Source organism: Podarcis gaigeae (genome assembly GCF_964106915.1).
Source record: "Podarcis gaigeae genome assembly, chromosome: 10".
NCBI lineage: Eukaryota > Metazoa > Chordata > Lepidosauria > Squamata > Lacertidae > Podarcis > Podarcis gaigeae.
Window position 1 is genome coordinate 42,430,422 of NC_139686.1, and position 142,812 is coordinate 42,573,233.

The following is a 142,812-nucleotide window of genomic DNA, read 5'->3' on the forward strand; positions in this document are numbered from 1 at the left end:
TGTTGGAGCTCCAAATGCCCACATGCAATGCTTTGGGAATTGTAGAACTTACAGGAGAAACACTGAATTGGTTGTTTACTTTTTAAGATTGTGGGCTGAATTTAGAACCATTCTTGTGTGAACTGGCCCTAAAGCACTCTGGCTATATAGATCTCACTCATTTGAATAGGACTTCCTCCAAACAAAATATGAAGTGGATTCTGCCCATAGAAGAATACGCAAGTAAAATATTGTTTAAATCCTACATTAGATTCTTCCTTTGAAGAAGCACTTTCCCATATTCAGGCCCTTCTACAGGATGGGGAAGCTGTTTGGCCAGCACTCCTGCCAGACAGAAAGAGAAACGTGACTTATTTAGAAGAACATTTGGCCTAGTTCTAAAGAGGACTCAGACTTAAGACGCCAATGGAGTGAGACTATATCTCCCTCCTCCCACCCCAAAGAAGTTACTGCTGGCTTATCGAAGGCTGTGACCAAGGCCTCACATTTATCACAATTAACTGGAAATGGAATTAAAACAGTACACTAATTAAAAAACAGTACACTAATTAACGCAATGCACTCTTCCATAGACAAGTTTTTCTTATATTTACTTACAAGTAGAATCCCATTAAGCAAAGATCTGTGGTAACTTCAATTTAAAGTACCGGTATATGGTTTTAAAATGTAGCTAGTTTTATTGTTTCCTGTTCATTCCTGCAGATGAATAGCCTGTTAATTACCCTTTGAATAACCACTTTGAATTGCCCAGTAGGAGTTTCTGGTACACTTCTGTGCATGTGTAGGAATCCTCTACAGTCATACCTTGGAAGTTAAACGGAATCCGTTCCGGAAGTCCGTTCAATTTCCAAAACGTTTGCAAACCAAATGGTGGCTTCTGATTGGCTGCAGGAAGCTCCTGCAGCCAATCAGAAACCATGGAAGCCCCATTGGGCGCTTGGGTTCCAAAAAAAGTTTGTAAACCGAACAATCACTTCTAGGTTTGCGGTGTTTGGGAACCAAAATGTACTCCAGCCAAGGTTGATGAAGTGAGGATTAGTTACCAAGTTCCTCTTTTCATTTATGTTGAAAACAATGTGAGTTGATCCACAGGGTAATCAACAGGTAGCCTATACTTAATATCCCAGCTAGAAACAAAACGTAGCAATAAAGTGGGCTGAATTTGTAAAGAAGTGTTTAATTTAAAGGCACAAGTCTTCAGAAAAACCCTTGTAGTGTTTTGTGTGCCAAAACAGACATACTGCTGTTACAATTACATGAAGAAAAAAACCTGCAAAGAACTTCGGAGGATAACATGAAAAGAACTGGACTGCTCCAGAAAAAGTGAGCAGTAAAAGAATGGCAATTCCAGAGACAGGTTTCTACGGATCAGTAAAACCCATAATATTGCACACTGACACACACACACAATATTTGTATTCATTTTTCTGCTTTTAAAAATATCCCCAAGTCATTAAAATGAAACAATAAACTTTTTAATAATTTTATTAAATTGAAAATATATAAAACAATGTAATTAACCAAATCTATTTTAAAAACATAAACATCCATGTACATATGAGTCTTAGATATTAAGGATGTTTTGTGTTATATGCATCTCATACAGTTTCTGTTTGCAGCATTAAATCTGGATAACATTTCTGTAAACAGTAAACAGTAAGAAATGCTAGAAGTGTTAGTGATGGCCTTAAAACTGCAAGTACAATACAGGAGTCATCACATATAAGCTTGTGTTCCCATGGAGGATACCATCGTGAATAGCCTATTTAAAACAAACAAACATATTTTTACTAGGCAAGAATGTCATTTTAAATGTAAACTTGAGCTATATAATTAAATTGTAATACATACGCTTGATGTATATTTTGTCACGACTTGAATTTCCTGCACAAGGAAAAAAGTAGCATTATAACTAGTGGAGAAACCTGTTTCACAATATTAATATATTATCAATGGGTTTTACTTGTTTTCAGTCAGAGCGCAGCAGGTAGCTCATAGCATTTCTACAGAATTTCAGCATCCAGAATGTGCAATCATCAGTGTATGACACAATCATTTACCGTATTTTTCGCCCTATAGGACGCACTTTTTCCCCTCCAAAAATGAAGGCGAAATGTGTGTGCGTCCTATGGGGCGAATGCAGGCTTTCGCTGAAACCTGGAGAGCGAGAGGGGTCGGTGTGCACCAACCCCTCTCGCTCTCCAGGCTTCAGGAAGCTATCCCCCCAGCCCGGCAAGCTCCGGGAGCCATGGCGAGGTTGTGCGCAACCTCGCCATCACTCTTGGACCTGTTCTGGGGGCTGGGGAAGCTTGGGCTTCCTCCGCCCCGCAAGCTCTGGGAGCAATGGCGAGGTTGTGCAACCTCACCATCGCTTGCGGGGCTGGGGGCGGGGGAAGCCCGAGCTTCCCCGACCCCAGCCCCCAGAACAAGTCCGGGGGCTGGGGTCGGGGAAGCTCGGGCTTCCCCCGCCCCCAGCCCCGCAAGCGATGGTGAGGTTGCACAAGCGACGGTGAGGTCCTGCTCGCTGTCATGGCTTCTTTGCTCTTTGGGGCTCGGGGGGGGGATATTTTTTTTCTTTACCCCCCCCCCCAAATAAGTGCGCCCTATGGGCCGGTGCGTCCTATAGGGCGAAAAATACGGTATTTGGTAAAAATAAACTCATCTCCAAACTCTTGAACTTTAATTAGGCATGAATTAACAAAGAAGTCAGGATACAGCCTGAAAGCATCTCCATAGATTATGAGTTGTGTAAGCAAATCTGTGGTAGTGCAATGCCTGTGATTGCATTGTCTGACACCATTGTCACACTATTGTAGACAAGGATGTAAAATTGTTGGAACCTTGAAGCTGGATTTTGTACAATTGTGTAGCACAATTCTATCATTATGATATGATTTCACAGTGTTGTGAAATTGCAGCCATTTACTACAGTGTTGTGAAATTGCAGCCATTTACTACAATATATTTAAAAGATCGGGTTTCCTTCCAGGTCTTGCAGATTGTTTGCTTTGACAACCAAACCTGCCTTGCTCTAAGTTCCATGACTTGAACTTAACAGAAATACAGTGGTGCCTCACAAGACGAAATTAATTCGTTCCGCAAGTCTTTTCGTCTTGTGAGTTTTTCGTCTTGCGAAGCACAGTTTCCCATAGGAATGCATTGAAAATCAATCAATGCGTTCCTATGGAAACCGCCTTCAGACCAGGTCCGGGGAGTCTGTCCCCCGACCTCTTCTGAAGGCCGGCGGGGGGCGAAAGTCTTTGCTTCCCCCCCCCTGCCTTCCCGGGACAGCGGAGACTTCTCCACTGTCTCGGGGCGATCTTAAAATGCTGGCAGGCGGCAGCGAAGGATTCGCTGCCGTCCCCCAGCATTTTAAAAGCCCCCGGGACAGCAGAGACTTCTCCGCTGTCCCGGGGCGATTTTAAAATGCTGGCGGGCGGCAGCGAAGCCTTCGCTGCCACCCGCCAGCATTTTAAAAACCCCGGGACAGCGGAGGACTTCTCCGCTGTCCCGGGGCGATTTAAAAGCCCCCGGGAAGGCAGGCAGGGGGGACAAAGACTTTTGCCCCCCGCCGGCCTTCAGAAGAGGTCCAGGACCTCTTCTGAAGGCTGGCGGGGGGCAAAAGTCTTTGCTCCCCCCCGCCTGCCTTCAAAAGCCATCCGGGATAGCGGGAAGCGCTTCCCTGCTATCCCGGACTGCTTTTAAAATGCTGGTGGTGGGGAGCAAAGCCGTTCGGCCCCCGCCAGCCTTCCTGGACCTCTTCTGAAGGCCAGAGAGGGGGGGAAAGGCTTTGCTCCCCACCGCTAGCATTTAAAAGAGGTCCCTGGAGATTTCTTCTTGCGAAGCAAGCCCATAGGGAAATTCATTTTGCGAAGCGCCTCCAAAACGGAAAACCCTTTCGTCTAGCGGGTTTTTCGTCTTGCGAGGCGTTCGTCTTGCGGGGCACCACTGTATATATGTGTGTGCATACACACACATAGACACATGCATATACATACATATATACACACAAGAGAAGCTCGTATTGCTTTAAAGTTAATAGAAATATATACATATGTGCGTGAGAAAGCCTTTCATGAATGTTCATTTTACTCAGATCTGTACTTACTACAGAGATGGTCTTGACAAGTGTCTCCTTCTGGGCATGCACTACAGGGCTGTCCTGTTTTGTAAGGTCTTGAAGGGTAGGTGTCACTAAGGAGCATAATTTCCAGAATGTAATAAGGTACTCAATTCACAAGCTAAACTGAAGACTAAAGGACAAGCTATTCTGAATATACCGTATTTTTTGCTCTATAAGACTTTTTCCCTCCTAAAAAGTAAGGGGAAATGTGTGCGTGTCTTATGGAGCGAATGCAGGCTGCGCAGCTATCCCAGAAGCCAGAACAGCAAGAGGGATTGCTGCTTTCACTGCGCAGCAATCCCTCTTGCTGTTCTGGCTTCTGAGATTCAGAATATTTTTTTTCTTGTTTTCCTCCTCCAAAAACTAGGTGCGTCTTGTGGTCTGGTGCGTCTTATAGAGCGAAAAATACGGTTAATTTTTTAGTTGTAACAAATGTGTTGAGGTATCAACTAAAAAAATTTAGGTTATACAATGGATTTTCCTGAGTTAGAATAGTTGAACAGTCCTATGCTGTGGATTAGATATAGACTGTGATATATACAAAATTAATAAATCTGTGAAGGGAATATTTAGGACTGCCAAATGTGACCTTTAAAGTTACAGCAAAGAGGCCAACCACTGCACTGCAACCTTGATCAGTTCAGTAATGACTACATGAACTTCAACCCCTATGAGTAATTGCTTATGTGAGGGGTCTGCAATGTGAACTTCTGAGCCTCTTCTTTCTTTCTTTCTTTCTTTCTTTCTTTCTTTCTTTCTTTCTTTCTTTTTTTTTTTGCAGTGCGATTCTTTTAAGAAGCCATCACAGATTTAAAATTAAATTTGAATTAAGTGCAAGACAAATAATATGCACATTTAATTCTATGTACTTCAGAAACACTTATTTGCTTAATATCTAAAGTAAAGGTAAAGGTACCCCTGCCCGTACGGGCCAGTCTTGACAGACTCTGGGGTTGTGCATCCATCTCACTTAAGAGGCCAGGGGCCAGCGCTGTCCGGAGACACTTCCGGGTCACGTGGCCAGCGTGACAAAGCTGCATCTGGCGAGCCAGCACAGCACACGGAACGCCGTTTACCTTCCCGCTGGTAAGCGGTCCCTATTTATCTACTTGCACCCGGGGGTGCTTTCGAACTGCTAGGTTGGCAGGCGCTGGGACCGAGCAGCGGGAGCGCACCCCGCCGCGGGGATTCGAACTGCCGACCTTTCGATCGGCAAGCCCTAGGCGCTGAGGCTTTTACCCACAGCGCCACCTGCGTCGCTTAATATCTACCAGCACTCATTTATGAAAAAAAATTGGACACTTACAGCCAAATCCTATACATGTCTATTAAGAAGTGAGCCCTATTAGGTCCAATAAAACTTATACTCAGCTATCTATTCATACGACTCCCTCCTTAAATATTTACAGTACTTAAGCTAAATAAAATACCAAAGCCTTAGAAAATTTACACAGCCACTTTGTGCACGGTCAATGAAAAAATCACCTAAAATCCTACACTTCTTAGGTCACTGGCTGGGTTTATCTTATTCTCTTAAACATTTGTTAACTTACGTCGGACCATAATTGCAAACGAAATATTCAGTATTTCTATGTCGATCAAGTCTACGACAGAAAACAACAGCACAGCCAACCTTATAAGTAGAAGCCCGAACAACCTGGGGGGGGGGGGAGCAGATTTTATTTTACAAAGAAAGGTACAATTTGTGTTAATTGTTACCAAGTCCAGGTATTTAGGCTTTAGAGATTTAGTACAAACCCTCCAGTTTTCAGAACAAAGAACTGTGAATGGTTTTCATCTTTGGGGTCAGGATGTGGCAGAAGTGCCTTCGCTGGTGGAAAGGAACTTCTCTTAGGCTACAGCAACATCCTGCAGTGGATCAGCCTTCACCAGCTGAACCTTATCAGCCTATCTGTGTCCCTTAAAAGTTACGGGATCTGCCTACACAGGTGTATGTATTATTGATGATCTTCAATCTAGGGATTGTTACCTGCCACAGAGGCTGCTACATGGTATTTCCACTCACTTAATTATTTGGTGGAATTAGCAAAGACAGCCAATTCTCAATTTGGGTTAATATAGAGTATTTATTTATTTATTTATTTATTTATTTATTACTTACTTACTTACTTACTTACTTACTTACTTACTTACACACACACACTGCCAAAATTGCAGTCAATAAGTAATACTGTGTTGTGGCTTGAACAAAAATTACAGGATAAAAAGATCATGGGCCTAGCCAAGGGGGGTGGGGGTGGATAGCTGCTCCCCCCTTCAAGTAAAACAATAGAAATACTTAACTAACAGACCAATCATGTCAGTTCTGCCCCCCTCCCCCCAAAAAAAACCCAAAAATCCTGGCTACACCCATGAAAAATATTGTTAGTTATCACAAGATTATACACGGGGCATCTAAATCCACATTCCCTTGACCAACAGATTATACTTCTATTATACAGACTAGGGTTGTCATACATTCAGAATTTCCTGGACATTGCCGGGAATCAGCCATCGGAAACAGTGTCTGGGTGGAAATAGCTTTAATGTTTGGGAAAATCCGGACATATGGCAACACACGTTGGAAGTGTAGATTTTGGCGAATTTCCTTAAAAATAGCTCAGAAACTACTTCCTCTTCTAGATCTTACAAAAAAAGCTCAACAGCTTTGGGCAAAATTACAAACAAAACAAAAAGCTGGGTCTGGACCACACAAAGACAGAAGGATATCAAGATTTACAGGAGGGCTCTCCATATGCCACATCCCCCCTCCTCCCCTATCCCTAGGCCACACTACTAAACCCTGCTCCACTTCCTTTTCTAGTGCTGAACTTTGATGATGTCTCTTGCTTGTCATGACCGAGGAGTGCACAAATCTCAGGCGTTTGTGTGGCTGGAATGTGGTTTATTGTATGAAGGTAAAATTCATAGCCTTTGCTCTGCCCATTTTTGCCTCTGGTCCCACCCAGCACCGGTGTGTGGTATGTAGCATCCAGAATGTGGGCCTTGGGCTGAAAAAGATTCTTCACCCCACCTCAAGAGGCAATAACCACGACAAATAAAACAACAAAACACAGATAAGATGAAAGGGTACAGTGAAGAGGATACAAGGCAGAAAATAGCTACAACTGGCGGCGGAAGAAGATTGGAAGAAATTTAAGGAAAGGACTATCTTAAGAAACATTGTAAAATTATTGAATGTTAGAACGATGTTGATTGAGAAATTAAGGGGTTTTTAGCTGTAATGATTATGTAATTAAGAAAAGAAAGATCAAAAATTAAACAGAAATTAGGGGAAGGATTTGCTGAATTGATTTAATTAGAGATTGGAATACAGAAAGGGGAGGTATGAGGAGGTCGGGAAAGTAAGTTTTACGAATATAAGGGATTGAAATTATACTTGTTGTTGTATGTGTTTTGTATGTATGTCTTTTTGCTTTTTCTGTTTTTTGTTATTTCTATTTCATATAATTTTTTGAAAACTTTAATAAATATCTTTTTTTTAAAAAAAAGAAAATAGCTACAACTGGACATTTCTGTTTTCAGGGAGAAGTTTGGGTGCCAAGGATTGTGGAGCAGCCTCCATAGGGAAGACTGAATGAAATGGTATTTTAAAAACTAGGTTTCCTTAAGAGAGAGGGTTCCTGAGAGACAAAGGATTAAGACTGAAGATGAAGCAAGACAGAATAGATATGGCATGCCAATAGGCACAGGTACTGAGTTACAGCATAGAGAACAGGTTTCTGCCTGACTGGGAGGTCTCAGGAGTGCCTTGAGCCAATCAAAACAAGGTGCTCAGGTGACCAGAGGTAACTGATTTGTACTAAATGTTAATGATAAGATGATTTAAAAAATGGTGGACCATTTTATTCAGAAGGAGGCTGATTAATGACCGAATGAAAGTATATGCCTCTCAGAAGTGGCAAACAGTCCAGGTGCATAATTATGCATTCCTCTCCATCCCATGTGTATTGCTTGAAAGCAGCAAGCTTAACCAAGCTTTGCTTCTTCTGTCCTGTTTGCAAGAATGTACATTACCATTCACCTTTAGAGTGGATCCAACTTGTACAGAGTGCTGGCCAAACCAAAGCTTGAATATTTGTGCAGCATGGATTCAGAAAAGATAATAGAAATGGCACGTCTCATATGCAGCAGAAGGAAGTTCCAATGGATAGGTGACACCACACTAAAGGCCCAATTCCTACATCATATGGAGTGGATCTCCTCATGAGGCGGCATATACATAAAGTCCTCTCCTGCAGAGTGCAGTGATTGGTTGGGTATATAAGGGATGAGAGAGCATTTTAGGATAGGCCGAAATATTGGGAAATAATAGAGAAAGAGGGCAATAATTGGAAATTGCAGAGTTTGGAAAAAATGAAAGACAAAGTGCGAGACTGGTTACACTACGCTCAGATTCAAGAAATTTTTAAAAAGGATAAAAAGTTAGGATTCCAGGTGGAGAAATCGAAGTTGGAAACAGAATTGTTAGAACCTAAGACTAAAGTACTCTCAAGAATGTATAACTTGCTGTTGAAATGGAATACACAAGATGAAATGGTTAAGTTGGCCATGATAAAGTGGGCACAGGATATTGGGCATAATATTATGTTTGAGGATTGGGAAAGGTTGTGGACCACGGGGATGAACTTCACGGCATGTAATGCTCTGAAGGAAAATGTAATGAAAATGATATATAGGTGGTACATGACCCCAGTTAAACTTGCCAAAATATGCCATGTGCCGGACAATAAATGTTGGAAATGTAAGGAAAATGAAGGAACATTCTTTCACCTCTGGTGGACTTGTCCCAGGGTGAAGGTCTTCTGGGAAATGATATATAATGAGCTGAAAAAGGTATTTAAGTATACCTTCCTTAAGAAACCAGAGGCCTTCCTCTTGGGCATTGTCGGCCAGATGGTGCCAAAGAAGGATCGAACATTCTTTTTGTACGCAACAGCAGCAGCAAGGATACTTATCGCTAAGAAGTGGAAAACTCAAGATCTACCCACGCTGGAAGAATGGCAGATGCAGCTGATGGACTATATGCAACTGGCTGAGATGACTGGCAGAATTCGAGACCTGGGAGAAGAGAGGGTTGAAGAAGATTGGAGGAAATTTAAGACTTATTTACAAAAATATTGTGATTTGGTGGAAAGTTAAGTAGGATGTTTGATCATAAATAATTGGCCACCACAAAATCGGATCGGAATGGGATGTAAAGTGAGATTAAGAGAAATAAATTTGCAGAGGACTATATTTAAATAAGCGGTTATAAAATTTGCAAACTAGATGATAAATTGCATGGAAAAAATCTATGATGATGAAAATGGCAGCGGGAGATGTGAGGAAGTCCAAAGAAGTTATGAAACTCTGTTGAGATAAAAGTAAGGTTGTTTATTATCTTTGTACTTTATTCTGTAAAAACCCCTAATAAAAATTTTATTAAAAAAAAAAGAGAGAGCATTTTAGGATATACAGGGCTAACCTTCAATCATCATTCATGCCTTGTAGGTGCAAAGCCTGAGTGATTAAAGCAAACTAATCCTTCCAATACACAAATCAGGTATGGATCCAAGCCACCACATTGCTGCACCAAAGGCAGGTACTGGCACAGCAAATTGACTCCACGTGTAGCTATCCTATATCTCCTGTAAGCAAGGGTCCTTTGCTGCCGCTTGATGTTGTTTTATTATTTGTTTTAATATTGTATGCTGCTTTGTGTATTCCAACAGAAAAGTGGTACAAAAGCATCATTCATTCATTCATAAATAACTTCCTTGGGTGCCCATGGGGCTTGGAAAGGGGAAGATCCCAAGTTTTTACAGATATTTCAAGGAGCTTCCAGCATCCTGAGCTATACATCTTGCAATTTATATACTTTGATTAAAGCTATAATTCTTGCAATTTATATAATCTCATTAAAATTATATAATCTCATTAAAACTGAAGTTGACAAAAATATAGTCAGAAATTTTAGAAATGATCTCTACATTAATTTCTACCATTCTATGACTTGGAAGCAGACTAGAGCCAGGACAAGGTGATTTCCACCAGTCTTTCTCCCAGCAACAATCACCAGGTCGCAATTTCCTCAAAGCCTCTTTGGAGGGGTTGGGAGACCCTACTGAGTAGGGTGGACTATGACATGGGGAACTGAAAGGGGCTCTAGTAGACAAGGTGCTGAAAACCAGGCAGAGAAATATTCTGTGAATGAGAATTTCTCTCTTGGAAGGTGCCTGATTTTTAGTAATCTCCTCTTCCCCTGTGCCACAGTCCACTCCATTCAGTAGGATTTCTCGACCCACTTCGGTAGAGGTTTTTCAGGTGGCTTAGGTGCAAAGGGGATGGGAAAGTCCCGTTCTACCTCTTCTCTTCAGGTAGTGCTTCTTTGGATGATGATGTTGATGATTTAAATTTGTGTACTGCCCTTCATCTGAAGCTAACAGGGTGGTTCACAAGATAAAAATACAAAATGAGAACACAAAATACACCATAAAACCAAAACCAGAACAAACCCCAACTCCCACAAACACATTTAAAAGGCCATAGAATATTAATCAGCCGAAGGCCTGGTTACAGAGAAACATCTTTGCCTGGCGGCTAAAGATATGCAAGGAAGGTGCCAGCCGAGCTTCCCTGGAAAGAGCATTCCATAAATGGGGAGCAGAAAAGGCCTGTTCATATGTTGCCACCCTCCAGACCTCTTGCGGAGGAGGCACATGAAGAAGAGCTTCAGATGATGATCACAGGGTCCTGGTTGATTCATATGGGGAGAGGTGATCCCTGAGGTATTGGGATCCTGACATCATGACATTAGTTATAAATTCAATATCCAATGTCATTTATAACCAAATGGATATTTATAACTAAATGTGATAGCCTTCAGATTACTTTTTAAAGTATTATATAGCACCATTATAACAATCACTTTATGTACTTGCTGTCTTAAGTGATCAATGTTTCTTGATGTTTTAAGACTATCTTAACTGAGAATGGAAGTTACCTGTTTATAATGTCTGCATACTTGTGAACACGAATTGTCCTGGTAATCATAGAAATCTTTATCCGAGTACCATGAATAGATGGCATTAGAAGAATTAAATGGCACTCTGCGGGCAGGTCCAAACCATATATTTTCTCCTACAGGATGAAGTTTAGGATCGGGATGGCCAGCTCCTTTTTCCTTCATAAAATGGTTATGTTGAAAAATACATTTCTGTCCCCATGCTCTAGCAGTTCTAGCTAAAGCTAGATCCCATGTCTGCAGGATACAAGAAATATATAATGCATTTTTTAAATCACATTTTCATTAGCTAACTCCCATGAGTGACTATAAATTTTTTATTATTATTATTATTATTATTATTATTATTATTATTATGCCCCACCCATCTGGCTAGGTTTCCACATCCACATTTCAACAGAACTGCAAACATTATGCAAATATTTATTTGGATCAAGCACTTAAAGCAGAACAATCTTATACTGTACATAATATCCTCAGAAGTAAGTCCTGTTGAGTTCAATGGGGCATATGCCAAGACAAGTAGGTATAGATTGCAGTCTAAGTTGGTTTCATCCTGAAACTTGGCATTATCTAGTCAACAGTATCATAGCAACCCAGGCACTTATGCATATTAATTTAGGACAGGGCTAATTAGGTCCTCCAGGCCTCCCCATTTGACCAGCCAAAACCAGCCAAGCCATGCTCATTTATGGCATTTGGGTTCAGGCAGGGAAAGTTGAACCTGAACCCAAAAACCATTTGTGCTTACCACTGATCAGCAGGACCTACAAAGCTCTTTACAAGGCACTCTGAAGCTCTGATGATCAGATGATTATCATTGCTTGAAGAGAGCCCTAACAGCTAAAGCCCCAATGGGATTTGCTAACTAGAGCTGCACTACATGAGAGTTAAATTTTCAGGAGCTTAACTTTTAAAGGTGAAAGTATAGTATTAAGGTTTTTTCTTTCAAAAATGTACACCCCACTTATCCCACATTGTCTAACACTAGAGGCTTAAAACAATCATCAATAAAAATAACACAATGAAAAATAAAACAAAGCACAGAAAAATTATTAAAAAGAACAGTAGGAGGTCTCAGCCAGCCTTCCTGGAAAAACTCTGTTCTTCAGCACAATCTACTCAGAAGTACAGTAATACCTCTGGTTGCAAACTGTCCTCCTTGCAAACTCTTTAGGTTACGAGCTCTGCTAACCCAGAAGTAGCTGCTCCCAGAAGCAAACTTTGCCCTGGGATGCAAGTGGAAATCGCACGCCAGAGGCGCACGCACAACAAAAGGTCCCATTCGTGAAAGCATGCCTCAGGATAAGAACGGTTTCTGGTTACGAATGGATCTCCAGAATGAATTAAGTTCATAACAGGAGGTACCACTGTATATCCTACAATGGAAGGCATGCTCTTCCATTACATCCCAAGACAAATGGATGCCAACCAACTCCCAGGTAAGTGGGTTTAGAACTGCAGCCTCAACAAGCTAGCAAAATGTAAAAAGTGATGAGACCAGACAGGTTTCTCTAAGGGGGACAGTTGAAAGGCCTGAAACAACTGGCAACTGCTTCTTGTATTAACTATACAGTGTTATTAGAATATTATGTAACATTATGCAAGAATTAATATTTGAATCTGCTTATTTTCTTATTCCTTCTCCATTCCCCCCCCCCCCGGCGCTTTTTGAATCACAACTATTAGATTTAATGCTCTGTTCTAAACTGTAAACCACCTCGAGTACATTGCTCCAAAGGCAGCATGTAGTAAAGGAAGCAGTCTAGACCAGGCTTCCTCAAACTCGGCCCTCCAGATGGTTTGAGACTACAATTTCCATCATCCCTGACCACTGGTCCTGCTAGCTAGGGATCGTGGGAGTTGTAGGCTAAAAACATCTGGAGGGCCGAGTTTGAGGAAGCTGGTCTAGACCCTAGAGATTATTCCACTGACAGGAGTTCTGAAAGTGGCTTGCTTCAAAGTAATAGATGTTTATAAATAGATATCACCTGTTTCGAAATGCCTAAAAGATACAGAATTTCAAAAGCCCTAAACTGTCTAGAACCAGGATACCTGCCTAGTCCCTAGAACAGTAGTGGCAGCTGAGAACTACCGTATTTTTCGCCCTATAAGACGCACTTTTTCCCCTCCAAAAATGAAGGGGAAATGTGTGTGCGTCTTATGGGGCGAATGCAGGCTTTCGCTGAAGCCTGGAGAGCGAGAGGCGTCGGTGCGCACCGGCGTCTCTCGCTCTCCAGGCTCCAGGAAGCTATCCGCAAGCCTTGCACGATCGGAGGGAGTTCCCCCGGGCGCGCAAGGCTTGCAGGCGGCAGCCTGCAGCGCGGAGCACGGGGCGCCCTCCGGAGGACGCCCAGTGCTTCGCGTAGGTGTCCGCTAGCCTTGCGCACCCGGGGATCTCCCCCAGGAGCCGAAGGCTTGCGGGCGGCAGCGCGGAGCACGGGGCACCCTTCGGAGGCCGCCCCGTGCTCCGCGCAGGTGTCCGCTAGCCTTGCGCACCCGTGGATCTCCCCCGGGAGCCGAAGGCTCGCGGGCGGCAGCGCGGAGCACGGGGCACCCTTCGGAGGCTGCCCCGTGCTCCGCGCTGGTGTCGGCAAGCCTTGCGCACCCGGGGGATCCCCCCCGTGAGCGCAAGGCTTGCGGGCGGAAGCCGGCAGCGCGGAGCACGGGGCGCCCTTCGGAGGACACCCCGTGCTCCGCGCTGGTGTCGGCAAGCCTTGCGCACCCGGGGGATCTCCCCCCGGGAGTGCAAGGCTTGCGGGCGGCAGCGCGGAGCATGGGGCACCCTTCGGAGGCCGCCCTGTGCTCCGCGCTGGTGTTGGCCAGCCTTGCGCACCCGGGGGATCTCCCCCCAAGAGCACAAGGCTTGCGGGCGGCAGCCGGCAGCACGGGGCGCCCTTTGGAGGCCGCCCCGTGCTCCACGCTGGTGTTGGCAGCCTTGCGCACCCGGGGGATCTCCCCCCGAGAGCGCAAGGCTTGCGGGCGGCAGCTGGCAGTGCGGAGCACGGGGCGCCCTTCGGAGGCCACCCCGTGCTCCGCGCAGGTGTCCGCTAGCCTTGCGCACCCGGGGATCTCCCCCGGGAGCCGAAGGCTTGCGGGCGGCAGCGCGGAGCACGGGGCACCCTTCGGAGGCCACCCCGTGCTCCGCGCTGGTGTCGGCAAGCCTTGCGCACCCGGGGGATCCCCCCCCCCGTGAGCACAAGGCTTGCGGGCGGCAGCCGGCAGCACGGATCACGAGGCGCCCTTTGGAGGCCGCCCCGTGCTCCGCGCTGGTGTTGGCCAGCCTTGCGCACCCGGGGGCAGCGCGGAGCATGGGGCGCCCTTCGGAGGCCACCCCGTGCTCCGCGCTGGTGTTGGCCAGCCTTGCGCACCCGGGGGATTTCCCCCCGAGAGCGCAGGCTTGCGGGCGGCAGCTGGCAGCGCGGAGCACGGGGCGCCCTTCGGAGGACGCCCCGTGCTCCGCGCTGGTGTTGGCAAGCCTTGCGCACCCGGGGGGCGCGTGGGGCGCCCTGAAACAGAGGGCTCCCCATGCTGCGGACTGTAGCCTGCCGCCCAACGCGTGGGGCGCCCTGAAGCAGAGCGCCCCTCGTGCCAGGCAGACATGGGCCAGCCCCACAAGCTCGGGGGACAGCGGGGAGGCGCAGCACCGCCATCCCACTGTTCCCCGACCTGGTTTTGGGGGGAAAAATAAAAGAAATTTTTTCCCCTTTATTTCCCCCCCAAAAAAGTAGGTGCGTCCTATGGGACGGAGCGTCCTATGGGACGAAAAATACAGTACTTGGCTATTTTCAAGATCTTGTTACTAACATTTAAGTTAAATCCTGAACAGCTTTGGGCAAATTTCCCTCAAAGATCATTTGCCCCTATACAGTGGTATCTTGGGTTCCAGCCGCTTCAGGTTTCAGACTCCGCTAACCCAGAAACCTCGGGTTAAAAACTTTGCTTCAGGATGAGAACAGAAATCGTGCAGCGGCAGTGCGGTGGCAGCGGGAGCCCCATTAGCTAAAGTGGTCTTCAGGTTAAGAACAGTTTCAGGTTAAGAATGGACCTCCGGAATGAATTAAGTTCTTAACCCGAGGTACCACTGTACTGTATATGACTTGTAAGTTCACTCAGATGATCTGGAGAAATATTATTCTTGGCAACGCATCCAACAGGGTGGTGACCCAAGAGCAGACATTTTCCATCATTGCCCTTACACTCTCTGGAATGTCTTTCCTTCCGCCATCATATACGGAGTGTAATCTTGCATCCTGTTACTACTGAATTACTGTTTTTATGATATTGTTTTTATGTCGTATTTCTGTATACAGTTGGTTCCTAGCTTGCAGGGGTTTGGAGTAGCTGACCCTTTGGGTCCATTCCAACTCTACAATTCTATAATTCTAACACCCAAAAGATGTTGTACAAAGGTGCAGATTCACATAGGTATGGAGGCATGTTTTTCCTGAATGCAGCGGAGGCAGACTTTCACCCAGTGTAACTTGGGTGTGATTTGTTCCTGTTTGCCAATATAGCTATCCCACAGAAGGTGCCATTCTTGGCTCAGCTTCGCTATTAAAAGTGTGTCAAACATCAGCCTGGGCTTAACTGGTTGGCATTCATCTGTCTCAGGAGACAATGGAGAAGTGAGCTTTTGGGGGTGAGGTCAAACTCTTGCAAGATTGCAGTGTCTGATGTGGCTGTAGCGACTGATGCGGGAGAGACATGTTTTGTTGCAGGTGGGGCAGATGAAGGCGTCTAGTTGTGCTGCTGCAGATGGAGATGCACCACAGAGTTTCTTCTCTCTCCACTCCTCCCAGCGGTCATTTCTCCCCCTTACTATGGATATATGACTTAGGCTGCCTGTCTCCAGGCACTGCGGTCCTCTGCAAGGGATTCCCTCATGGCAAAGTCGATGCTTCCGGCCTTCATGTCACCTTTGCAGCCATCTTTGTACCTCAGAGATGGTCTGCCAAGTGGCCTGGTGCCAGAAGCCAGCTCCCCGCAGAGCACGTCTATGGGGACCCTGCTATCTTCCATTTTGTGGACACGCCTAGGCCAGAGCATTTGTCTAATAGGTTTCAGCGCTGGGATGTTTTCCGTGCCAGGACTAAGCCCTGGAAAACGCAAATGCATACAAACAACAGAAGGCTGCGGCCCTCGAGTTACCTCACAGCTCGCTCTCACGAAGTTCGGGGGCCTAAGCACGCCAGTACCTTCCTACTGTAGTGAAAACATACCCGCAGCGAAATCCCGAAATCCGCAACAGCCTGCGAATTAGGCACAGCAGCCGCTTCAGAAGGGTTCAATGAAGCCCCGCAAAAGCAGACTTGGTTACCCCCCCCCCCGCCCCGCCTTTGACTTTCGCATTTTAAAAAGCGGTGGGCAACGCGGAACAGCGCTTGCCTCGCCTTCCCTTCCTCCGCACCTGAGGAAAGGGCGGCGGAGCGAGCGGCCAGCTCCCCTTCGAGCGCCTTCCCCCGCCCGCCCCCCGGCCGCATTCCGGGCACACACACCATGTAAAGCATGTCGGCGGCCTGGGGCTGCACTTCGGAGCGAAGCCTATTGTGGATGTCGACGTACTGACCGATAAAGGTCTTGTTGGTAATTCCGGGGTAAGTCTGCGGCCGAAACCTCTTCCTCCCGCGCGCGCCTTCGAGGGCGACGAGCCCAAGCAGCACCCACGGCCACAGCCTCGGCATGGCGGCAGCTGCGCCCTCGCACGTCGGAAGCGCCAGTCCGGCGTGCGTGCGGGAGGGTGCGCATGCGCGGCTGCTCTCCTTCAACGGTCGGCGCGCGAGGTCTGCTGCACGCTTCATCCGAAGTCGACCCCATTGCGTTCTGCGGGGCTTATTTCTAACCAGGCGTGTACAGTACAGGATTTTAGCCTTACTCTGTTCTCTGATCTTTTGCTGTTCCTCAGCTTCAAGGGTTTATCTCTCGCGAGCTTTGGCTCAAATCAAGCCCTAGCCTGCCCCGCTCTGCACGCGTGTTGGTCTGATGCTGTGCGCGTGTCTGCAGCTCCGTTCAATTCGAAGGGAATTTCTCCTAGACTTGCCTCCAATTCATCGCTGCTGTGCATTGCCATTCTAACCGAGTTTACACTTGCGGAGTAAGATGGTGGTCGTTCCAAGTGTCCTGTGGCTCGCAGTCTGTTGCTCCTAGCGTCTGAACAGTGGTGCAGGATCTAAACCGTGCATGGCTGTCAACGTTTCCGTTTTTTTAAGGGAAATAACCATTTTCCGAATAGGATTCCTCGCAAGAAAAGGGAAACGTTGACAGCTATGAAACCACGGTGTTCCTTTTGTCCGGTACGGTGCCTTTGAGACCTCACGGAGGCACTGAAAGCAACGGGCAGAGCACTCAAGAAACTGAAGTCGATAGCAGAAGCAGTGGTGGTGGTCCTGTTGCTTCCCATCGGCTCCACTGGGCCATTTCAAACGCCATTGGGAAGGGGAGAGAAGGAGATGAGTTCAGCAATAGCAATGAAGCCCACCAAGAGAGAACAACACAGGAATGCTACTGGCACCAGACCAGCCAGAAACTAATTTGAGGAGGGAATTGGTTACACTGAAGGAGGTAATGGCCTCCTCCTGGGGTTGGGGCATTGGAAGATAGTAGTTCTTTCTGCAATTAGGCATCAGAGCACAGATGGGAACTGTAAGATACATGCTAGTTAATAAAATCTCTTGTCCAGATAGGCTTGGCTTTTTTATTGTGGAAGTTCCCCCGATGTACCAGGCAGATAGGGACAGAGGGACAGTGGCAGGCAGGTGGGGGGAGGCATTCTTATTAACAATGACACCACTCTGCTGTCTTTTCTTTTTCTTTTCAGCACAAATCCATTCCTTTGAATATTCACTGTGTTCACTTTGCTTACAGTGCAATCCCAGCCCCCAGATACACCATTTGAGATAGCCCCAGAGTATCTTCTTACACTGACTGTGGGAAAGCCTAGTTGGTGTAAACTAAGCCAGTGTAAGTAACATTGGTGTACATGGCAAAAAAGGGCCATAGCCAAGGTGGGGAGTGGTTATGCCAAGTCAGGGAGAGGGCCGAACAAAGTTGCACTGCTTCCGAACTCCCTGAGTTCACTGGTCTCGTCTACACAGCTTGATATAAAATACACCACCAGGTTTAACTAAATTCACTACAGGAGTAAATAGAAGGGTAGAAGATGAAAGTTCACCTTGCCTCCCTGGCCACATACATTCTGGTCAGAAGCAGTTCGGATACAGCTGAACATACACAGGAGATACACTAGCAAATCTACCTAGTAAGGATTGCTCTGTAAAGCTGCAGTTTATACACAATTAAAGGTAAAGGTAAAGGTACCCCTGCCCGTACGGGCCAGTCTTGACAGACTCTGGGGTTGTGCGCCCATCTCACTTAAGAGGCCAGGGGCCAGCGCTGTCCGGAGACACTTCCGGGTCACGTGGCCAGCGTGACACCGCTGCTATGGCGAGCAAGAGCCACACACGGAAACGCCGTTTACCTTCCCGCTGGTAAGCGGTCCCTATTTATCTGCTTGCACCCGGAGGTGCTTTCGAACTGCTAGGTTGGCAGGCGCTGGGACCGAGCAGCGGGAGCGCACCCCGCCACAGGGATTCGAACCGCCGACCTTTCGATCGGCAAGTCCTAGGCGCTGAGGCTTTAACCCACAGCGCCACCTGCGTCCCCTTATACACAATTACTTGAGAGTAAATCTTGATTGTTAGCACAACTCACATCTGAGTAAACACATGGACACGGAGGCTATTTTCTGACTGTAGTTGTAAGATGGGTTCATAGAAAGGATATAGTCATATGCACAGTTTCCTGATACATGAGCAGGTTGTAGTATCTCTGAAGCCTTAATTTTCCCCAGACATAGGACGTAAGGCTGGTACTCATGTAAAAACTGTGGACGATTCTATGCCATATAGATGGCTAATCTTAGGCTAATCACACACACTAAACCTCATAAAGAGAGAAATGAAGGGCTCTTTCAAACTGTTGCTATTTTTGAGTGGGATCTAATCACATACCAGAAAATTCAAGTTCGGTGATTAAAGTTGATTTGATGGTCTTCCCAGCAAATCAACTTTAATCACCTAACCTTTGTGATAAATAAAGGAATGACACGGGACAGTGCAGTGGAAAGTGCTCACAGGATAAGAACGTAAAAAGTTGGGAAAAACTTTATATGGAACATGTTAAGCCAGGTGGACCACTTTGTGACATTGTATCACATCAATATTCATTCATTCATTGCATCTTGTTAATCATGCAAAATAAATAATACAATAAATAAATAAACTTCTTTTAATATGCTTAGCCTTTATTTTCACTTAATGTTGAACATGGCATACTAGATATGGCCATGGATAGCATTCAGCTAAGCTTTACTCAGAATAAATCCATTAAAATTAATGAAACTAACTTAATCATGTTCATTAACTTAAATGAGTCTACTCTGAGTAAAACACAGTTGAACACCACTCCATATATTCTACTTACACTAATGTATTCTAGTTTTAAAAGTATTTACAACTCATTAATATGCAACAAGTAACTTTTTACAAGTTCAGAAAAATTGAAGTATCGTAGAAACAAACCAAATCTACTTTTAAAATATAAAATGCAGGAAAATATTATTATAAATATTATTGTTAGTTATATTCAAGTTATATACGCCTATCAAAAATTATGCTTTATAACCTAAACCTGGATAACGGAGTTTTAAGTAATAAACAGCTGCAAAAGCTAGAAACATTAATAATGGTCTTAAAATTGCAACTGCAATGCAGGATTCATCACATATAATCCGGGATTCAAAGGGTGGATACCATCGTGAGTAGCCTATTTTAAAAAAGATAAAAGCATTCTTATGAAATGTGAGTTTTGTTCTTGAAGTAAATTTAAACTATAATACAGATATATAATACATACGTATGCTGTTTTCTTTCTCACGTTCAGGATTTCCTGGAAGAGAGAATAGTTATAACAAATGAAGAAAGACTTTAAAATAGGATAACTGTAATGTACTTGTTCTGCAAATGCCTTTGAAGACTATTCAGAAACTGAAGCTACTTCAGAATTCAGCAGCCTGATTATTGGTAGGCCTAAGACAAACCAGTCATATAACACTGGTTCTGACAGGGCCACATTGGCTACCTTACGTTTTGAAGCTCAATTTATACTGTTGGCTTTGACCTGTAACTGCTTAGGACCCCAAATGGCAGAAGGAGTCTGGGCCCTGTCCTGGAGAAGCACTACCACTGCCAAGGACCCATGCAATTGGTAAAGGACAACTGGCCCCACACAAGGAGAGACTAGCTTTGCCCTGATCACCTTTCCTCAGCACTACTTAACTGGACTGACCTGCTGCCTACCTCCCATGGAAAGGACTCACATGCCTTTGCACATGACTTTTGTCTTCTGGGTTTCTGCTGCTGTTATTCTGTCTCTCACAGCTACAATAAACCTACCATTAAAATTATGGACTCATCATTTCTTCGTCAGAGGGCAAACTTAGCAGGGAATCAAATACTTTCCCCCCTCACTGTATGTGATGGTTGATATCATCATCTTTTCCATGACTGTTTGCATCATTTAATTCTATACTTACTGCAGAGTTTCTTTTGACAAGTGTCTCCTTTTGGGCACTGGCTACATGGAGCTCCAGCTTTATAAGGACGAACTCCCGCGTAGTTGCCCCTAAAGAACAAAATATTACATAACGTTATGTATTCAGTACACAAAGTGCACAAAACTAAAAATAGAAATGCAAGCTACTGGATATGTAATAAAAGGTTTTAGATGTAATGAATCAGTTGTCTAGGTCTGGGGGCTAAATGCAGACCTCCAGGCCTATCTGGTACTTGGAACTCCCCCAATGTTGCACTCTCTTCTCACCAGCCCTGCACTGCACTCTCAAATGTTTTTGCCTGTCTGTAATGTGTTCATGACGTGGGTGGCGCTGTGGGTAAAACCTCAGCGCCTAGGACTTGCCGATCGCATGGTCGGCGGTTCGAATCCCCGCAGCAGGGTGCGCTCCCATCGCTCGGTCCCAGCGCCTGCCAACCTAGCAGTTCAAAAGCACCCCCGGGTGCAAGTAGATAAATAGGGACCGCTTACCAGCGGGAAGGTAAACGGCGTTTCTGTGTGCTGCGCTGGCTTGCCAGATGCAGCTTGTCACGCTGGCCATGTGACCCGGAAGTGTCTGCGGACAGCGCTGGCTCCCGGCCTCTAGAGTGAGATGAGCGCACAACCCTAGAGTCTGTCAAGACTGGCCCGTACGGGCAGGGGTACCTTTACCTTTACCTTTAATGTGTTCGTGAACTATGATCATGCTTCTTATTTCTCTGGATGGTGAAGGGTGTGTGTGTACAGAGCACAGAAATCTGACTTTTGTTATGGATGGAAGCCTGTGTGGCACAAAGGTCACATCCATTCTTCTTCCTATTTCCTAGTTGCCCCTGAAAAACAGTTTCAGGATGTAATAATGTATTCAGTACATAAATTAAACTGAAGATCAAAATGTTTTGTGCTTTCTATTGGTTCCAGCAAGTTGCAAATCATTCCAGGTGCTATTATCCAGGCAATGCTAGTCTGTGTATCATCATGATAATCCATGGAACTGACCTTGTACAGTGGTACCTCGGGTTACAGACGCTTCAGGTTACAGATGCTTCAGGTTACAGACTCCGCTAACCCAGAAATAGTACCTTGGGTTAAGAACTTTGCTTCAGGATGAGAACAGAAATCGCGTGGTGTCGGCACGGCATCAGCGGGAGGCCCCATTAACTAAAGTGGTACCTCAGTTAAGAACAGTTTCAGGTTAAGAGCGGACCTCCAGAACAAATAAAGTTCTTAACCCGAGGTACCACTGTACTGGTATTTTATGTCCTGCAGCTATCTGACCCCTGTAATTATTTGTTTTCAAATTAATATTATTTATACAGTGGTACATCTGGATACGAACTTAATTCGTTCCGGAGGTCCGTTCTTATCCTGAAACTGTTCTTAACATGAGGCTCCATTAGTGAAAGTGTGTCTCCTGCGTGCGCACGTGTGCCTCTGGTACACGATTTCCACACGCATCCCGGGGCAAAGTTCGCATCCGGGAGCAACTACTTCCAGATTAGCACAGCTCATAACCCGATGCGTGTGCAACCAGAAGTGTTCGTATCCGGAGGTACCACTGTATTTCTGTTAACTGGAGAACATTTACTTTCTATGTTACTAACAAACAATATTTTGTATATAGAAGCCTTTGTTTAGGGAATCACAGAGCCATAGCTAGGTGATCTTGCGCCCCTGGCAGATTGCGCCCCCTAGCCACAGACAAATTAGCTCTTCTTTCCGCCTCTCCTCCAACCCCCCCCCCCCCATTCTATTCACCCTCTATTTAAAACCTTTTCTTATGAGGCAATAATCAATATTTTAATTTATAGACATATTTTAGACAATTTGCGCCCCCCTCACCTGTGCCCCTGGTGAGAGCCCACTTCACTATCCCCTAGCTACGGCCTTGGCTCTTCAGTCAGTTAACAAAATTATGCTGATAATTTTTGAAACTGTTCTGCAACTAAGAACTGATAGCTCCTAGGTCAGGTAGAGGTTTTTTAAATATTTGTTGTTGTTTAGTGGTTTAGTCGTGTCAATATACTGGTGCTTTATTACAACATTCTGTTTGCCCCACCTTTAGTTTTTAGCTTTTATGTGTGTAAAATGATACTCTTACTACATCTAATTTTACTTTTTTGTACAATAAGTCTGTTTGAAGAAATTTAATTTTAAACCGAAGTCCTACATGCTCCACTGTTTTGACCACTCCTCAGGTGTTTAGAATTTTGTTTTTTCTCCATAATAATTGAGGTGTTTTTACAAGAGGGTCCCCAATACTTTAAAAAGTGGGGTAATGGCAGCTCTTTGTATTCATATTCTAATACTGAGATCTTGAGAAGATGTCTGTAATTCTAATATACAAGACATCACCATTAAGATATATATACAAGACATCTCCAGCCCTGTCCCCGCCTGCTCTCCACCCCCTGGTGCTGGAGCATGAAGTTCCGCCACTGCTTCCCAGACGGATGAAGCGGCAGCACGTTGTATGAGATTCTATGTAAGAATAAAGTGCTGCATCAGGACTAAACTATTCTAACTAACAGGACTAAACTGTTGTAGCTTCATATAGTTAATGAGGGCTAACTAGCTGAGGCAACTCTGGAAGGAAAGACAAATTCAGTGTTACAAAGTAAAAAGTGTGTGTGTACACACACACACACACACAGGCGGTGACAATTTTGTGCGCAACCAATTGATGCACGATCACCAATGCGTGGGTCCTTTTAGATCAGGAAAAGGGCAAAGCAGGCTTATACATGCTCCACCAAAGTGCATGGGGGCCAGGAACAGAACCCCTGTGCAAAATGGTCACTGCCTCTCTCTCTCTCCCGCCCCCATGTATAAGATGCCAGGTATTTGGGGGGACTCCAAATTTAGAAAACACCCCTCAGCACTACCCATGTATAAGACAACCCCCAATTTTAAACCTAATTTTTGGGTAAAAATACCAAGTCTTAGAAAAATACGGTAAATTGAGTATAATGCCACCTATCATGCAGCCTACCGTAATTTGCAATATTGTTTATTGTATACAACTGTACATTATTTAAGTTCAAGATACAGGTGGGACAGAACTAAAGCTATTTCTGATAATTTTCTTGTTTTCATAACTGTTTTGAGAACTTTTTACCGTTCTTCACAGAATATAATGTTTAAAATTGTAAAGGCTGAAAAGCATAGCTGTTAAGTTTTCTGGTTGCTTTTCAATTAAAAAATAATCGAAATGTAAATTAGCTTACAAAATCCAAAATTAATACATTCAGTTTCAAACAGGCATACAGTTTGGTGTTTTATCATTACTAAGTGTAACACAAGTTTAGATCGCTTTAAAATTTGTTAACTTACGGTGGACCATAAGTACAAACGAAATATGAAAAATTCTTGGTTTTGGCTCCTTTGCTATTAGTTGACGCAGGACAGTGAACAATAGCACAGCCAATCTTATAAGTATTAGCCCAAACAACCTGAAAAAAACATGTCTGATTATACAATATAAAGTCCAAGCTTCGTTCAACAGTATCATTTCTTACATTCATTTTTTTCTCCAGATTTTGCTCTCCCTCCCTCCACTTTTATTGGCATTTAGCTAAAGGCACATTTATACCTTAGATTAATATTCAAGTATCCTATTCTGTACTCCTAAAGTTTTCAGAAAGGCATCTCCCAGCGCTACCTGGAGATGCTGGGGACTGAACCTGAGACCTTCTGCATGCAAAGCAAGTGCTCTACAACTGAACCATGTAAATGGAGTAGTATTTCTGCTAATCCTGCCTGATGAATGATCTGTCTTAGATGTCTTATTTCAAGCTTCACTGATTATTTTTCCTGTCAGGAAAATGTATAAATTAATGGTGATTCAGTTTTTGAAGACAGAGCTAGCATTCTGCTGAGGACTATAAATATTTTATGTCATTCATATGTTCCAAATCAGGGGGCCGTGCCCCCCCAACTTTCACAGTGGCAGCAGGCGCATGCGGCAGGGCATCCAAACGATGCATCAGCATGCACTGTGGTGTGTGCGACAGCATGCCCTGAGGCATATGATGTTAGCATGCCGCGGGGCACGATGATGTCATGCGCACACACCACAGGGCACACACCACACTGATCAAATAGGGCCCTAGGGTCCCTCAATCACGGGGCCAAGGTATGCATGTTATATACAGTGGTACCTTGGTTTGCAACCATTTTGGATTATAACCGTTTTGGATTACAACCGTTTTGTATTACAACAACGTCAAACCCGGAAGTGCGTGTCCCTTTTTTTGGATTACAACCAATTTGGGGGGGGGGGGGAGGCCCCATTGGCGAAATTGCTAGCCTTGGGTTAGAACCTGTTTTGGTTTACAACCGGACCTCCGGAACGGATTATGGTTGTAAACCAAGGTACCACTGTATATGCATGTGTGTGTGTTAAAATTTTCCACAATAAAAGACATGCCAGCCCCAACAAATAACAAAATAATAATAATAGAAAAACACCAGATTCTCCCCAATAAGTATCCCAACTTTTTGTCCCATATTTAAGTCTTATTGTATCTGACATAATTGAAACTAAACAGAAGTGGGCTACAAACAAAACTCAATGCCCTTCCTTTTCTTAGTAAGAACTCTGCTGTTATGTATATGCCCTGTAACATTTAGTGCTGGCCAGGTGCTAGTAGCTCAGTTTTTACGGATCTTACAACCATCAGCAATACATGTTAACTTAATATTGGAACTGAAATAAAGTAGAGGTTTGTTTTGTCAGTTGCCTCTAAATTAATTGTAAACACTCCATATACTTTATAACTAAGTATCCTTGATAATAACAGAATGCAATTATTCCTTCATAGTTTATGATCACAGAACAACTACAATATTTACTTCATACTTTTATTGTCTGAAATAATTAAAGTTATTGCATTTTGCTTCAAATTCTGTGGACTATGTAAGCAGAGAAGAGAAGAACTTACCTGAGTATAATGACCACAAACACGTGTACATTTGTGGGTTTTGTAGGTGTAGTATATTACCTCGTCATAAAAATCTTCAATAGGGCCAGCAGGATCAAATGGGTATTTATAGCCAGTTACAGCCCATATATTTTCTCCAAAAGGCCTAAATTTAGGATCAGGGTGGACCATATCAGTTGGATTATGCATAATAATGCATTTTTGTGCCCATGCTCTAGCTATTCTAGCCAAAGCTAGATCAAATGTCTGCAAAATATAAAAAATTATGACATTATCACAACATTATACATGTATAGTAAATGTGCTGATAATACATCTTGAGTTCTAGCAAGTATTTCTTCAGAAATATTTATTTGCATCAAGCTGTCGAATGATGAAATTCTATACATCTACTCAGAAGAAAGCCCCATTGAGTTCAAGGGAATATACCCACAAGCATGGGTATAGCCAGAATTTGTGTTGGGACAGGCTTCATGTTGGGGGGGCAGAGCCTCAGTTAAGTATTTTATTGCTTTTCTTGATTGGGGGGGGCACAGCGAATTGTATAGGAACTAAAATGTCAAAGAAACTGAATGAATTAAAATACATTTTCATTACTTTCATGCTGTTATTTAGAGGAATGTGTGGCCAAAAGGAAACATTGTTGAAACTACAGAAATCTTAGTCTTTATGTTCATGCTGAAATACTGTCAAGAAAAAATGATTTTCAGTTCTTACTAGAGAAACTGCAAATATGGGATCCTCTACAACTGGAGTGTGTCATTCAAATTAAAAATCTATATTAATAATGAATAGGTCTGGGTAAAAACAATCAAGAGATGCAAAACAAGTGGCTGCCTTAGATAATCAACAATTTAAACAAATACTCCCAAAGGTGGAAGTGATTCAGACTATTTTTTTTGTTTTGATTTGGTCATTTTAAAACAATAAAATAATGAATTAATTTTATATTCCACTTAATGAACAGTCTGGACTTTCTTTACAGAAGGAAAAATATGTAAAGTTATTGATATAAGAAGAAGCATATATATTGTTTGAAAGAAATGCATATAAAGAAAGCCAAAGAAAAGCATCTAGAACTATACTCATATTTGGTGCAATAAAAGAGAGGGTTGCAGTTATAGTAAAAATCATAACATCCTATTAAAGAATTATAAAAAGGATAGGTTTCTTCTTCTTCTCTGATCCTTCACTCTTTTTGTCACATAAACAGTTATTTGAAATACTAACAAGATGACTTGTGCTGAAGAAACTGAAATTGACCAATTCTATGAAGACTTACAAGACCTTATAGAAGTGACACCAAAGAAGGATGTTCTTCTCATTATAGGGGATTGGAATGCTAAAGTAGGGAGTCAAGAGATAAAAGGAACAACTGGCAAGTTTGGCCTTGGAGATCAAAACGAAGCAGGGCAAAGGCTAATAGAGTTCTGTCAAGAGAACAAGCTGGTCATCACAAACACGCTTTTCCAACAACACAAGAGACGACTCTACACATGGACATCACCAGATGGGCAGCATCGAAATCAGATTGATTATATTCTCTGCAGCCAAAGATGGAGAAGCTCTATACAGTCAGCAAAAACAAGATCTGGAGCTGACTGTGGCTCAGATCATCAGCTTCTTATAGCAAAATTCAAGCTTAAAATGAAGAAAGTAGGAAAAACCACTGGGCCGGTAAGATACAATCTAAGTCAAATCCCTTATGAATACACAGTGGAAGTGAGGAACAGGTTTAAGGATTTAGATTTGGTGGACAGAATGCCTGAAGAACTATGGATGGAGGCTTGTAACATTATACAGGAGGCAGCAACGAAAACCATCCCAATGAAAAGGAAATGCAAGAAAGCAAAGTGGCTGTCCAATGAGGCCTTACAAATAGCGGGGGAGAGAAGGCAAGCAAAATGCGAGGGAGATGGTGAAAGATACAGGAAATTGAATGCAGATTTCCAAAGAATAGCAAGGAGAGACAAGAAGACCTTCTTAAACGAGCAATGCAAAGAAATAGAGGAAAGCAATAGAATGGGAAGAACCAGAGATCTGTTCAAGAAAATTGGAGATATGAAAGGAACATTTCGTACAAAGATTTCCATAATAAAGGACAAAAGTGGAAAGGACCTAACAGAAGCAGAAGACATCAAGAAGAGGTGGCAAGAATACACAGAGGAATTATACCAGAAAGAAATGGATGTCTCGTATACCCCAGGTAGTGTGGTTGCTGACCTTGAGCCAGACATCCTGGAGAGTGAAGTCAAATGGGCCTTAGAAAGCACTGCAAATAACAAGGCCAGTGGAAGTGATGGTATTCCAGCTGAACTATTTAAATTTTTAAAAGATGATGCTGTTAAGGTGCTACACTCAATATGCCAGCAAGTTTGGAAAACTCAGCAGTGGCCAGAAGATTGGAGAAGATCAGTCTACATCCCAATCCCAAAGAAGGGCAGTGCCAAAGAATGCTCCAACTACCGCACAATTGCACTCATTTCACACGCCAGTAAGGTTATGCTTAAAATTCTACAAGGAAGGCTCAAGCAGTATGTGGACCGAGAACTCCCAGAAGTGCAAGCTGGATTTAGAAGAGGCAGAGGAACCAGAGACCAAATTGCAAACATGCGCTGGATTGTGGAGAAAGCTAGAGAGTTCCAGAAAGACATCTACTTCTGCTTCATTGACTATGCAAAAGCCTTTGACTGTGTCGACCACGGCAAACTATGGCAAGTTCTTAAAGAAATGGGAGTGCCAGATCACCTCATCTGTCTCCTGAGAAATCTCTATGTGGGACAAGAAGCTACAGTTAGAACTGGATATGGAACAACTGATTGGTTCAAAATTGGGAAAGGAGTACGACAAGGCTGTATTTTGTCTCCCTGCTTATTTAACTTATATGCAGAATTCATCATGCAAAAGGCTGGGCTGGATGAATCCCTAGCCGGAATTAAGATTGCCGGAAGAAATATCAACAACCTCAGATATGCAGATGACACAACCTTGATGGCAGAAAGTGAGGAGGAATTAAAGAACCTTTTAATGAGGGTGAAAGAGGAGAGCGCAAAATATGGTCTGAAGCTCAACATAAAAAAAACGGAGATCATGGCCAATGGTCCCATCACCTCCTGGCAAATAGAAGGGGAAGAAATGGAGGTAGTGAGAGATTTTACTTTCTTGGGCTCAATGATCACTGCAGATGGTGACAGCAGCCACGAAATTAAAAGACGCCTGCTTCTTGGGAGAAGGGCAATGACAGGCCTAGACAGCATCTTGAGAAGTAGAGACATCACCTTGCCAACAAAGGTTCGTATAGTTAAAGCTATGGTTTTCCCAGTAGTGATGTATGGAAGTGAGAGCTGGACCATAAAGAAGGCTGATCGCCGAAGAATTGATGCTTTTGAATTATGGTGCTGGAGGAGACTCTTGAGAGTCCCATGGACTGCAAGAAGATCAAACCTCTCCATACTGAAGGAAATCAATCCTGAGTGCTCACTGGAAGGACAGATTGTGAAGCTGAGGCTCCAGTACTTTGGCCACCTCATGAGAAGAGAAGACTCCCTGGAGAAGACCCTGATGCTGGGAAAGATGGAGGGCACAAGGAGAAGGGGACGGCAGAGGACGAGATGGTTGGATAGTGTTTTCGAGGTTACCAGCATGAGTTTGACCAAACTGCGGGAGGCAGTGGAGGACAGAGGTGCCTGGCGTTCTCTGGTCCATGGGGTCACGAAGAGTCGGACACGACTAAACGACTAAACAACAACAACAACAACAACAAGATGACTTAATCAGTTACAAGTAAGCAACCTATTATTCTTAGTTTCTGTGGGTAACCCCCCTGTGGGTAACAAGCTACTGTAACTTAGATGCAGGACAGGTGATAGTCAGTCTTGGCTCAACCTAAAAAAGCCACTAGTCAGGGTTCAATTTATGAAGGGATTGAGTTCTGGAATCAATTAAACCCTGGAAAATGTAATCATCACCCAGGAACCTGAAGGCAATATTTATTTATTTAAGGAAGGCACGCCATGACCCACCTCATAGAGAATCGGGGCCTGAGCCCCAGTACTTCTATACTTAAACATTATTTTAAATAAAGCATTACACACTTAGCAGCCGTAAATATAACTGCTAGGTCTTTTAAGAGCCAACAAGTTTTCCTCATTCGACTATGTAAAAATTATGTCTATGGTTCAGAAGCAAGACATGAGGTGTAACTCTAAATGGACAGACAACCCTAAAAAAGAGAAAAGATTGTCGTCGCTGCTGGCAACAATGCATCAAGGTATTTAGTAAACCAAGGCTGGTCTGTTATTCTGTAATCTGTGGCAAAAACCCCCCAGCCATTCACAAAGGCTTCTCCCATGGGAGTAGCCAGGATTTATGGGGGGGGGGGGAGAGACAGGTTTCATATACCCTTTTAAAATATGGCTCTTTTCTGAGGCAGGGTGTTATTAGGTTGTTGTTTTTATTCTGATTATATATGTTGTGATCTTTTCTATGAACCGCCCTGAGACCTCTGGGTATAGGGTGGCATATAAACTCTAATAATAATAATAATAATATGGGGGGCCAGAACCTCAGCTAGTCAACTATTTTTATTGATTTACAGTGGTACCTCGGGTTACATACGCTTCAGGTTACACACATCTAACTCAGAAATAGTGCTTCAGGTTAAGAACTTTGCTTCAGGGTGAGAACAGAAATCGCGCAGCGGCAGCAGGAGGCCCCATTAGCTAAAGTGGTGCTTCGTATTAAGAACGGTTTCAGGTTAAGAACGGACCTCCGGAACGAATTAAGTACTTAACCTGAGGTACCACTGTACTTGATTTAGAGGGGCAGTTTCCCCTTGCCCCCCTTGGCGAAGCCTTCTCCCAGCACCCCCACAGCAGCCAACACCGGCTGCCTGAGGCAGGGGCATATGACAGGCGCAGCTTCTCCCCAAACACTCCCCGCCCTCGGCTCCCTTTCCTCCTTCCACCCCGCGGACACACACCATGTACAGCATGTTGGAAGCAGGGGGATTGACCCCGCTGCGGTAGTTGTTGTGGGTGTCGAGATACTGGTTGATGAAGGTCCTGTTCCTGATGCTGGGGAAGCTGCGCCCGCTCGCGACCTCCAAGGCGACGAGCGCCAGCGCCACCCGCTGCCACCACAGCAAACCCATGGCTTGCTTGGAAAAAAAGCGCGCGTCGGGCGGCGGCGGCGCAGCAAGAATAGCTGCCCTCTAACGGTCTCCGCCGCCGCCGCCTCCTGCTCCCTGCGCGGCGGGCCGCTCGAACTGCAGGAGACGGTCAGGAGAAGGGATGATTAAACGGCTAGAACTTTGCGCGCGCACTGCCTGCGTTCTCGCGCCACTTTTAGTGCGCGCGTGGCCCACGGTTCTTCCTCCTCTCCCGCCCCCGCCCGTTCTAAGTCCGTTACTGTATGCATCCCTGCCATATCCAGAGCGCGCTGACTTGCATCAGAGCCACAAGGTGGGGCAGCCCCACTAGGAAGCGTCCTGGAAACACAGGAAGGAGGCTATGAGGTCATAGAATCGTAGAATAGGAAGTGGAAGGGACCCCTAGAAGTCATCTAGTCCAACCCCCTGCAATGCCCGTTTGGGTGCAGCGACATCTAACTTTGTTTAGGGGAGGAGTTCTGCTTGGTTCCCAGTCACTTTGGCAAGCGGTCTGAGGAGAAGCGGGGGGCCTGCGATGAGTATTTTTATTTTTTATAAAACCCTTACCGTTGGGAAAAGCGCAGTTGGACGTCTCCTCTGAGTGCTGCTGCTGTTATTATTGTTGTTGTTGTTGTTTTGTTGTTGTTGTTTTTGTTGTTAAACCAAACCCGGGAGACAGGTCAAGACAGCAAAGGCTTCATTTGAGTCAGAATCCAACCTTGGGCTCGGAAAGGATCCCAAGAAAGTGTGAAAGCCCATTTCATCCGTGCCCGTTTTCTCCAGGGACACTAGGATGGAAGCGGAGTGGAACTACATTAAAGTCTGTAAATCACAATTTGTTTGTTCCGCTGAGAAGGCAAGACTGGTGGTATGATCCAGGGCTGGATTTAGGTTTGATGAGGCCCTAAGCTACTGAAGGTAATGGGGCCCTTTATAGGTCCGGCTGTCCTTTGTCAACAACAAATTGTCGCTGTTTTTTTGTGTTGAATATATTCTATATGGTAATTTATGGAGAAAGACCACATCTAGTAATCAGTATCACACAGAACCTCATGCACATTTCCATGTGGAAAACTTTCTGCAAATTTATGTGCACAGCTGCTTACTCAGTCTCTAGAGTCTGAGCATCCAGCCACTTGTTCAGTGTCTGTTGGTGAACTGTTTTCTCCACCAGGGAAATGCATAATAAAATATTTTTAAAGAGGAAGGACAACATGGAACAGTTCAAAGATCTTTCACGCTTTCACTTGCCTTTATATACATGCCTGATTTTGTATAGCTCTTTCAAAACATACCTGCAGTTCTGAAACTACTATATATTCAGTTCCACTGACCTAAAAAGGATTGCTCTTCTCATAAAAAGAATTTAAGGCTTACAACCTAAGATATGGTTACCATATTTTTTTCAATGAATCTGGGGACACTTTTTTTTGAAGCTAAGTAGCAACAGGGAGTCAGTAGTGGGGATGGTGAGGCAAAAGACCCTGGGCCCAAGCACACATGCATATTGTATAAAGGTGCAAAGCCCTTTTTTCACACCCTGTGAAACAAAAAACTGGGCAATGGTGTGCCGCCTGCCCGTGGCTCCCAAGCCTTCCCTGATCTCCTGCCCCCTTTGTTTTGACAGATCAGGGGAGGCTTGGGAGTTGAGGGCGGGTGGCCGTTGCCCAGTTTTAAAAAAACTGCGCATTTATGTTTTGCAGGGTGCGAAAGAAGGTCTTTGCACCTTGCCTGGCAGAGAAACCGCGCAACTTGCGCCCCTCCTGGGCAACGGCGGTCCGCCTGCGACTCCTGAGCCTCCCCCGATCTGTCAAAACAAAGGGGGAAGGGGGCAGGAGATCTGTACCACCAGATGTCCCCGGTTCACCTTTGGCAGTGGGTGCGGCAGCGAGCAGCTCCTGAAGCCAGCCAGAGCCAACTACGCTACCAGACTGGCTCCAGGCTGCTGAGGCTGCTGCTGCCACGTTTCCCGGGGTCAGATTTACAAATTTGGGGACATTCCAGGGACGGAATCTGTCCAGGACAGATTTGTAAATCTGGGGACGTCTGGTAACCCTAACCTAAGACAGCCAGCAGTCTGGATGCAGAATCATAATACTAAAGTCAGAGAGATCCATGGAACCATGTAAGCCTTATTGTGAAAGTTTGTGAAAGTTTCATATTTTTTGTTAGAACCACTTAATTTTTCTTTTTTGTATAAATCTCTTCAATAATAAATACTTTTCTTAAAAATCATTAATAGCTTAAAAATCAAACAAACTTTATCTTAGTGTGCACCCATTCCATTGTGTAATTTTATCATTAACTTATTTTAGCAGAAACAAAACCTGGCTAGCTAACAATCACAGGACTCAGCTACTTAGCAATAATAACTGTCTCAAGCTTCTATTCCACAGCATTTTTAAAAAATCATATTAAATTTATAAAAGCATGTATAAAACTAAAGTAGAACACTAAAAATTGTCGGTTCGTGATTTTGGAAGTAGAAAAAAGGACTCGTGTATAGCTTAATCATGTCAAATAATTAAGCTTATTTTAATATGCTTGATCTTTATTTTTTAGATGGTATTTAACATACAAGATATGACCATATATTTTATATTATATTAATATCTTACAGATTTAAAAATGCTCACAATGAATCAATATGAAACAGAACTTTTTACAATTTTGGGGAAAAAACAAAATATGATATGAAGCAATAAAACAAGCCAAATTTAGTTTTACAATATTAAACACAAGAAAATAATATTAGCATTTGTGTTAATGTGGTCTGTTAGCTAAGATACTCAAAGAAAATTGTTGTGTGTTTTATGTGCACATTGGAGATTAATGTTTTAAATTTAAACCTGGATAACGCAATTTTAAGTAGTAAACAACTGCAAATGCTACAAACATTAATAATGGCCTTAAAACTGCAACAGCAATACAGGATTCATCACAGTTAATGTGGAAATCATACGGTGGATTCCATCGTTTATAATCTGTATTTAAAAAAAGAAGGCAATTTTTACTGAATGTGAATTTTGCTCTAAATTTAAACAACAAAATAAAAATGTAATACATACTCTCACTCCTTTCTTTATCACGTTCAGAATTTCCTGGAAAAGAGAGAAAATACATATAACAAGCAAAAGAAAGCTTTAAAAATGTTACTATTTTACCTTGGGTTTATTTTATTTTCTGTCATATAATGGAAGAGTATTTCCTCAGGTTACATACGCTTCAGGTTACAGACTCCACTAACCCAGAAATAGTACCTCGGGTTAAGTACTTTGCTTCACAATCAGAACAGAAATCGTGCAGTGGTGACGCAGCAGCAGCAGGCGGCCCCATTAGCTAAAGTGGTGTTTCAGGTTAAGAACAGACCTCCAGAATGAATTAAGTACTTAACCCGAGGTACCACTATACTGTATTTGTAGTTTTTAAAGGTACGCTGCAAGTCACTTATTCCCCCCCCCCCAGATGTGTTAAGCAATATAGAAATTATCTAAATAAATACATTTTTAAAAAATGTGGTAATTTATCATCACACTTACTACAGAGTTGATTTTGACAAGTGTCTCCTTCTGGGCACTCGCTACATGAAGATCCTTTTTTATAAGGACGAACGCCCCGGTAATTGCCCCTAAAGAACAAAATATTATGTAACATGTATTCAGTACACAAAGCTAATTGAAAATAAAAATCCAAGCTACTGGTCATATAATTAAAGATTTTAGATGTAACGAATAAGTTGTCTAGGTCTGGGGGCCAAAGGCAGCCTTCCAGGCCTCTCCATCTGGTCCTTGAAATTTTCCAAGGGCCTCATCGGCCCTACCTCTGCACTCTTGAATTATTTTTCTGGCTATAATGAGTCCTTGAACTGTGATCATGCCTCTTATGGTGATGGGTGTTTGTCTGGCTTTTGTCTGGATGGAAGCCTACTGTACAAAGCTAAAAGTCACATCCATTATTCTTCCTATTTTTGTCTCTGGTCCTACCCATCACTGTCATGCAGTTCCTGTAAAAATGTCTGAGAGGGAATGCAGTCCTAGATATAAAGGCATCAACACACAAGACTAAATATCACAGTGGAGTATATTGAGCTGGAAGAGGTAACAAGTCTTTGAATGTGAAAGAATGGATATAAAAACTGACTTACACAGAATAGAGCTGCCAAATATATTTAGATATTATGCCTAGTTCAGACACACCATTGCCTTTGGTCACTACAATGTGGATCTCATACAGAGAATACTGAAGTGGTCCAAGTCACCCTGGTAACAATGCTTAAATGAGTGGTCTTACATTGTGAAGTTATTTAAGTTACCTTATCACCTTTCACACTATTCACTTGAACACTCTTGCAAGGGTCAGCCAGCTATAGAAACACCTGTGCTTGAACAAAGGTTAAAGCTTTCCGAAATTATCTTAAGGAAACAGATGTAAGGGATCGATTCTTTCATTTGATCAGAGATACAAATGACTTGTGTTTGATGCTGTAAATGTCCTGACAAACAGACATGTCTCAGAATTGTACTTTTGTGTTATAAAAATCAACAGTAGCAATAAATAAAAGCAAGACATATACATCTGTAAACAATGGTGGAAAGGTTGTGGGTGGCAAGCATCATTTAGATATCCTGATAAGATAGTGCTGGAAAGGAGTGTGTGGTGCACGTTGGCACAAATGATGTGGCAAAATGTAGTCATGAGGTCCTGGCAGCAAAATTTTTATTGCTAGGTGGGAAAACCAGGCCCTTCAAGATAGATTTCTTTCAAATGCTTCCTATTCCTTGCACAGGGCCAGCTAGACAGGTGGATTTGCAGTGGTGGATTTGTTAATGTTTCTGGACAAGCCAGACATGCTTAAAAAGGGACCACTCTAACCAGAATGGAAGCAGGCAGTTGGCATTTAAAATCAAAAGGCTGACTGACCAGTTTTTATAAGGAATACCCAGTTCAGGAAAGATCACCTCCCAGGAATGATGAAAAACTTTATGAATGTCCAAATGGGAATGGACTGGAGCTAGGAATTGTACAGGGGAAGTACAGGGGAACATGACAGCAATTCAGAGGCCAAAGCACATTAGGGCAAAATGCAGATGCCAAAGACATTTGTAGAGAGACACCATGTATAAAGTATGTATATGCTAATGCTGGAAGGCTCTGACTTCAGAGGGCTGTCAGCACAATCTAGCTGATGTCCCGCACAATGACGCCTGCTGAATTTTATGTCCCAACCTCCTATTTGTGGTAGCAGTGCTACTCCTGTCTTCTTTTCACCTGCAGGCCCCATTTCTCCTACACTCCTCCTACCAGCTGTTCTATTTTTTTAGTGTTTTAAAGCATTCTTTGCTGCCATGATAGTAGTGGCAGCAGTAATGGTTTCTCCACCACCACCTTTTTACCCTCAAAAAGGGTAAAAAGAGGGTCTTTTGCAGAATCTCTGACCTTTCATTATATATATATATTGGCAAAGGGTCCATGAAGTAGGAGTTACTGAAGTCACAAAAACAACCCTTGCAATGATAACCCTTGCATTTGGTTTCACATTTGTTGTTCGCAGATGATTTGAAACCCCTGGTGCAAAGTCCTGCCCCCCCAAAAAAAAGCTTATAAAGATGTTTGATGTCATATGTACTGTCCTGTGATGGCAGCGGAGGGGAAGCTCCACCTAACAGGCCTGATTTCCTCCAAATCACCTGTAGCTGCCCATCACATGAATTTTAGACTGCTAAGTGTCAACACAATCTCTTTAGCATTTGTTAACTTACGCTGGAGCATAATTGCACACGAAATGCAAAACATTTAAGTCTCCATCTGTTGCTCGAGAGCAGAAAACAATAGCACAGCCAACCTTGTAAGAATCAGCCCAAACAACCTGGAAAGGATATGTTTTATTATATAAGATAAAGGTACAAGTTGTGTTAATAGTTACCATTTCTAACAATCAGCTTCTCTCCACATTCCTGCCCTCACTTGGCATTTGGCTACAGGCATCTTTATATTATATAAGAATTCAAAGCTTATATTCAAGTACCCTAATCTGGTTGGTCACTGTGAAAATGCTTAACTAGATGGACCACGGGTGTTTGTCTTATGTTCTTAAAATATATATGTAAAACATATTCCGAATAGGATTCCTCACAAGAAAAGGGAAAAGTTGACAGTTATGATGTAAAATGGCGTATGATTTCTGCTCATCTTGAGCAATGGAAATATAGTATCTAAAATTACGGTAAATATTCATTGCTCATTCATTGCTCAAGGTGAGCAACTGTGTTGATCATTGCCTGTGCCAGGGAAATATGTAACCAAAATATTTGTGAGGATAAAATAATGGTTCTCCAATATAAAGCAACAGAACACTATCCCCAATTAAATATTTAATTATTATTGATTTTGATGCAGTTGATAGAGAAGGATGCTACAAACTCAGTATGTTGTGTTACAATGAGATATTTGTTAGGAAATATCATGGCCTACCAAACTTCAACAGATCCACACACTAACTTTTAATGCTTTGTTTTAGAATAATAGCATGGCTATTGAATAAAACACCTTTGGGCTTTGTGGCCTATTTGTCAGTAATTTGTGCTGACAGCTTAGCAGTTATTTCTACTGAATTTGGGTTGTTACATTTGTTAATCAGTATTATCAAACTGCTTTGTGCAACTTTAACAAACAAGGGGTACAAAAGTACTACAAACAAATGTTTAATATTTATTTTGGAGTTGTTTGTCTGCTGTGTGTCATGACCAAGGGGGTCATTTCTTTGTAAATTATACCTTTGTTGCTTTTTGCATGGGTAAACTACACACCTGCAAAGAGCAGAACAGGACATTAAAAGAAGGGCTGTCTTAAGACAATTTGCCTTTAATTCTCATGGTAAGAACTTGCCATGCAGAAGCCCTGCAACACTTTTTGCTGGCCCATTGCTAGTAGCTCAGAGTTTTTATAGATGTTAGAACTTCTAGCAATTCAAAAAACCCTACAGAACTGAAACTGAAGTGGGGACCTTTTTCTGAAAGTTGTCAATTAATTAATTTCAAGCATTCAATGCATTTTATAAGTAAGCAGTTTCTATTGTGGTGGTAGGAATATGATTATTTCACAAAGTATGATTACAGAGCTCACTTCCAGACGGCCTGTTTAATGAATGTTCAACCTGATTTGTTTGAAGATTTGATAGTGTTGGCTATTTAATTAGCATTCATCCTGATTTATTTGTGGAGAGATTATTAGACAGCATTGTGTGAAGCAAATGTTATGCCTCACTTTCCAGGGCATTTCCCCATCACTTTTCTGACTGCAAAAAGTCCAATCTTTTGGGGAAGCAGGTTTGTTTTGCAAGAGCTCCAAATTAACTTTAATTGCACAGCTTGAATTTGCCAGGATGTGACTGAATCACATCAAAATATGACAGTCTGGAAGCATCCAGAGTCTCAAATTACTCAAGTTCTTTAAGTTTTGATTAAAATTTTCTAAGCAGATGAGGATGAAACTTACCTGAGTATAATGACCACATACTTTGGAACATGCGTGGTCATCGTAGGTATAGTATTTTACTTCACTGTTAAATGCATTAATGGCAGCAGCAGCATTAAATGGTTGGCTGGAGGCAGATCCCCGCCATATATTTTCTCCAAATGGCTGATATTTAGTTTCAGGGTGGACATTTCTGTTTGGATTATGTCCAAAAATGCATTTCCGTCCCCATGCTCTCGATATTTTAGCTAAACCTAGATCAAAACTCTGCAAAACAGAAAAGTATCACGCACACAGCTTTTAATAACATTTCCCACTTCTAATGGATAATACGTCTTCAGTCTCACTAAAACAAACAAGTTCTGCCCCTTTTAATTGTTTAGTTATGTTTTTAGATGGTTTTATTGAATGTGCTTAATTGGTTTTAATGTTAGTCACTTTGCCTTCCTTTTATGATCTTATCTTTCACACTGGTAGATCCTTTACTTAAATATTACTCACTGGCATCAGTAAGTATAATACCTGCCGGGCTTTTAAAGAACCAGCTATCTATTCTCATTCTTCCAGGTGAATTACGCATACAGCTTTCAGAGGCGGGTCAAAGGGCGTTAACGCCAAAAGAAAAGAAAACCACCAGTGACTATTCTCAGCCTCGAGCTGCTGCGGTTACTTCGCAATCTGAGGCAGAAAACCTCACCAGGGTCCTTCATCCCTTCCCAGATATAACCACCACGATGAGCTGCCTGAGACCTAGTTACTGAAGAAGTGTGCACGCACACGGAAGCTCATACCAAGAACAAACTTAGTTGGCGGGTGGTGCTGTGGGTTAAACCACAGAGCCTAGGGCTTGCTGATCAGAAGTTTGGCGGTTCAAATCCCCGCGACGGGGTGAGCTCCCGTTGTTCGGTCCCAGCTCCTGCCAACCTAGCAGTTCAAAAGCATGTCAAAGTGCAAGTAGATAAATAGGTGCCACTCCGACGGGAAAGTAAACAGTGTTTTCGTGCGCTCACCAGAAGCAGCTCAGTCATGCTGGCCACATGACTCGGAAGCTGTATGCCGGCTCCCTCGGCCAGTAAAGCGAGATGAGCGCCGCAACCCCAGAGTCGGCCACGACTGGACCTAATGGTCAGGGGTCCCTTTTCCTTTTAAGGTGCTACTGAAAGGAACTTTTTTTGTTGTTCTGCCTGAGACCGTCATCTTACAATGCCCAAAGGCGTGACCTGAAGGATCTGCCTTTTTAAACCGCAGGCAAGGAGCCCTCCGAAAGAAAAGGTGGCGGCGGGTTCAATGGGAAGCTCCTTCTCCTAAGCGCCCAGCTGGAAGCGAGGGCTCTCCTTTCCTCCTCCCACCCCGGGACACCCACCATGTACAGCATGTTGGAAGCGGGGGGCTGGACTTCGCTGCGGTGCTTGTTGTGCGCGTTGATATACTCGTCGATGAAGGTCTTGTTGGTAATTTTGGGATAGACTGCGAATTTCTGCGCGCCGCGCACGCCCTCGACGGCGAGCAGCCCCAGCACGACGGCGCATGGCCAGAACCGCCTCATGGCTGCGGCGCCGAGTTAGGGACGCGCGCGGAGAGACCGTTGCTCCCTAACGGCCTCAGGCGGCGCTACCGCCTCCCGCCCTCGCGCCGAACCCCCGCCCTCCACTTAGAACGCTTCCGCCGTTCCTGTTCTTGGTTGTGATCCCACCGGCTGCAGAGCTCCACCTGCACGGACGAGACTCGCACCGAGATGTTAAGTGCGGAGCTCAGAAACCTCTTGCTGCTTTAAACAGCACCAGCCAGTCTCGAGGCTCTACCTCCATCTCCGGAACGATTCTCTTTCCCGGTTTGTGCACTGGGCCTCTTCCCGCTCTCCTCTTTTTTTAAAGAGGACATTTGCGGGTCCTTTTCTAGCTCTCCTCTCTGTTTCCCCTGCCATTTCAGTCCATACATATGCGAATTGGCTACTGTGGTTGTGTTAAATCCATCTGAACTGTGATTTAGCTGAAATGCTGCGGGGGAAATGCATTAAGAAGCTACTTGAGCCTAAGTCATGCTTTCAGTGCTGGTCTTCATCAGCTGGACTTTTATCAGGTCTTAATATATATATTTTTTAAAGTGTTTTTCAGGTGGCTATGACAGAATGCTGCAGTCGCAGATGAATTCAGAGAGTTCAGACAGCAAAACCTGCCAAAGCATCCAAAAAAGGATTGCAATGGAGGAGTTGAACTTGAAGACTCAGCGCAGTGGAGAGAATGGCAAATCCTTTGCTTTAATAATCATGCTCTTGGTGTGGGGAGCATTTGATGTTCAGTCAACATGTGTGACATGTACAACTCCCATTACCCCTGACCACTGGTCTTGCTAGTTAGGGATGATGGGAGTTGTAGGCCAAAAACATCTGGAGGCACAAGGTTGGGAAACACTGGACTAGAAGATAGCCCGTGCTCCACTCTCTCTCCACTCCTCCCCAAGAGAAACACATTCAAATAAATTAAAAGTTTAAAACTAGACTTTGAAAAGAGACATCGCTAAAAGAGAGAAAGCATTTTTGATCTAGCTTAATATACATCCAAAATTGTGCTGTTATAAGGAGATCTAAGTGGAAGGAGTTTACATCTTGTTATGGATATTATATACAGAATAATTTTTTTACATAATTTATATCCTGCATTTTCAACATAAATTCAATTTAACAACTGATAATAATAAAGTTAAAACAACTAAATGTTGTATTTTAATTTTGTTTTTAAGTTGTAATCATTCAACTTGTTTTTATTATTGCTTGTAAGCAGCTCTGAGCCTGGCCTTGGCTGGGGAGGGCGGGGCATAAATAAAAATTATTATTATTATTATTACGGTATTATAAAGCAGCCACAGCCCATTCAAATAGACAGTAAAATCAAACTCTTTTAAGTTAAAATGTTTATACTAGCAGTTTTTGAAAGCCTGGGAAAACAAATATTTTCCCTGATGCTGAAATGGTAGTAAATGCAATTTCCAGGCAGGCTTCCTTGGGGACAACATTCCAAAGATGGGAAGCCACCACAGAATACTCCCTCATATAGTGTAATACATATTGAATAGAACTGGAGGTAAGTGTGAGTGGAGAAATGTATGTGCATCTGCAGCAGCACAACTGAACGCCTTAATTTGCCCCAGCTGCAACAAAATTGGTCTTTCCCACATAGGTCTCTACAGCCACAGCAGGTGATGCAACCTTCCAACAGCTTGACCTCACCCCCAAAGGCACACTGCTTCATTGTCTCCTGAGACAGACAGATGCCAACCAATTTAATACGCTTAATTTTTATTTGTACAAAATATTCAAGATAACCATATGTTTTATTTTAAATTTATCTTTCCAGTTTTAAAATATTTAATATTACATTAATATGTAACATGTAAATTTATACAGTTTGAGAAAACACAAAATAACATGTGAAACAATGCAACAAAGCAAATATACTTTAATATAAAATGCAGGAATATAATCTTTATCATTCATGTAAATATGCTCAGTAACCTACCCTAGTATTAAAAACTAAACCTGGATAATGGAGTTTTAAGATGTAAACAGCTACAAATGCTACAAACATTAATAATGGCCTTAAAACTGCAACAGCGATGCAGAAGTCATCACATATAAAGTTGAATTTAGAGGTTGGATGCCATCGTGAATAGCCTATTTTTTAAAAAATAAAAAAGTTTCACTGAATTTGAATTTTGTTCTTTAAGTAAATTAAAGTATAAAACAAATGTAATACATACGGTTGTTTACTTTTTCGCGTTCAGAATTTCCTGTAAAAGGGAAATAGTTGTAACAAGTGAAAAAAGGTTTTAAAAATGTTAGCATTTTGCTATGAGTTTTTATTTTCAGCCATATGACAGGAAACGTGAAAGCATTTCCATTAAATTTCAGCAAAATGTACAGTGATTTATTTGATAAATACCTGGTAAGTTGAAAGCCCCCCTCCTTACCCCAAGTCTATTAGGGTTTTAAGTTAAGAGTAAGGTGAGTAACCAATTTTAATAACAAAATTACAGTGAAATTCTGCCACAACCACTGCCCGCCAATACTGATGACTTGAAGGCTCAGACTGTAGTCTATCTGCTGTCCTGCCTATAACCTTTTTTCTATAATCTGGAAGCTGAAAGGAAGAAGGTACAGTCATACCTTGAATTAAATGTGCTTCTGGTTGAGCCCATTCAAGTTGCGCTCCATGGCAACCCGGAAGTAACGGAGTGCGTTACTTCCGGGTTTCACCGCTCGCGCATGCGCAGACGCTCAAAATGACGTCACGCGCATGTGCGGTAGTGGCGAAATGTGACCCGCGCACGCGCGCCGTTGCATCTTGCATTCCATTCGGGATGCGAATGGGGCTCCGGAACGGATCCCGTTCACATCCTGAGGTACCACTGTATTTTATTTGGTTTTCAGTAACACCTTGTCCAGAGGTACACAGTGGTGGCTACCACCACAATCATTAGACACCTTTCAAAACCACAGAGACATGGGCAAAGTACAGGTAATAACAGGCAATAATTTGTGTATGTAGTATCCAACAGATATGTAATACTTTTTGATGAGCTAGCAACAGGGAGCACTGTGTTTTCTCACTTATCTTTTGCTCTAATCAAAAGGCACTCTATGTATCCTTGCAATCACATACTTTTATAAGATATAGTCATGTGCAAAGCTTTAAACCTGAACACCAATTAATCAGTAAAATATCTGAATGTGATTTCTTGAATCATGAACAGAACTACTAATAGGTATAATGGAATGTTCACTTTTGTTTCTCTACACTAGCTCAGTACTAGTATTGACAACAATATTTTAAGGACTTTTCAGGAATGACTGAAAATGCAGCTTTGTACTCTATAGCACCCAGAGACACTGACCTCCTATGAGATCCATCTCAAAAGAACCTAGGTTCACCTATATTAAGGAAGGAAGCAACTGTTGTCTCTCTACTGCAACAGTGCACCAAAGCACAATTATTCCCCTTTTCCCAAAAGACTGACTGACATGGGACAAAGCAAAGAGGTGAATACCAGAACACTACTCGCCTTTCCTGCGTTCCATGCCTTAAGCACATTAGAATGTCCTACTAGAGGTGATACAAATGGAACTCAAAAACCAACATATTTGATGGTTTAAATAATCTTTTTCATGAACATTTGCATCATTCACTATACTTACTACAGAGTCTATTTTGACACCTGTCTCCTGGGCAGTTACTACATGGCCTTCCTGGTTTATATGGTTGAATTCCAACTTCCATCCTGAAGAACAAAAGTTTATTAAAGTAATAACAAATTAAGTACACAAAGTTACTGAAAATTAAAATGAAAGCTATGATAAATATAATAAAAGTTACAGATGCTAACAAATTGTGAAGAGTGGACAACCTCAGTCCTGGGTGCTGAATGCATCCCTCTAATCCTTTCCTGGCTTTACAATTCTGCCTGGGCCACACTCCCTTCCAGCTTTGCACTGGCCGAAAGACTAAGAAATGTGGATATGAACAGGTTATAGAGACCTCTGGCTTTTCATGGCTGTCAGGAGTGACCAGTATGGTGCTGCAGACCTACCCTTCTGATACATTACTGACATCACTGCCGCTTAAGAGGATGAAGCAAAGGCAAGATTGGGTTGTGAGGGAACAGCAGTGGAGTAAATCCGGTGTTTTTGCTAGTGCACCCATTTAACCAATATCTTGCTGCTGCCCTGTCAAAGTGTCAGTGTCACCAGTATTGGCTCTGCAACACTGATCTATTTGCTTGGGTCTCTCTTGGTCACTGGAACATGGCCTACTGTGCAAAGGTAAATGTTTCATGTGCTGCCATGCCCTCTTTTGCCTCTGGCCCCACTCACTGTAGGTATAAAGCCCTAGAAGTTCACCTGTGAGCGAGTGCAGCCCTCATGTAGGGGGTTGGATTGGTGACCTCCAAGGTTTGTGTAGTAAAGTTGCAAAAGGGTATCTGTGGTATTATTATTTATTAACTTTAGTCGCTTGTTACCTAAAGGTCTCCAAGTGACTTACAATACTGCTAAAAACACAAAAAATTGTCTCCTATAGTAGTCAAAACTACAAAAAGTGCCATTGTCAAAAAATTATTTTAATCTAAGTTTTCATGGACCAGAGCCCACTTCTTGGGTGCATGAAGCTGATTTGGTGATTCTTCTGGAATGTCAGGTATATCGGCAGCACCTGGTACATGATTATTTAAGCGGAGATACTGAGGACTGAACCAAGAAGCTTCTTCATAGAAGGATGCATTCTATGACCGATGGCTCCTCCCTGCTAGGGAGACAACACACGCTACTTTTCCGTCTATAAGACTCCCCCATCTATAAGACTCCCCCATCTATTTTTGGGGACTCATATTTAAGAAAGTGGGAGGGGGAGGGGAGATGGCTCAGAGTTGTTGAGTTTTTTGCAAAGGATTGCCCAGAGTTTTACAGCTTGGGGGGGGTGTGTGTGCCAAAAATCGCTCACATGCAGCATCGATACTGACAATTGCCGGCAGCAAACAATCGCCCACTTGCCACAGCGACAGCCAATCGCAAACAGACCCTTTCCCAGCAAAAAAATTCATACCCGACTGAGAAAAGCTGTCCACTGGCAATCACGTGTGTCCCAGAACAGCAGCCACCAATCGTGGCAGCGACAGCCAATCAACAGCAGTGTTGGTTGCAGAAGCCAATCACCAACCCAATTAGAGAAGCAGCAGCCAATCCAAAGCAGCCCTTCTAGCAGCCAACAATTGTCGCTGACAAGCTCCTGCTTGCAGCTGCTGCCAGTCACCCGTCCACCCCATTCACTATCCTTCTATAAGACGAGGCAAGTTTTTGAACATAACTTTAGAGTAAAAAAACTTTGTCTTATACATGGAAGAGTACGGTACTTACAATACAATAAAATTTTAAACTACAGTTGTAACAGAACTAAAATTGTGAATGTCTTATTAATCACATTTTGTATTTCTAACCATTTGGATAACAGAAATAATTGTTAATCATAGAAATTGCTCGAAAACAGCAGTTGAGTATTCTGTTTGCTTTGCAATCAACAGTAAAAGATGCAATACATACATACAGTAAGAAAGCAATCCAACCTCCTTTACACCAGGCTAGGGAGGTTTGGATTAGGAAAGGGTGTACCTTTGCCCAGCCCTACAGGCCTGTCAGCTTCCTTCTGGTTGCTGCCAGTGGGGTGATGCCTGTGGGGTTCCCACTGATAGCAGTTTTAAATGGGTGCGGAGGGACTGAGCTGCCACCTACATGCTGGCAGAGGCTGGCACAGTGATATGCCTGTCCTGTACTTTCTGTCCCAGTCATTGTGCATGGCAGAACTGCAGATGCACCAATGGCTCTGTAGCTCTGTAAAGAGCAGTTAAGATTGCTCCTTAATTCAACTGTGAATACTCATGCAATTCTGCAAGTTAGAACACTTTGTGTAAACACAAGTTTGGATCTCTTTAACATTCGTTAACTTACGATGGACCATAATTGCATACAAATGTCGCACTATTCCTCCTTCCATCTTGTGATTTACGACAGAGGATAACAGCACAGCCAACTTTATAAGTATTAGCCCAAACAACCTGGAAAAAATAGATTATATAAACTATGTTATGTAATATTCAGTTTCTCTTCAGACTCCTCCTCTCTTTATTGTCATTTGGCTAAAGGTACCTTTATGTTTTATGCTAGTACTGTATTCAATCATCCTGGATGACATGTAAATGGAATACTATTTCTGTTAATTTGGGGGTGATAACTGTTAAATCTTTTATGTCTGATTAAGAGCTGTATTCATTATTTGCATGTGCCAGGAAACTGTCTAACCTTAAGGTGCTTCTGTTTCTGAAGATACAAAAATGGTTGACAATCTGACCAGTGAAAAATACAACTTACCTGAAGATAATGTCTACATATCATTTCACATGTGTTGCTACTGTAGTTGTAGTGTATTACTTCATCATGAAATACTGAAATAGGAATAGCAGGATCAAATGGTTTACTTCTGGCAGGTGTCCTGTACATATTTTCTCCAAACGGCCTAAATGCATATTCAGGGTGAATATTGTTAACTGGGTTATATTCAAATATGCATTTCTTTCCCCATTCTCTGGCTATTTTAGCTAAGGCGAGATCAAATGTCTGCAAAATACAAAAGTATCACACACAGCTATTAATTATTTTTGTTATACAGCTCTAGTAAATGTAACGATGTCACATTTTCAGTTCAGTCAAAATTCAGATTACAAGTCTTTCTTTCTGTTATGTACTGAGCTGAATCCTAGAACAATAGGATCCAGAATGTAGCAGTCTGTTTGGTCTGCAGGAGCCACCCAATCTAGCTCCAGGTGGAAGTGAATCTGCGACCTGATTGGCCTGCAGAAGCAGCCAATCAGGCTTCTGGAAGAAGTGAATCTGCAACCTGATTGGCCTACAGGAGCAGCCCGGAATTAGCCAATCACATGGGGCCCATTGTGTAAATAATGTATATATAGCTAGATGTTTTGGGGAAAATTTCATTCATTGCTACTACGAACTGAATATAGAGCATAAAATTCACGCTCGACTCCGAGTATATTTCACTTTCAATACCTTTTCCACCCAGCTCTCAAACAATGCCTTCCTTTACACATAAAAAAAGACATATGGCACAGCCATGGTGGATTTGTAGTGAATTAGCACAATCCTGGAATCAAAGTGAGGTAGGTGGAGCACATCACCAATGAATGACCTGGCATGGGAAAACTGGTGGTTTAAAAGAGCAGAAGTTAAAGTGAAGTGGAGATGAAGAGAACTGAGAGGAAAATAGTTTGAAAAACAACAGAGGTTTGAATAAAGCAGGGATGGAGGGGCACAAAGGTAAATGGCAGTTTTAAACAATGACCCTGCCCAGGTGGGAAATTAGCAGCTGAAACCAAGGTTTGAGTACAGTGATATTATTCACTTGTGTTCTACCCATCTCTGCTTCTCTCACCGCCCTCGATACAGCCAACACTGGCTGTCCGAGGCAGGCACCCCCACTAAGCCCTCTTGTAGGGCAGCCATGGTTTGCTTCTCAAAAACGTCCAATGTTCATTGACTGTCCTTAAGATGTAGTGGATGACAGTGGGAGTTTCTCCCTTTTAGGGTCCAAGGAGAAGCCAGGGGGAGGGGTTCGTCTCTCTGGTGGCACCGCAAATTGTCACAGCTCTCTTCATGGGTGTAGCCAGGAATTCTTTTTTGGGAGGGGCAGGCTTTATTTTTTTGGGTGGTGGTGGGGAACAGAACCAAGCTATTTACGACACAATTGGTTGGAGTGAAGTATTCACATTTCCCCAGGGCCGGATTTAGGTGTGATGAGGCCCTCAGCTACTGAAGGTAATGGGACCGTTTATATGTCCAGCTGTCCTTTGTCAACAACAAATTGTCGCTGTTTTTTTGATGCTATGTGGTAATTTATGGACCTAATAAGTTTCTAAAACCAGTGATATTTTAGGGAGCAGGCTAGCAGGTGCATTACTTAAATCATAGGAGCCTACACAACACAAAACACTGTTGCTGGATGTAGGTTTTATTTGTTTTTTATCATATATTTTGGAAATGTACATTCAGTTCTTTCCCCCTTAAAATTTGTTTTGGGCCCCCAAGAGAGTGGGGCCCTAAGCTATAGCTCAGGCATAGGCAAACTCAGCCTTCTGGATGTTTTCGGGACTACAACTCCCATCATCCCTGGCCACTGCTCCCGTTAGCTAGGGATGATGGGAGTTGTAGTCCCAAAGCATCCAGAGGGCCAAGTTTGCCTATGCTTGTTTAGCTTATAGGTAGATCCGGCACTACCTCCTACTTGCACATCCACACCCCGGCTAGGCCCACGGCTCCCTTTCCTCCTTCCACCCCGCGCCGGGGACACACCATGTACAGCATGTTGGAAGCGGTGGGCTGGACTTTGGTGCGGAAGTAGTTGTGGGCGTCCACGTACTGACGGATAAAGTTCTGGTTAGTAATCTGGGGGTAGACTTGGAATGTGTGCTTGACCGGCTCCTCCTCGGGGACGACCAGCCCCAAGACGAGCCACGGCCACAATCGCCTCATGGCCGCCGCGCCCTGACAGGAACGCGCGGGCCGGGCGGAGCGAGCAGCGACCGTTGCCCTAACGGTCTCCGCCTCCTGGCCCCGCCCCCCAAGCCGCCTCGGAATGATGTGTTCCCGCCTCAGGAGGCGGACGCTCCGGCCACTTCGGGACGCCGTTTCTATATAGGCAGTCGGCGGAAGCCGCGCGGGTTTTCCCTCCGCTAAATTTTCCTCAGAGAGCTGATTAGGCCCATTCGCGTCAATGGGTCTACCCCGAGTTGCACTAACTAACGTCGCTCTCTAATTTCCAATGAAGAGAGTTACGAAGGCAAAAGGCGCTTCGGTTTCCCGTGTCGCCTGGAGCCCGAAAGGGGGCGCTAGAAAGGAAAAGCGGAGGCGTCGCGGGGCCGGAAGTCGCCCTTCCCACGTTAATGGTTTCCTCGTCCAACTTCCCTCGTTCCTGCGCTGCTGACTCTCGCTCTCCCCAGGCGTTTTGCCGGTGGACGGGCCCGGCACCAGGCGCTTGTCGATTCCCGGCTGACCGAGGGCCGTTTGCCTCCCTCCGCTTCTCCTTTTGGTCCTTTCCTCCGCTGCTGTCGTTCTTGCTGTTCCTTTCCCCGCTGCCGCCATGGTGCTGTCGTCGGTGCAGCAAGTGTTCATCTCCGTCTTGCTGGTGCTCTGCGTTTTCGTGGTGATGCCGAGGATGTTCGGCGGAAGCGGCAGGTCCCCGAGGGGGGCCAAGGCCTCGCCTGGTCGCCATGATCCCCATCAGCAGCGCCACGGTATATGGGGTCGGCCACCTTCCCATTCCCATCCCTGCAGTCCGGTTATCGAGGGAAACGATGGAGCTTCATTAGACTAGTTAGCGAACTGTTTTTCTTTCAAGAGGATCCTTTCCCCAAGCAATCTTCCTTAAGTCCCGCCCCCATTTTAATTTTTTTTTTTTTTTTTTTTGCCGCAAAGGTATGGGTGATCCTGGTGGAGAAAGGTGATGCTGGGCATTAACCGTAATCGGTGTCACTTATGTTATTAGTGTGCTACGAAACAGTTCCAACTTTTGGATGTTGCCTTCCCCCTTTAACTCATTAATTCTTCTTTTTCTTTTTCGAATAATAATATTTTGAGTTGTAGTATTTAATTAGTCCCAAGGAATGTGAAAAACTGGCGTTTTCTGCCTTTTATGCATACTGGGAAAGATAACTTCTAGGGCAGAATGAGGAAAAACCCACTTTTGTTTCCATGTTCTTAAAATTGATAAAGTCTTGGAATATAAATATTTTCAAGGGGGAAACCTGGCTAACTTCCTTTTGGCCTAAAATCCATCAAGAAAATTAGAAATTAAAATTTCAGCCATTCCTATAGCAGCATTAGGTATGTCTCCTTAGTTCAGATTTAAGCTATCCTAATTACCTCCCCTTTAATATACTAGTAGGCTCCATACTTCTCTTGTTACTCTGCCAGTGTGTCAAAGCTGTGGGGAATGGGAAATGTGTTTTGTGCTTTAACTGAATGTTGCTCATAACTTGCTTTATTTGTTTATACTTTAATGTTGCTTTTCCATTGTAAGATGGCTAAAGTATAGCAGTCTTTTAAGCTCCAGCACGACATAAAATCAAACAAAATGTCAACATATAGCACAAAATAAAATTAAAACATTCCCAGCCAATTCCTGTGTCTGATGTGACCGCAGAGCTCCATCTGCAAAGAGGAGACTCATAAGAGTTTTTAAGAGGGACTAATTTTAAGTGTGGAGTGGAGAAGCCTATTGTCATGTTCATTAGCATCAGCCAATCTCACACTATCGTATTGAGGCTGTACCTGGAATTGCTTTCCACAGTGAAGCTGATTTCTCCATGCTGCAGAACAATTCTCTTCTTCACAGACTCGAGTGCTTCTCATTTTTTTTATTTCAGTCTGTTTGTATGTGCATGTATGTATTACATGTATGTATGTATTATTTGTTTTTCAGGTGGATCTGAGAGAATCTTGCAGTCACAGATGAATTCAGAGGGTTCTGAAAGCAAAACATACCAAAGCATCCAACAAATGAGAAATGCAATGGAGAAGGAGATGAAGACTGAGCGGACTAGAGGGAATGGCAAAGACTTTGCTTTAACACTCATGCCCTTGTATGCTGTTGGTGTGGGTGTATTTGCTTTATACAAGTTCTTAAAGGTAACTATTAGTAAGCAAGAGAATTTATGATCCACGTAGTTGTACAGAACTGGGATTAGTAAGCAAGAAAATTGATGATCCAAGTAGTTGTACAGAACTGGGATTTGTTCAGTCATGTGCGTAATAATAATGCCACTGCCATGCCCCACTCCCAAACAGCTTTGGAACAATGCAGGAAAAGGTGATGATAATGATGCCTCTGCACATAGCTTTTAGAACAGTCTCTGTTCTGACTCAAAGCAGAAACAAGACAAGATTTGCTCACTGCGAGAGGTGAAGTTACAGGGAACCAGGCAGAGGGCCCTCTCGGTAGTGGCGTTGGCCCTGTGGAACGTCCTCCCATCAGATGTCAAAGGAATTAACAACTATCTGATGTTTAGAAGACATCTGAAGGCAGCCCTGTTTAGGGAAGTTTTTAATGACTGATGTTTTAATGTATTTTTAATCTTTTGTTGGAAGCCACCCAGAGTGGCTGGGGAATCCCAGCCAGATGGGCGGGGTAGAAATAAATTTATATTATTATTATTATTATTATTATTATTATTATTATTATTATTTATTAGGATGCCACATCCTCCCCTCACCATCCTATTCAGCTGAGACCCTCAAGTAGCTTCCTGCTCTATGCTCAAGCAAGCAACAAAACAAACATATCAGCAAGCACAACCCCTGCCTAGACAAATGATTGACTCCAAAAAGGAGAGGAGAAGTCAACAGCAAAGCCACTTGGAGTTGGAGGTGGTTGGGCCTGCATCACAGGAAAGGGTATCTACAGATAGGCAGTCACCTAGTCTGATAGTGGAAGTGGAAATGATAACCAAGTGGAGAAGTGTATTTCTTCAGCAACACTTGAAATATGCACTGGCATACTAGGTTCTCCACAACAAGTTTGCAACCTGGTCATAAATATATGTATTTCCAGTATTGGAGCCCTTTGCTTTCTCAGGAAAGAATGAAATATAAATGCCTTAGGCTGGACTTGTAAATGCTTTTATAGTCCAATAAATGTGGTTAGGAGTATAAGCAACAATTGTGTTTCCCAAAAGTTCTATTAGAAAGGCTTTTGTGATGTTACAGAAATATCTGTGTTGTATACAGAATTCAGATGACAAAAGGCAGTAGTGGGAATTTTAATCGTTCTTAGGATTGTATCTGAAAAAAATTACCGGTATACTAAAATCGGTATGACTAAATCAGGAAAACTGAACTGTAAGTTAAAGCATTATGACTAGGAAGGGGCTAGTTTTCAGCCTAGTTCAACAGGAAATTTTGGATTGATGCTGGTTTTGTCATTGTGAAGTCAGTGAGAATAAAGAGGCTGAAACATAAATTAAGCAGATGGGGAAATATGTTTTGGATTACACTATATTTCCAAGATAAAGTATTATTACCTGCCTCGTGTCTTCACATTAATCTAAACGAGTGAAACATTTTCTTGAGGTTTAGCTATTTTCAATATTAAAAGCTTTTGTGGTAAATTTTGTTTACTCTTTCATAGATGAAATCTCAAGAGGAAAGCTTATCCAAGCAAGAAAAAACTACAGAAGTTAAGACAAAAGAAACAGGTAGAAGTTGATTCAGAAATCTCTGGCCTAGAGATCTTTACCATACAGTTTGCACATAGTAGTTCAGGCAATCACACCTCAGCTTAAGAAGCTTGAGATATTTTTTCTACAGCCCTTCTATTCCCCTACTTGTGTGACCAGCAATCAAATTGGTGGGATTGCATAATCTTAATTTCTTTTTGGGCTGCTGTTTTATGAGTCGAGTGCATTCCTGAAAATGCATTCCACTCACTGCTTACTGATAGTTATGGCAAAGCTACTTTGTATCATTATTTCTTAGCACAGACTACAGCAATCTACTTTGGAGAACAGAATTCTTGCAAGTATTGATAATGTATGTATTTGGTTTTTAGGAAAAAATGTCTGTCAGATCAAATGCTGCTCATTTAATCAAATAAGTGAAGCTGTTTTTTCCTAGCCAATTTTGCTGGTAAAATGACCTTTTCAAATTTTCTCTGCATTGTATTATTTATAATGCAATCCCAGTCATGTTTATCCTGAAGTAAATTCTACTGAGTTCAGTGAAACTTGCTTTTTATAATATCAAACTAAGTTTAGGATTACAGCTCTTGAATGCATTAGTGCAGTTCCATAGCTCCTCTGGAAAAGTAGTAAAATAGATTATTGGTTTTTAAATACCTATTAGCAACACTTCTTTAAAGGTATTTGTTCTCACTTGTAGAACGCCAGCTTATGGAGTTGGAGCAACATCTAGCACAGACAGAGAAAATGTTAAATTCTTTATTGAATCAGTTAGATCCACTTTCAAGCTGGTGAGTATTTTGGTGGGGATTTGATTTAGTAATATTTCAGCTCTCAAGACAATTGTGAATTGGTAAATGTGATTAAACATCACAAGAATATTTGCATGTGAATTGTTTTGCTGTCTCCATATTTTCTGCATTAACAATAATTGACAATATACTAAAAAATTACTGGAACAATCTTTACACTCCCTTCCTAGACCCTAAATAGCATTTTGGTAATATAGGCTACACAAGACTGGATGAGTAATTCAGATTACAAGGTGCCAATATTAAGTTTTCTTCATACAGGCTTTTCATGCATTTGGAGTATTTATAGGTTTGAATATTTTACGATTGAAAAATAAATTACACCAGTATCACTTGAATGACCCATTTAAACATTTATTAAACTAATAGTGGTAGATAAGTAGATGAGAGTTTGAGTATATCTTGGATCTCTTCTTTTGCATGTGTCTTGAGCAATATTACATAGGTCCATTTATCGGCTTCTGCCCACATCATGGCAGATGCAGTTAGGTTTTGTGCCTGTATTATCAATACAATGTTGTTTGCTTCTTTGCACTTGCCAGTTTGTGTCCTGTAGTCTTAATCTGGATAGCAGAATCCTGACAGCAGGAGAATTCCTATTGCTTCCTTGATGTAATGAAAGGTGGTCCCTTGTGACTGGCATAGTTGAAAGATGGTTCCATAGCCTGTCTGATTCTTAAGTGCTGTCATAAGAATATATCACTGAGAGTTTTCTTATAAGAGGGTTAGAAAAAGTATAATAGAGCTGCTCTCTATTACTACCTGCTGACTTTTCAATTAATTTCATGTCAGCATTAATGCCTTGGCTTCGGAACAGAAAGATGAAATTATGGTACAGCTTGAGTCCATTAGGAAGCTGATGAAAGAAAGTGGATTGGACAAATCAACAATGAAACCAGAAGGTATTTACATCTTTAGTATGTTAAAATCACACTGTAATAACCCGTGCTTGAGACTCTGCTTGAGACTCTGGCGGAAGGTTTTGCATACGATTTTGCGGGTCTTGACATATTTGTATGACTTGGTGGTATCGTGTAGTATTGTTCTTTCTAAGCAATTAGAGGGCACAGCATACCTTCCCATTAGATAAGGGGTGGGGAAACTTTTTAGCCCAGCGGGCCAAATTGCTATTTGCCTCCACCTATGTTGGACAACTTCAACAGGCAGGCTGTCCTGCCAACCTGTCCCAAGTCCTTGTCCAGTAGTTTCCAAGTGTCTAACACTCAGCTATTTGTTGGACACTTGGGAACCACAGTGCTGAGCATAGGGCTGGGAGCACAGTCATAGCTAATCTAGCTGGCTTGAACTCACTGCCCATTGGCTGATAGGCTGTGACTTCAAACCTGCTTTCTGCATGAATCAGTGGTGCTATTGAGTTTGCCATGAAATACTTAGGCATGCAGCTGATTCAGCTGCACCGCTACCTGACCATATATGACATAAGGCAGAACTTTCCAAACTGTGTCACGACATGTGTGTTAGCTGTCATGTGTAGGGGTGTTGCGTGAACACTCCCTGTGTTTCTTCCAGCGCTGGAAAGAGGTTAGTTTAACCTCTGGTTTGCTAATAAAACTGAATTACTGTCATGAAACGATGCATGTCTAAAAAGTGTGTCACCAACATGAAAAGTTTGGAAAGCTCTGACATAAGGTGTAGGGCAGATAGGTGTGGTTTGGGGAAAACAGGGGAAAACAGGCCAAAGATTGTACACCCTTTCATCACATTATTAGTGGATGCAGATCTGCGGCTTCTATGGTGTTCCTCACTCATTTTTATAGAGGAAGGTGGGCCTGTGAATTATCTATATATTTGTTTAAGCTACAGAACAAAAGAAACATTACTTACGATTTAATAGACAAGTTACAGAACTGTATACTTTAATGTAGTGTATACAGCCATCTATAATAAAGCTGGTTGCTCATTTGCAATTTTCTGATAGCAGCTTTGTTTTAATTATTATACAGACAGTGGCCTTAATTATAATTTTAAATTTCCCATTTTCTTCCCTCCCCTCTTTTTTTTTTTTTTTTGAAATTCAGATGTTAGCCACACGTGCCAAGAGAGGCTTGAAGATCTTATTCAGTCATTCAGTTCACATCCTGAGGCAGAGATGGGTGAGGGTGATAATGAAAACTGTGGGCATAAAGAGCTGTTTGAAGATATTGAGGAACACTGTGATGAAGAGGTGCATAAGCACTACGATCATGAGTTCTTGCTTAGTCCAATGGAAGACCCAAAGAAGATGGAAGATGATGAAGTTATTGATCAAGAAACAGCAGAACCAGAGACTGGGTTAAGACGACGTATTAAAAATGAATTAGGTAGATAAGTTATATTTAAAAACTTGTGATGAATTATTGCCCATATTATAATGCACTTTTAAATTATTATGGAACAGATTCACATTTGCTGCAATATGCATTGAAACAATATATTTATGAAACTTTTCTATTTATTCTATATAAAGGTATTTCTGTATATATTACCCTAAAAGCTCTATATAGTATTCCACTACACTGTAAAGATGCAATGTATTTTTTACAACTATTAAAGTCAAGGAATGGTAACAGATTATGTTGTATACATTTTTTCCCAATTTCTTACTTTTAAAGTCTACACGTTTCACATGAATGTCTCCATAGAAAGGATTTGGAGCAAATACTGTGTACAGACAAGCAGTGAGTCCTGTTTTGTTTTTGTTTTATACTTTTGTTCTGAAACAATTGAAATACTCTGGAAAGTTTATACAATTCACTGTGGAAAGTACTGTATTGGGACAACTTAGTTGGTAGAGCATCTTTCACCTCATGTTGGGTGAAAGATTCCTGCATTGCAGGGAGTTGGTCCCTTCCAACTGTACAATTCTTTGATTCTGTTACCTCAATTTTAATAATTTTTGCCAGGCTTCCTGAAAATTGTATAGAGCAGCAGAAGTATTGAAAAACTGACTAGCTAACAATAGTGAAATGTAGTAGCTTACCTGATGGGTTGTCATATAACCCATATTTAGGTGTAACAGATGAAAAACGTTCCCTAAGTTTGAAATTTGAGGACAAATATTTCTTACTTATTTGATCCCTGCAAATACTATGAAGACAGAATTGTATGACAAATGTTTTTAAATGTTTTTTAAATAGGGTTTCAGTAGAATTGAAGAAGTATTAATCATAGGTGCTTTTACATATGAGGACATAATAATCTTTTCCTTAGCAGGTCTTAAAATCAGGTAAATGCATCCTCAGATGAGCAACAAAACATGACATATTACACATGTGTCATGATTTATTTAACAGAAATAAAGCTATCTTTTAATTCACACTTGTGTATTCTACATACAGTAAATTTAATTTCAAAATATTGTATCCATTACTGAGAGCAGCATAAAATACATTATGAGGGGGAAAACTTTTGTCAGGATAGAAAAACCTGACACAGATTGCCCTGCAGCCTGGGTGTCGGGGAAAAAAAAAAATCTTTACATCTTACAACACCTCGCTTGCTTGGGTTCATGAGCCAAATAGTAGTTTCTTGCATTAGGAGAAAGCTGGCCGGTGCAGGAACTTTATAAAAACACACAACCCAGGGCTGCTCGCTGAAACAGGTGGGCAGCTTAAGGCAATCATAGTAGCAAAAGTTGGCTCATATATACCTCGTAATCCGATTTGTGGACTTGCCCGCCGGAACATGTCCCGGACACCGCGATATTGTTATGGTAGCAGCGTATGGAGTAGAGAGGTTGTTGCAACGGTGGCCTTTAGTAGTCGCCCCTCCTTCCCGCTTGTAGGTATGCCTGGTAAAAAAAAGTGCGCAAGCTCCAGGTGAGGAGCTGCGGCGTTTTGACAAATGCAACGCTCTCTCTGCGATTTTAGGGAAAGGTAGATGGGTCGGTGGGTGGCAGGTGGGTGACCGCTTCCCTACATCTCCCTCCGCGCCCGGTCTCTATGCGCCCCTCTTAGGGCAGCAGCAGCGGCTCTAGGCTCTCTTCCTAGGGAGGAGCTCGCGGATTGTTCCCTCGGAACAAGCCCAGAGGAGAGAGCAGAGGTGGGGCTGGGAAGGAGGCTGGACGAGGAAGCGCCCAGGCGGGAATAGGCCGAGGAAGGAAGGGACGTCGTGACTGAGGTGAGAGCGGCAGACCGTCGGGGCGCTCGCCCGGCCTCCCCGTTCGCCTCTCGGGGCGTCTTTTCAACTTAATGCGCCCAAGTGGCGGTTGAGGGAGCGGGAAGCGTTCCGTCTTGTTTACCGGTCGCCTAGGCAACCGCGGGGGCGCGCGCCCAACGCATCCCTTCCTGGGAGCCGTTAACGAAGAAACTAGCGGGCCTTTCAAATTCCAACCGCCGTTTCTCCGCTGCGCTTAGCATCAAAGTCGGACCTCCACAGAGTTCGCGCGCGTGCGCGTGTGTGAGAGAAAATATTTGTTGACGGGCCGCCTTCGCCGCCCCAAGAGGGAGAGCGAGGAGCCATGGGCAGAGCCGCGTTAACCGAGAGGCGGCCGTCGCGCTTGGCCGCGGATCCCCAGCCCGGCGGCAGGCGGCGGTGAGAGCTCCGCGGCCGCGCGCACTTCTGGTGGCGAGGAAACGGGACCGTGCGCGAAGGAGTCCCGAGGGATCCCTTGCGAGCGAGGCTAGCTAAATATGTAGCAGAGCCCAAAGGAAGTCCCAGGGGGCCCACCTGCCTTTGTTGTTGTAGTTTAGTCATGTCCGACTCTTCGTGACCCCATGTACCAGAGCATGCCAGGCACTCCTTGTCTCCCACTGCCTCCAGCAGTTTGGTCAGACTCATGCTGGTAGCTTCGAGGACACTGTCCAACCATCTCATCCTCTGTCGTCCCCTTCTCCTTGTGTCCTCCCATCTTTCCCAGCATCAGGGTCTTTTCCAGGGAGTCTTCTCTTCTCATGAGGTGGCCAAAGTATTGGAGCCTCAGCTTCAGGATCTGTCCTTCCAGTGAGCACTCAGGGCTGATTTCCTTAAGGATGGATCGGTTTGTTCTTCTTGCAGTCCATGGGATTCTTCAAGAGTCTCCTCCTGCACCACAATTCAAAAGCATCAATTCTTCGACCATCAGCCTTCTTTATGGTCCAGCTCTCACTTCCATACATCACTACTGGGAAAACCATAGCTTTAGATCACTCCCAAGTTACTTTAAAAACTGTCCTGCAGGGCAGCCCCCCTCCCCAATACATTTATTTGCAGATATTAATGTTGTTGCGGAAGGGAAGTAGATTATCAGAGGAGGGTCCCTTCCAACTCTGCCATTCTGTGGTTCTGTAAACAGGTCTGCTGGTTTAAATCTACGATTTAGTCAATATATTTTATTACCCGCCCTGTTCTATGGACTCAGGCAGGGTTACAGCGTTTACCACCAGCAGGGGCAAAACTAGGCTTTATTTCACCCCAGTCAAAGACCAGTTTGGCACCCCCCCCCCACGCGCATATGCTCTTTTGCGTACAAGTGCACACACACACACACACAGAAGCGGGGAGCCTCAGTGGCGCCCCTCGGGAAGCTTAACCCCGGGACAAAAAGCCTGGCTAGCCCTCCCATAGTTACTGGCTCTGCCACCAGTAATGAGAGATGAATCATTGTCCTCAAAGGACAGCACAACCCTGACCCTAACTGAGTCTTCGGAGTGAATCAGTGGCTACTAGCCATCATGGAAACTATGCTCAGGGGTGGACTTTGGTAATACAGTATGGTGCCCTGAGAGAGGACAATATTTGGCACCGCCCCATACAATATTTCTTATTTTCAAATGTCATACTTCCTCTTGTCTTCTGTTCTATGCATGCTTGCAAGCATACTACATCATAGTTGAAACAAGTCACCCTTCTGATTCAGGCAGGTAGCCATGTTGGTCTGACGCAGTAGAAATATATATATATATATAATAAAAAAATTGTCCAGTAGCATCAGAGACCAACTAAGTTTGTTCTTGGTATGAGCTTTCATATCCGAAGAAGTGTGCATGCACATGAAAGCTCATACCAAGAACAAACTTAGTTGGTCTCTATGGTGCTACTGGACAATTTTTTAATTTTTTTAAAATATATTTCTACCCTTCTGACTGGGTGCCTACTTTGCACTGGTACCCATATAAATAGAGGTTTCATTATTTTTAGTACATTTAACAGGTTTGTTCCATGTATTGATCATGTATCCCTGAGTTAATTTATTTGTTGTAGGCATATGAGAAAATTTAATAAAACTGTGGAAAAGTCCTTCATGGTGTAATGTAAGGTTACCAGACATCCCCGTTTCCCAGGGACAGTCCCCGGATTTACAAACCAGTCCATACAAAATCCATTGAAGTTGAAAAGTGTCCCCGGATTCATTGAAAAAAAATATGGTAACCTTAGTGTAATGGCTAATTTTGTGCTTATATGCTGAAATGAAAATCTAGAACTTACAGTATCCAAGGTTGGACTTTGAAACTCTGGTTTCAAGCTGCATCTGGTTGAGCCTGAAGTATGAAATTTATTAAAGCTGATAGATGCTCTCATTTTAAACAATAAATTGAGATCTGCGGTAACTGAATGCTTATGAACAGAACTGCAGTTCAAGAGGGAATTAATTATTATAGGAAATACTGTTTTGTTAATATCCTTCTTAGCACAAGTCATTCTTTTTCCCATCCTGTGAGAATAACCTTTTTTCCCTTTCCTTTTTTTTTTTACAGGTAGTTAATACCTGAATTCAAATGGATTTAGAGATTAAAGGAGTTGCTGCATCTCCAAGAAAGCAAGCAGCCCTGTCCTCAAGGAACTACAAACTTGCTCAAGTAAGTTGAGCATATTAAAGATTAATATATATATTTAAACAATCATTAACCATTCTTTGGAAAGTCCTTGGTACATAGGGTAGGTGAAGTTCAGTATTGAATCCTCTTTCCTATTTGTCTCTCATTGCTAATGTTATAATTTTTCAAAACAATCCCTTGTTACAACATACTATCAGATACCGCATCTGTCCTATCCTGTTGTGGTATGAAAAATACCATGTCACTAAACTGACATGTCACTAAATACTGTAACCCTGGTCTTCCTGCTGCAACCCTGGTCTTCCTGCTGCTGCACTGCTGCAAGGTTTAATGTGTCATCCAATCCTGGGGCTATGGTTTGTCTTATTCCAGACAAATCACATGCTGTAAACCCAAGAACAAACCTTGGTTTCTCCCCTACTGTGCCCATCATTTAAATGTATTTCGACCCTGATTGATACTCATTTAAAAGATTTGAAACCTTAGGGTTTAGAAATATGGAAAAAACCCTGGAATTAAACGTGGTTCTATTTTTTTCTTCCCTTAGGGATGGAGGCCACATACAAAAACAAAACATGGCCCTCGACCAGCTGAGTAAGTCAATGTTTTCATTTTTTTTACTGCCTATGTTTTGTTTACTGTCTCCCCCCTGCTACCCCTTCACAGCACTGTCACGTTTTTCATTTCATATGAATCCAAAGCAGCCCTTCCTTCTGTTAATGGAAGGTCAGCTGGTCCAGTGGATGCTGTTCCTCTTGGAAGGAGAATGGCTATTTTCTCAGATTCCTCCTGTCTCTTCCTTCCCCACCTCCCACATTGTTCTTGAGGGCATTCCAGTCCTCCAGAGCAGATTTGCAGGGGAAGGGGGAATCCCCCAAAAATCCTACCTTCTGCTTTCGTGAGTAGAACTTCAGCCTTAGGATCTCTAGCTCTAACTCTCTGAAAATAAGAATTTCTTAGTACCAAACTTTTCTTACATAATTCTACAAAGAGAAATAGTAATTCTCATCAAATTTTATTTATTTTTTTGTGTGTGCATGTGTGTATGCATCTATAGGGTCCGTGTTCTTATTTTTATATGTTACTTTGCTTTCACGTATTTCTCAATGAACAAGTTCATACGTTGAAGGAAACTATGTAGAGAGAAATGTATCATTCTTTTTACTACAATTATTCCAGAGTTTCATGTGCTTTTTAAACAAGTTTTGTACTTGAAAATTAATTTTTACATAGGGAATAAAGTTATCTAGGTACAGAGGGCTGTTGGGTTCAGGAATGAAAGATGTAGACAAAGGAGAAAAACTAGCTGACTGATGTGAAAGGAATGTTTGGGGACATCAAGACTTTGTGAGCTAGAGAGGATTTAGGAGGACTATGAAGGCAGAAAGATAGGGATTGCTGCTGAGCATGCATCTGTGTATACTGGGTGAAGTAAGTAGAAGTGTTATTATAGATAACGTTTAGTGGCAGTGGAGCCTTGCTGAGCACTGTTTTCTTCTTGCAAATCTTTACACATTTCAACATTTCAATTATTTCACTGAGAACTAGAGTGGTCTCAGATGCTAAATATTAATAGCAGACCGAATGCCTCTTTCTAAATCATAAATATTCACAAATGCATTACCCACTTTCACTACGATTAATATCTCACTTGATTACTGGATGGTTATAAGAGAAATAATTACAATAAATTTATTAAGAAAGGTAATAGAAATGCAATGTTGAATTGCTTTTATGAGATGGTAACAACAAATTGCCTTCCAGAACTTCCTCACAGAACTTCAAGGGTCCTTTGCAAATGGGGATGGAAATAGTCTGAAGTGCATTTATTTTCTTTATTTTATTCTTTTACCTGATTCCAAAAGGAAAAGGAGAGTTGGAACTTTTTAATTAGACCCCTTTAGAAATCAATGAAACTTCTTGAAAGGAAAACATATTGTGGCATCTGAAAACCAAAGGAAGTTTTGAAAGCTTGCTACATTTTCTAATTTCTGATTTTCTACAGAGTTCCATGCCTTGATCTGGGAAAGCTGGGAGATTCAGAGGATGAGGTAACAATTATAATATCTAGATCTCATAGTGCTAGCTTGAATATGCTGCCCTAGTTGTCACTTAGCAGTCATCTAACTAATTTTCTGAATTCATTAGAATGTTCTTTTAATAAGTTGGGCAGAATATGCAGCTGTGTGTGATATTTCAGGATAGAAAACTGTTTTGCAGCTCCTAATTGGCATTATTTGGATTAGGTTTATGTAAAAAAAACACTTTTCTCTGAAATTCGTATTGTTGCTTGTGTCTTATAAAACTCTTGCCACAACACACATGATACTTGTGGCTGACTAATGTGGTCAGATAGCTCATCCTTGTGTAGTTCCAGTGTCCATAAATTTTATGAATTTGCTTCCTGAATTCTTGGGCAATTGATATTCTGCAACAGTTTAACAAAGCATAACACTTTGCCATTTAAAAAGTCCTTTTATTTTAGGATGGTGATCCCTACACTCCATACAGTGGTGGACAGCCTCATACTGGTCTACTACTTTCATCTTCGAATATCAGCTGGGGTACTCCATTACAGAGCCCTTATGCACAACATTATGATATTCAACAGGTTAGTTTGTTAACAGGAATATTTTCAAGCTATATCATCTTCAGGGTTATAGGAGATGAGGCACAAGGAGTGGGGTGTACTATCTTGGAAGGAAGAACATAAAGTATAAGCAAAGCCTGCTCTTCTCATCCAGCAAGGCTAGGGTGGCTATGTGGACCTACTCACCTGCTGCTTCTGGTGAATGCCATGCCAGTCCATAATAAAACATCACTCATCCATGGCATGATCATTCATAAGCGGTGCATGACCAAGTGGTGGACTGAATGAGGGCCAATGTACCGCAACTGAATTCAGAGATGCATTGGATAGGTGAGTGCTGCAGCAGGGAGTGCCAGAGCAGACAGAGGGAGGCATTGAATCCCCATGATCCAAATTTTCCTCTTGTTAAACCCCCAAACCAGAAATAAAATGATGCCAGTCCTGAAGCTGCTTTAGTGAATTGCCCTTCCATGGGAACCAATGGGAGGGAAACTGGAGGGGTGGAAAAGCACCAGAATTACCAGGAAAAGAGCTGCTCCTACCCAGCTTCTGTCCCAACTGGTGCAAGCTCAGGATGGATTGGATGCGGCAGTTCGTTTATCATGGACACTCCTCTCTTCCCGCCCCCAGTAGGATTACTCTGGTCATTAGGTACAGTACAACCTTGCTGGTGTCTAACATTTTGATGAAATAATGTTTATTTTTAGGGTATTGATAGCATATATTTCAATGCCCTAATTTTGGAAAAATGATATTCGTACTTTAGCAAATGCCCATATTTGTCAAAAGAAATTAAATATTTTATAGCACGTAAAATGTGCTGGAAAAGTGTAAAAGGGTAACTGTTTGACTTCTACTTTTAAATACATATTATATTTTTATGTTGTGATCTTATTCACTGTTTAACATGCATCACCACCCTAAATACACTGGTCATGATTGTATTCAGTATGGTTCTACCATACCCATTTATAGAGGAAAAGAGTCTTATTCATTCATGTAGCTGCAACGGCCATTTGCATGACATTACTAATTATGGTAGTCAGTTGTTTCAGTGGAACATTCAACTGAATGGCCATGATTAAAGGGTCTGTAGTAGACCCTTTCATGCATGTCCTGTCTGATAACACCAAAGTATATAGAATATGCATGTGTGGCTCTGGGTTATGTATAAGGAGTGTTGGTGTAGATGGGAATAAGACTTACAGAGTTCATTAGAGGCAACTTCTGATTAAGCATTGGGTTGCACTTAAATATTTATAACTCATTTAATTTCCCCCTAAAGTCATATCTGAAATTAATTTCTGTTTGAATTATATTGATTAACTATAAATCTTTTTTAAAAATATTTCACTTATGTTTCTGCTCTTTCTCTTACCCAGACAGCAAGAAAAACAGAGCTGGAGAAAGCTGAGGTAATATAGTTAAAGAAACATATTAAAGAAATCTTTGTGTGTTTGTGTGTGTTTCAAAATAATAATGAAATCATTAATATTTCTGCTTCGGTCCAATAATAGAAAAATAAAGCATCCAGATGCTGAAAACCCCCCAACTATTTTAGAAAAAGTTTGCCAGTTTATATTTTCATATTTCCCATTTATAATTTGCATGTGAAATGTGGATTGCTATATTCAAGATAATAATGGAAGTTTGTAGAAATCTTTGTCCATTTCACCCATTGTGTAGTTAATTGGTACAATAATAAACTGCCCTATTGACAAATAACTCGACTTTTATTTTACAATTGTACCATGATAGTTTTTGGCAACTTTTAAAAAACAAAGTGTTCGCTATTAAACTTTCACAATTGCAGTTGCTGTTTTGACTGCTCCCAATGATTCATTTTCAGCTTTCTTTGTGGGAGCAAAAGACAGTACCAGAAAATCTGCCACCCCCAACAGATAAATACAAACTCAAGTATCAGCAGTATGAAGCAGAAATGAAAGAGGGATATAAACAGTATTCTCAAAGAGTTGCAGAAAAAAAAGCAAAGGATAACCAACAACACAAACCTCCAGAAAGAATAGCTGAGGAAAAGGTAACATTCATACTTCATTTGACACTGGGAACTCTACTAACCTTTATGTGAAAGTACTGTGCTCAGACCATTGGGGGTATATAGAATTTATGCATGCAGGATTTATATAACATACTGTCTTGATTCAGAGAACAGAATCAGCACTGCAGAAATAAGTTCTCATAGGTGGATCACCAGGTGCTCAAAATCTACACCATTTCAATTTATCAGCATATATATAGGTGAACAGTGCAAGTTTAAACCAGCTCATAATTCTGGGAAGTTAAAAAAATAGAGTTATGTGCAGGACACTAGCATAGGTTAGAACCTACAAATGTTTCTTGCACATTCTGAATGGTGAGGAACACAAATCAAATGCAACAAGAGTGCTAGTCTTGGCCACTGATTATCAGTGATAATATCTAGATATCATGTTTTATTCCCACATAGGATTTACAGCCTGAAAACAAAACATATGATGAGATGACAGTTTTTGATGAAAAGGCCCTTCTGCAGCAATGCTATACAAGCAAACCCTACACAATACAGCACAGCATAAGAAAATTGGAAGCTGTAAGTCTTCTGGGAAATGTTAACTTGTTATAAAATTCTGTATATACTAGTTTCTGTTCCAAGCATTTTTAAATAAGGAGGCTTTCCTACTTACTCAAAACCTTGGGTTTAGCTTTATCTCAGTGACATAGGATCCAAGATTCATATGATTGACTGTGTTTCATTTCTGAGCAGCATATAAAACATATTAAAATTAATTCATATCACTGTAGTCACACAGCTTCAACTAGTCTATTATGCTGTGATGCTCTGAATGGAAGCAGAAGTAATGGAAACAGTTTTTCTTTCTGTTAGAATGAAATTTGCACATATGACAGACACTCAAATTATCTTTTCTTATCTAGTTGAATAAAAATGTGTCTCTAATAACCATAACTGAGTTTATGAATAATCTGTGTAAGCTTTTTAGTGGGTGACATTTTATGTGTGTCCTAGTTTTACAACCCTAATCCACTGTTAATTTTTAAGAGATCCAAATGATCCTAACATTTTAACAATATTTTCTTAACTGCTGTAATTATGTATTTTTCTCTTTAATGTTTGCTTGCAGGAGGATGTAGCAGCAGAAAGAAAAAAACAAACTGTAGTGGAACAAGTAATGATAGATCAGTTATCTAGGTAAGATAATAAATACAAATGTTGATATATAAATGTTGATGTATATAAAAGATAATAAATGCAATGTATATATGTATTTTTTCCAGAAAAATGGATGCAAATTAATTCAAAGTGCCTAAGGTTCCAATGCTAACCATGTCTACTGTGAATTAAGTCGTATTGAGTTCAATGAGGTTATTCCCAAGTAAATGGGATCAGGATTGCAGCCAAAATTTCTAAATTCAATTGGATTATGTCACTGTTTATTATTGATTCTATAACCCAACTTTCCTATATCCACATAGTAATTTGCATCATAAAACATGAAAACAAAAAAGATATTGATAATGATAAACTTAACCTACTCTTATTAAGCATGCATACTTAGAAGGTCTCCTTATGTTCACTGGCATACTGCTGAGTAAATATATGATTACGCCATAAGATTATTATCTTAGGTATACTGATTTGTGCATAAGATCTATTGAAACTGATTTTGTAAATATGTAATGGTCATTATCTAGTATCTCTGAACAGGATGTAGAACAAATATAAAAGAATCTGGCAAGCAAGGTCTAATGTGGAACAAGATAGGACTTCCGCCTTACTTTTCGTCTTTGTGGCTGACAGAATATTCCTTTCTTGTTCACATCCATCATCTCAGGCCTGCACATGGAGCTACAGTATTCCTATTCCTGGTTACGGATAGGTAGCCGTGTTGGTCTGCCATAGTCAAAACAAAAAAAATTCCTTCCAGTAGCACCTTAAAGACCAACTAAGTTAGTTCTTGGTATGAGCTTTCGTGTGCATGCACACTTCTTCAGATACACTGAAACAGAAGTTTCCAGACCCTTCTATATAGTGAGAAGGTGGGGAGGGGTATTACTCAGAAGGGTGGTGGGAATGGGTGATTGGCAGATAGCTGTGATGAGCCTGTTGACGACTCTTAACGACTGCAGTAGGTCTTACAGGAAAAAGCAAGGGGTGAGTAGGTGAAAAATGGCTTTGTCATGTATAATGAGATAAGAATCCAATGTCTTTGTTCAGACCAGGTCTCTCCATGGTTTTAAGTTTGGTGATAAGTTGCAATTCAGCAGCTTCTCTTTCCAGTCTATTTCTGAAATTCCTTTGTAGTAAAACAGCTACTTTGAGATCTTGTATAGAATGTCCTGGGAGACTGAAGTGTTCTCCTACTCGTTTCTCTGTCTTGTGATTCCTGATGTCTGATTTATGTCCGTTTATTCTTTGGCGTAAGGTCTGGCCTGTTTGTCCAATATAGAGAGCTGAAGGACACTGTTGGCATTTGATGGCATACACAATGTTAGACGATGAGCAATTAAATAGTCCCGAGATGGTATGTGTGATGTGTGATGTTGGTATGTGTAACACCTATTCCTGGTGTTAGGGAAGGAGGACAGGCAACTCCCCATTTACACATATTCTAGGCATGTGCAACCACACACACACACACACACACACATTTCTACAAACCTGTACGTAGCACAAAACAGTGCAAAACCAGCCTTAAAAGAGTGTGTAAATGGCAAAAATGCTGTGAAAATAGTGTCTAGCAATTCAATGAAGCTTTGTAAGTGAAATCCCAGAATCCTTTGAGGCCTGTGAAGAGTTGGAGTTTAAGCAAGGATGTTTGGAGGGAACAATTGTGGTGGAGTTTGGTGGATTTTTGGTTTTTTAAAAAGTGTTTTTCAAGGGTTGCCAGAGGTTTAGGGGGCTTTGCAATGGTGTTCCCAATATACGCGATTTCACTTAAACACAAGGTGCCTCGGAACATAGCCCCTGTGTAAATGGGGAGTTGCATGTATTTAAAAGGACCCAGAAGAGAATCATGTTGTGAGGCACTGTGAGCTGAGCGGCAAGAAGGATGGGAGAAAGAGTTTAGGGAGGAGGTAGACTACACCAGGTGTGCTGTCCTTTTTCTCTCCCACTTTCCCCTCCGCTCATCAGTCCCTGTGCTTGTTTCCAGTGCATCCTGCCTCTGCAACAGAATTGTGACCAAATCTTTTGTTGTGAATAGGGTTAAATGGTGAAAGCATTGCTAACTTAGTTATACTGTGTGATTTAGATAAAACATTCATTATTTTAAAATTGTATGCATAAATTTGAATGCATAGATTTTGCGGCTGTCTCTTGATGTCTTCTATGTAGTAGCTAGTTCCAGTGTAAAAATTTGACTTTATATTTTAATTCTATAAAACTAGTTCCATGAAATCATGTGGGGTTTTGGGGTTTTTGTTTGTTTGTTTGTTAGAGCTGTGATAAGTGATCCAGAACAAAATGGGAATGCTGATACTTATGAGAAGGATCTTATGCTTCCAGGATTAAGGACAGCACCTCTGCGCTTTCGAAAAAGAACATTACATGAAACAAGGTAAGTATATGCTGTTGTGTTTGCTTGTCTTACTGAATATAGCCTTAAAATTATTTCAAGATGAAGCTTTGGTTGATCTAAGACAGTGTATCTACGTTTCTTTATTTCATCTAAAAGAGAGGCAATCACTCAGACCTGTTTTGTCTTTGAAATAAATATTTTTTGTTTTTTTCATATTCACAATTCAGTTATGGTTTAAGACAAACTGTGCATTATTGTGATGTTTTAACTGGATCATTAAATCTGAAAGAGCCCAGATATAAGAAACATGAGTTATTTTTTGTAACAAAGTAACAGCTAGCTTTTTTCCACAAATGGAATTAAGCAGATGAAAGATTAACAAATGCAATATACACCCTTGGATGATCATTTCTAATTACACTTTTAAATAAGATTATTCAAAACAGATCACTGATCAGTTGTACTATGCTCCTTACAAAAACTCTGCTTTGGAGACAGGACCCTAAAAGATTTCATCAATATATTTTGACAGGAACATATTATATGCCCATATATTTTAATGGGACCAATCCAACAATCTTTACTACAGATTGAGACTAAGGGTGATATTCAACTAAATTTTCCTAAGACTAGACCCATTGAAATTAATGAACATAAACATATTGGTCATTATTAGGTGTCCAACCAGACAGCAGTATTCTGGTTGATTTCATTCTAGTAAACAAAGCTGTTGAATTGGAGTACAGCCAGTTGGACCTCATGTGGCAACTGTTCTTCCCTGGGTCTTTTCTGGGATTATTGCTGTTATGTATTGAAGTTCTCACCCTGGGTCAGCAGGGGGATACTGTAGACAGTTATGCAAATGAAGGATCGAAAGTGATGTTCAGTGATTGGATAGTTTGTATGCAAATGAAGGATCGAAAGTGACGTTCAGTGATTGGATAGTTTTAGAAAGTTGCTACAGTTACATTGTTCTGGAGCTCTATATAAGCAGGCTGACTGAGCTCCTCAGTTCAGTTCTGTTCTGGCCTTTGAATAAACAAGAGCTGTTTGAAGAATCGCTGTGTCGTCTGATATGTTAACCCACAACATAACAATTGCAATGTGGTGTTGCCCTTGAAGATGACTTGGAAACTTCAATTGGTCCAGTATACAGTAGTAAGATTACTAACTGTGGTTCTCTTTGGATCACATATAACTCCCGTTTTAAAATATCACCTTTCATGTGTAAATCTCATGGAGGCATCATGGAAAGACCAGTTTCTTACATGCATTGGGCAGAGGTCGAGCTAGCTGCTCCAACGCCTGGAGCGGTGTACATGCTGTGCACCCGGGGGTCGGGCTAGCCACATGGGGGAGGGGCTAGCCATGCACAGGGGGAGGGTAAGTGTCCTGGGGGGGTGGCAGCGTGGCGATGTCACCCCCTCTGGGATGACACCTGGGACGGACCGCACCCCCCCACCCCCTTCCTCTGCCAGTGACTGTGGGCCCTATCTGCACTTAAGAAGTCTGTATGTGTGCTCACACATAGGGGTTACTAACCATGTGGAAGCCTAATGCATGGAAGCCTGTGCACAAGCAGCAGCTATTCATCCCTAGGCTTTTTTAGTGCAGACATCCATGCCAACTCTTGAACACCTGGGGTGACCCAGCTGTGTGCCTTGATGCCAGGGCCAGCAGTGCAACTCCACTCTCTACTCATTGGGCCTACCCTGTGTATGACTTTGTTGAACATCAATCAATGTTACAATTGATTTTTTTATTTATTACATAGTTTCCATTTACGTAATTGTAAGCTGCCTCAAGTGTTTTGCAGAACAATGGGATATAAATATTTTGATAAATAAATAGTGTTACCTACATCATTGTAACGCTGAACTGAAGTGGGCAGTTTAGATCATTAAGGAATTTCTTCACAATCTCCACTACAGAGCTGTGAAAAAGGAATGTGGCTGATAGCATAAATAGTGAGAACATATTTCCTGTTGTATTTGTTGTTGGTTTATTAGCAATTGGAATTCACATGTTGACTTTGCCCACTGCTTTCATGATTTGTTCTCCTCGTAATTCATGAGCATTTTTAGGTTCAAAAGTAGCTTGCATGAAGAATGTTTATTTTTGCTTGTGCAGATCTTAAGTAATACTGTCAATTATTTTTACAGAATAAGGACTAGGTCAGCATTAACTGAAAATGTGCTTTCCAACAAATTACGCTTTGATGGTAGAATACTATCAAGGTATGTCTAAAACTTTTTAAGTATTTTGTAACGCAAGTATGTTTTAACTGAGGATGCTACTTTCATGTCTATATCTTACTCCAATAGTTTCTAATAAGATAATGAAATAATATTGCATGTTTTTCCCTGAGGAAGTCTTAGAAGAAAGGCAACCCAGGGTGGCAGACTAGGTGAGGAATCCTTCTGTATAAGAGCTGGGAGGGTTGGAAGGAAGGGCAGCCCTTGGTGTCACTGGAAGATTATCTGATCACTGAGATACAGTGGGTAAGATTGGAGTCACCATAAGCCACTGTGGAAATGGTGATAGTTTAGCTCCTTTGCGCACTCTCTCTGTGTAAAATCAAACTGCTGCTGCTATTGAAGGAAAGAGAAGAGGGTCAGGTATGATACTGTCTTTTGTGGTTTTTATTAGTTTTTATTTTACTGCTTTGTTATTGTCTGAGGATCCAGCTAGCTAGCTAGACCATTACTGATTGGTTAAAAATTATTGTTTGACATATTAAGTATTGTGCTTTGTAAGGTTTCAATTGTTTACTTGAGACAATATGCATCTGGGCAGTGGTAGATAGAGGAGAGGAGGCACAGAATACTATTTTTTGCAAGGAGGCTATATATATATATATATCACACTGCCCTGGTGTTGGCGTAATGGGGTAATTATCTTTAGATGCTCTTTTATTGAGGTTATTCACTGTTGAATTGTTGCTGATGACTTATGTGTTACTTTGTATGATTGTTTATCTGTTGGTTGTTAACCACCCTGAGCTGCAGTTCGAAGGAAGGACAGGATAATAAACTAAAAAAACTATGTGTGAAATATTGCACAACCTGTGTACTGTGGCCTTAGTCTAACATTGCATGAACAAAACAGGGGGCTGCTGTATGCACATTTTAATGGATTGAAAAGCTCCATTCATAAATAAGAGTTTTGTGAATGTAGCCCCAAATTGTTAACAAAACTCTTTCATTTGCTTAGAGGAGGTTAGAGGTAGGGATTTGCCTGCAAGCATAGGAAGTAATTCATTTGTTCATTTACTTTGTATCTAGAAAATTATTCTTATGGTAGATGTTGATGTACCTAACATGCCAAGTTCTTGTCTGTTTGGTTGATAGGGTTTCCACTATTTTTTTAAAAAAACTTACGATAGCTTCTGTTACCATTATAGAAATGGTCGCGATGCTTGTCGAGAACTGATTGGATTTTTCTTTGCATATGACAAATCTCTAACTGTATATGAATATCGGCAATTTGGTAAAAATAGGTACGTAGAATAAGGAATAACTTCAGAATTTTATCAAATCATTACTGCTCAGGAAATGAACTTAAAGGTTTGGTTTTGCTTTTTAATTTTGCACAGAACAAATGCTCTACCTTTCATTCAGAAGGGAGTTTATACTCATCAGCGTGGACAGAGAAAAGGAAAGCAATACTGTCTAAGTGATGTCTTTGTTGTAAGTATGGTGAACCTCTGTGACAATGCTTACCTAAGGGCTTGTGGATCTGCATTTGTTAGGTGTGGTGATTTGATCTTTCTATAATATTTTACTCTAGTTCCTCAGTACTAAACTAGACAAATTAAGTTATCTTGATTTCTGTGGCCAAGGAAAAATGAGCCAGGAACAACATCTCAAAATTGGGGCGGCATCGGGGTGTGTGTGTGTTATTTAGTGGGCACAATGGGATCTGCCAAATTTGCAGGGAGGTGTTTTGACAGGTTGGAGAAAGACTGAATGTGTACCACAGGAAGTTTTGCAAGATTGGGCTCAGAGGTTGGAAGATAGCGGCACTTTCCAACTTTCTCTAAGTTGGAACAAAGCTGTGGCTTCAAACAAAGATGGTTTGAAGAATGTTAATTATGGAAAGGAGACATACATTTGCAAACTGAATAATCTGAAGTCTGTTGTTGAATTCATTGGTGGAGGTGGGGGCTTCCATAACACCTCAGTGCAAAAGTGTAAGTAAGCGGAAAAATTATACTAAGCGGTAAAAATCTACTTAATCAGGAGAAGCACCTGAAGATTGACTAAAGAAAACTGGAGGGTATGTAATGTGGCAGATGATATATGTATATTTGTGTAGTTTTGTGATGGGATTTTAGTTTAATGTTCCTATTTTGGTTTTAATATATTTCATAAGGCCAGTTGCCTAGGAAAAACAGGAATAAGTACTAATGTGAGAAATGGGGGATACTGCAGTAGCCTGGGCCAGCTTGGCAACTGCTGTTAAAGGAATCAGAATATTGAACTGTTAGACTAGGGAGAGGAAGAGAAGGAATGGAGCGCTAGTGAGGAAGGAAAAAGTGTTGTGAGCATCTGGTGGAGGGAGAATGATCAAGTGCTGAAAGCAGCTGTGGGGGTAGAGACAGAACGAAGCAGTGTTGGGGAACAGGACTGGTTATGCACGGCAGTCTGGAGCAAAGTATGAGTGTCCCTTCTCAGGAACACCACACTACCATAAGGGACTCGACTGGGGAAAAGTGGTGCAGTGTCTGTTCATCGTACAAGAAAGGTAAAGCTATTCCTTCCCTCATTAGTAATATAGATAGTTTTAACAAAGGCATTTGTGTAGGCACTTTCCAGAGTGCAGACTTGGGAGTATGACCCTCCACCTGTCACATGTCAGTGGATTTGCATTCTGTGCCTAAATCTTGGTTTTATGAATTGTTCTGTTGAATACAGTATATCAATTGTCAATAGTACTGTATTAGTGGAATAAGACTGCATGTCTTACTTTTCCCACAAGGGGGCAATCAGTAGCAGTCAGGAAGGGGTTATTAATTGCTAACTTTTATAATCAAATTACAACAGCTTTGTTTAATGGGCATTTCCTTTTATTGACTAACTGCAAAATGCAATGGCATGTTTTTTGCAAATTGATCATAATTTATTAGAATCTAAAAGGATTTACTGCAAAATTTTAAGACACCACAGCTGTCATTTTTAGGTGTATTGTTTTAGATGTTGCTATTCTTTTTAGCATTCAAGGAAAACAACTAATTGCTGAATAATAGGTGACAGAAGAATTGTGTTCACTTTTTATTATATGGTCCAGAACCTTGGGTGTGAACTAAATGTGTAAATTAATTTGAAGAGGTGCCAAATTATACCGGGCAGTTAATACAAAGAGAATACTCCTATTGTGAGGTTTTTGCAATCATTCTGTGAACAGAGGGATAAAGCAAACTTGGGCTTTTGAGAATCTGTGACGCATATTATTTGGAGCAGTCTTTGATTCTGCCACAATTGAGTCTCTAGTAACAAGTTTGTAGCTGGATAATAGGGTATTGCAAGCTCCTCTGTATTTCCTCCATGGTCATTGGGCTATCACAGCAGTTAGGATAGTTTTGTTAGCTGCTCCTCTGTTCCTCAGTACATGTATTGAAAGAGACTTCTGTAGTATTACATTTTGGAAATAAACAATTGAAGCTCTTAAGTGTAGATAGATTCTTCGTAACTAGACATTGTTAAAGATGTCACATCATGGGGGGCACATCACCTTGAAGTGGTGAACACTCTTAATTCATATTGCTATGAATCACTAAATGCTGCTTTTCTCTTCCCCAATCCAATTCCCATAACTAGACATGTCTTTAATTGAGTGCACCACTTTGAATGCATTTGTTCATGTCACTGTACTTGTAATTGTTCTAGTGACTAGAACTTTTCCAGGCTATGCAAGTAGAGAGGTTCTATGACAATGGGAGCAATCAACAAAGGCAGGGAGCAGATAAAATCATGTTACTAAATGAGGGTATTGTTAGGAAATAGAGCTAACTTACTGCAGGCACTTGGGGCATTGTGGGAATAGACAAGGTATTTGGGTGGAATGGAGCTTGTGGGTGGCTGGTTGGCAGAATGAGCAAGGACAGCTGAGGATTGAGAGTTCTAATTGAATAGTAGTTATTGTTGCTAGTATTGCTAGAGAACATTAGATAAACTGCTTAGAAGAAAGAAGAAGATTGAGTATAGGAACCAAACGGTGTCTGTGCTCGCATAAGACAAACATATGTGAAATTGTTCATTTTTATGAAGATAGTAGTGATGAGTGAGTTATATTTTATGAAATATTGAAAATCACTTTTATTGCTGACAGGGAGCAGACCTAACTTTTTTGAGTGTTCAACACCCTGCCCTTCCAGAAAGTATGAAACAGAAACCAGTATTTACAATTCGTGTCACAAATATTGATGAAACTGCTAGAGCTTTTCTAAAGTAAGTGAATTTAGTCTAACGGGTCAGATTTTATTTCTTGTCTTGAAAATATGTTCACAAATAAAGGTTTATGTTGACTTGGGAGATTTGGGGTTTTTGCTGGATCTCGATGTTATATCTGATTAGACAGACACTGTGAAGCTGAAATTACTAAAATGGGGAAGTGGGAGGGTCACAATCCTTCCCTTTATGAAGCTCCAAATAAATGGAGGAAACATACAGGCAGCACTATATTACATTAATACATTATTATATTTTCTTTCAGAAAATGCAACTGTGAAATTTTATCTGAAGGGGGAATCTAGTGTTGTGGGTGGTGAGGGGCTCCTTAATACTTTCTCCTCAGGCTATTTCTCTCCTTTGGCTGCTTGGACCCTGCAAGAGAAAAGAAACTGCACAAATTTCTCTTCAAACTGCAGCTGTAGCATATCCATTTTATAAAATAAAACACTTTCTGTAAAAAAAAAAAGCAATGCATTATATCCTCAAAAGGTGGAAATTAATCAGCAGTTATTCTGTTGAAGATAAAGGGAACTCTGAAGTAGGGAGCAGAACAAGAATGGAGAAAATATTAGGAGCTGGATCTACATTGATCTTTTAAACGTTATTATAACAATAGTAGATACATTGTTATAAAATGTCACCTTACCTTTAACATGCAGTTTCCCTATGGCTGGTGGCTCGTTGCTCTGCAGTGCCCTCTGGTGTCACATTTTAATAACATATTATTAATGTTATAAACCACGAGTGTAGATCCACCCAGGGTTTCTGCTGCCACAAATGCCACTTGCATTCCTGTAATCCTTGATCTGTACTTCTAGGACTTCTCTGATAGCATAGCAGGCCTAAGGTTTAGAGATATCAGTAAAATCATAGTGGGATTTTTTGGAGGTGAGTGAGGGAAAGAACTCTTTAGCAAGACAAATTAGAAGAGAGGTAGTAATTAGAAGCAGGGATTGTAAAGATGCTAAAATGACAAGATGGGTGGTGGTTGGATAATCTTCTAAACTGGGTGGAAATATGCAACTTATTTTGAATTGGGTTGAACTCCTTCTGAAGAATCAAGCTCTGATTGACCAGGTTGTGTAGGTAACTAAGAGCACTCATACTAGCTTTGGCTGGTTTGCCAACGTAAGAAAGGGTGCTTCATGGCACTTGAATAAATTGGTTTCAAAAAATACTGAATTTTGATCAGTTACTTTAAAGCATTTTATAAATTACAAATAACTGCCTTTTCCTAGCATACTTGTAGGTGGTAATTTGAATAGATCTATGAAAGTTAACTTCTGTTATGTGTAGCGTGGTTCTAATGAATTAATATATTATAGGAAGTTTGATGTGGAAAATGAGGAATATGCTATCAAGCAAGAAGGTGAAGACAATATTATTTTACGGAATGTTCAAGGTTTGTATATCCCATACCATGTGCCTTCATGGAAGGATGGCTTTTGTTTTTTAACTAGATTAAAATATCTAGGCGTAAAATCCTACCTTTTTTACTATTATTACTATTATTATGTTTTCCAGTAAAAAAGGAGGTGCTGGTACTTTGTACCAGTGAGTGCTTTCACAGAAAAATCCCTGATTATTAATATTTATTTGCTGCTTGCTACAAAAAACTTGTCTTATAGTAACTTACGATTTCTTTCAAAAAGCATATAATTCCAAATTAAAATAAATCAAAAAATTGTTGACTTCAAGTGCTCATCCTGCAAAAACATAAAAAGGATACATACTCCCCCACCCAACTAAAGTGGAAACAGCAATTAAGAGCAGAATGCCAGCTAGAATCGCTACTGCTTTTACATATAAACTGAATGTACCTGCCTATCTTATCCCTTTTATTTATGCTGCCACCACTGATTTTTTTCTAGGAAAACATGCCGGTACTCACCATGAAGTTGTTATAGTAAGTGCCACACTTTTTAACAACAACAAAAGAGGTGCTGGTATTTCGTGCCCTTGAGTACCCCTTGAAAAAAAAAAAAGCACTGGCTGCCACTATTAAATTATTAAAAAGTTCCTATTCATATAACACACAATACTTGATTTAGTCATGGGATGAAAAGGCCGGAGACTTAATTTTAAAAGTCAAGCAATTACTTATTAAAACTTGTTTATAGTATTATATAACCAGATTATTTGTAGGTCAGATGCTAGATTTAAAAGATATTAGCTTTAAAGAGGTATCTCTTTTCTTGTCCTGGTACTCTTCTGTATTCTAAGCCAGTAGCCAATTACCCTTATCTTCTTTTCTCTCTAGCTAACTCAGGCTTTACAGAGGACTTCGCCTGAAGTCTTCTCTTTGGTTAAGGTTCTTTTCCTCATGGGCTTTATAAAGGATTCAACCTGGTCAGGAATCACTGTGTCTTGAGCACTGTGGAGAAAAGCTGTATATATGTTTGTTTATGTTCATGTTTTGAAATGAAAATAGTTTGTAACTGATTTGAGGCCTTGTACTGTTACGATGTTGTAAGCCTATGTAACAGTAGATCTTGGTGACAGATTCTGGCAGAGGAGATAAGAGACCTATTGCTTCCAAGATTTTATTAAGTGGGTCCAGGATCAGGTAAATCCAGTCTGATTGATCTAGGTGACAGCAGAATGATTGAGGTTCCATTCATATGGGTGTTAACTAGGTTTTGACAGTTGAGGAGTGGGGCGATAGTGATTTGATGAGGGCAGTGTGAGGTATAAGACCAGACAATAAATAACAGAGAGGAAACTGAAGCTCATAATGTAATACTCAAGTGTGTTATGCTTGTCCAATAAAGATCAGCAGTAGTAAGCCAGGTGCTGACTTGTTCTAAGACGCTGTCCTGTATATAGATTTTGCCAGAGGAAGGTTGCACAGGTGAATTTGTAAAGTTGGCCAAACTGTCCAAACAGCTAGAAATACAACAGACTCTCAACTTGTGCTGGGGTTAAGTTCTGGGGTTGATGCATAAAGCCAAATTCATGTTTAGTCAAAACACCCTCTCTCTGCACTGCCAAACACTCTCCCAAGGTGAGTGCAATGGTGGGCATGATTGCCAACGTTTTTCTCTACCCAGATGTCCATACCCTGTAATTTTTTTTCAGCCTAGCACATAAAGATGAATTTGCACAAGTTAATTGTGCGTGAATTGCTAGTTGATTGTACAACTAGAGGAGCTTTTGGTTGTAGATGCAGATTGTCTCCAATACCTGGACTGGGTTTTGTGTGTATTTGATTGGGGTGGAATCTTAAGGAATTTTGTCTCCAGTGAAAGGCGCTTGGAGTTTGTTGTCAACAATGGCATCTCTTGAGTCTTCAGAAACTGTTAACAAATGCCTTTAAGACCCCAGTGTATCCCTTTCTGTAAATAGCATCCTTTGAATAAACCAACAATCTTAGTTTAAAGTTCATCTAGTGGTGCTGTCCCTTCTCATGCCTAAGCCTACAGTACATGCTCTTAGAAGATTTGTAAAGCATTCTGACTGAATGGGTGGCATTCAGTTTTTCAAAGGATTGATAGCTAAACCTCTGTGTTTATATACAAGTGAAGCTGTGGAAACCCAGTGTATCCAACACAGACAATTGTCCACAGCTGACAGGTCTGGGTTCTGTTATTTTAGATCTGCTGTTTTACTCTTTCTTTCTCTGCAGACTTTCTAAGAATTTCAGCCATGGTGTCCTGGCTGCTTCTCCCTGGACAACTACATGCTGCCACTAGGACCTCTTACACCTCCAGCTGCTTCCTCTTGACAGCAGGGGCTTCTTCAGCTCCCATTCTTGTCATACTCTCTTTTTTGTCTTCTCTCAGACTCTGATTTCAGACTCTCCCACAGTAGCGCTGTGTCTGCCCTTTTATTCTTCCCTGTCAGACTCCTTTAACCAATCAAAAGGGTCTCTCTGACATGCCATTGGCCTTTAATTAAGGACCAGTGAGTTCAAATGGAACGTCCATTAAATGGTCTGTTACAGCTTGGCCTTTTTGATTCTCTTGACCCATGTAAATGTAACAGTCTCTGGTGCCAGCAGACATAATGGAAAATTTCACAAGACACAGTCACCTCTTTAGTAACTATACAAACATAGCTGTCTATTGGTTTTGTATACATTATATCTTCCAGGCCTCTGTTAGAGGTAAATTGACCATCACATTCAGCAAACTATTTACAATTCAAACAGTTTTTATAACGTAACGACATTACCTTGTGTAACTTTCATTTCATAATGTTCTCCATGTTCTTGGATTTTAAAAAAAATATGTTTCTGATGATATTTATTCCATTTTATTCCATTTGTGTCAGTGAATAACTATAATTCTTAGTTACAACCTAAAGTCCTTTTATTCTGCGACATGTAATAATGTTAATAAACTATTAACATTATTACATGTCCAGAATAAATGGACTTTAGGTTGTTATTAAGAAATATAGTTATTTACTGATGCAAAACAAAAGCTTTATGTATCCATTTATTTGTTTACTTTATTTATTTAAGGTTGTCTCTTAGCACAGAGGAAGAAAATATTTTTGCATGCACAAGGTCTGAGGTTAAATACGCAGCAACGCCAGTGAAAAATATCTCATGTAGCAGGACTTTCAAAGTCCTCTGCCTAAGACCTTGGAGAATAATTATAAGTCAGAATAGACAATATTAAAATGTTCCCTGCTTTTACCTTTCCCCCCCAGACAGACTAAGAGAAAAACTAAGTAAAAGAGGAGTTCGTACAATTACAAGATTAGGAAAGTATTTCCGGGAGCTGGAAAAGAAACAACATGGAATTCTTACAAAAGCAGACTTCAAACAAGTGCTGAAAGTGTTTCATTTAGACATTTCTGAAAAGGTATGCTGTCATGAACCCACTCTTCTGAGGGAATCTGCTGATCCCCATCTGCAAACAACCTAGTATGTTCCATCTAAAAAACTACTCTGGGTATATCTCAGAGTAAATTGCTGCCACCAACCCTCTATGGATTGTCTCTTTCCCAGGGTAGAAAGCAGCTTCCCTGTACCAGTCTAGAACAGTTAAATGTATTTTTATTTAGAGAACACGGAGTTGGCATCAGCAGAACAGGTAACTTAGAAAGGAAAAGGAAAAAACTTGCCTTCTCTAGCTCTGTATAAAATAAGTTGCTTGGAATCAACATTTAACATATTTGTATGGAACATGGACAGCGATTTTTATGCTGATATACACATCCTCCTTTTCAAAATTTTACTTCTGGGAGGCAGAGTTCTTTTGGAATTCTTGTTTCAAGCAAGTATGAGAAGTCAGGCTGGTTGTCAGTAGTAATCTATTCCAAACCTCATAGTTTATCAATACAAGTCAGAGACAATCTCCCTCCCACCCACTTCCCTCATTGCTACTGTAGAGGCTTCTAAGGTGACAGAGAGACTGGTTGATTTCTTCTCTCTCCTACCCCAACAGCGCTGTTGCCTGGACATCATTAATATGCTTGACATCATGTTAAGGTCAAAATATTTCTTCCATTATAACCTAGGACAAATAATCTGCACCTTACATCTGGTTTACTTGGAAAATACAATTTGCTTCTACTGTGCCATGATAAAATTAAAACACTAAATCTTGAAGTCTGCATCTATATTGAAATTGTTTTAAATACGTTTTTTATTGTTTTGTCACCTGTTTGCTGCCCTGTACTTCTTTGGGGTGAGGAGTAGGATAGAAGTTTAATAAATAAAAACTTGGCCTCTGCCATTGTTGCGTTATGTGGTAGTGTTAGGCTGTGTGCTGAATTGCAACTTATTTGACACAAAATTCTTTAATTTTAGGAGTTCGAATCTTTGTGGTTAATGCTTAATGACAACAGAAATGATGAAGTTGATTATGCTGAGTTTACTCGTGCCATCCTTGGTGAAATGAATGAATATAGGAAAGCATTTGTGAGAAAAGTAAGTGGGTTTTAAATATATACATATATGTAGTTTATCTACATATCTGTGTGGACCACAGCAGACTGTGGGGGGTTCTTAAAGAAATGGGAATGCCTGACCACCTTATCTGTCTCCTGAGAAATCTCTATGTGGGACAAGAAGCAACAGTTAGAACTGGATATGGAACAACTGATTGGTTCAGAATTAGGAATGGGGTACGACAAGGCTGTATATTGTCTCCCTGCTAATTTAACTTATATGCAGAATACATCATGCGAAAGGCTGGACTGGATGAATCCCAAGCCGGAATTAAGATGGCTGGAAGAAATATCGACAGCCTCAGATATGCAGATGACACAACTTTGATGGCAGAAAGTGAGGAGGAATTAAATAATCTCTTAATGAGAGTGAAAGAGGAGAGTGCAAAATATGGTCTGAAGCTCAACATCAAAAAAACTAAGATCATGGCCACTGGTCCCATCACATCCTGGCAAATAGAAGGGGAAGAAATGGAAGTAGTGAGAGATTTTACCTTCTTGGGCTCCATGATCACTGCAGATGGTGACAGCAGTTACGAAATTAAAAGACGCCTGCTTCTTGGAAGAAAAGCGATGACAAACCTAGACAGCTAAAAAGCAAAGACATCACCTTGCAACAAAGGTCTGTATAGTTAAAGCTATGGTTTTCCCAGTAGTTATGTATGGAAGTGAGAGCTGGACCATAAAAAAGGCTGATCGCTGAAGAATTGATGCTTTTGAATTGTGGTGCTGGAGGAGACTCTTGAGAGTCCCGTGGACTGCAAGAAGATCAAACCTATCCATTCTTAAGGAAATCAGCCCTGAGTGCTCACTGGAAGGACAGATCCTGAAGCTGAGGCTCCAATACTTTGGCCACCTCATGAAAAGAGAAGACTCCCTGGAAAAGACCCTGATGTTGGGAAAGATGGAGGGCACAAGGAGAAGGGGACGACAGAGGACGAGATGGTTGGACAGTGTTCTCGAAACAACCAACATGAATTTGTAGAAACTCTGGGAGGCTGTGGAAGACAGGAGTGCCTGGCGTGCTCTGGTCCATGGGGTCACGAAGAGTCGGAAACGACTAAACAACAAGTTTAAATACAGATAACTAAGAAGTACTCATCTGCTTAATGCTTTATTGTTAAATGCTATCTAGTATGCAATATATATACTTTAAGATCATTAATCACTATATGTTTTGAAGAAAAGTTTGCTTCCTCTGGTTTGTCATTTAACAGTTCTTGTTGCCTTTATAATCATTGACTTGCCCTGTTGACTTTTCTGGAACAACAAATCAATACCTTTGAAACTGCAACCAGAATTCTGCAAGTGTTGATACAAATTTTACTCATATGATTTGATTCTGTACTCCTTTTGGGGGCAGGGATGGGTGATTGAGACTGGACAAGTTTCTAAAATTTGTTTCTTACCATCTGTAAAAGAGGAATACTGTATCAGTTTTCTGATAAATATTTCCAGATTGTGTCATTATTAAAAAACTAATCATGATTTCATTTACTTAAAGCGTTTCTATACCACCCTTCTTAATATTTATTATAAGCATTTCAGTTTGTAATTTGTTTCTCTGTCTTTGCTCTCTTTCAGTCTCTCTTCCTCCCTTTTGCACTTTTTGCATGCATAACCCCACAAAACGTGACTCCTTAAGGCCAGAAATTGGTTATGCGTGCCACAATAATGCACTGCAAATATCAAAACAAATTAAAGGCATGCACTGCAAAATAGTCTTTCACCTGCAGGTCTGTTTTGCATGCTAGAATAAAGGTATCATTCCGGGTATTTAATCCTATGGTCCTTGAACCCGTTAGGCATTTCACTTTGTGAAAATATAACTCCTGTTTTGAACAGTACCAATCTTTTTTTTTCTTCCTTTGGCAACGGATGTGCAGAAAGAGAGGAATTTTATTTCTAGGTCATTTGAATAAAATTTGTCAGTTGGTGAGAAAATGAGTGAGTCAGTGAGAAAATGCTTTATGCATCAGGCAGAAAAAAGTGTTAATGAATTGGCAGTGTTGACCAAAAAATAATAATCTAAAAAACAAAACAAAACCCTTCACTCTAAACAGACTTGTGGGCATGAAATACCTGACTTGGATCCATGTAAGTTACACTCACAGTATGAAATTGATGTACTTAAGTTAGTCAGGTCTATTAATTTCAGTGGGCTTAGTCTTTGAGTAGGAATAACATTGGAGACAATTTATATTTTGGCGTAAAAGTCATTAAACAGCCTGCTTTCCTGATACCAGTTACAAAAGTTACAGTTTTAAATTGTATGCCACTTCAATACATTTTTTAAAAAGTGGTATATAAATACTTAAATAAATAAATAAATAAATAAATAAATAAATAAATAAAATGCTTGCTTCCAGTGAAGTGTGTGTAGTTAAGCACACCCAGCTATTTACTTTACTATTCCATTTTTTATCTTTCTCCAAACCCAACATGGGGGTGTAGGTTCATAACTAAGATGATTTCTTTACTTATGGTTTTGTTTTTTTTATATGCACATTCTGTCTTTTTAAGGTCAGACCAACCAATTAATTCTTATCATTCAAGATGCCAGGTGTATGTGAGCATAATTTGTGTTTCTCTTCCTTGCTCTTTTCTGACCGTTGTCTTTGTTTCAGGCTTATATGAAGCTAGATTATAACAAAACTGGCAGTGTTCCTATGACAGATATCAAGAAATGTTATTGTGCTATAAAACATCCTCAAGTCGTAGCAGGTAATTAATGTACACGAAAGTAATTGTTGATTTGTCTTGTTATCAACATCGTATTATCTATCCCACTTCTTCTGACTAGCCCAACAACACAAAGTGAAAGTACGATGTCTATTCTGACCTCTCTGAACTTGTGGGGAAGGCAGGGCGAGTCACTCATATTGTGTGCCCTGTTTTGGTGTAAATGGCAAAAAGTGGTTGTTGGTTTTTTTTGCCACAACTGCATTCTCTTGGCCTAACTGGAATAAGAGGCTGGTGCTTCCTTAGGACTTCTAAGATGTGCCACAGGATGGGAGGGACTGAGGTTACAACAATTAATGACTGGTCACAAAGGCTATTTGTGGATGCCTAAGTTTGTCCATTAGGGGGAAAAAATACTTGTTTTGATTAAGTACCAGATTTCCACATACATATCTTTGAACAGATACCATTACAACCTTTTGGTACCACAATAAGCTGTAATGAACTCTGCTGAACATGTGACAAAAAATTAACATGTGCTCATTTATCCCAAGGCGAGTGGTCAATACTGTGTCCATCGTATAGTCTGAAAAGGTATGAAGAAGACTCACAAAGTATACAGAAACTCTGTGATCGAATTCCCAGCCCTCTCAATACTGATGTAACAACCCACGGAGAAGGGCTCAAAGCTTTTTGCTTTGGGTTGATAGTGATTGAAAGGAGTAGATGCCTTGCTTTCTGACCCATTTTAGTCACACTTTGGGAATGTGGGAAAGAGGGGAGCCAGCATCTTCTTGTCAACAATTCACATCTTATTTGAATGGCTTGCCTTACATTTTGATAATAAAGTTACCAACCGACTCAAAAAATGGACTATCCTGCTCCAGTGCTTTTAACAGCAACTAAGGTTTAATTTGTGATAATTGAACTTGAAAATATTGTCTGAAATAGGAATACGAGTATTAATTATAATCATTGTGATATTGAAAACAGGGTAGTGATTCTTTCTTACTTTCTTGGTTTATTTAATTTAGAAAAAATATGGTGCAAAATGGGTTTGAAAAATGGTTATATCATGGACATAGCAATGATGGCTGGTAACTTCCAAGCCACTATTCTGTGTATATTTATCAAGAATTCTTCAAATCCATACTATTGAACAATATTGCTTTGTTTAATTTCCTCATTCATATCTACAGATTGGGATAATGAAAGAATAAAAAAACTGAGATAAAATTCCCTTTGACCTTCTCCTGCCTTGGTTTGCCTCCTGCAATTTTCGCTTAAGAAATCCCTTTATGTACTTTTAATAACAATGACACATGGATTTTGATTTTGTTTAATTTTTTTTGCTCTCTTGGCATCCCTGCTAATGTCTTTAATAATAAGCAATATTTTAACAGGTGATGCAACAGAAGAAGAAATTAGATCTTCATTTCTGGAAACTCTGGAGGATGCCTGCAGCAATGCTAATGAAGTGTCATTCTGTGAGTTTGAGGACTATTATGAAGGATTAAGTATTGGCATTTTGGATGATGAAGATTTTGTTAACACATTAAGGAACCCCTGGGGTATTTAGTGTAAACGTCTAGGTGGGAAGCACTACCAGAATTTGAAACATGTTAACGTCTTGCATGAAAGTGTCTCAAATTAGCCTGAATAGTCTGAAGATATTTCAGTAATTTTTTAGAATGTTGTTTGTTCATCTCTTTTGAACTTTACACTTTTACACTCTGAATATTCTTAATATGAAAGCTGTGTTTTGGTACAAATTCAGAATATTTTCCTGCCTCTAAAAACTCTTATTAAGACTACAACCTAGATAAGGAAACTGTGTGTTTTGTTAAATCGGAACTGAGTAAAAGGAGATATGAGAGAGGAAGTTACAGGTTTGATCAATATAGTTAATTTTTTTAAGTGATTGTATGCAACCACTATACAATGACTGTTTCTAGTAAGTCTCTATAGATTTAGAAGTGCTTTTAAAAGGCTTATTACCAGAAAGGCTGATACTATTGCAATTCCCTACCAGTTTCTGACAGATCACACTACAAAATGTATCAACAACTCTTTCAGTGGTTTTCCCAGGTGCTTCCTATGTTTTTCCTTAAGTACAAACCAAATAGCATAGAAAGTTATATGCAGATGTGCTCTTACAACATTTTAGAAGTTGCCCATGGTAAGACTGACATGCATGTCATAGCAGCAGCTACATTTCTTGTTAACTGCAAATTTTATCTGAAAAGTGAGTTCTAATTGAAGCATTGTACTTTTATAAAATAACGTTTTGAAAACACATCAATTTCTTAGCTATTTCTAGAACTCATTGTATATTTTACTTCTTCACCCATGTGCTTTCCTGATTGTGGTAGTAGTTGTTACATTGACAGCACATGACAACACTTACTGAAGATTTGTTTTATTGTGATTACTGGAAATGGTTGTAATTTTATATGATCTCATCTGTTATGTTTTAACTGAGTTGTATACCACTTTGAGATTTTATATATAGAGAGAGAAAGAAAGAAAGAGGTTATAAAAATGCTTTAAAATAAATAAATAAATGCCTTGGTTGATGGGTATATGGTTTTCATATATTCCATTGTTATGATCTGCCATTATTTTGGTTGGGTGTTGGTTTGCTTTTACTAAAAAGGTAGAGAACAGCTTATTTGATCTTAATGCGCACATTTTTTTAATCATCCCACTAATATTATGTCTTTAAATTGTGCCTTTGAAATACAGATTATATTGATGCTGAAGAGATTTATTATTTTTATGCAGTAAAAAACCTTGGTAAGCTTGTTATGTGAAATATGCAATTTAATGTTAGAGACTTTTCATAACCAAATTTCATTTTTAATTATGTAGCATTAAACTATGATATATTAAACTATAGCATTAACATTAAAGCATTAAACTATGGATGTTTACTATGCATGCAAGTGTTGGCCTGTTTTATTATGTTATCCCACCTTTCATTTCAAGAACAAATATCAAGGCGGTTCACAAACAAATAAAATCCAAGAACAATATAACAAGAATAAAACGAAGAATACAGTAACCTGTAATTAAAATACAACTACATTAAAATATCCATAATTAAAATATAAAATATGGAAGCTCATTAAAACAGCATAACAGTTAAAACAGTTAAAAACCATTAAAACTAAAATGAAAGCAGGATCTTCAATTCAGGAGATCTGGGAAATATTTTCCTAAACACTATACGCAACACTTGGTGGTACCATGCCTCTAATGTGCCTCCTGATAGCTCTTTCCAGGTCCTGGCTATGATTACCCCAACTGCAGTGATAAAATATCTTATTAGGTCCTCATTCAGTAAATCCACATTTTGGCTAATAATAATAATAATAATAATAATAATTTTATTTATATCTCGCCCTCCCCAGCCGAAGCTGGGCTCAGGGCGGCTAACAACAATCAAACAATCAAACAAACAATCCAACATTCTAAAAACATTTCATTATAAAAATTAATTAAAATCAAATTAATGGCAACCGTTAAGCAAAATTCTGTGCAGGATGCTAGAGGAGGGAGTCAGGCTGCGCCCTGACCAAAGGCCTGGTGGAACAACTCGTCTTGCAGGTCCTGTGGAAAGATGACAGGTCCCGCAGGGCCCTAGTCTCTTGTTTCACCTAGAGTGTTCCACCAGATTGGAGCCGCAGCCGAGAAAGCCCTGGCTCTAATTGAGGCCAGCCTAACCTCTCTGAGGCCTGGGACCTTCAGGATGTTTTTATTTGCAGACCGTAGGTTCCTCTGTGGGGCATACCAGGAGAGGCGGTCCCGTAGGTACGAGGGTCCTAGGCTGTATAGGGCTTTAAAGGTTAAAACCAGCACCTTAAACCTGATCCTGTACTCCACCGGGAGCCAGTGCAGCTGGTATAGTACCGGATGAATGTGATCTCGCAGCGAAGACCCCGTAAGGAGTCTCGATGAGGCATTCTGCACCCACTGGAGTTTCTGGGTCAGTCTCAAGGGCAGCCCCACGTAGAGCGAGTTACAATAATCCAGTCTGGAGGTGACTGTCGCGTGGATCACAGTGGCTAGGTCAGGGCGAGAGAGATAAGGGGCCAAGTGCTTAGCTTGGTACTCAGAAATCAGTGGGTGATGGCAGCTGCCAATCCATGTTTGGTTTAATTCCAGTGAAAATGGTGAAGACGTGCTAATTTTCTTACCTTGTGACCCATAGGGTGTGGAACGGTACAGAGAGGGATAAGGACTATCTGAAGGACCCCATCACATGACGCAGTTTAGTCACTTTTCAACAAATACCCATTGTGATGTGAGAAGATTCCATTGTAGTAAAGTGTGAATTAAATAGCTTAATTGGCTGAGGCAGCAATATTTTATTCTGTTTCAAACTTTATTAAGTGAATCCTTAATACTCTTTAGAGATCAGTCTAATTCCGAGATCCTGCTATTTTCCTCAACACAAATTAAATCCTGTAATCAAGCTGATACAAAAGTTTTTGCTACTGAATTATTTTTGTTTTATGACCGTGTTTACATAGGAGCACTAGAGACAACTGCATGTGGTATATGTGAATCCAGTAAACATGCCCGCACTGGGGTTCAATTAATCCCTACCCCTTCCCACAGTGTTTCAGAAACCAGAAAAAAGTACCTGAGATTTGGAAACTTGAAGCTTAAATGGCTGACTTCACGTAGTGTTCTAAGGATAAGAGGATTTAAGGTGCTTGAATGTCAAGCCAGTGCTCTAATTTCACTCTTTTAAAAATAACATTTTGGAATGGCCTGAAAGCTTTCAACCTATACAACTCTAGAGATGGGGGAGGGACGGAGGGACATGTGATTGTGTTGTAAAGCCTGTCTTAACATATATTTACAGTTGTCTTAAAAGGAATCTTCTTTCAGGAGGAAAAAGCCTTGTGACACAAAACAGCCCCCTTCAGTTTGTATCAACTGCAAATCCATCCCCTACTGCAGCTGCACCCAGATAGGAAAATAAGATTGAGGTGGCTTTCCATCTGACTAATCCCATGTCATTTACAACTGAGAAAGCTATAAAACCACCACTTTGAATTCCAGCTGGAAACTTATCAGAAGCTAATTCAGATCCTGCAACATGCTCCTGAACTGGTGCTCTAATTAATCTGCAAAGCATGACATTCTGCATAAGCTTTAGACTTTTCAGTCTCTTAGGATGACATTCAGTCACAAAGAAACAAGGATATGGACAGTTGTAGCATAACCTTACAATGGAGACAAAATATAATACTTATTTTTCATGGCATAAATTAAAGGTACTCTAAATAGGATTAAAGGAAAGCATTAAAGGGCTACCAAGCCAGATGTCTTCTGCACTAAAGCTATTTGGCTGGTTAATCAAGGTTTACAAATGAATCTTGGAGTTAGAAGGTTTAGAATTGCTACAGGGACAAACTATTGGCTTCTTTTTAATTAGCATACTAAGTCAGAAATATGCAAATTATTCCATAACCTAAGAACAGTTTTGTTATCTACTACAGCATAGTGGCTTCATGTGCCTTTGGGTCTACTCTGATAGAATGGCTGGTCCCTATATTTATTATGGCTCAATGTCACCCTGTGTTAGTTATTTTAGAGTGTCATTTATCTTTGTAGATTGAAAAGAGAAACAACAGACAGCAGAAGTGAGAGCCCCAACTATTGAGCTTCTGTGCTTCAAAGCTACAAGGCAATGAGGAAGAAGACCAGAAGCATTTAAAGCAGGCATAGACAAACTCAGCCCTCCAGATGTTTTGGGACTACAACTCCCATCATCCCTGACCACTGGTCCTCTTAGCTAGGGATGATGGGAGTTGTAGTCCCAAAACATCCGGAGGGCCGAGTTTGCCTATGCCTGATTTAAAGCGTACTTGACTTGGAGTAGTCTTACTATCCATCATACAATTTGATCCAGGAAGCAAATATTGGTTTGAGGGACTGGTTTCATGTACAAATCCAGGAATATGATGTGGCACTATGACTCCTGAATAGAGGCTGCACAGTGACATTCCCATTTTTTACTATATAGATAGAAACAATTAATAAGAGTACTTGACCATTAGCCCTTTCTATGTAGGTAAGCAACACATTCAATTTACAAGCTATAACAGGAAGCCACTGAAGCTCTTCCTAGACACTTTAGTGGGAAATGCTGCCAGAAAATAGGCAGAGCAATCTCAGCATTGGTCCTTTGCAGAAGATTGTTCTGTTTCCATGGCAGTAGACAGCTCCATCCAAACAGAAGCAGTTTTCTCTGCAAAAGTTACATGGGGGAGGGGAAAATGCAACCCAAATGAAGGTGGAAAGCATCTGATCTACAAGTAAGCATATCACTTCTACTGTGATCTTTTGTAAATTCTGAAATGGGAATAAGAAAGTTTTTCCTGCCTTCACATATGTGGCTGCAACTTTGAGAATGGCATCCATTGTAGTTGATTTACACATTAGCCTCTTAAAAGGAATATGTTTATTATGGTATCCCTCTGCCTGACTTGGAATCTAGAAGAAAGCAATAGAGTGTCTTCCAGCAGCACCTACTTCCAGGACTTGCTGATTCCTTTCCCTGCCCCATGATTCTTCAAAAGAGAGAGAAGCTTTCACTGCCACACAGGGATCCACACTAGCAGCATCACTTAGCTGTTTCAACACACCAGTATCTTGCTCACTGCATCAGTAGGTGCTCTTACTTGTGGGCAAGAATGAAAGCCCAGTTCAGTCCACTTGAAACTCATACAAAAGAGAGGCAGGAAGAAATTTCTAACAACATTCTCAAAAGGTCTGTGGTTTAACCTGTTTTATACTTTCTATTCTCTTTGGCCCTTTCACACATCATGCTAACATGGGGGTGTGATATCCCAGAGAGCAGATTGCAGCTGATTTGCATCTCTAGTTGTTTTGTATCTTTGCTATGCTCAGCGAAGCCTGGCTTGGCTTAGTGCAGGGATGGGGAACCTGTAATCCTCCAGATGTGTTGGACTACGATCCCATCAGCCCCAGCCAGCATAGCCAAGGTCAGAGATGATGGGAGTTACCGAGTTACCATCTGGATACCACGTGTTCCCTATCCTTGGCTTAGTGTGTCATCCAAACACAAGACTCGAGGCAAACTCTCCAGAGTCTCACCACAAGCTGTTACTAAGGTTTGTTATTGGTCTACAACTCATGGTTAGCCTGGACAGAGCTAAACCATAGACCCAGGTTCAGACACCACACCAAGCTATGGCTTCCTAGTTCAGCATGTTGCTGCAGTCGCGATCTCCTCTCTGGCTGCTTATATGGATCACTATATCTCTGAGATGATTAAAGCTATTTGCACTAGTAAATAAGTTGGTTTCATGTTTCCTTGAGAATAGCTTTTTTCTGTTTAGCCCAGTGCAAAAAATAAAATAAAAAATCCTGTTCCCCTCAAACACTTTTATGCTCTTTCAAAAATACAAATTGGTTTAAAATGGAAGTGGAGGACCTCAGGTCTAGGGGCTGAATGTGGCCCTCTATGTCTCTCTATCTGCCCCTTTGGACTTCCCTCAGACTATGCTTCCTTCTCATGTCACTCATTGGTCGTGTTCCTCCCTTTTTTCTGTTTGTTTGCAGTTGCCAGTATCATTGGTTTCACATCATGTCAAGAATCTTTTCATTAAAGTGATACATATTTAAGAGAGCTTGCAAGGAAGTGTTTGTTGTCTTCTAGTAAGATATCTCTTCAAGAAAGTTACTTTCTGCTGATTCAAGATGAATCTTTCTTTTAAAATTCCTTTCAAAAGAAGATTTCTTTTGTTTAAAGCTGAGAATGTCTGCTTCAACAAAACCTCAACTATAAACCAGTTTCCACTGAACAATATGCAGTATGATCACATCATGCATGGGGATGGCACATATACACAAAAATGTGTATACTTGAACCACCTGCTTGGAACAGCTCCTGCACACACATTCTTACTTTTGTGGACGGTTCACTGAGCAGGCCTTGTCCCCCAAGCAAGGCAAAGCGCTTTTAAGCTCTCCACCTTCCACGCATTTAATTTGTGTGTTTTCAACCGATCAGTCTTCAACCATATAAGTTGGAAATCACACAAGTTAAATGAATTTAAGATGCTATCATACTGTATGTGAAATTCAGTTGGGACTGATTTAAGGAGATGTTATAATATTTATGCAATCTATATTGCATTCTACTACACAGAAGAAGAAGAAGAAGAAGAAGAGGAAACAAATACACAGAAACAAATTTAGACAAAATAAATGTGCAAATACTTCTAAAAACAAGGGGAAATATTATTTTTCTGTTTTTCTTTTAGCAGAAAAGCATATATGTTGCCATTCTCTAATACTTAAGTAACTTAAAATTGTTGCCAGAGGGAAAAGTTATAAATGTCCTTAAAGCCACTTAAGAAAACAAAAGTTAGAAGAACAGATTAGATGATTTAGAGAGCTCTGCAGGATTGGGAAGGGTGACGGTGAATCTAAATGATTTTGACTCCTTGACTATGTTGGATGTGTGTAGGATCTTGATAATAGGCATAGATGACCTCTGAAGTCAAATGCTGTTCAAGCTAGCCTAAATTAAAATTACAAGTGGATCCCTTAGCTTGGAGAGAAGCAAATCACAACAAAAGGGAAGGAAATAATGAGGCCAAATGGACCAAAAATATGTTTAAATGTCCCTAGAAGAGGGATATAATGAAGTCAAAGGCCTACAAAAAGCCAGAGTTTCTCCCAGAAGCGGGAACCAAAAAAAGAAAGCTGTAGACACTAATGAAATTAATTAGGGGATGGTGACCCATTTAAAGATCACTCTATATGTTACTGTGTTCTTGGACAAAGATACAAAACAAATATAGCTTTTAGATAAGCAACTTTTCCTTTTGCTATGAGCACACCAATTGAGCAATGGTACAAAATAATACCTTGTGCCATGCTTCAGATGTTGCAGTTAGTTTTTAATGGATTCAGCAGCTGTGACACAGACACTGGAAGGCATTGAGAAAGACAGCCCCTTCTTACGGACAATTACCAGCATTGATCACAAGGAGACCTAATATCCAAGGTATTCTTGAATCTTAGATGTTCTAGCGCTGGAATGGGAAACTTGTGGCTATTGGCCTGATGACACACAGCTTGAACCACCATCCAACTCTGCAGGTGCTGCAGGCCTGTTCTTGCTTACCAGATTGCAATTGATTTGCAATTGATTCCTCTTATGCCCCATGTGTATATGTGAGGTAGAGAAAAGAGACGGTGGCACAGAGGAATAGCTAGGTAATGCTACAATCTCTGCCAGCTTTTGGATCTTAATTCTCCCACCATTGGCTGAGCCCCCTGGTTGCCTTTTGCGATGTGTCAATGGCGTTCTATGGGGAGGCGGGCGGTTCTCTATGTTGGGAAATTTCCATTCCACCTTAAGGAGCAGACATGGAACTGTTACGTGTCACATGTCTGTTTAAGACTCTCCTCCCTGAAAGAGAGGGGAGTGGTTGTGGGCGGGAGCCCGAGCACCGCCCAGCAGGGGGCGTTGCCCCCTGCCTCCAGCTCACCTGGCTGGCACTCACGCCCCCCGGTGGCCACCCAACCAGGTGCCGCGGTGGGGGCGTGTTCAGCAGCCTTTTGCTGCAGTGCCAGCCTTTCCCTGGCCTCATTCCACATCGTCGTCCCGTCACAAGTCACCCACCCTCCACTTCCTTTTAGTTAGGGCTTAGGTCATTGGCCTTGCTATGGACCTTAGGTTGGTCGCCCTGGTTGCCCGGGGGGCCTGGTAGGAGTTTTTCCATTTGGCAATAGGCTTTTTGGTTTTTTCGCCTACCTCGTAGCAATCGTCACAACTTTTGTGGTATTGGTGGGTAGGTTAGGCATTGGAATAATGTGTTGTGGTGTGTCGAAGTGCTAGGTGTGGCCATCGCCTACGCCTTCAATTTTTAGGGGTATTCCGTTAAAGGAATCAGGCGGTCATGTATTCTGTCCGATGCCTGCTTGGCGGGAGGCCATGGCACGACCCGCGGTGACAGCAGGGGTGAGCCTATAGTTGGATTAGCATCAACAGGTGATGAACCCCTGGTGAATAAACCCACTTGTTTCGATCCAATGCCTAAGCCAATACCTTTTCATTGCTGTAATCAATAAAGTTGTGGCCTTTTCTAGCCCATTAACCTTATATCACGTGTCCTTGTGTCTTCCTTTCACTTCGCGGGGGTCGGGCCCTCGAACCACAACATTCCAGCACTGTTTTGCTGGCGTTAGCGGAACTTCCACTGTGTTATTGCTTTTGCTTTTGCCTCTCTCGCCAAGAAGACAAAGAGAGAGATGACAAGTTTTTTTGTCCTGATTTATGATTAATAAATCCGTAGTTGTAGTATGCTTCCACAAGCCTCACGCCTATTCTGTGTGTGCAGTTTGCTCTGCTAATATAGTGTGCCTTGGCTTTGAAGCCTGGGTCGCTGATTTACGTCGGAGCAGAGGCCGATGGGTCTTCACAGTGGGATGGCTGGAAGGAAACGACCCGGCTGGGGCTAGCCTGCTGTCCTTTCGACCCTCTGCATGCTGACACTTTATCCCTAGCAAATGATCTCCTTCAAATGTACAAAACAGAGCTCAAGAAATAATGTGAAGTTCAGGCTGTGTAACATCTTAGGGCATGCCCGTGGTATTTGCACACATTGCCTTTTGACTTCTTTTCTACTAAACTATCTTCTCTTGCCTGCATTCATTCCTTAGCATGTAGATTGTCCTGCGAAGGAAGATGGACTGAGTTAACCTGGTCAATATTGGTTTCATGTAGAAGCAGCTCACCATCATCTAAAAACTTTTAGGAGCTGCTAGTCTCCATATATCAGTTTCCTTGCTGCAAGAAATGTAGGCAGACATTTCATCATTGATTCCCCCTCCCTCCCCCCCATTATCTGTCAATGGAGCTTCCTATGTTTTGTCTTGTTGTACTTCTTTGTTTGGTAACTCTTCAAGGATAGTTCAAGCTGATCACTGAGATTTATTTTGTTTCTTGGTGAAAAATCAGCATCTTCCCTATCCTGGCCATAATAAGACAAATATACTTTACCAGTAAATGTGATTATAGTGTATAATCATAATTGTGAAATTCTCATAAGGGAGATTTTTAAAAGACAAGGACCTGCAAGATCATAGAAATAAAACTATAGCTATATATTTCTAGGAGCAGATTGGTTGCACCCCAAAAGCTTAAAACTTTGTTGCACAGATACAGGAGGTGTTTCTAATACTAGCAAATTGGGAGGAGTGAAGATGCACATAAATACAAAAACATGCAGATAAGCTGTAACCTGCAATGCAGTTATAGTCTTAGGTCTTGTTGAGGGTTAGCATTCTTTATAGATGTCAGGAATATGTGGCTGCTTCTCTTGGGATGTAGTCTGCCTACAATTGTATGTAGAGCAATCCAGTGAAAAATTGCATTTGCTTTTGAAATCTTGTGTATGCACTTGTAACGGTGGATTTAAAGATTTTCAGGCTTACTTGCACTGAGAAGGGACTTCAGATTCCCTACTTGATTCTGACTGTTATTAAGTGATCTCTACCTATTTTTACGCTGAATGAAAAATCACACCTCTTTGTTGTCCTTCAGCCTCCTTGGACTCTTAGGGCAAAACATCATATTAGGTAATGCGGGGTTGGCCCTCTGCTTTCTGGATAGTGGCTCTTCCTGATGTCAGATGATCTAGGTGAGCTTTTCTACCACCAAGGAAAGGACTACACGATCAGTGGGATGGGGTGTGTGCAAGTGTATTTATGATTACATCTGAAAGCAGTCTCATAACCCTTGAACAGATTCATTTTTTTGTGGATCATGGTGACACAATGGCTACCTAATGGGAAGCAGAGCTAGCCACTATATCCTTCTGTTCCAGGTACTTTTCAATGTGTTGTTGTTGTTGTTGTTTATAAAGAAAGATTTTGGAACCATTCTGTTCATGTTGAGCTCCCAGAGATTGTGGTGAGGTTGTGAAGGAACATTCTGTGGAGATGGGGTATAGTAGTGACACACAACAAACCTTAAAAGCGCTCCTGTGAGTGCAGTGAATAAGGAGGCAAGACTAGAAACAGAGGTCCATAGACACGAAACAACAACGTTCAGCCACATCCTTGTGTCTTTCCCCTCATCCTTGCTGTTGACTGCCATTGCACTTCCTACATCCAGAATTATTCTTCTAAAGCCTACTCCGTGTCACTGTCACCTGTAGCTAGGTGCCATCCTCACTGCTCCTGTCAGGTAAACAACTCTTCTCCAACCGGATGCTCTGCTTCCCTCGAAGTGAAATCAGCGCGTGAAAGGAGCGGAGGTGCATTCCTCAGAGATGGCTTTTGCGTCGCGTTTGGTCTGCTTTCAGCGATCGAAGCAATCGCGCAACCCGAGAAAACAAGGCTAATGGGGTCGCCTGCCACGTAATTGCGGGAGAATGGTGCTGAAGGGACAGCTCCCACCTCGCCTCTCTTGAAAGGCAGGGGAAGCCTTGGCAGCAGCGCTCCTTTCACCTTGGAGCTGGAGCGAGTGGAGAGGCGCTTAGATGGAGCAGCGCCGACTCCTTCAGACGCTTTGAGCCCACCCTGCCGAGGGCAACCTCGCCTACCCCCCCCCCCCAATGTTTTTGTGATGATTTTTCCTCCTCCGCGAAGCTAAAGCGTCTCCTCGATCTGGCACAATGACTGAAGAGAGGTTTCCTAGCAGCAGGTGGGGGCTGCTTCCCTTGCTTTCGGGGTTGGCAGTCAAGGGCGCTGGCATGGCCACCTGAAGATGGGAGGAGCGCCCCCCCTTCCCGGCTACAACAAGTAGTTCTTCGTTTGACACCAACACAACCGAGTCTGGAGGCAGCTGCGAAGGAAAGAGCGTTTGCAATGTGAAGAGCAGCCTCTTTCTCTCGTGTCACCAAGGTATGGGGAAGGATGGCATGGGGAGGGGGATAACCATAGCAGCGCATTTCTGATTACATCTGCTTCTCGGTCCTGAAATTAACCTGCACGCATAATCTGGCGAGGATGAGGAACGTAGAAATCTGCTGCTAAGGTTGCACGACAACAGATCCTATAGGGTGTGCCTGCTGCTGGATTTGGGAAGGCGGGGGGGGGGGGGAATGCAAAGTGTGTTTCGTTATCACTAGTCAATCCCAGATGTCTCCTGTAGATTTCTCTCCTAATAGATAGAAGATGGACAAAGGGCACCTCGTTTTAATTCCTCATGTTTGTCCAGACAACTTGAACGAAAGAATTCAGTGAGGAGGGATGAAGAGGGTTGACGAAGGTGACTACTGATTGCTAGCAAGGAGAAGCGGCTCTATTCCGGTGTGAGCCTTGGCTGTATTGGGGTGTTTGTGTGTGTGTGGAGGGAGGGGGCGCTTTGAGGCAGAGTCCGGATCATCTCAAGCGGAGGGAGGGCGAGGAGATGGAAGGATGAGGAAGAGCAGCCATCTGAAAGCAGGAGAGGCGAAGGCGGAAGGAGTGTGGGGCAAGGGGGCTGCTCCGGATTGTGCCCAGGGAAGAGCTGGAAGGAGCGCCAGGTTGGTTCCAGGGTCGTTGGCGGAGCAACTTTTCCCTTGAGCTGCGTTCTTTGCCACTGCTTGCGAGGAACTTAGACGGGAAACTTGAGGCTTCAGAGTCTAGGGCGGCCAAAAGGGATGGGACATGGGGTTGGGTTTTGTTAAGAAGAACGGCGGATATTGGGAGTGGGGGAGGCAAACGCGGGACAAGGGAAACGGAGGCAACAACATGGGGAAGTCCCTCTGGTGACCTGGCTCTGGGTTCCAGCAGGAAACGGTGTAGGTTGGGAAGAGCGCCCTCTCTTGGACAAGACCAGCAGGGGGCTGTAGGATCAGGACGGGTTGTACGTCTCTTCTCGAAGGGCTTCGCCCCTTCCCCTGAAGATGCAACTAGCTACCCTTCCCTTCCATGCCAGGTGCAACCTCTAGGAAGCTGCTACCCCTCCCTGCTACCTCCCATTCATATTTGGGGGCAATTATCACGTGGTGGTGGCCGTGGCCCCTCCCCCACTCTCCCATGGCAATCGACGTCTTCCTTTCCCCAGGCGGCCTAAAAATAGCCACCCTGCTCTGTTGCCTCTGGGCGCATCTCTCCTCCTTCTTCTCCTTTTCTCTCCCGCAGTCATGTCTGAGCCACAGAGATGGGGAAGCTCGAGGACCACGAGAGGGTGATCCTCAACGTCGGGGGCACGAGGCACGAGACCTACCGGAGCACCCTCAAGACGCTGCCGGGCACCCGCCTGGCTCTGCTGGCCTGCGAGTCCCCCGGCGGCGGGGAAGAGCACCAAGCGCCGCCCCTGCCGGCTCCCCCGCCGCCCCTGCCCGCCCCCAACCCGGGACCCAACCCGGGCGGAGGCAGCGGCGGCGGCGGCGCGGGCGGCCCCCTGGACGGCGCGGGCGGCAGTGCCTGGAGCCCGCGCAGCAATGGCGCCACGTGCTGCGAGTTCTTCTTCGACCGGCACCCGGGCGTCTTCGCCTACGTGCTCAACTACTACCGCACGGGCAAGCTGCACTGCCCCGCCGACGTGTGCGGGCCGCTCTTCGAGGAGGAGCTGGCCTTCTGGGGCATCGACGAGACCGACGTGGAGCCCTGCTGCTGGATGACCTACCGGCAGCACCGCGACGCCGAGGAGGCGCTCGACATCTTCGAGGCGCCCGACCTCATCACCGGGGAGCCGCCCGCCGAGCCCGACGACGACGAGCTGGCCGCCAAGCGACTGGGCATCGACGACGTGGGCGCCGCCGCCGCAGCTGCCGCCGCCCTCGGAGCCCCGCTCGACGGCAAGGGCGGCCGCTGGAAGAGGCTCCAGCCGCGCATGTGGGCGCTCTTCGAGGACCCCTACTCTTCCCGCGCCGCCAGGGTAAGGAGAGCGAGGCCGAGGCAGGGGGTGAGTGGGTGGAGGGGAGGGGAAGGTCCTGCCCCCCGTGCCCCCCTTAAAAACTCACCCACCAATCCTTCGAAGAAGGCTGCTGTGAGAGGAAGGGGCTGACAGAAACCAAGGCAGTCACAACCTGCAACCAGTGACCTGGGAGCAGGGTTGCCAACTTGAAGAAAATATTGGGGGGGGGGCAGGTAAGCCCCACCTCGCATAACCAATCACATGATGGGGAGCAATTGCACCATTTGAATGGTAATGTTCATCAACTTTGGGGTGCCCCATCCCCTCATATATTTTAATGGGGATCTTGGCCCCTAGAAGTTGGCTTCTCTTCCTAGGAGTAACCCGGGGAGAGCTTCCTTCAGGGTAAACATGCATAGAATCGAATACTTGTTGTTGCTGCTACTCCTATTCTTGTAACTTCTTCGTTATTATTATTATTATTAAGAGCAGTTATGTGTAGGTGGGTCCCATTGCGTTCTCACACATTCCCAGGTGTGTGTGAGACTGCCGCCTTTCTTAGTGCTCTTAACCATGTGAGATGCCTTATTGTTCCCATTTCACACAGTGGCATTAAGGGGGCTGAAATGAGGCGGGCCACAGGTAAGAGGCCTTCTCAAGCATGTGTTTTAGGTGAACTCCCTCATATGGGGGGGAGAGAGAATTGGTCCATGGAGAGCAATAATTGACATGAATAGATGTACTTGCCATGGGCAGTGGCGTATTAGTATGGAGTGGTGCTAGTGGTGAATGACAGCAGTTGCCCTGTTAACACTATATGGAAAGGGCTGGTGCATGAATTCTTTATCCATAGAGTGTGTCACATCTTCCCCCACTCCTTTACTTATCAAAGGCCTTGGGGCTCTGTCAGTGCCACGAGATGTGAACCCAAGTCTTCCATATGGAAGGCCTGCTCATGGTTCACCAGCTGAATGGGCTTGATGGTGATCTTGGATGGAAGAATGTCTTGTAGTAACTGACAAAACAGGAAGGGAGCCTAGAAGGCAGGTCTTCCATGCAAACTGAGAGCATGCAGCCACTACTGTCTCCAATACCAGCAGGCCTTAGCTGCCTCAGAGGCATGAAAATGAGGGTCAGTTCTCCCCAGTTTTCTGTTTGTATCTGTAGATTTGTCATCTATAAGATGGTTTCCTGAATGGCGCTGATACACCAGTGAGAAAAGTTTAATCAGAATAGAGTTTCTATCCAACTTTCTCATAAAAACTAACCTTGGTTGAATATAATTGCCAGCTTAATGCTAAATCTGGCTCCCCCTATTGTGTGATTCTTTCTATTATGCATGAGCACACTCTTGAAATGCCCATCTGAAAGATAGTACACCATTTAAGAGCAGCTGTATGGAAGCAACAGGATGCTATGTGCATGTCTGAAGTTGCCTTGTGTTTCTGTGATCCAACAAGCCGTATCAATGAAGCAGGGCACTTTAGCTTACAGGGTTTGCTTGGGGGAAAGCCTCCTGAAAAAGCAGATAGCAAGTCCTGATTTTGGTACAGAGAGTCAGGGTTGCCTACATTGGTCTTGGCTTGGTCATTGTCTGCTGTGTGGATCAGTGGAGCTCAAGGCAGAAGGAAGTACACCAGACCACCGAACAGCAAGGACTGGAAATACTGAAACAGTGTTCTCAGTTCCCCAAACTAAGGCTGTCAGGGTGTGCCTTGGGGACAAAGTATATATAGATACCTGTCGGTTCTTTGGGGTCCATTTAAAAAATCTGTTTTGGATCCGGATGTTTGAATGAATGTAGAATAAATGTCTGAGGTTACATTTGCATAGCTTCTCTGCAATACGAGTAGGCTTTCATTAGTTTTATTCAATGCTTGTGTCATTTTTTACTACATTTTAAACTGCAAAGTTATTTTACGGCTCCTGTGTCTTAATTTGTCTGTTTCATAGATAAGAAACTGAGGCTGATAGGTAGTGAAAAACAGTGGCACCTGTACGGAGCTGGAATTTTTACAGCAGGATACATGCTCCTCTGCTTAATGGCCTGGTTCATCTGACACAGTCAAGCAAAGTATGGTTTATTGGGACCATGGGGGCTCCTGAAGATGAGCTTGCAGCTGCTTTCCTCCTCCCTGGTCCCATTTACTGTTGCACCACAGTGAGTTAACCCAAGGTTGGTCTTAGCGTGTCATCTGAACTAGGAGGACTTGTGGTTAATTTCTCCTCAATAGCCATGCACTGTAACCAAGAAGCAGAAAGAACCAGGAGGGAGTCAAGCAGCTACAAGCTACTCTCCAGCAGCCAGCACCTTTATGCGTTCCCAGTACTAAGGTTACCAGATTTTTTTTTCAATGAATCTGGGGACACTTTTCAACTTCCTACTAAATAGATGGATTTTGTCAGGGGACTGATTTGTAAATCTGGAGACTGTTCCTCAGAAATGGAGATGTCTGGTAACCTTACAGTAAACCATAGCTTGGCTTGCTATGCTTTGTGAACGAGGCCATTGTCCATAACAGTACATTTCCCAATTTCCAAGAACACATTTGTTAAACCAAAAGCAGCCCATTTTAGTGGGCAAACAGCAGGGGAAAGAAGAAGAGCTGCTTAACCCTTTCTCTTCAGGCTGTTTTCCCACTCAAAATTTTCACTCAAAATGGATGTTTTCCCATCCATGCTGCTCTTCCTTCTGTGGAGGAAAATGATATTTTATATATCCTTGTCCACATGTACAAGGAGGATATAGTGGGTGGTATTAATGAAGTTTTACTCAAGAGTTGATCTACAGAAATTAATGGACCTAACCTAGCCATGTTTTTTTTTATAAATTTAACTTAGTTGAATGCCACCCAGTGTATATATACACAGTGTAGTGCATATATAGAGTATAACAAACACATTTCTGTTAAAGAATAGATGCTTGGACATCTTTGTCTAGTGGGGAATATATATGTTGTTATTTGGTGACGTGAGCAGTACAGGTATCTGTAACACAGTCAGACTGCTTGTCTTTTGATCATGGCCAAAGAAGAATAGGAATGCATGCAGCCCTTGAGACCGAGACTAGATATGTTGACTTGTTCTTCACTTGATCAGCATGTATCTTTGAAATCATGCTCTTCATTCTGCTGTACGGTTGTTTGCTTGAATGTTAACTCAGTCTATAGTACCTCATATTGAAATGCAGGGTTTGTCCATTTATCCTGCATTGAACTGTGTATTGGAAAGCTTATTCTCCATCTTTAAAATGATGTGGTGGCATAAAGGAATGGGTAGCATTGGATTTGGGCTGCTGAGATGAAGGTTGTAATATCTCCGCAGACACAAAGTTCTGTGGGTGACCTTGCTGCAGTCTCTTTGCCTGACCTTTCTCAGAGGGTTGTTGCAATAGTAGAAAGTGTATCTGAAGCCCTTGGAGGAGAGACAGGATGCATTTATCTGATATTTATCACATTTCTTTTTGTATTGCATTACTATGTTATTGATAGTTACCTGGAGCACCAAGCAAGGAAAAAGCAGAGTATTAAAAATATTCAGAGAACCGTTAGAAATAAGAATTGTGAAGGACTTTTCACGTTAAGGTCCCATTCCATAAACCAGATTTAGGTTAAAAGTCTTATACCTCTTACCTGAAAGGAAACCATGTTGAACACAGTGTGACTTTTTTCTGAGTAAACATGTATAGCAATGCTGCTTTTCTTATGGTGCCTTCCAGATGTTGTTGGAATACAATTCCCATAATCTGTGACCATTGGCCATGCTGGCTGAGCTTGGTCAGAACTGGAATCCAACAACATCTGGAGAGTATTGCTTTTGTACTGGCTATTGCCCGCATTGTAAGCTGTGAAATGCATCAATAGTGGAATTGATGTAAATAAAATTTCAGGCTGAAACGTTTCTTACTCTTTCTTTCTCAGGGCCCCACTCCCAATGGCAATTTTCTCACTAAAACATTTTCAGGAGAAAAGCTCAAGTACTTTAGGAGGAGGTTCTTATCCTGAAATGGTTGTCCTAAAGAGCTGTCAGTATGGTGCTTGGCAGTATGAGAAGTCTAGAAGTATGAGAAAGTAGGTTAGTAGAGTAAACTCAGAACTGCATACTGTGTTACACCATCTGTGTTGTTTTAGTCCATGGATAACCTGATAGAATTATCTAGGTCTAAAGTCTTTTAGGGCTTCATCATTGCTGGTTTTTCACATGGCTTCAGTTACTGCCTCCTCACCTGTAGGTTTACTGGGTAGGAAGCATAACAACAACAACAAAAATACTCCTTTTGTTATAATACATAAGGTTTCCAAAGAGCAATATATGCAGGCAGCTGGACCTCAAATGGATCAGCTGTTTGAATGGATGTTGGTGAATTGTGGGCAGTTGCTACAGGAAGATAAAAGCAGCAGCAAAATGACAGCACAAAGTCCCAGTGCTGTGTTTGGCTTACAGTAGCCTTTTAGGGGCATCCTATAAAGATGGTTATGGGCCTACAGTGATGTAACATTGTGTGTGTGGGGGGGGGCACGGGGTGGTTGTCCCAGGCAAAAAATTGTTAGGGACACAAAATTTCCACACCTAGTGGTACCTAGTGGAAGCTGCACGCTTCCGTTGCTAGGCTTGGTTGAAAATGGTTTCTCCATGTGAACCAGGAAGTGATCTTTCCAGACAACGGAACAACTCTCCTTTGCCTATCACTGCAGTTGTGATTTCCTGGGTGACACTGAGGCAGTTGAATCCACATGTGTACTCTGTTTGTTTTTCCTACCACCCCTCCCTCCATGTGGTCCCAGCCTCTGGCAACCCACACTATGTGTGTGCCTTTTATAGATGCAAATAAGTAAAAGAGAACCGCTGTTGAAAGCAGGACTTTCAGAATCACTTCCTCCTATGGCAGCAAGCACAATACTACTGGCTTCATCTGGCCAGGACATACCGTAGTTGGTTGCATTGGTAACACCCACCCACCTCTTAAGTTTTTTTTAAAGCAGACCCCTCAGCATATTACTATTTAGTTACTTTATTTCACCTGTACAAGAAGCAGGATCCACTTTCTTGCACCATGAGTACAGTGCCCATGCTCAGAGTACTTGATAGGACTCAATAGGACCCAGTTCCCCTCCCACCACTACTTATGCTCACAAGTGCAGCAGGATGTTAGGCTGAGTAGGAGATACACATGTGCCTCTTGCATTCCCATCTGGCCATCTCTCTCTGTGCCTTGTAAATGCTCCAGCTGCATGAGGCTACGGACAGCACACACAGACCTCCCTTTCCCTCTAACATCCTGTTGTGTGACCTCTATGTTTGCCTGTCTGCACACCTGGATGAATGGATGGAAATAAACCAGGCTATGTTTGCTACTGGGATGCAGAGCCCTCAGTGTGAGAGCATTGTGTTCAGTGTGTTCTCAGCTATTGATGATACAGATGTCTTCTATCAGGAACTTATTACTAAACTGCCTCCAGTAAATAAATATGGAGAACTACTTTGTCACTATGGTAAGAGAAGCCCGCTCAACTTATTTAGAAAACAATATATTAGCATAAGCTATCAAGTTCCAGCCACGCTATTTGAAAATAATGGCTCTTTAGGGACAGTTTGCTACATGAAAGAGAAGTGAAAAGGTTTTTGATTAAACATCAAGCATGGCAATAAAGCTCTTTTGCTGACATTTCTATTCTGTTTTATCCGTTTTCCAAAGGTGGTATGAATCATTGTGAGAGGACTGTAATAGTTGCCTTTTGGAACAATCCTGCAGTGGTGTGAGAGGATGGCAGCTGGAGGACTGGCTGACACCTGTTGCTTAATAAGTTTAGAAATGCAAGAAAAATGGAGTCAGTCGGCCTAATATTTTGATGGTAACTGTGTGAAAAAGATATGTGAAAAAGGTAACATAAGAGATATTTCATTCCCCCCCCCCTGCCCAGCATCTGCAATTCTCCCTTCTAGAGCAGCACTGTCTAGTCCTCCTCTTGTTTCCATGGAAACAGGTCAGCTTCTGGCTTCTTCTTTTTAATTGAAAACAGCATCCCTCTGCCATTTATTTAAACATTTCCGCATTGTTCTGACATAAACATCACATAGATGATGTGTGCTGCCATTTCAGATGATGGTTGTGTGTGAATGCATGTACATATGTGCACATTCCGCTGTGGTGGAATAACCCAGAGAACACCTTCAAAGTCACTATTCAGTCATAATCTGCATTAGTGTGGCTGGGAGCAGAAGTTGGCTCCAAATTGTAATGCTCACATATGCAGCAACTGATAAATAAAGTGTGGGCTTCCTTTTCGTTTGGAAAGCTTCACCGACAACATTATGTTCTGCTTTTTTTTAATGTTTCAACACTGTTTATACTTTCACTGTTCATGTTTCAACACTTGTTTATACTTAAATATTTTTAATTAAAAAAAGAAAAGAAAGCATATCTGGGAATGGGGTCTCTGAAATGGATGGCTACAAAGATTGCTTGGAGAAATTCCAGTCTGTTGCCAAAGATCAGGCACTTACTTGGAATATTGGGATACATACAGCAAAGAGGAGATGATGGGGGGTGTGTGTGGAAAAATTCCACCTGCTTCATTGCTCAGGTGTGTAGAAGGGTAATTCTGGGACCTAGAATTCTGAATATTTTTCCAGCTTTTATAACCAGCATATTGAAAGCTATGTTTAGATAGTAAGCTGCCATCCTCAGGTTTCTCAACAATCCAGAATAGAATACTTTTATGGTGAAGGAAATCAGCCCTGAGTGCTCACTGGAAGGACAGATCGTGAAGCTGAGGCTCCAATACTTTGGCCACCTCATGAGAAGAGAAGACTCCCTGGAAAAGACCCTGATGCTGGGGAAAGATGGAGGGCACAAGGAGAAGGGGGTGACAGAGGACGAGATGGTTGGATAGTGTTCTGGAAGCTACCAGCATGAGTTTGACCGAACTGTGGGAGGCAGTGGAAGTCAGGAGTGCCTGGCATGCTCTGGTCCATGGGGTCACGAAGAGTCGGACACGGCTAAATGACTAAACAACAACAACCACAACAACAACAACAACAACAATGGTGAAGCTATTTACTTCTTGTTTTGGTGAGCTACTTTTGACAAAATCTATAGTCATGTAAAATAAAAAAAAAAACATGATTGTACATTCTGTGTGGTAGCCAGATTCTCAACCTAGACACTGTTACTGCATGTCTTCCCCTTTTCTGTCTGAAGTGCTCCACAGTATCTCTCTGCATTTAGTTTTCAGATTGACAGGTTAATTCACTGCCTTGTCTTTTCGCTAACAGAAACTTCTGCATGCTCTCAACAGGGATTCCTCTCCAATCATATAAGTCTACTGCTTAGTTTTTTGGGAATAATGATTCTGGAAAGTATGGGGCATGTTATAATTACTGCCTTACCTATAATCCGTTCCCAGGGCTAGCCAGGAGTGGGAACTGCTCTTTAAACCAGTGTTGCTACTGGCCATGTCTAGAGTGGAGTCACCTCAACTTCTTTATAAGATAGACTTGCCCACCAAGAGATACCTAGGATGTTCTCTGACGAGAGCTGCCCTGAGAGAACCAATTTCCAGTTGGAAGGTGGGCATACCAGATGAGGTGAATGGCCAAATTTGCAATTTTATGACTGGAAGACATGCAAGTGACTTTGGCTGAAGGGGGTGGCTTTAGCCAGCAATTCTGTTTAAAAAGATACTACTTTTTATAGGCTTGGGCACATGTGTATGGTTACGATTCCTTTCACTCCCATGTCTTGTTGAGATCAGGCAATGTAGGGTTTCTGCTGACTACACATATGCATTGAGGAGAACTTAAAGCTGCAGAATTTTCAACATGGTGTGCCCAACACTTGAATCTCAACATTTTTTTTTTTTTTTAAACTAAGCAGCTGGGAGTCAGGGGTGGAAGGGAAGGAAGAATATTGGATTAAGATAAGTAGCCTTGGGGGAGAAGGTGTGTCATCTTCACCTCTTTGCTCTTTCCCCAGATGACATTCCCCTACCTCAAGTTTCTATTAGGTGCGGGGGGGGGGGGGGAGGGGAGAATGAGGACAGTATTGGTTCCTATCTGTTTTCTCCAGTGGGACAAATAGCAGCTTCATGGGAAACTGCCTTTTACTAGATCAGACTATTTATCCATCTAGCCAAGTATTGCCTGCTTTGAGTGGCAATGAATGGAATCTGGGACCTCCTGTGTGCTCAGCCAATGTGCTCTGCTATTGTTCCCCCACTGCGATCCCCCAAAATCCATGCTGGGCTTCCTTCCAACCCTCTGGAGCAATTTTGGGCACTGTGGGGGGTGTGCACAGCGAAAGGAGAGGGTGAAAAAGTATGTTGTGCAAGCGGAAGTCGTACTGCTTGTGCATTGATTCAGTTAAATTCTGCTAAACATTTCCAAATGCTACATGCCTTTTTGCTCAAATACAAATACAGCAGAGGACAGGTTCTGACTATTAACCTCATTTTGTTCCTTAATGAACACTAATTGCAAGATGAGCCAATTTGTAAGCCATTTAAGCAACAAATATCAAAGGATGCATAACATGATGACCACACACTCAACTATTTAGTCTGGTCCAGCTGTCACAACAAACCAAAGATGTGCTGTATCAAACCTTGAGCTCTCCCCTTTTCTCCTTATTTCTGCATGAGGCGAGAAAGTTTAGAAGACCTGACTAGGCAGTCAGGATGTTGTGGGGAAAGATGGTCCTTTAAATATCATGTTCCTCTTTGACCATTTGAACTGGGTTTGGAAACAGGCAGGGCGTCAGTGAAGATGCTGTAATATTGGAGTTGCATATGCATGCACCAGTCCAAATTCTTGCTGAGGCCCTGCGTACCAGCTTGTGGCAGCCCAATGTAGAGCATACTGTAGCATTCCAACCAGGATGTTAATCAGGCGTGTGCAGTGTCCTTTACCAGGAAAGTGTCCCTAGTGACAACCACCATTGGAAGATCCAGGAACAAAGCTGGATCAATCAGTAAACGCAGGATGCAACCCTGCCTGGTTCTTCAAGGGGGACTACACATCTGCTGGAAATAGGTTGTATGATGAGTCCAGCCCATTCAAGGATCTGAAGTATTTTGCTGGTTCCATAGTAAATGGAATTCCATGGAAGTCATGCTCCCTTGGTTTCATGTTGTTTTTGATTCTTGGTCTTGGTTTTTATTCTCCTACAAACCCCTTTTGTAGATCTTCAGGTGACATGCCTCAGGTTTTGAGAACTTTCTCTGTTAAGCAAAAATGTTAATCAGCCCCTTTGGTGAGGAGGGGCTGTGGTGGCCTGCCAGAGTGGCGGGGATGCCATCTGGTATGGCCAACAGATTGGGGCTTGTTGCCGCACATGCCAAGAAATGAAAGGCAGACAAGAGGAAGAGGAGTCGCTCACTTCTGCTGCCACTGCCGCCACCCCTTCCTCTCTGTTCAAGCTAATTTCTGCCCTCTTCTTTGGAATCTGCCCTTTCTTCATCCTTCTGGTAAACAAGGTGGGGCTGATTGATTGCAGATTCCCATCTCCAGTGCAACTTGGAGCAGGACAGCACTATTCTAATGTAAAAAATAAAATAAAATCATTCATTTCCCTGATTTTGGTAAGGTTACCCCCATGAAGCTGTTTCTACTTCCTCTGATTTAGGTTGGAAATCATTTAAGTGGATTATCAAGCACAAGCAAGGATAAGTTTGCCAATGTTTACAGTCCTTAGGAAGTTTATCATTCCTTTTACATTACTGCTGGAAGTCATTATTCTTGGGAAGCACTATCCTTTGAGCATTCTAATTAGCCTGTTTGCAATTATCCTTGGGGCTTTCAAAGCAGCAGGATCATATCTAGCTTTCAGCATGGAAGGCTATGTGTCTGTGTTGTTGAACACAGTAAACGGTGTTTACACAAAACAAAAAATTGACCCAAAGGAGCTGGGAAAATATGAAGTCATTTTTTTTAATATCGCCTGCTTTACTGTAATTCCTACAGTTCTCATAAGCTTCATCATGGGAGACCATGAAAGCTACTGATTTCAAGCAATGGACAAATGTTTGATTTATCTTTCAATTTCTTCTTTCCTGTTTTCTGGGGTTTCGTCTGATGTATTCTACAGTCCTCTGCAGCCATTATAATTCTGCCCTCACAACCATGGTGGTCGGTGCTATAAAAAATGTGTCCTCCATGTTGTAATGCTAATTGGCAAAGGGCATCTCTTTTCCATGCTGAAATTCATAGGACTCCATATCTGCATGGCAGAAAGGCTAAGATACTCATTTCTAACAAATGGCTGTCCTAAGAGCTCCACAGATGAAGAAAAAGCAGATGCCAAGAGCTAGCAAAAGCAAAAGGCAAGGGAAGCTGTAAGGATGTAGGCGCCTGTAGAAGTTCCACACACACATGCAGAATTGGCTGTGGAGTGGAAGTTCTTCCTCACCTCGCATTACAGTCCATGTGAGCCAAGTCATGATCTTGGACAGCTGGGAACAGTTGTCTTCAGGCATGTAGCCAGACTAATCACAGTAGATGGATGGATAGCAGGGCTTGGGTATTTCTCTGTTCCTTCCACTGAAAACCTTTGCACTTGGTCAAATCCAGGGGCCTTGCTCAATGTTTTTGCTATCAAGGGCGTTGATTCACCATCTCCCTCAGAATGCCTATGGTTGTGGGCTCCTGGGTAGGTTCAGATGAACAGTTTAAAACTCCTTGGCAGTGACAATTACAGTGAATAAGTGTCTCCAGACTTGTCTAAGGAGGGGTGGGGTTGGAAAGAAGCTGACAGTGTTACCATTTTACTGTGCAGACTTTGTACATATTTCTCTCATGTTTGTACAATAGGCTGCACAGCTATCTGCCCAATATTTCTTTTCCCTGAGCAGCATGGAAAGGAGTTGGCAAATCTAGCTGCCAATATATATATCTATATTCTCCTTAAATTGGGCAGAAGCAGGTAGTCTGAAATAGTTGCCTGAACCAGCACAATAATAACTGTGTCTGAGATCAAACCTGGTGATTACCACAGAAACACTCGCTTTTGTTGCTTGGTTTGCTTTGATTTTCGTTAAGTATTTTAAGGATAAGATTCATATGAAATGATGTGCCAAGTAAAAATATAATTGAAAGAGTCAGTTACTTCTAGAATTCTAATAATAAATAATAACACTCAGATTTGTTTTTGTGTATAAGACATATACTACATGCATTAAACTGCTGTCATTTGAGTTGGAGGAAAAAAATATATGGCTTTTCATTATGATTCATTGCTTTTTCTACCACTTCTGCAAAACCTAGTATACAAGAAGTGAAAATGTGTTTTTTAAATTTATCATACCTTCCTGCCTTTCCTCCAAGTAGTTGAAATGAAGCATACATGGTTCTACAAAAACAGTATGTATGTCATTCACATCTTTCCTTTTGAATGTACGCTAATAATCAAGTTGACTGTAATTATAAAAATGGTGGGGGTGGGGGTGGATACAGCTCTCTAGAAATTATCCTTATTCTTCTGCTGTTGTGAATACTTCCAGTCTGTGTGTATAGTGGGTCCCCAGCCTACGTGAAGGTTCAGTTCTGGAGGTTCATGCAAAAAGCAAAATCAAGTAAAGCCAGGAAACCTTTGGAACTGCCCCTCCATGCAACAAGTGGGCCTTGGCCTCTGCTTTGCTTAATGGGCTCTGGAAAGGTTGTGTGAAGGTCCTGAGATGCTACCAGGGCTCCTTGCATGGCTTTCCCAGAGCCTAGTAAGCAAGGCGGGAGCCTCAGAAAGCACAAACTACCACAGAAAGAGATTTTAAGCCCTCTACCTTGCTTACCGGGCTCTGGGAAGGTCGCAAGAGATCTCAGACGGCCCCTTCTGGCTCCCCTCCCATTCTCCATTTACCCACCATCCACCTAAAGCTGCAGTCGCCTAAGTAAATTATGCATAAGTTGCAGGACCACTGTATTTTTAAAGCTGCTGACCGGGGTATTGTCTTCAAAGTGCCATATATTGTTGATGCTACAGTTGGTTCTGGTCCATTGGAGGCTCCTTGAACACCACTGAATTACACCTTGTAAGATCACTTTTGGTTGTTGCAGCCTGCGAATGTAGACAGGATGCTTGTGGCAGTGACAGTGTGCCCTCTTGATCCCTGCTCACCATGGCTGGAGCAGGCTCATAGCTTTCAGGTACTCCAGGGTCCAACACTGTCACTTGAAGCCCAGGTTGCCTTGGTGGCTAGGCGTGTCTGTTTCTAGCTATGGCTTCTTTACCAGCTTGTATGGCCCTTTTTGGACAGAAATGACTTGGCATGGTACTCCATGCTCTGGTGACTTCCAGATTGGATTACTGCAATGTAAACTGCATGAGGCTGGCCTTGAAGCCAACTTGGAAACTTCAGCTGGTCTCTATTACTGTCTTGGGTTGACTTTAGAACTTGTATAACCTGCTTTAAACCCTTGGAAGCCCCAAACGACTTCGGCCCCAAATATCCGAAAGACTGCTTCCTTCCCTACCAAGCCTCCTTGGTGTTAATATCAGCAAAGGGGGTTCTCTTGATAGTTCCATCTCAGAAGTTTGGGTGGCGGTTGCCTTCTCAGGGCATTCTCTGTGGAAGCCCCTAAGTTATGGAATTCCCTCCCCACAGAGGCACACACCTGGCTTCTTCACTATACAGCTTTTGACTGACGATGCACCTCTTGATGCTGTCCTTTGGCACCAACAGCAGAATGCAGTGCTAAATGACTAATTGGAGCAGATGGCCAATGCAACACATCGGCTAAAACATTGGGTGCCCATATGCTACTTAGTTAGGCTCAAGGCTGATATACAAAGTCCTGAACAACATGGGCTCAGGACTCCTTAAAGCCCACAGGAGCCTTTATATCCCAGCTTGTTCACTGAGACCAACCAAAGGAACAGTGTTCGTTGTCTCCCAGCTAGTGTTAGAGAAGCCCAACAGGCATCCACTAGAAGTTGGGCATTTATTGCCATTGGTCGCATGCTACAGAATACACTTCTAGAAGTGAGTTGGAAGTCATAATTGATTTTTATTTTCAGGAATCTCTTCAGGACTTTTTTTTTATGCTGACAGGCCTGTGTAGCTGTTTGAAATGTTTTTCCACTGGTCAACAGGGGAACCATCTTCTGAAGCACATTGAGGGGCCCCAATGTGATGTCCTGACACCACACACATGTGATGTTGTGCAGTGTCCCTCTGTGCCCAGCTCCAACAATAGGGAGTCCCAGATCCCCCCCAAAATATTTTGAGGGACCCACATTGCCTCGGCCCCCTGGAACCAGCACCTATGCTGGCCAGTCATTTTATTGATTGTGTTGGGTGGTTTTCAACATTTGTCCCTTTCAGAATAGACCTATTGCCATGACGACCTTAGGTTAATTAATTTCAATGGGTCTGCACTGCGTTGCACTTAGTTGAATACAACCCCCTGTTTTTAATGATGTGTTATTGCTGTGTACTGCCCTGATATTGCAGTTTATAAATACCTTTATAAACAAATAATACTATAAAACATTGTTTAGAATTGTAGGAATGAGCTTGCACAAGTCTAGACTGGCATATTTTCCCCTCCCTAATTATAATTAAGTAACAAACAAGGATATCAAACTCTGGTTTGTTTTAAGTAGCTGTAGTTAGAACAAACCAGAGTTTTATGTCATGGGGGAATTGTGGGTATTGAAATGAAGAGAAAAGAGGACATGAACCCAAGGTTCATGCACCCTCATTCCCATATCATGGATTAGCAATGTATCCTAAGGGTATTTTCAAAAATCACTGTGTTGGTAAAATTAATTGAATATGTGTGTCTTGGGAAACTCCCTGGTATCTCCCTCTTTCCTGCTTCCTGCATGGTTTGTGAGGGTTTTCTAAATTGGCTGTGGATTTATTGTAACATGCAGGGAATCCAAGGCAAGTGAGCTGACACACTTACTGACGGACTGGCACGCTAGAGCTTCTAAAGTGTCTATAAATAGCTACTGTTAGGATATCAATGTGAAAAACATATTAAGACCTTGTGGATGGATAACCGGGGAGCTGCCAGAAAAAAGCTGATGCCTATGAAATGACAGTTAATTAGGATGAAAGGCCAGGAAATAAAACCGCTGGAAAAGATTGTGGGCAAAAGCTTTGGAAGACAGAAAAGCAGGAGGCAGACTGGGAGAACTAGATAATGTCATTGCCTTGAAATACAGGCTGCATTTGGTTGTAGTGTCTTCTTGATCCCTTTTATTTTGCTGCCTAGGGAAGAGAAAATGCATGTTAACAATTTTGTAGAGTAAAATTATTTGCATTTATCACAGACCTTGGGAATTCTTGAACTGATTATTGTGCGGCAATAAGGGGGGTGGATATTTAATTCATACTGATCTTAGATCCGTAAAGTGTTCTTGGACATAATTATGTACATGGAAAGAGAGAGAGGGGGGCTTTGTGCTTTTTATCCTTTGTAGGCTTGTGATTCAATAAAGAGGATTCCGCTGCCTGCAATGGACTTTCCGAATTGCTTTGTTAGTGGAGTTTTACATTAAGCAGAAATCTTAATGTCTTTCCTTTCTTTGCATGCCACTAAGACAGCTTGAAAGAAGAAGGAGCTGCTGCCTTGGCATCTTTGCGCTGAAATGTTACTACTACAAAGGGTCGAGAGCGATAACTACCTGCTTCCAGCCAGCAGTTAATCAATTGGTCAATAGATTCTACCTGGCCCTATAAAGCTGCCAAATCTGGCTTGTTCCTTCGCCTGAGGTGTTGTTTGTGACTGCCTGTCTGACCCTAGACCAAAATTTCTGACAATCTGCTACATCAAATGTTTGGGTTTTGGCGTTCATCTGTCTCAAGGGACTACAGAGTGCACCTCTGGAGGTGAAGTCACATTCCTGTATTAGCAGCCCCAAAGTGACCTCCTTGGGGCACAACCTGGACATTGTGTATGCAGGTCCTAATCTAATGCATGAAGACCACAAGGATAGCATTTTGCAGAAGGTTAGGTATATGTATGCATATGTATATGTGCGTGTACATTTAATTTATAGCCTGCTACATAAACCAGACCCTACCCTCCTCAAAAGAGTCAATCCTTTCCCAAAGTGGAGGAATGACTTAGATAATTTCTTGAATAATCTTGTTCTTGTAACATATAAAACAGCCCTAATGTACTGGTGTACATAGCGCCTCTGATACACATACTAACTAGTGAGCTTACCTATTCCATTCAGTGTTGAGGAAGAGTAGACATGATAGATATGTAGAAAATTATGCACGTTGTGGAGGAAGTGGATCAAAATATTAGCCTGTTAGGTTTAGCACATCTCTCACACACAACACAACAAGCTGGCAGTTTAACTCCTTTAGCTTTATTTGGCAATTACAGGCTTAGAGCAAACAGAGCCTCCCACAGCTCATTCTTCACTATCAGAGTCAGTTGACTCAACTGGCCTCCGGCCCCTTCCAAGGCCAGATATATGCCGACCCCACCCTCACTTCCAGCTGGTCTTCTTTTGTTGTAATCACATGCTCCACCTCCTACTGGGGAGGCCCAGCCAGATGGGCGGGGTATAAATAATAAATTATTATTATTATTATTATTACTTCTTGGAGACTCAGGTGCAGCCAATTCCTCCTCCTCTGGAGTTGAATCCAACCCGCTACTACCACCTGCCTCCTGCTCCTGCATCTCGGGGCTGCTTTGAGAAGTGATAGGCAGCCTTCTGTTTTCCTCTGCCTCTTCCTCCCCCTCTGCTGATTCCTCTCTGTGGGCCATGTCTCTGACATCACCCCCTCTCTAAGCCCCCCTCCCCTTCAGACTCGCTGCTGGTGAAGGAGGACCTTTCTTGGGCTGGTCGCCACCACTCCTCAGTCTCTTCGTCTGCTTCCTTGCTACTAGTAACCTCCTCCCTCCACCCTCTTGGTTTGGGCTTGTATGGGAAAGGGCAATGGAAATCCCTCTGCAATAATGGGGCATGCACATCCTCAGCCTTTTGCCAAGACTTCTCCTCAGGCCCATACCCTTTCCATGAAACTAAATACTGTAGAATCCAATATTGCTTCTATTTCAAATTCCTCCTCTCCCTCAACCATTACCGTGGGTGGAGGAGGTTGCCTCGGTTCCTGATACCTATGGGATGGTGTGAATGGTGATAGGAGAGCCCTATGAAATACTGGATGTATCTTCATAGAATCTGGTAGTTAGAGCTGGAACGACACAGGGTTAATTTGTTCCACTACCTCAGACAGCCCCAACATTCGTGGCCCCAACTTCCTGCACCTCCCTTTTTGAGGCAAGTCCTTGGAGGACAACCATACCTGATCTCCCACCTTGATAGCTGTTGGTGCCATTCAATGAAACTGAATGTTGGAAGATTCAGGATACACAAAAGAAAGTACTTATTTTTACATTGGTGCATTGTTAAGCTATAGAATTCTCTCCCATGAGATGGCCGCCAACTTGGATGACGTTAAAAGAGGATTAGGCAGATTTACAGAGGAGAAGGCTATCAATGACTGCCAGCCATGAGTTAGGTTCTGCTGCTACTGCCAGAGGCAATAGGCCATTGAATCCCAGTTGCTGGGAATCACAAGTGCAGAGAGTGCTGTGGCACTTGGGTCCTGCTTCTGGGCATCCCATGGGCATCCAGTTAGCCACTGTGAGAACAGGTTGCTGGAATGGATGGGCCGTTTGCCTGATCCAGCAGGTTCTTCTTATGTTCTTAATTCATAGGGTGCTAATGAGAAATAAATTCTTTTTATTTTATAAGACATTTTGTAACCACTTTACTATCAACATGTGTGGTTGTATTAATATAGCCTGGGCCAATGATGATGATGATGATGATGATTAGTTTATATGCTGCCCTCAACCCCACATTTAGATACACTAAATGTTCAGTATATTGATTTATTCAGAGAAAGAGACATTTTCAGGAATACAAGTTCCAGACAGATTTTTCACAACCTGTTTGTAGCAAACAAGCAACTGAAAAATAGGCCATTTTAAACATAACGAAGAGGCTAATTAGATAAATGTTTGATTGGTAAGTCTGCAGTGACAACTAAGCACATCAATTGTAATATGATTATTACTTCCTGGAAACTAAATGAACTATATAAAGAACAGGCAAAAACCCCACAAAAATCTTTTATTCATTTAATAACTGTGGTGCTGAACTGAACGAGTTAGCCAATTATATTCGTCTTTTTTCTGTTTACAGTACAGTGGTACGTCGGGTTACAGACGTTTCAGGTTACAGACGCTTCAGGTTAGAGACTCTGCTAACCCAGAAATATTACCTTGGGTTAAGAACTTTGCTTCAGGATGAGAACAGAAATTGCGTTGCGTTTGTGCGAGATCCCATTAGCTAAAGTGGTACCTTAGGTTAAGAACAGTTTCAGGTTAAGAATGGACCTCCAGAATGAATTAAGTTCTTAAGCTGAGGTACCGCTGTATTTTAAAATATTTTAAGATAATGGTTTGGATCCTGTGGTAATTGAGTTAATGAAAGGAAAGTCTAGTGTACCTCACTGTAGACAACAACACCCACTGAAAAGCATCTTGGAGGACCGTGACCCTCCCTGAACAAAATGGAATGGGGTGAGAAAGTTTATGGGAGAGGAAGGGATAACCCAAAATCAGACTGATTTTCAGAAGTTTCACCCTTCCAGCAGCAGCCCCTATGTCCCATTAAACAGTGTTCAGGACGCAGTGGTAGACTTTGGACTTTCAAATTTTAGTGGCACCCAATTCGGTGTGTGATTAGGTGGCTTCATCCTGAGTCTGTCTCCACCATCACTTTAGCTGTCTATCCACTTGTTTCATCACCTCAAATCACCTCGGAAAACCTAGGAGCCTGAGGTACACTGATTGATAGAGGGTACTTGGGAGTGATAGTGTCAACTGTCTGGCCCATTTCCTCATTTCAGAAGACAGCCAGAACTCATGTCACTATGGACTCATCATAATTGACTGGTGGGACTGTAGAGTTTAGTGCAACAACTTCAAAATTCAGGGGAGAAACCCATTCAGTTCACAAGAATTCTCCTCAATTTATCCTCGCCTGCAGACTCTTTTGACTCCAGTAATGCAGGCTATCTGCTAGAGATCCCAGTCTAGACAAATCACTTCCACAAGCTGTAAATAAGGGATTGAGATTTAGTAAGGGACAGAAAATAACTTATTAGAAGAAAACCACTAAAAAGCTATAAATGTCTTAACATGGAAAAGATTACTTCAGGAGTACTACAATTTCATTTCAATTTCTTCTACTTTTAAAAATCTGGAACCTGAACTCATAGACTCCAGAAATTCGGTCCAGTCTCTTGATCACTGTTTTTTTTTTAAATGGCAACTTAAGAACCACTGTATCATCTGAAAACAAGAAAATTGTCCTTTTTCATACGACCTGAGCCAGAGTGTCCTGAGTTTAGTGTGCTAAAGTTAAGAACTGCAAATAAAGTCTTGTGAAATCTAGCAATGTGAAAAGAAAAATCTCCCTTAAAATAGCAGCCTTGTTTTAACCACAGGGCCATTTAACTCTCCATAAATCAAATGGCTGTTTGAATGAGTCATATCCATATGTGAGCTGAGTAGTTTTAGCTGTGGACTCCTTGATTTTAAAAAAGGGAATTCCACAGAGAATTATTTCTGTTATGAAATACAAGTATAAAGCGAAAGCAGGATTTTTGCCCTCAACTGTCACGACTGTCTTCTTAAAGGAGCCTTCATTCTTCTTCAAAGAGCACAGCTTCAGCAGTAACTGTTATAGAAGTAGATACACAGAATTGGAAAAAGAATGATTGGCTGAAGTAATTGATATATCATGTTGACTAGGTGCTCTATAGATTATTTTTCATATTAGGTTGTATGATTTGGTTCCAACTGAGAAGACACATCTGAAAATACAAAATGTAATACAGAAAAAAGTCACCATTGGAACTGAAGCCTGAGTTTTAAAATACCCCTTTACATTCTAATAATATTAGTGATCTATATTAAAACTGTCATACACAATTTAAAATGTCTCTCTCTCACTCACTGTTAAACCATATTGTAAAAATGGAAGTCTTTTGAAAACTGAAGAGGTGCAAAGATAAAACCCTGAGGTCTTACGTGATGGTAATTTGATAGCACCTTTATTGTGAGCTGTGTTCTGGAGAGACTTTGCCGTTTATTGTTTAAAAATGTAAATCTGTCTGGCTATACAAAATCAGTTCTTTAACTGATTCTAGTTAGATCAATTTTAGTTTACCATATATTGTTCTTCCCTCATTTGTTTCTGTGACATTTTGTGAACTTCTCATTTCCTTGTCATCCTCAGTCTGGTCACATATTGCTTTTCTTTTCCCTAATTGTATGTTCCTGATCTTTCCAGCCAATCTTTTCGGATGTCATATTTCATCTGTCATTTTGATTTTATGTACTTCTAAGTTGAGTTCAGTTGTGCTGTTTTTCAGGGCCACCATCTCAACCCCCCTAAGATGCTAACAACAATAATACAACTGCTGGATGATAATGTCAGTGCCTGGTGCAATGCTGAAGTTGGAGCCTCACGCCTCCACACTGCCCTCTTATGACACTCTTTATTTTTTGTGTACGCTGCATTGCTAGCTAGCATGCTTAAAGCAGTTTATAAATCTTCTCAACAATAATGATAGCAATAGGAAAAATAGTACAAAAGGAATAAAGGTAGCAGAGGAGAAAAGCAAAAGTGATGGGCTGTGTCCATACACAATGCTAAACCATATTTTAGCACAGGGATAAGGAACCCGTGGTCTTCCAGATTTTGCATTGCCCATGCTGACTAGGGCTGATTGGAGTTGGAATCCAACACCCTTTGGAGGGCCATAGATTCCCATCCTTTATTAAGCATCGTAAGGATGAGCTTGTGCAAAGTTCAGGCTTGCATACCACCGCCCCCCCCCCCAGTCTTTTCTCCAGTACGGCAACAAGGCACAGATTGGAAGCTTCTGTATTTGATTAATCACAGTTTAGTGTTACATCTGAAATCTGAACTTACCTGTGGTTTAGTAAAATAAACTTTGCGAACCACAAGTTGGGAGGTCACTTGTACTAACAAGACTCACCATGGTTTTACTTGGGTTTGTGGTGCGAAGAACACTTCATTGTTTCAATAATATTTTGCTGCCTTGAATCTTGTTCTGCTTTCTTGGATATTGGAATTTTAGCACATGGTTTTCCTGTTGCACATGCTTGGGCGGTGCACTAACATGAGAAGTGATATACAGTGAGCTGCCAAGGAGAATGGATAAAATTTATGTGCATTGTTAGCCACACTCCTTCACAAAGACATCATGGGGAGGAGGGGGAGGAAATGGAAAATGAAGAACAGTATCCTTTTGCTTTGCGAGAGAAGCTGCCCCTATTTATTCTACCACCCCTAAAGACCTTCATTGAAGCCATAAGCTAACTCTGCTTGCATGACTGAACATAACAGCTCCCTCTGTTTATGGATACTGTTTCCACAGCTTCAGAACCAGATTGATTGGTTGACTAAATGCCGCAGGAAATTTCAGAAAGTTGAAAATAACTTGATTTAGATTTCAAAGCAGCAGGTCATGCTAGTGAAGAATCTATCCAAGGACATATCATGTAAAGAGGTTGATAAATTTGGAGTTATTTAATTTTAACCTGTAACAATATTCATTGTCAGATAAGAAATAGCATGAAGGTTATATCTTCTCCGTCCATCACAGACGTGCATCCTAATTGGATAGGTTTTCTTATATCCAGTAGCTCTTTACATTTAATTTGTTATCAGTCTATCAATATTATAATAATTTTTAAAAATATTTATGTCTCTTCAGGATCTTTGTTTTTTTAGCCTCAGAGAAGGATGCGAAGGAAACTGAAGAAGTAGATTTTGTTGAGGTTTTATTGAGTCATCCCTAACAAAAAAAGGAGAGAAAATAACTGAACAGCTCTCAAACAATGCAGCAGCCGTGCAGGATGGTGGGTGGGTCTCGCTTTGCCCTTCCAAAATGTTGGGTGGTATAAAAGACTGATCTTTTCCCAAGTGAGTAGGGACCACAGACACAATAAGGTGATATCATGGGAAATGAATCCAAAGGGATAGAAAACAGTGTCAGGAACTTTCCCGTTAATCTTAAGAGGATGTTGACTGAGAAGTGTATTTGCAAATGTGTTAAGTGCCAGTGTGCAAATACATTTGGTACCGGGTTAAACTCAAGGTGCTAGTTTTGGTTTCTAAAGTCCTATATGGCTGGCAACCAGGATACCTGAAAGATTGTCTCATCTCTTATGTACCCAGTTTGTCACTGCGTTGTGTACATGATGACGTCTGGCAAATACCATCTTTTCAGGAGGTATGTTCTGCCCCGTATAAAAATCGGGCTTTCAGTGTGGTTGCACCTACCTTTTTTAATTCCCTCCCCTTGGGTAATAGGCAAATACCGTCTCAGTTGCACGTCAAGCCCTGAAACCCACCCCATTGAAATAAGACACAGTGGAGATAGAATTTTAGTTTAAAGGTTAATGGGCAAATTTAGGCCACAACTTTATTGAATACACAAGTGTGACTGGTATTGGCTTAGGCATTGGTATCTAATGACTATACTGGCTCCTGCCCACCCAGCAGGGAGCCTGCAAGGATAAACTAAACTATAAACAATGCATATTGATTGGAGCTCACCCCTGGGTCCTGGCATGGCCATAGCCCCTTCCTGGGCTTCGGACAAGATCCAGACCCTGGATTCCTTTAACGGAATACCTTATCAAATGGAGGGGCAGGTGATGGCCCTCCCCGCATCCCCCTAAAACTAATGCCTAACTGCCAAACCTTACAAAGTTGTGACCATTGCTAAGAGGTAGGCAAAAACCAAGTGGCCACTGCCAATTTGCCACATTGGGAAAAATTCCTACCCGCCCCCTGTTCCAAAACAGGCAGCCAACAGAAGTCCAAAGCAAGGTCAGACACGACCTAACCAACAGGGTAGGTGGGTGTTCGGCAGCGCGAAGCAAGAGGAGGTCCCTACGTTGCGCTGCCAATTAAGTACCCCCCCAGCCCCCTGCCAAGTGGCCGATTGGCTAAAGACCTGTGGCATGATTATGGCACCACTGGCTGGAGCGGGGCAAAGCCCCGCATCCAAGCTGGTTGGAGGGAGTCCCAGGGCTCTGCGCAACATGGACCCTCTGTTAGGAGGATCCAACTTGTCTTTTCTGTGGCTTTTAAGTCTGCATCTGTACTGAAATTGTTTGGAGATGTTTTTATTGTTTTATCACTTGTTTGTTACCTTGGACTCCTTTTGGAGGAACGGCAGGCTATAAATTTAATTAATAGTACTGTTTCAGCCATCTTACTAAAGCAAATATATACCGATTTGTTACTAAAGATTTATTCTTTTATCACACAGCAGACATTCTAGAAGTGGATATGAAAGAAATTTAATGAGAGTAAAAAAAAGCCAAATCCTGGCACATTTCAAGTCCAAACGCTCTTCAACAGGGAATATAAAAAGAATTGTGTAGTTTGATTTCTTAGTTGCATAAGGCATACAGAGAGAGTGATATACACTACCTACAGATGAAAAGTGTTCAGGTTCAGAACACAAGGTTTGTTGTTTATTCTCATTAAATTCTCTTCAGACCTACTTCTTGAATGTTTGTTGTCACCTGGATAAAGTGGTATCAGCTTACTTTTCAGACTGTAAGCACACAAAGTTTTTAAATATTATGAAAGGGATATTTTGATATATCCTTCCAGCCCAGCCCATAAGCCTCAACCTTTTAACAACATGATTACAAAGGTACTACCCCAAACTCATAAGACCACCTTCAGACTACTACCATCTTGCCACCAGGGTTTGAAATTATCAGGGCGCAGGTGCATCCCTGGCTGACACTCAGGGATTACTGAAATGTACAGTGGTGCCCCGCAAGACGAATGCCTCGCAAGACGGAAAACCCACTAGACGAAAGGGTTTTCCATTTTGGAGGCGCTTCGCAAATCAAATTTCCCTATGGGGTTGCTTCGCAAGACGAAAATGTCTTGCGAGTTCCTGCGGGGTTTTTTCCCTCCCCCCCTTTCCTAAGCCGCTAAGCCGCTTATCAGTTGATCCGCTGATAAGCCGCTTAACAGCTGATCGCTAAAAGCCGCTAAACTGCTAATAGCGCTACTCTGCTAAGCTGTCAATGGGCTTGCTTCGCAAGACGAAAAAACCGCTATACGAAGAGCCTCACGGAACGGATTAATTTTGTCTTGCGAGGCACCACTGTATGTGCTTTGAAATCTCAAAGTAAATGTTAAAGATAGAAAATATGTTAAGGAGTTTAACAGTCAAGAGTAGCACGTTTTGAAAACTGAAGTATGGTTGGTACCAATATTTTTATTGCAAGCACCAAATTAAACATGTATTAACAATTTCTGCTAAAATGTGATCTTAACAATGTGTCACTTATGTGAATTGTGTATCAGTTCAAAATAATAATTAAAAAGTGTTGCCGACCCCCCCTCCAAATGGCAACTAGACATTCTGTTTTGGTGCCCGGGTCCCAGGAGCCATTTGGCTCCTAGCTTTTCTAACCACCTCTTGCCGCTACAAAACATTATCTTGAGCATATGATCTGTCAAATGAGTGGGCCTTGATATAAATTGAGACAAATCCATGGTTATCGTGAAGGACATCAGATCCTGAGCTGTACCACATGTGGGGGCCACAGCACAAATGTTGAAGCCACCCAGAACAATTAGGCCAGTGGAATTTAACACTGCACCTCAGACAACCCCAGTTGCCTCAAGCAGGGAGACTATTAAGCAGCCTTGGAGGACAGGATATTAGTTCACTGAAAGAGCATGTACTTCACTTGCCAAAGCTTCAGGTCTGCTCTCTGGCATTTACAGATAGGTCTGGAAAAGACTAAAGCCCTGAAGAACTGCTGGCAATCAATGTAGACCAGGGTTGGTCTATATTCAGTGCATGCCTGAATATCACCCAGCCTGTGACATCAGCCAGCTCTGGCAGCTCCCCCACTGGTGGTGTCCAACAATCCAAAAGTGCATGCTCTCCTCCACTCAGCCTTTCCCTTTTGAAAGACTAGATGGGAAGGAGCACTGGACACTATTTCATTTGGAAAGCAGTTACCAAAAGCTTCCCTTGGGCAAGGCCGAGTTAAAGCAAGCATTGGATGCTGCAACATTGGGCAATCCCAATGTTGCTTTCTCTGCCTTTGTGTCTTGTTTGGTGTTCAGGCAGGTGCACAGACAGGTTTCAGAACAGAGGGGTTTGCCTGTGCCAGCACCCCTAGATGATCTATTGCAGCACCCTGGTTCTGCAAAAGGACCAGCCTGTTACAGGACCTTCATGTATAGAGAGACAATAGAGCAAGGAGAGATAAAAATAAGTGCAACCTGCTTTGACCTGTCTACTGTCTTGTGAGCAGCTGACCTTTGTTTGCCATTTCGACCAAATAAACAGGCGTGAAGATGAGTTATTTTCAGTCTCCTATTTTTGGCCCTAAAGTACATGCTGACCCTTCCTTGTAGTGATCGGTACATTTTAAAGCCTAGAATTAAATGTATTATGTCAAAATCAATTTATCCAACCTGACAGCACAAGCATACTGTCTAGTTTGCCTTATATATAGGCTTATGGCTAGCATTTCTCAGTTCAAATAAGCCATAGATAACATCCCTTTTTCATCTTTTAGATGATTTCCAAAAGCCCTTTTTTCTGCAGCTATTATTATGTCTCAAGATTAGGAAGAAGTAATGGAGTGTAATTTTACTATTTGAATTCGGTTTTTTTCCCCCAGCCGCAAAAGTTATTTCTATGGCCCTTTGAGACTAACTGAGCATTCCCAAGGCGGGAGTTGAAAATCTGTGATTGGAGGAGACGCCATTTCTTAAATTTTGCCAACTTGCTCTGACCAGGTTGGAAGGGGGGATGGGGTTTCTGCCTTCTTTTAGTCATGACCTCCTCCCACTGAGTCAAATAGGGTCTGTTTTTTTGAGGAGGTGATTGCAGAATGAGGAGGTTTTAGGATTTATGGCCTTCCCAACACAGCTCAGCAGTGGTGGTGAAGCTTTCTGCTATTTCACTTGGGAACCTCCTGGCGCGGATGTTGAGCAAAGTAAACTCTCAAGACCTGTTATTTCCCTACAGAAAACTTGTCTTTTCAACCTTGACACATTTTGTGGGTGTGGGTAGAGTAGAGTGCAATCTCCCTCTGATGTTATCAAAACACCAGATGAATATTCATCTGAAATGGCAGCTGCACTATTATTACTGTCCTCAGAGTGCTAAAATAAAGAGCTAAAATTTTGCTGACTCATTTTGGTTGCCTGCTCGATACTGAAAAAGTAAATGAATATTGAAAGAGACAGGTGAGAGCCTTTTGGAAAGGAACAATCAGGGAAGTCATCTGCCCGTCGTGTAGGAGTTGTTTTCTTATTAAAGTCTTGCCCAGAGCACTGTCAAGGTTAACTGGCTGTAGCAGATATTTCAGCAGGAGTGTTAAATTCCTGATGAGTGAAAGCTTGATCTTGCAGCTTGCCACTGCGTATTTTTCCCTGGCATTCCAAATGTCACAGGACACTTTCCCCACTTAGAACAAATAAGTGACTTTGCTATAAATGGACAGAATATGACGAAATAATGAAAGCATATAATCTTGAAGGCTGAAGGTTGTGAACTGAAGTGACTTGTGCTGAGAAAGTGAAAAGCACACATGAATGTCATTTTGCAAGGAAAGGATCGGTTGAACATAGAAACCACTCATTAGAGTTTCTCACAATTTCCTTATTTTTAGAACTGCCAATTTTATTATAGCCTGTTATACTGAAAGCAGGTGTTTTCACATCAATGTGATCAGCTAACTTCCGCACATTTAAACAGTCCATCACACTCTTTTTGCTATGTTCCCTTCCTTCCACCTTCCCCATTCATACCTCTGTAATGAAGTGCAGGTTAAAAGCTGTGTTCCTGCAGTTCTCTGATACAATCAGGTAAAGCACACCCTGTACTTTGCGTGACCAAGTTTTTGTATAACTCTGTGAGAAGGAGCTTTCCAGATTTATTTTCCCTGACCCAGGTCAGGTGATAATTCTAGCTGCAGCAGTGGACCACCAAGCCACCTGTAAGCCTACAATGAAATGGCTGTATATTTAGGAATTAGAGATGGATATGATTTCTCTAAGATGATTGTCACTCAGCTTCCCTAAAGAAACCATTTGCCTCTTTCTATACTACTGTTCAGGAGAATGTGACTAAATATTTCTTCCATCAACATTCTCTTCAAGGAAGCACAGATGCTGCTGTTCTCTTACATTAGAAACAGTGCTTTTCTGGGGGTACTCGAGAGTATGCAGTACTGGCACCCCACAAAAATGTTAAAAGTATGGCACTTACTGTAAAAACTTCACGGTGAGTACTGGCACCCCCCCCGAAAACCAGCACTGGTTAGAAATAAGGAAACAAAAACCTGTCTCAAAACAGGTTCTGGAAACCAAATCTTTAATGTGAAAGAGGTGCGTCCTTGGCAGTTTCCACACACTGATATTTTCGATGCAGCACATACTGAAAGTCATACACGTGAGGTGTTCTAATTTTAGTTTACTTAATATGCATGATTAAAACTCCCACTCATATTTGCATATATTTCCTGTATTTAGGAAGCTGAGTTAGGACAACCTAATAGGAAAATTACATCGCTAAAGCTGAAAGTTACAGGTTGGTAGGTTAGAAGCTGGCGAGAGCACTGCAAAGGTCTTGGAAGAATAGCAGTAAGATGGAATATGATTTTGGTATATAGTCTATTCAGGACACCCTGTTTTGAAAAAGAATCCCTTTGGTACAGGGCACTCTCCGTACAGAGAATGGGACAGATGATAATGATGATTTATTAGACTTGTTAGCTTGTTACCCAAAGGTTTCCAAGCGACTCACAACACGTTAAATATAAATACATTGTACCATAAAAACAGAATGAAAGCAGCTACAGAAAAGCTTTGGCAGCACCGAAAAGATGTCCATGACAGTGTCAGGTGGACCTGGCTGGGGAGAGCATCTCACAGATGGGGAGCTACAACTAGAAAGGCCTTCTTTCTTGCCACCACTGTTTGAGCCTCTCTCAGAGGGAGGACCTGCAAAAGGGCCTCAGAAGAAGAGCTAATGGCCTGGGTATGTTCCTATCGGGAGAGGCATTCCACATGTTTAGGAGGCAGGTCACCATAGCACTGTTTTGGACGCTGCTGCCATCTTTGCTTCAATCATCACTTGGGCAGTAGAGACCCTTCCATTGTGGTGTACAGCATTCCCCGCCCCCAAGCCGGTCACTTTGATTCTCCCCCCCCTAGTTTTCCTTCCCATTACCTAGTTTTTCTCTCCAGCAAATAAAAAGCCATACCCTAACTTTCCACTGTCTAACTTCGTCGCTAGATTTGTCCTTACTTACCTTTTGATCTGCACATTCATCAGGATTTTATATAACAGTATTTTATATTTACTCTGTGTTTATCTACCAGCTGCCAACCCCCAGAATCTCCTCAGAGCACGGACACTCTCTTAATTCAGGGTATAATGGGTGGAGTTGTTGCTACAAGAGCGTAAACTGCACCAGAATTTGTTTTTTATCCTGCTTAACCCCTAATTTCCTTATGCTGCTGTGGGAGGTGAAACTCAGGTCTGAAGGAGCTTAGGATCTCAGCTTAATCCTGCTCCTCTGCTGATTTGCCTCAGTGCTGCCCATTTCTGCACCCTGAGTTAGCAGATTCTGGCATTTGTTATGCTGGTGTAACTCTGGTGTTACACTGGTGTGGAGTTTCTGACGTAGGAATATCTTCAAATTTAGCTGCCCAGGTAGCTTAGTTAGTATTCTGTGGTCCTCAGAAGGACAACATTGTGCTGCTTTTCTCTTTCCTTTTTAGTTTGTTTTTTTTGCAGGGCTGGTTGGCATGAAAGCAAACTGATGACCGATAAGAAGAACTGCAATGTCCAAAGAGCAATTGTAATTGGTTCCTGTGGCTTTTATATCTATAAGGTTCTCTTATTTTATGCTATCACAGCTTTATCTGCAATCTTAACATATACCAGACCGATAACTATTATAGTTATTAATGCATTGTCAGTACACGTCTTTATGAATTGCAGTAAAAAAAAAATTCTCCAGTGATAATTGCATCACTTCATTTGCCATTTTGTTCATTAGATGGATTATATCTAAATGAAGCATAGAAAGATTTTCACTCCCATTTTCACATTAGTTTTCTATTAATTTTCTATCACAACAGAGATTTGTCAAGATTTTCCAGATGGCTTTGTTTTAAGTGAAAGTTGAACTAGATAATGTTAACTATTTGAGAATAATAATAAAAGAGTTCGCTATTAGGGCAGATTGTGTGCACAGTCACCCTCTTCATTTCTTCCCAAATTAGTAATATAGTGGCAGTCATGTGGTTTTCTAGTAGAGCAACGTTCTTACATTACACTGGGTATAGTACAATGGGTGGGCATGTATACATCTATCCTACATAGATAAATCTCTTATTTAAAATGCCTTTATTTATGTCCTGATTTCCATCCCATAACTTAGATGCCCATGCAGTTTTGTTTTATTGCTTGCATAAATGTTATTATGCTGTTATCTGGCATATTTAGTATTGTACCCTGCCCCAGAATCCATTTGGGTAAAGGGCATTTTAGAAAATTTAAAATTAAATAAGATGTCAAGGATGTAATCTTATGGTCCTTTGGGACCTTATTGGGCTTTATAGATAATAACCAGCACTCTGAATTGGGCAGCAAAACCAGGGTTGTACAATATTGAAGTCATATGCTACAAGTAAACAGATCCAGTCAAGACTGATAAGTAGTTGCTGCATTTTATGCTAGCTGTTGTTAGTTGCACTCCTCTTGAAAAATCAGGGGCACTGTGTGAAATGGATGTCCAGATAGCAATTGTATCCAGCAACACTTTTAATTACGCTGGTGTGCCAGCATTGCCTGTACCTGAAGAAAGACTTCACCATAGTCACACAGATCTCAGTAACATAAACATTTACTCTTTGTGTCAATGCTTTAAAATGGTTAGCGTATCGCACAGGGACAAATACTATATGCTTTTGATGGGGAAAGCCTAGGGGGGAAAACAGAGATGAAATGGTTGAAAGGAAAGGAGCGAACAAGCAAAAGGAACTTCCGAAATCTGAGTTGCTCTGTGCAGTGTTCGAAACTCCCATTGTTCTAGGCGCATTTTGCGATAGGGAATTTCATTAGCACAAGTGGCTTCTGAGCTCTGAGCACAGTACTGCGCCTAAGATTTCAGATTAAAACTACAGAGTGGAAGGAAAGGAGGACCTTTTTCTGCCTCCCCACTTCCAGCTACTGACTTATGAGACCCTTTTAAGAATATTAGGGGGGTGGGCAGGGAAAGGAGTAGACCATCTGAAAAATGAACATAGTATTTTATCTGCAGTTTATTCATTTTTAGCTTTGTATTCTTGTTATTTAAAAATTGTGCCTAGACATTCTGTTGTTGTGCCCATAACCTCGGATTAAGGTGCCATTTAGCTCCTAGCTTTCACATTTCCATTTCTAACACTGGCTCTGTGAGCCAAATGGGTTTAGGGATTGGGTTTCCAAATTCAGTCTATGGAAGAAGTCATATATCTTTTAGAATGCAGAGAAGGGAAAAGTAAGTTGAATGCATCTTCTTTGAGTGAAATTCCCTCTCTGAAAGGCCCATTTCATAAAACCTCCTGCTTATGTATTGTATAAAGATACTGGAATCCCCTCAAGCCTGGATATCACCCTCAGTGGAGCAAAGGTGGACAAAGGGTTGGTTGGATGGAAAAATTCCTGAGCTTCACATGTTGGTATTTATAATATTAATTCACAAATGGGTTTCTGAAAACCTGTCACCAGCATTAGGGTGCTGATGTGGCGGTTGAGTACATTCTTTCTACTCTATTTGTTTATTGCTGCCCTTTTAAGTTGCAGAATGTTCCAAGTTTTATATTCACATCTTTCTATCCTGATAGCAAAGTTGAATGTTGATGGGGTGATTGGGAGGTTTGAAGGGGCCAAGCTTAACTGGAATTCATGTTACATGAATGGGAATGGTATGATCTACACTTTTGGGTGACCATGGCCAACGGCCCATCAACTGAAGCAGCTCTAGGGGTAAATAGGGAAGACAGAAATTGATCAGTCTGGATCAAACCTGCCTGATTAAATGGGAAATTGTCCACAATGCAGTGGTTCGGTTTGTTTTCCATGGCCATGCCTACACTGAGAAGGAAATCCTGCTATTCTTGTCAAAAAAATTTACCCCATTTTATTATCTCATTCATTTCCTTAAGCATGAATCAGAGTATTGCAGGTAATTGCTTCCTCCCAACCTTTCAGTGGAAAATTTCCATATCTGTTTTATGTTTTGTCTTGGCAGCAAAGAACATTTTACATCCCCGAGGAATAAGTGGTAGAAGTTGTGTACTAGCTGGCAAATTTAGACATGTCATTTCTTAAACTATTTCAGATTACTCTACCACAGTTCTATCATTCTCAATTACAGGAAAGTGCTTGATAGTTTGGCAATAAGGATGGATTAGTAGGTTTGTGAAACCTGCAAAATTAATTTAGTTTGGAATGACTGTGGATGTGGAAGCATATTCAGCACAACTGTGAACGATACTGTAAGCTGCATGCAGAGCTTCCATCAAAGGTCAGTTCAATACATGATGAAAACATTCCCTTGACCTGATTAGGTTTCCAATTATGTAAGCTTCTTGCTGGCTTGATGCCTCTTGTTTGAATTCTGCTGCTAGAGTACGGGCTGTATTTTTGGACTTGTGCTTTATCATCCCAATTAATACTTCAATGTGATGCCCCATTTCTCATATGATGGCTTCTATTGCTTAGATATGGACTGATCATTTTAGCTGGAACATTCTTTTTAATGACAGCTGACGTTAGGGCAGCTAGTATTGATAACTGATCCAGAATGGAGAATTGCCCTTTGGAACCCTGTAGAGAGAATGAGCTAGTGGTTCTGTGGAATCTTGGGGTTTCAATGGAAATGTTTCAGGGGTTACTTAATAAAAAGGTAAGTAATGGTGGATAGCTCACTTCTACTAGCCTTTCTCTGCACTTTCTAGCCACTGGGAAATGTTGATGTTCTTCCAAGAGTGCACTCCCAGTGTAAGTAGGACAGCTGAGCTTCGTCAAGTCTATGATGTTTCCTTTAGTACAGCTGATACAGTGTTTTTCTGCAATTGCAGTAGACGGAAATGGAAAAAGTGTGTGCTATAGTTCATGCCCAGAACTGAACGGACTCACGGAATGCATTCTGTTCGAGAACCAAGGTACAACTAAAAGAATGACGTCATGTTACTGCTTGTGAAAGCAGCAGATTTATGTAGCTTCTTAAAAGTGGCATTTCAGACCTAAGCATAATTTGAATCTTGTGCTTCATTCTGGAAGATGTTAAGATATCATCTTCCTGTTGGCAACAGCCGACCTTACAGGGCAGAAGCATAATCTTTCTGGGCCCCGCTCAGATCTGTCACAAAGATGCACACACACCCTGCACAGATTGCCTAGACAGTTTTGAAAAATTGGTCCATTGATGGGTAATTCTTCTTTTGTTTTTGCTTGCTTTCGTCTAAGTTTCTTGCAAACCTGGCTACCTGATTTGTGTTTATAGCTGGAAATATGGCATTTTGTGTGTCAGTTACATAAGGAATGTGCTTTATAACTGTTTCCTATGATCTAGTGTCAGGTTCATTTACTGAAATATGTTCTGGCATTTGTAAAACACCTTAGCGTCCTTGTTATGATGGTGTTTGCCCGGTTGTGCCCATTGTGACTGGTAGGGGAGAAGGCAGGAAGCCCAACAGTATGCGAGGCCAGAGCCACTGTCAGGCAGAGCCAACTAATATCTAGTTTTGTCCCCATCCACCTTCCTGCTGAATTCTACAAGGACAACATTGAGATCAAGGAGGGGATGAAGCAGACAAATAGTGCTATCAATTGGACTAGTTGTAAGTCGGGAGGTAGGCAGCTGGGGGCTGGTTGAGGGCAGAATGAGGTTGTTGGGGCAGTGCTCCACTTGCCCCAATGGACCACTCTCCCCTCCCTTGTTGGCCCTTCTCATCCATGGAAAATGCCAGCTGGAATGAAGTATCCCTGGAGCTTGTAATGCAGTTCTTGTGGGAGTATGTCACACAGGGAGCTGTGTATTTTTGAGCAGTTCACTCTAAGAGTCAGTTTGTTAAATGGGTGTGTGCATATCTCTGACATACTTGCACTTCAGCCAACATTCTTTGTGTCAGGGAAGTAGAATCCAACAGGAGGAAAGTGTAGAGATCTAAGAGGTGCTTCATTAGTTTCTGTTGAATAATAGACAATAAATCTCTTTAGAGTAAGTATATTTAAGTGAGCATCTTTTGAAATAACAGGCTAGCAAAATCTGATGGAGCTTAACTTCTCTGTAGCTGAATAACAGACCTCTTTAATTTATAAACCACAGAGGCATCATTAATTTAGGATCCCGTAGTGGCACTCCACTAGCCACTGCTGTACGTTGATGAAAAAGTCAGATTTGTATTGGCCCCTTGGCAGTGTACATTGCAATAAGTGTAGATTTCAGCCATTAGCTAATAATTTTAACTCATGGGTCTTCCAAGACAGGCACTTGGCTCCAGTTCTCCATCAATGAGCTGTTTTTGTTTTGAATTTTTCAATTCTCAGGCAGGAAGAATTTTTATCCTAGGAAATATTCTGATGTTTCCTATGCCATAAAAGACAAATTCGTATGGTGCTCCAGTGGAACAAAATTCAAGTTAATGTGTGTGCAACTTTTATTCCTGCATAATTGCTTCAATTTTTGTTGTTTGTGAAATGGACCTGAAATGTCAATACATTTCTCTCTGTGTTAAAATGCATGAATCAACCTGCTTACAGGTGAGAGGAATCCAGTATACATTGATCTGGAGCTTTTATTTCCAGTTCCTTGAATCTTAAGGCAATTTTCTTAACCCAGAGAAAATGTCAGTGGTATTTTGAATTATGCAGAACACAGTAGATTTCAGAGAAGTATAACAACGGAATTCTGTTTCTTAATTCTACTATGTATCCTCTGACGTTTTAAATGTTGCTTGAGTACATATTTCACATTAAAAATCTATTAAGATAAACAAGACTTTATCCCCATTATGTTGAAAAGGCTGTGGGAATTGCAGTTCTTTTTTTCTTCCATGGTGGGCCTTTAGTAGAGTGCAAACACAATAGGGAAAGATGATTGACACCATCTCTTCCATCACAGCCAGGAACTGAAGCCTGGCCCATCTGTCTGTATCTCAACTGAAATCCTACTAGGCAGTTTCCCACACAGGCTAGCACCTTTTGGGGCCCATGGGTCCATCTGCAAATGGGAAAAACTGTCCTGGGCACCCCACCCCACTATCAAGCACCCCCAAACTATTCCATTGGCTACAAGAGAATCCCTCTTCCATGTCTAATTTCAGTCTAATTTCAGTTTGTGACCACCAGGGAAGGCCTTTGTGAGCACATGTCTGCCAGCTCAACAGTGGCACACCGTGCTCTGACATATTCTAAGCTCAAGTAAGGAGATTTTCCCTCTGAAGTAGTACTGTAGCCTCCTCATTCCATTCAAAGCCTGCAGACATTGTGGAGCTCCCAGACAGGTAGGCTAAAGATTGATGCTTTATACACTGGTGACGTTACAGAAGCCAAAAAGCATATCAATAGCCATAAAACTTTCTCTTGAGCCATGGTAACTAGGAAATTGTGATTTTGAGAACTGTGTGTGAAGGGGAAAGGTAGGTTGTGGTTGAGGAGCATATGCAACTACTGTACCACCCACCCATTCCTGATGTGCCCTCCTCTCTGTTCAGTGCTCAATAATAGTTCTAGATTTTCAGTGATACAGTGTGGAAGGTCAGAAAAACGGCCTAGAAAGTGACATTAGGTATGCACATGAATAGAGTTAGGGGAATTTGCCCTGTCTCTTGTAAATGAATTCTCATTTTCCAGTTTTGAGACCCCTACTCTATAGGTATGTAGCTTGTAGCAAAAATGTTGATCTCTATTTCTTTATCTGTTGCATTACAACAGCATTTCTTATAACACAATATTTAGACTGAAACATAGGCTGCACCTAAGTCAAAGTTTTGCTTAGCATGCCATCCAAACCCAGGGTTGTGGTTTAACTCTCTCCAGACTAATCACTAGCCGCAAACCAAGAACAAACCATGGTTACAGATTGTGAATAGTCTGGAGAGAGAGCCAAGCCCATGACCTTGGATTTGAACAACATGCCAGATCAAACTTTCTAGTAGTTCTTTGGAAGGCCAAACTATATGTTGCAGTGTAAAATCTTATAAAAATTATATACCGCTTGGTTGCAGAAAAAAGAAACTCAAAGTGGTTTACAAAAAAAGATCTCGCGTTTTGTTTTTTAAATATATAGCAGCTTGTGAGGAACAGTTTAGATTGAGAGAAAGGGATCTCCCCCCATCCTGCGTTGTTTCAGCTTAGGAGCCTGAGCTCTGACTTTAGTAACAAACACTGGAAATCAATCCTGCACCTGCCAGCATAGCATGCAGTTTGGCTCTGAGTGGGTTGACACAGAAGAATATTCTCCAGATCTGTTTGGCCTGTTCCCTTGTGACGCCGAGCCTTTCGAAAAAGGCTTTTGCAGTGAACTGTCGAATTCATAAAGCTGTGAAATACATTAAAATCCTAAAAGTGCCACATGAAAAATTGAATCTCCAAATGTATAAAACCCACACAGCACATCATCCTGCTACAGAGTTCACCGTTTTTTTTTAAGTCACCGAACAGTTCCAAGCTGCAAAAATCATGAATATTTCATTAGTGGATATGAAAAGTAACCGTGTGGCAAAAATACAACCTCCTGCATTTTTTATTTTGCTTATTCTACCCCCACCTTTTTTTTTTTTGCTTTTCAGTTTTTGTCTAGATGAATCAGCTGTTTATTTCCCTTGAACTTTCTGAAATTATTATCATTGATTTGCAGCTGAGTCAAATGCAGATTTAGGCTTCACCGAGCCCATTTGTATGCCTAACTCTGCATCAGATCAAGCTATTGCTAACACTTCTGCCAAGAGTGCAGCACAGTGACATTAGAATCTTCAAGTAATAACCTGTTGGTCAAACCCGACACAATGGTTGTCACATGATTTGGTCTTGTGAAGCTCTTAAAAATAAAGTGGGGAGGGAAAAACCTGCATCAGGACAATGCCATGAAAATGGAGAAGTGGGGGTTTAGCCCTGTGACATTATGGGAATTCTGCCCACATACTTGCTACAGTCAAACCTCGGTTCCCGAACGTCTCAGTTTTGGAACGTTTTGGCTCCCAAACGCTGAAAACCCAGAAGTAACTGCTCTGGTTTTCAAATGATTTTCGGAAGCCAAACAACTTCCAAGTTGTGTTTTTCATTTCCCTCCCATTGACTTTGCTGACAACCCATTGATTTTTGGTTTTCAAACTTTTCGGAAGCCAAACGGTCTTCCGGAGTGGATTAAGTTCGAAAACAGAGGTGCCACTGTATTTGTAATGGGAGGAGAGCCCCTGTACTGTAGTCAAGTATTTCTTTACAAAGGGATGTGAGTAGAAGAATTTACCATATCGCAAGTGATCACAAAGGAACAAGAATGAGCAAGGTGTATTCCATAGGAAGGGCTATACAAAAAAGACAAGTAAACTATGAACACAACAAAACTATGACCTTCAAACTTTTGAATAACTGGCCTGTAAGGTCACCCAGCATCATTTTTTTTAGAACAAAATATTTCTGTGTCTAAACATTGTTTTTTCTCTACTGGCTTTCCACTGACAATGTAACCTTCATACCTACAGATTATCAAATGCTGGCAAAAGAACAAACAAGCCAAGCCTTGGATTGTCTTTATGCATCATTCCTGGCTTGTGAGCTTTTTGAAGGTTTCTGGTCATTGCTGAAGCCAGACTGTTGAGAGGATACATAATGTGCCTCTTGCTTGACCTAGGAAGTGAATTCATAGGTTAAGAACAATTTGTAATTTCACTTAGCTTTTAAAAAAATATCTGCCATTCAAAACATTACTAGAGCTAACCAAGAATAAAATTCAAAATTCATTCCCTTCCTAAATCTCACAAACTTTCTTTTAACGTCTGGATTTTTTGTTTTGTTTTTCATTTCCTGTATGATTGGAGGAGTCTACTCACTATCTATAGAGGCAAGAAAAGTTAATTTAAATGGGATTTTACATAGCTAAATCGGGAGGAAATTATTCCCTTAAATGGAAAAGACAGAGAGCTGAAAGAAATGCCTGGTACAGCCTAATAAAGGCCTCGCACAACAAGGACACATCCTGTTTCTGGCATACCATATCAGGCCTACTGGAGCATGAGCGTAGTAGGCCAATTTGTACTGTCAAACCCCAAGAATGGACACAGTACTACTGCTCACTTTTCCAAGACCAGGATGCTCAGCTTAATCTCCAGAAACCTACCAGCTTGGCCCTTGGTTTAAATTGGCAGCAGTGTATAGGAAAGCCTCTAAAATTTTTGGATATTGGAATACAGCAGTAAAAATGCAACCAAAGTGCTAAAATAGTCTTTAGATTCTCTGTGACCCGAGATCCTCATTTCCTAACGAGCACCCCAATTTTCAAGAACAGGTGAATTTGATTGGGATGCATTTCTGACCTCAACAACGGCTGCACTGCACCCATGCAAAACCTTTGAACAAAATCAAAATTTTAAGATCCAGGACCTCTGCCCTGTCTTACATTTAGTCTTTGACTTGTTACTATTTAACACCTGTTATCTATTAGGATTTAACTGTAATCTTTAAAACAGCTCTTAATGTTCCTGATGGTCTTCCCCACTTGCTTATACTAATACAATACCACAGAATATCCTTTGCATTTTGCTTTTGTGCCCCTCTAATCAACACTAAATTGCAATGTTAAAGGCGCAGAATTTACTTGTATGCTTATTATACAGATTGATAACTTATTATGTTTCTTCGTTTTGATTCGCAATTGAGCTAATAGCCATGTGTGTAGGCTGTATGCTAAAGATGGGCTGTGATTGCTTTGATTCTTTATCTCTGCTTTAATGTACACCTGGTCTCCATCTGTGATTTTCAGCTGGAGAAGCTACCATCTGGATTGGCACGAGCCCTTTGAAATGGGGGGTGGGGGTGGAAATGAATGGATTTAAATTTAGGTTAAAATAGGCTTTTTCAGCTAATGAAGGACTAGTCTGTTTCTGCAAGGAATCAAATGACAAAAAAACTTTGCTTAGAAAGAAAAATCAGCAGACAAATAAGGGCGATCTAATTTAATATGGCTGAAAATAAGTGCGTCGGCTAAATGTTTTAAGTTGAATTTTCTGATAGCTTCTCAGCTAACCCTCTTTTCCCTCCCCCAGCTTTTAAAGTGAAGGCCAAAAGAGAGGAACATTGCAGAAAAAAGATGATAAGGTGCTAAAGAACCAAGGAATGAACCAGTGGATGGCAGTACATAACACCTGACAATATCTATGTTGGCTTACCTGCTCTTCTTTATGCAAAAAGTAGACATAGCACAAACCATCTGTTAGTAACATGGACATTGCAGAATTGAGATTCCTGCATTTTGGGGGCTTGGACTAGATGACCCACCAGATACCTTCCATCTCTGCAATTCTATGATTCCACATGCACCCACATGTTGGGGCCTCCTATTGTGTTGGATGGGATAAGAAAGCATAAAAATCTCAGTAGCATGTGGTATGCAATATCAAATTGGAAACTACAGCTGTGTTGTACTTCATTGGATGCCGGTCATGCTAATGTGTTTACTTCCTACTCAGTCCAGGAAGAAGTGGTTCAAAGAGTCCTACATCTGCATGGAACAAGCATTGTTAAACTCACCACCAGCCTGGTCATTAGCAAAATGTTGGGTTGGGTACCTGCCTTTTGAAATCAGAAACAGACGAGCTCACATTTGTTAAGTGGCATATCACAGAATGCTTGACTCTGATCCTTAAATGATTGTCATCATTTTGTAGTAGCTGTTCCTTTGAAAATAGTGTGGCTGGTGATTTCCTGGGAAGATCTCGCCTGAAATAGTAGTTTTCCACAGATCTGGGCTGATTTCAGGCATCTCTAATGTGTGCCTGGTATCAAAGCTCTGCATTGACAGTGCATAAGAGCTGACACTAGAATAATGGTACACTGTGTTTATGTATGCAAATTGTGGTAAATTGATAAAGAACATATTGATAAAGACTCCCAGTTTGGATTGTTGTAAAGTCTGTGGCTCTTACATTCTGTCTGCCACACTTGTTGACTCCCTGTAGTTCAAAATATTAGGTTTCCTTTTTCTTTTTCACTCATTGATTATAATTTGTTTAGTTCCACAGTAATACAGGAAGGAGTGACTTGTAGGTTTCCTTCCAGAAGTACAGAAAGAGGGTAATTGTTACATCACCCACCCAGTATTAAGACTGAATAGTTATGGCTTGAATCCAGTGTTGATTTTTTACTGTTCACTATTTTTGTCACTGAACATAGCTATGCAGTGCACTGCCAGTTAACCATCTCACTCTCTTTAGAACCAGGGACAGTTCGACTTTATCATTTCAGAAAACTGTGCATCAGGAGCGGGCAGAGTTCATGCTTGTTACTCCTAATTATTTTACGAGAATCTCAAGACCCACCAATCAGCAAAATATCTATACTTAGAATTAAATAGCAGTGAGCTATATGTTCGTAGACTAGGAATTCATTTTCATAGAATAGTCCCTCCATATTCCTATGTGTGGCAGGTGTTTGATGTTGCTATTCCTAAAGAACTGGGAGTGAACTTTTGATGATTTACAGATCTACTAGTAGATTCCTATCTACTTTCTCCCCATCCTTGGTGTGCATCTCTTGAGCTGTACTTTCTAACTCTCAGAGCTGTCCAAATCATCTGATGTCTCAACTGTTTTTGTGATAGGAATACAGGCGGTGCAATGGTTTAGAAACTCATCAAGTTCTGCAGAAGATTGATACAAATCTACTAACTAATTGAATAATAGGTTGTGGAAATGTCATGCCTGTAGTCTTGTTAAATCTCCTTGCTACCTGTAGCCTAATGCCTATTTGCCCAGTCCTCTTGTTTGCTGTGCCTGTTCAAGTTTCAATGGTTGGAGTGGGCTCCTGTTATTTTTCTTTGCTTTTATAATCAGCTCCCATACCAACTGGTTTTTCTGAATGTGTCAAAATAGACATTTAACCAACTTTCAGAGAAAGTAAGCAGAATGTAAGGCAAAACCAAGAACTTATGGTCAACCTGTCATTCATTTACAGATTGACCTTTCCATTAAATACTTGGAGAAAGATCACTGAAATTAGTTGCTTCTGACAAGAGGAACACATCCATTGGTGTTTTGTCTTTAAAGCCATAGTTTTTTTTTTAAAAAAACAGAACCTATTATTTCATAGGTAAAGGTAAAGGGACCCCTGACCATTAGGTCCAGTCGTGGCTGACTCTAGGGTTGCGGTGCTCATCTCGCTTTAGTGGCCGAGGAAGCCGGCGTACAGCTTCTGAGTCATGCGGCCAGCATGACTAAGCTGCTTCTGGCCAACCAGAGCAGCGCACGGAAACGCCATTTACCTTCCCGCTGGAGCGGTACCTATTTATCTACTTGCACTTAGACATGCTTTTGAACTGGTAGGTTGGCAGGAGCAGGGACCGAGCAACGGGAGCTCACGCCGTCGTGGGGATTCGAACCGCCGACCTTCTGATCGGCAAGTCCTAGGCTCTGTGGTTGAACCCACAGTGCCACCCGCGTCCACAGCAAAAACATTTATAGAGCAAGTCTAGGAATTTGGGAATACACATCAGAATTTAGAGAATTCTTCAGTGGCTTAATTTGGTTATGGCTCAATGAAGGTTTCTGATTTTTTTATATTGCTCTTCCTACCCTTTTGCTTTGAGCCTATGGTATGACTAAGGCTATAATGCTGTAATTCAATGCACACTTACCATGAGATTTAGGACATTCTAAGTGACTGTGTTTAGGATTTTGCTGTTAATATTACTACAGGTCAGCTGTGCTGTCTTCCCATGGACAGTGGATTTTGGTTTCCTAACAGATAATTCACAAGCAAACCTTGCTCTCAGATATTAATGTTGCCTAATGTCTAGCTGTAGCGATTAACTGGTGCTAGATGTTTGTTTAAGACACTGATGGTGGCGGTTTGAAAACATTTTGTCCCCTATAAGGGCAAATATGTTACTACCAGATTGAACGATATTGTCGTACACACTGCTGACATCTGCTTACTTGCATTTGTCATCATTATGTAAAATACAGTCTGTCAGGAAGAAACTTAACAGTGGAACAGTCCTGTGTAAAACACCAACCATCTGTGCTAAGTTCTGAACACATTTAAAATAATGACTTACAGAAGTTAAATTAGGCAACTATTAGGCTTAATCTCTTTATTTGAAAACAAGGGAACAGTTATATGTACTTACATAGTTTGCTCCAAATCTCCAGGGCCAGACGGCCTGACCTCCAAGTATTATAAGACATTAAAAGATTATTTGATACAACCATTGATGGAGGTCAGTAACGAAATTATGGAGGGAAAGAAGGCGCCGGAATCGTGGAAGGAAGCTTTCATCACATTGATACCAAAATCAGAAATTGAGAAGACACAACTCAAGAACTATCGTCCTATCTCCCTTTTAAATGTGGATTATAAAATATTCGCAGATATTTTGGCAAGCAGACTTAAAAGAGTTTTAAATGAAGTAATTCATAAAGACCAGGCAGGCTTTCTCCCAGGTAGACATATGTTTGCCAACACAAGGAACATCATTGACATTCTGGAACTTTTGCAAACAAACATAAACACAAAAGCAGTGTTAATTTTTATAGATGCGGAGAAGGCCTTTGATAATATCTCTTGGAAATTTATGAAGGGAAATTTAAAAGAAATGGGAGTGGGACGGGGTTTTGAGAATGGGATTGATGCAATATACTCAGAACAGAAGGCAAAACTGATAGTTAACAATGTGGTTACAGAAGAGTTTAAAATTGAAAAAGGTACACGACAAGGCTGCCCGATTTCCCCTCTGTTATTTATTTCGGTTCTGGAGGTGCTCTTGAATAGGATTAGGGGGGACCGGTTGGTGCAAGGGATTCAGGTCGGAGCGAAACAATATAAACTTAAAGCCTTTGCAGATGACCTAGTCTTGACCTTGCAGGAGCCAGAATCTAGTACAAAAAGAGTATTACAACTGATTCAAGACTTTGGTCGGGTGGCGGGATTCAAACTAAATAAACAGAAAACTAAGGTGTTGGGAAAAAATTTGACAGATACAGAGTCAGAACGGCTTCAGAGAGAAACAGAACTAACGGTGGTAAAAAAAGTAAAGTACCTAGGGGTAAACATAACAGCAAAAAATCTGAGTCTATTTAAGGATAATTATGAAAAATGTTGGTCTGAAATTAAGAGAGACTTGGACAGTTGGACAAAATTGAAGCTTTCTTTGTTAGGCCGAATTGCTGCTATTAAGATGAATGTATTGCCAAAGATGCTGTTTTTGTTTCAAACATTGCAAATTGTGGACAAGACGGAGTGTTTCCGGAAGTGGCAGAGAGATATTTCTAAATTTGTCTGGCAGGGCAAAAAGCCCAGAATTAAGTTTAAGATATTAACTGATGCGAAAGAAAGAGGGGGCTTCGCCCTGCCAGACTTAAAACTGTACTATGAAGCCGCAGCTTTCTGCTGGCTAAAAGACTGGCTACTTCTTGAAGACACTGATGTGTTGGACTTGGAAGGTTTTAACAATGCTTTTGGCTGGCATGCATACTTATGGTATGACAAAGTCAAGATCAATAAGGCCTTTAAGAACCATATTGTCAGGAAAGCAGTATTTAATGTCTGGACAAAATACAAAGACTTATTGGAAAACAAAACTCCGAGGTGGCTGTCCCCTCTGGAAGCCAAGGCCCGAAAAAGACCCAATATGGAGGCCAAATGGCCAAAATATTGGGAAATATTAGAAAAAGACAGTGACAATTGGAAATTGCAGAGTTTGGAGAAAATGGAGGGTAAAGTGCGAGACTGGTTACATTACGCTCAGATTAAAGAAGTTTTTAAAAATGACAAAAAACTAGGGTTCCAGGTGGAGAAATCGAAGTTGGAGACAGAATTGCTAGAACCAAAGACTAAGGTACTATCAAGAATGTATAACTTGCTGTTAAAATGGAACACACAAGACGAAATGGTTAAATTTGCTATGATAAAGTGGGCACAGGATATTGGGCATAACATTATGTTTGAGGACTGGGAAAGGTTGTGGACCACTGGGCTGAACTTCACTGCATGCAATGCTTTGAAGGAAAATGTAATGAAAATGATATACAGATGGTACATGACCCCAGTTAAACTTGCCAAAATATACCATTCGTCTGATAATAAATGTTGGAAATGTAAAGAAAATGAAGGAACATTCTTTCACCTCTGGTGGACTTGCCCTAAAGTGAAGGCCTTCTGGGAAATGATATATAATGAGTTGAAAAAGGTATTTAAGTATACCTTCACTAAGAAACCAGAGGCCTTCCTCCTGGGTATTGTCGGCCAGAAGGTGTTAAAGAAGGACCGAACATTTTTTATGTATGCAACAACAGCAGCAAGGATACTCATTGCCAAGAATTGGAAGATTCAAGATCTACCCACACTGGAAGAATGGCAGATGCAGCTGATAGACTATATGCAACTGGCAGAGATGACCGGCAGAATCCGAGACCTGGGAGAAGAAAGGATTGAAGAAGATTGGAAGAAATTTAAAATTTACTTACAAAAATATTGTAATTTGACTGAATGTTAAGAAGGATGCTTGATCATAAATAATTGGCCACCACTAAACTAGATCGGAATTAGATGATAAGTGTTTAAAAGACAAACCCTTTGGGAGAACTATTAGATTATATTTAAACGAGTGGATATAAGATTGTAAACAAGATGATAATTTGCTTGAAAAACCTTTTAACAATGTAAGTGGGAGCAGGAGACGTGAGGAAGTCCAAACAAGTTATGAAATTTTGTGTGTGATATAAGCAATGTTGTTTGTTATTTATGCTTTTCTCTTATAAAAATCTTAATAAATATTTATATATAAAAAAATACATAGTTTGCTCCAAATTATGTATCTTCTTACCCATCCTGAATTCCCATCAGTTCAGCTTTCTAGATTTGATTTTCAGTGCATGGTATAATCGTCCTACAATAGTAAGGATAATTGTGTCGGCAGGTATCTGATTAGTAAAAACGTATGTGTGTCAATATCAGTTGGTGTATTGGGACTCTAGTAAACGACCCAAATGAGCTTCCTGCATCAGCAGACATCTTTAGAAAGAAGTCTCCCTTGAAACATGAATAGAAAAAATTGCATGTATCTATCTATCATTATGATGTGTTATGTAAAACTATCAGTCAGTGAGTCCTTCATAAGGGACCTTAGGAATTTAACATCTACTTGTCATATGCAATTGGGAAACATAATGTTATATACAGGCTGAGGCGGACATTTCAGTGTTCTCTAGAGAATGACAGTGGTACCTCGGGTTACATATGCTTCAGGTTACAGACTCCGCTAACCCAGAAATATTGCTTCAGGTTAAGAACTTTGCTTCAGGATGAGAACAGAAATCGTGCTCCAGCGGCGCGGCAGCAGCAGGAGGCCCCATTAGCTAAAGTGGTGCTTCAGGTTAAGAACAGTTTCAGGTTAAGTACGGACCTCCGGAACGAATTAAGTACTTAACCCGAGGTACCACTGTACCAGGTTTTTATGGGCCAGATCCTCTAAACACTAATATGTGTGCTTAACTTTGCCACAGTGAATAATATTGTTGCAAATGATCGTGGGAATGAAAACACACGTTTATGGATTTAAAAGCCGGCCACTGTTGAAAATCAGGCTGTGCCTTTAATTCTAAAGCCCCAAACTGCTTAGCACCAGATGACCTCAGAAAGTGCCTGAACTCATAGGGACTTGGATAGCCTTTAAACATCCATTCTGGAGTCCTTGTTTTCTGTCCCACCCATCCATGAAATCAGGTGGGTGGGTATGAGAGATGGCTGGTGCTGCTGATATTATGAAACTCCCTTCTGGCGAGAATCTCAGCAATCCGTCTTTCAGTATTCAGAGGGTTGGCATTAAGAGTTATTCCAGATTACTTTTAATGTATAATCTGCTGTTTATTATTTCAAATTGGCTATTTCTTGGAAGTTTTAGCGCTGCTGTATTTTAATGTTTCAGCTGTAATTGTTTTATTGTATTAATGGAAGTATTGGTTTTAATGTTTTTTTAAAATATATTTTCATTGTAAGTCATGTTGGTTGTTTCAACAGGTAAGTAGAATGCACCCCCCCCATATATTATAATAATAATTTATAATAATAATATTTTTAAAAATTTATACCCCACCCATCTGGCTGGGTTTCCCCAGCCACTCTGGGCGGCTTCCAGCAGAATATTAAAATACAATTCATCTAGATATTCATCTAGTTGATTTCAGTCTTATCATTTATCCTCTCACTTTCCTCGCCCTTCATTTATTTTCTGATCCTTCAGCCTTACATTCCAGGCAGAGTGTTCCATTTTCCTCTGTTAAACAGCCAATTTGTCTTTCTGAGGCCCCATAAATTTCCACATTTCTGGCTGTTGTCAGTGTATGAAGAAGATGCATGTGTCAAAAAGTATTTTTAGATATATTAGCTGTTGGCTTTTAATACATGTGCTGTGCTTTCTGAATGAAGACCAGACCATACTCGCTCTGTGCATCGATCGTTATAAGTAGCTTTCATTGGTAATAGCCAAATAATATGTATCTGCTGTCTCTGCAATTAAAAGTTTGGCTTATCATTTTGGATGGTCACTTGCAGAAGTCTAGCCCAAATGAGAAGCAGACAAACTTCTCATCCTATCTAGATGGGGCAGTGGGTGCGCTCAATGGGTGTCCATATCAGACGGAGATGGTCGGTTTTGTTGATAGGTGGCATAGCTGAGGCATAGCTCCACCTATTAAGGGATGGAGGTTGCATTTCCCATTAAGAATCAGCCCCATGGTTTGGATCTGTCCATGCCTATGGGTACCTGTGGCATCTTTGACAC

At 41.7% G+C, this 142,812-nt stretch overlaps 6 protein-coding genes, 2 long non-coding RNA genes and 1 pseudogene across 23 annotated transcripts in view; 5 read left to right on the top strand and 4 right to left on the bottom strand.

The window, feature by feature from the left end:
* Positions 1 to 1,470: 1,470 nt before the first annotated feature.
* Positions 1,471 to 16,897, bottom strand: LOC310825597 (GLIPR1-like protein 1). Its single transcript, XM_083699470.1, has 6 exons — positions 16,649 to 16,897; positions 11,130 to 11,387; positions 5,677 to 5,780; positions 4,109 to 4,194; positions 1,852 to 1,884; positions 1,471 to 1,762 (listed from the first exon to the last, which is right to left on the bottom strand). Exons 1-6 carry the CDS (start codon positions 16,832 to 16,834, stop codon positions 1,599 to 1,601), a joined length of 831 nt encoding a protein of 276 aa, XP_083555596.1. The 5' UTR covers positions 16,835 to 16,897; the 3' UTR covers positions 1,471 to 1,598.
* Positions 16,898 to 19,431: 2,534 nt separating this feature from the next.
* On the bottom strand, positions 19,432 to 39,946 carry LOC310825610 (GLIPR1-like protein 1). Of its 4 annotated transcripts, none has more exons than XM_083699491.1 (6): positions 39,688 to 39,923; positions 25,703 to 25,948; positions 24,093 to 24,211; positions 20,743 to 20,831; positions 20,064 to 20,096; positions 19,432 to 19,973 (listed from the first exon to the last, which is right to left on the bottom strand). In XM_083699491.1, the coding sequence occupies exons 1-6, from the start codon at positions 39,868 to 39,870 to the stop codon at positions 19,819 to 19,821; spliced, it is 825 nt and encodes a 274-aa protein (XP_083555617.1). In that variant the 5' UTR covers positions 39,871 to 39,923; the 3' UTR covers positions 19,432 to 19,818. The 4 variants fall into 4 exon arrangements, with proteins under 4 accessions (XP_083555617.1, XP_083555618.1, XP_083555620.1 ...); XM_083699492.1 differs by lacking the exon at positions 39,688 to 39,923 and adding an exon at positions 30,684 to 31,165; XM_083699494.1 differs by lacking the exons at positions 19,432 to 19,973; positions 20,064 to 20,096; positions 20,743 to 20,831; positions 24,093 to 24,211; positions 25,703 to 25,948 and adding exons at positions 33,348 to 33,835; positions 33,920 to 33,952; positions 34,391 to 34,479; positions 35,810 to 35,862; positions 38,346 to 38,591 and having other exon boundaries at positions 39,688 to 39,946.
* Positions 39,947 to 40,040: 94 nt separating this feature from the next.
* On the top strand, positions 40,041 to 43,051 carry LOC310825713. Its single transcript, XR_014555474.1, has 3 exons — positions 40,041 to 40,155; positions 40,429 to 41,038; positions 41,181 to 43,051. It is a non-coding gene; the product is annotated as an uncharacterized lncRNA (long non-coding RNA).
* On the bottom strand, positions 40,095 to 48,524 carry LOC310825604 (glioma pathogenesis-related protein 1-like; the record flags this gene model as incomplete). 2 transcript variants are annotated; one of them, XM_083699481.1, is made up of 6 exons in its annotated part: positions 40,095 to 40,321; positions 42,081 to 42,110; positions 43,516 to 43,598; positions 45,817 to 45,923; positions 46,237 to 46,482; positions 48,232 to 48,524. In XM_083699481.1, 6 exons carry the CDS (start codon positions 48,409 to 48,411, stop codon positions 40,095 to 40,097), a joined length of 873 nt encoding a protein of 290 aa, XP_083555607.1. The 2 variants fall into 2 exon arrangements, with proteins under 2 accessions (XP_083555607.1, XP_083555608.1); XM_083699482.1 differs by lacking the exon at positions 40,095 to 40,321 and adding an exon at positions 41,603 to 41,994 and having other exon boundaries at positions 48,232 to 48,411.
* A 494-nt stretch (positions 48,525 to 49,018) lies between these two features.
* On the top strand, positions 49,019 to 55,495 carry CCDC107 (coiled-coil domain containing 107; the record flags this gene model as incomplete). Of its 2 annotated transcripts, none has more annotated exons than XM_083699472.1 (6): positions 49,019 to 49,172; positions 50,360 to 50,565; positions 52,064 to 52,130; positions 52,813 to 52,903; positions 53,717 to 53,826; positions 54,964 to 55,495. In XM_083699472.1, 6 exons carry the CDS (start codon positions 49,019 to 49,021, stop codon positions 55,251 to 55,253), a joined length of 918 nt encoding a protein of 305 aa, XP_083555598.1. In that variant the 3' UTR covers positions 55,254 to 55,495. The 2 variants fall into 2 exon arrangements, with proteins under 2 accessions (XP_083555598.1, XP_083555599.1); XM_083699473.1 differs by lacking the exon at positions 54,964 to 55,495 and adding an exon at positions 54,709 to 54,820 and having other exon boundaries at positions 53,717 to 53,869.
* LOC310825668 lies at positions 53,254 to 56,708 on the bottom strand. The gene is made up of 2 exons (XR_014555419.1): positions 56,574 to 56,708; positions 53,254 to 53,607 (listed from the first exon to the last, which is right to left on the bottom strand). It is a non-coding gene; the product is annotated as an uncharacterized lncRNA (long non-coding RNA).
* A 234-nt stretch (positions 56,709 to 56,942) lies between these two features.
* Positions 56,943 to 85,781, top strand: CAPS2 (calcyphosine 2). 3 transcript variants are annotated; one of them, XR_014555355.1, is made up of 20 exons: positions 57,197 to 57,457; positions 59,599 to 59,700; positions 60,227 to 60,273; positions 61,685 to 61,730; positions 62,165 to 62,290; positions 63,652 to 63,684; positions 64,119 to 64,307; positions 64,737 to 64,859; positions 65,410 to 65,477; positions 67,726 to 67,845; positions 69,969 to 70,043; positions 71,210 to 71,305; positions 71,402 to 71,495; positions 74,137 to 74,255; positions 75,584 to 75,660; positions 78,915 to 79,069; positions 80,020 to 80,139; positions 82,787 to 82,883; positions 84,245 to 85,325; positions 85,374 to 85,781. XR_014555355.1 is itself a non-coding variant. In XM_083699272.1 (19 exons), the coding sequence occupies exons 2-19, from the start codon at positions 59,620 to 59,622 to the stop codon at positions 84,418 to 84,420; spliced, it is 1,842 nt and encodes a 613-aa protein (XP_083555398.1). In that variant the 5' UTR covers positions 56,943 to 57,043; positions 59,599 to 59,619; the 3' UTR covers positions 84,421 to 85,373. The 3 variants fall into 3 exon arrangements, 2 of the variants coding, with proteins under 2 accessions (XP_083555398.1, XP_083555397.1); XM_083699272.1 differs by lacking the exons at positions 57,197 to 57,457; positions 85,374 to 85,781 and adding an exon at positions 56,943 to 57,043 and having other exon boundaries at positions 84,245 to 85,373; XM_083699271.1 differs by lacking the exon at positions 85,374 to 85,781 and having other exon boundaries at positions 84,245 to 85,373.
* Positions 85,782 to 94,555: 8,774 nt separating this feature from the next.
* The window catches only part of KCNC2 (potassium voltage-gated channel subfamily C member 2), an 86,462-nt gene continuing 38,205 nt past the window's right edge, over positions 94,556 to 142,812 (top strand). For 2 of the 8 annotated variants that reach the window (XM_083699251.1, XM_083699250.1), the window contains exons 1-2: positions 94,568 to 95,744; positions 96,969 to 97,707. In XM_083699251.1, coding sequence (XP_083555377.1) covers positions 96,988 to 97,707 — 720 coding nt within the window. In that variant the 5' untranslated portion in view covers positions 94,568 to 95,744; positions 96,969 to 96,987. Of the gene's footprint in view, positions 95,745 to 95,779; positions 96,368 to 96,968; positions 97,708 to 142,812 lie in introns of those variants that run through there. The other 6 variants (XM_083699252.1, XM_083699255.1, XM_083699248.1 and 3 more) reach the window with 6 other exon arrangements.
* Positions 107,028 to 107,993, top strand: LOC310825830 (nucleotide sugar transporter SLC35D2 pseudogene; annotated as a pseudogene). Its single transcript has one exon. The product of its transcript is annotated as a nucleotide sugar transporter SLC35D2 pseudogene (transcript).

Excerpts from the sequence above, each read along its gene's own strand:
- CAPS2 (XM_083699272.1), top strand. The coding sequence starts at position 59,620 with ATGGATTTAGAGATTAAAGGAGTTGCTGCATCTCCAAGAAAGCAAGCA. Across the intron at positions 60,274-61,684 it reads CATGGCCCTCGACCAGCTGA|AGTTCCATGCCTTGATCTGG; the intron begins GTAAGTCAATGT and ends GATTTTCTACAG. Across the intron at positions 74,256-75,583 it reads ACTGCTAGAGCTTTTCTAAA|GAAGTTTGATGTGGAAAATG; the intron begins GTAAGTGAATTT and ends AATATATTATAG.
- LOC310825610 (XM_083699491.1), bottom strand. The coding sequence starts at position 39,870 with ATGAGGCGGTTCTGGCCATGCGCCGTCGTGCTGGGGCTGCTCGCCGTC. Across the intron at positions 25,949-39,687 it reads CTTCCAACATGCTGTACATG|ACATTTGATCTAGCTTTGGC; the intron begins GTGGGTGTCCCG and ends TATATTTTGCAG. Across the intron at positions 20,832-24,092 it reads GTTTGTACTTATGGTCCACC|GGGCAACTACGCGGGAGTTC; the intron begins GTAAGTTAACAA and ends TTTGTTCTTTAG.
- LOC310825597 (XM_083699470.1), bottom strand. The coding sequence starts at position 16,834 with ATGCCGAGGCTGTGGCCGTGGGTGCTGCTTGGGCTCGTCGCCCTCGAA. Across the intron at positions 11,388-16,648 it reads CCGCCGACATGCTTTACATG|ACATGGGATCTAGCTTTAGC; the intron begins GTGTGTGTGCCC and ends TGTATCCTGCAG. Across the intron at positions 1,763-1,851 it reads TGACAAAATATACATCAAGC|GCTATTCACGATGGTATCCT; the intron begins GTATGTATTACA and ends TGTTTTAAATAG.